We start from the raw sequence: 144,179 nt of genomic DNA, 5'->3' as shown, positions 1-144,179 counted from the left end.
AGTCACCTTCTTGGACCTATCTGAGGATCAGTGTAGGAGAAGGTTGTGCTTCTCCAGGCAGGCTGTTGCAGACCTCTTCAGCCTTCAGCAACAGGACCTGCTGCCTGCTGCACCAGGGGACTATGCTTTGCCAGTGGCTCCTGTCAGTTTGCGACAGGGTACATCAGCCGCGTATCGCAGTCTGAAGTACACAGCTGCATTAAGCTCTGTTCGCCATGGCTGAGCAGTGCATCGCCTTTCCTACTGGCCTCAGCATTCAACAGAAGAGAACTCAGGGATTTGCAGAAGTGGCCATCTTCCCCTGCATGCAGAATGTGAGTGACTGCACACATATTGCTATTAGGGCTCAGGAACATGAGCCAGCAGCATTTCGTCAACAGCAAAGGTTACCGCTCCATCAATGTCCAGCTAATGTTTGATCACAGGAACACCATCATGCAGGTTTGTACAAGTTATCTAGAGAGCTGGCACAGTGCATTTATCCTGAGACTACCATCCCCCTAATATTCAACCCTGTGAGGAACATGGCAGGATGGCTGTTGGAGACAAGGGATATCCTGGCTAATGACACACCTGGCCAATGCCATGTTACCTGAGAAACAGAGATATAATTGATATCAGAGCACAACCAGGTTGATTATTGAACACACCCTAGGGATGCTGAAGCAGTGATTGAGGTGTCTCAAGCAGTCGGCAGGCTCCCTACAATATGCCCCAGGTGGAGTCGCCGACTGATACGCTGACAGAGTGGCCTTCATTTGGAGGAGGCAGAACCGCAGCAGCAGCAGACCTCATAGGAAGGAGAAGAGTAGGGGGAAGGAAAGGAAGCAGAAGGAAGGCCACATCAACGCCTTGCAGCAGGAGATGAGGGATCAGCTCGTTGCTCAGCGATTCTGCTGAGCTTCTCACACCACTGCCCTGAGAACTTAGAGCCTCATATGATTACTTTCCATGAATGTAATATGATAAATTATATTTTTATAAATGTATGCAGGATTAAAAAATGTTAGATCACATTTATTGTATTTAATGTCACAGTCCAAAAAATGGGTTTTAAAGAGACGCACAACAAATGGAAGCGAGAAGCTAGTAATACCAACAGCCAGAGATAATATTAAACTAGTAATTTAGTATTTTTCTGTTAAATATCTATTTTACTGCTAATTCATGACATCAGATGTAACTCACTGTATAAAATATTCTGCTGCTTTGATATCCTCCCTTCCAAAGTACAAATCAAACTGCATTATATTGAAGGTGTTTTGAAGTTCTCTCTCCAGTACTGTTTTAGCTTCTCATATTCTGAGTACATCATTATTTGGACGATGACAGATAGCAGATCCTTGAAAATGTGCAATTATACAGGTTTGATGATTACACATGCTTGTGGAATTGAAACTGAATCCTCACAAAACTTTTGAGATCCATGACCTCACTGCTGTTTTAATACTTGTAACTTTAATGAGATCTGTGCATTGCACAGACACAACCTCAAAATTATTTTGATTTATATATAGAGAAAAAAAAAGTTATTTCTCATTTACATCAGACCTTTGTTCCATATAAATAGTTACACAGGGTACATTGCTTTGTGGAATGATTTCCATAGGAACAACGTGATTGGAAATTGCATTTTCACTTTAACAGTTTTCAATTGCCTTTCCAGCATTTTGTGTTTTTGTTTTGGGTTGATTCATTGTTTGCTTTTTCCTTTTTCTCTCCCTCAGGGGAAGCACCTCTACTTGGCACAGCTCCTTGATGATCTGAGTAAACCTAGTAACTCAGCATGTGGAAAGCCACAGGGTAAACCCACATTCTATTACTTTGTGATAAAGCAGATTAATACTGAAATGGGCTGTGTACTTGGTCAGAAAATTAGCCAGAGGAATCCCTGTTGCTCAGGATGTTTTCAGAATGGTGCAGTATGGAGTATTCATTGCATCAATAATTTTAACTTGGAGGAAGCAGCTTGATCCTCCATTAGTCCTTAAATAATTCAATTTTCCACCACATTTTATATATTTTTTTCATCTGCAGAGCAAACATCAGTTGACTCATCTTCCATTTTTTTCCTTCCTTCTTTAGGAAGAATCTGCCATTCTCTTCATCTGATCTTATTTTAGGTATGTGAAAAACTGTTCTTGAGAAATCATGGAAATAAACCAGCATCCTACAGTGTGGCACCAGCGGGCTGTTAAGAACATAAGAAATAGGAGCAGGAGTAGGCCATACGGCCCCTCGAGCCTGCTCCGCCATTCAATAAGATCATGGCTGATCTCCTACCTCAACTCCACTTTCCCACCCTATCCCTTGATTCCCTTAATGTCCAAAAATCTATCAATCTCAGCCTCGAATATACTCAACGACTGAGCAGCCTAGGCCCCTTGGGGTAGAGAATTACAAAGATTCCAATCCTGAGTGAAGAAATTTTTCCTCTTCAGTCCTTAATGGCCAACCCCTTAACTTGAGACTAAGACCCCTAGTTCTAGACACTCCAGCCAGGGGAATCAGCCTCTCAGCATCTACCCAGTCAAGCCCCCTCTGAATTTTATATGTTTCAATGAGATCACCTCTCATTCTTCTAAACTCCAGAGAGTATAGGCCCATTCTACTCAATCTCTCCTCATAAGACAACCCTCTCATCCCAGGAATTAACCTTTGTTGCACCCCTCAAAGGCAAGTATATCCTTCCTTAGGTAAGGAGACCAAAACTGTACACCATGCTCCAGGTGTGGTCTCACCAGAGCCCTACATAATTGCAGCAAGACCTCCTTACTCTTATACTCCAACCTCCTTGCAATAAAGGCTAACATACCATTTGCTTCTTAGTTGCTTGCTATACCTGCATGTTAACTTTGTGATTTGTGTACAAGGACACCCAAATCCCTCTGACTACCAACATTTCTTAGTCTCTCACCTTTTAAAAAATACTCTGCTTTTCTATTCTTCCTACCAAAGTAGATAATTTCACATTTCCCCACATTATAATCCATTTACCACCTTCTCGCTCACTCACAACAGTCTCTTTGCATCCTCCTCAGAGCTTACTTTCCCACCTAGCTTTGTATCGTTAGCAAACTTGGATACATTACACTCGGTCCCCTCATCTAAGTCATTGATATTGATTGTAAACAGCTGAGGCCCAAGCTCTGATCCTTGCGGTACCCCACTAGTTACAACCTGCCAATCTGAAAATGACCCGTTTATTCCTACTCTGTTTTCTGTCCATTAATCAATCCTCTATCCATGCAAATATATTGCCCCCAATCCCGTGAGCGCTAACCTTGTGTAACACCTTATCAAATGCCTTTTGAAAATCCAAATATATTACATCTACTGGTTCCTCCTTATCTACCTTGCTAGTTACACCCTCAAAATATTCAAATAGATTTGTCAAACACGATTTCCCTTTAATAAAACAGTGTTGACTCTGCCTAATCATATTATGATTTTCTAAGTGCCTTGTTACAATATTCTTAATAATAGATTCTAGCATTTTCCCTACTACTGATATCAGGCTAACTGGCCTATAGTTCCGTGTTTTCTCTCTACCTCCTTCCGCAGTGTTGCTATATTGTCTTATGCCTTGTTGATGTGTATAACTATGAAGAAACAAATCTGCATCTCCTGGGAAATATCTTACTGGAATATTCTCAAATGTGATTCAAATTGAAATGTGATTCTCTGAAACTAATCAGTTTGCATTTTCGCAAGAACGCTGAAATCGAATATCTGGATAAAATATTGGATACTCCCTCTGTATGCTTGCCTTATTGCAATGCACCTCTGTTCATTTTCATGAGCTCTGCATCACAAATCTCATTCCAACTAAGCTGCTTTCATTACTTAACTATTTTCATGTTGCCTTTACAGTCAATGCTTTGTTACTTGTTAACTCTCACTGCATCTTCCAAAATCTTAGTCTATCTCCATGTTAAATTAATTCTTGGTGTAAGACATTCTGGTGTAATATTTACTTCTTTCTATCTCTTCCATATGACAAAACTTTGAACTTAGCAGTAGAACTGGCAAAAACCACTCCAGGATAGTTTAGCAGCTTTTACAATGGTATCCAGCTCTCAGAATAGTCTAGCATTAAAAACCTTCCAAGACTTCCTCTGTAAGCTACAATTTCTTGTTCCTTCATTCCAATATCCAATTGCAATGCACATTGCTTGTCCACAAAACACCCACATTAAAATTAGTCCTGACAGAAAATTGGAGCACAAGGCACCAGCTCCAGGTGGGGTGCACTTCCAGTAACAGTCCCATGTTTACCACTCACCTGCATGGTCCTTGGGAAATTGGCCTTTATGACTCTATTGGAGACTATTCAGCTCTTTGATTCTGCATTTTCTGTAGTTGGTAGTCACACGCTACCCTGACCTGGGCATATATTGCCATCCCTTAATCATCGTTGGGTCAGTATCCTAGAATTCCCTAACTAACACCATTACCACAAGAACTTAAGCAGTTCAAGGAGAAACTAGGGATGGACAATAAATGCAGCCTTGCCAGCATTGACCATATCCGGAAAACAAATCTATGTTGTCATTTTGTTTAGGAGGTAAGCTTGTTTGTCATTGCCTTCGTCTTCTAGATTCTTTAATTCCTATTTTTACTTCTCAATAAAAGCCATGCTGGATATTTCTCATTCACTGTTTGTGTTAATATACCATTCTGTATTCATACTCAGGTTTGTATTAGATGTTACACTTATTACTGCCTATTCCTATAAATGGTAGCTCTTGTTTCCATTTAAGAAAATATCAACAGTACTAGACAAAGTCAACATGGATTTATGAAAGGGAAATCATGTTTGACAAACCTACTGGAGTTTTTTGAGGATGTAACTGGTAGAATAGATAAGGGAGAACCAGTGGGTGTGGTTTATTTGGATTTTCAGAAGGCCTTTGATAAAGTCCCACATATGAGGTTATTGTGCAAAACTAAAGCACATGGGATTGGTGGTAATATACTGGCATGGATTGAAAATTGGTTAACAGACAGGAAACAGAGAGTAGGAATAAATGGGTCTTTTTCGGAGTGGCAGCCAGTGACTAGTGGGGTATTGCAGGGATCAGTTCTTGGGCCCCAGCTATTCACAATATATATCTATGATTTGGATGAGGGAACCAAATGTAATATTTCCAAGTTTGCTGACGACACAAAACTAGGTGGGATCATGAGTTGTGAAGAGGATGCAAAGAGGCTTCAAGGCGATTTAGATAAGTTGAGTGAGTGGGCAAATACATGGCAGATGCAGTACAATGTGGATAAATATGAAGTTATCCACTTCGGAAGGAAAAACAGAAAGGCAGAGCATTATTTAAATGGTGATAGATTGGGAAATGTTGATGTACAAAAGGACCTGGATGTCCTTGTACACCAGTCACTGAAAGCAAACATGCAGGTGCAGCAAGCAGTTAGGAAGGCAAATGGTGTGTTGGCCTTCATTGCAAAAGGATTTGAATATAGGAGCAAGGATGTCTTACTGCAGTTATACAGGGCCTTGGTGAGACCATACCTGGAGTATTGTGTGCAGTTTTGGTCTCCTTACCTAAGAAAGGATATACTTGCCATAGAGGCAGTGCAGCGAAGGTTCACCAGACTGATCCCTGGGATGGCAGGACTGTCATATGAGGAGAGATGGGGTCGACTTGGCCTGTATTCACTCGAGTTTGGAAGAATAAGAGGGGATCTCATTGAAACATATAAAATTCTGACAAGGCTAGACAGTCTGGATGCAGGGAGGATGTTTCCCCTGGCTGGGGTGTCCAAAACGAGGGGTCATAGTCTCAGGATACGGGATAGGATATTTAGGACTGAGATGAGAAGAGATTTCTTCACTCAGAGGGTGGTGAACCTGTGGAATTCTCTACCACAGAAGGCTGTGGAGGCCAAGTCACTGAATATATTTAAGAAGGAGCTGGATAGATTTCTAGACACAAAAGGCATCAAGGGGGGTATGGGGAGAGAGCGGGAATATGGTATTGAAATAGAGGATCAGCCATGATCGTATTGAATGGCGGAGCAGGCTTGAAGGGCCAAATGGCCTACTCCTGCTCCTATTTTCTATGTTTCTATGTTTAAGAGCTCCAATGAGAAAGGGCAATTATGTATGTTAGCAGTGCAAGCCAATGAGTGCTCTCTCACATCTGAGTTATTCAACTTAATTTGAGTCATTTCTCTCGAGTTTCTATTACCCATTTAGCATGTGAAATAAAGATACTTGTAAGCATGAATATGCGATCTGAATTCTTGCACAGCCCAGCTATTTGCTTTAGAATTACTGGCTTCTGGCTTGAGTTAACTTGTGGGAGGTGAAGAACTCCTCAGACAGTTCTGTTTAGCTTTAGCGCTTGCAGTGAAATAAACTCCAATTGCAGCACAGGTGTGGAATAAGTGCTATGGTGTGTCTCTGGGGTTGTTTCAGGCCATCAGCTGGTTATCTCTCTCTTGTTGTCTACTTAAGTATTTCATTTTGCTAACTGCAAGGCTTACTTTTCTAATTTGTTCCCCTTCTTTCCTTGAAGCCAGTGACTCAGTCTAGAGTGTTGTGTCACGGGCACTCCCAAGTGACTGCTTTTCATGAGTCTAGATTAGTCAGCAGGTTAATTGACCCTGGGGTTGAATCACAACTGAGTTTCTTAATGTCCTCATCCAACATCCACACTTGTGCACTTTCAAGCAGGGATCACTGAATAGCAATCAGGAGTAAGAACTCTGGACAGTCATAGGAACAGGAATAGGCCATTCAACCCCTCGAGCCATTCAATTTACCTGCCTTTGTTCCAGATCCCTTGACATCCTTACCGAACAAAAAAAAATCTATAAATCTTAACCTTGAAAATTTCAATTGACCCAGCATCCACAGCCTTTTGAGGGAGTGAGTTCCAGTCCTTCTCCCCCTCTTGATCCCAGAGCATTGATTGTAATAGTCCACTGTCACTCCAGAGTAGCTAACTCAAAACTGACCAGGAATTGACCGTTCTCTCTTCTTGGTTTATAAAGCTCTATAGCACACAACATAGCATAGTTACCCATTAAGCAATCAGTGGAGTACTCCTTTTGATGTTTAAACATTCAAGTTTCACCAGAAATCCACCAAAAATATTTAAATAAACTTACCGCAGGAAACTTGCGATTAACTCCCTCTGTTGGCAAACGACGTAACTGACAGAAGATTCAGGACCATTGTATCAAAAAATTCCAGTTAAGTAACCTATCTTAGTTGCTGTGTATTGGACAAATCGTTACATACGAAAACTGATTGAAGTGCAACTTAACTTTCAATTACCAGAGATACTAAAGAATGAATTGGATGGAGAGCTGAATTGATAACTATGCCTACTGTAGCTTGATTGCAAGGGTAAATATCACCATTTCCGGAAAGAAAGAAACTGACATTTAGGACATCCGTGGATGGGGGGAGGTTCTGAAGCGGCCCCGACAGCGAAAACCTGGTCTGAAGATTGAAGAGGCCCTAGAAGGTAAGTTTAAATTTTTCCTTTATGGGGCCATGAAGAGCAGGAGTGCTCCTCCGGGTCCCACAAAGGAAACGTAGGCCAGAGACCCCACCTGTCCCAAACTGCTGACTGCCCCAGAATCCTCATTCAGTTTCCACTGGGTCATTTTATAGACAGCAGCCCTCAGGTAGATTCTGGGAGAGGAGGGGATGGGGGCAACCATGGCTGGCAGCAGCTCATGGTAGTGCTGTGGAACCAGGAGGCACATACCTTTTTCTCCTGGCTCCACATTCAGGTAAGAAAAAAATCTTTCTGTTTTGACAAATTTGGCTTTGTGGATCATTTTCAAATGTATCCTTCAAGTAACCAGTCATGTCCTAGAAACTTTAATTGCCAGACTTTAATCATAGGAATTGCTAGACAAAAATAAATCCAAGGTCCATCTAGTTCGCCTGCTACCATCCTAGTAGTCACATGATACAATGATAATGGAGTTGTTGACTAATCATAGCAATCAATCTCTGTCAATTTATCTACAACAGACCCAGAAATGACACAAGCTAAACCCCAGTGGTGAACAGCTTTGGGAATTATAGGTCCAAAGTCACATTTTTGCTTCTAAGCATGCTACATTTACCACATGTCTTTTCTCAAATTACTCATATACTGGATCCCAAAATGATATCAATTTTACAAAAACCATTCTTCTGGGTTACATCTCCGGTAGGTCATCATCCATCATTCCCCTACATTACAAGGACTACACTTCAAATGTACTTGTTCTTCCCAATGATTTAATTTCTCTCTCTTGCCTCCTAGAGTAAATCACTGAGTTGAAGACATCATACTAATAACATTATTCACAACCTCGTTAATGCATCATTTACCTAAGGACCATGACACATGAATATACCTTGTGTTCAGCTCAAGCTGGCGTAAGGATGCTTAATTAGTTGCACCTAGCTGTGCCTGAATGTGTGCATGGCTTACAAGGATTAACCCTTTAAATTGATGATCTTTCATAGCACTACCATTTTCTTTTTGTTAAAGAAATCCTCTTTTGGATTTTCCTTTGCTTTTTGGTGGTTTTGCAATACTAAAAACAGGGAAAGCAAGTCATGTGGTTTGCTGCTGCTATCTAACCCCAAAAGATGGGCACAAAAATTTTGCTCCCAAAAAATAATTAGTTACCATTTGTACGGAGTCCAACCCACTGCATATAAATGGGGGTGGGTAGGTGTGACCAAGCTATTCCCATGATTTTCCCCAATTAATGCCCACACCCAACAATGGGAAACAATGCCACTATATGAGGTGGATACTGCAAAATGAAGGCTATTATTGGAGAACTGCATGTAGCTTTGTGGAACTTTACTGGGATGGTAATGTTTGTTTCCTTGAGATCTGGAGTTTCACTGAAGAGTTCTCCTGCCATTTGAAATGAGTACAGGACAAATTAAAATTTGAGTGGGCAAATGGAATCCTCTGCTTCCATTCTATGAAGAAGAAGAGGATGAGGACATGCAAGAGGCCACACTGAAGGATCTTAAAGTGAAGTATCATAGAATACATTTATTCCCATCATGTAGTTACCCCGAGGTATGAAAGGCGCTATATAAATGCAAGTCTTTCTTCTTTTCCAAGGCCAATGTATCCTGCCTGAGGTGCAGTGTCCAGAACTGATCACACTACTCTAAATGGGGTCTAACCACTGCTTTATATAACTAACAATTTCCACCCCTATGTATTCCAGTCCTCTTGAGATAAAGGCCAATTAGCCTTTTTAATTAATTTTTGTACCTGGCCGGTAGCTTTTAGTGACCCCTAAATTTCTCTGTTCCTCCACAGTTTCTGGCTTCTCACCATTTAGAAAATACTCTGATCTTTCTTTGGTCCAAAGTGGATGACCTTACACTGAACTCCACCTGCCAGAGTTTTGCCCTTTCACTTAATCTATCAATGTTCCTTTGAACTTTCTGCTCCCATCTACACTATTTACTATGCCACCTAACTTAGCATCATTAGCAAACTTCGATATACAGCCCTCTATTCCTTCATCCAAATCATTTATAAATATAATGAAAAGCTGAGGCTCCAGTACAGATCCCTGAGGGACACCACTAGTCACATCCTGCCAATTTGAGTACATACCCAATATTCCTATTCTGTCTCCTATCTCATTTATGTATATGGTAAACAATGGTCCCAGCATGGATCCCTATGGGACACCATTACCCACCTTCAGCCAGTCTGAGAAACTTCCCTTAAGTCCTGCCCTTTTCTATTTTGTAGCTATCTTTCAATCTAACTGCTACCTGACCCCTCACTCCACACCCATTGACCTTTGTCATGAGTCTCTTACATGGCATCTGATCAAAAACCTTTTGAAAGTCCATGTATACCTCATCTATTGCATTGCCCTTGTCTATTCTGTCACTTCTTCTAAAATATTCAATAAGATTAGTCAAACATGACCTTTTTTTGGAAATCCATGCTGACTATTTTTTTAAATTATATTCTCCATCTCCAGATGTTTTGTTATCTCACCTTTTAGCCCAAATTCTCATATCTTTCCTACCATTGATGTTAAGCTAACTTGTCTATAGTTCCCTGGATTAGTTTTATCTCCCTTTTTGAAGATAAGAATTTGCTGTACACAGTCTGCTGTCATTATACCTTTTATCTATTGAATTTTTATATATGGATATTAGTGCCTCTGTTATCTCCTTCGTGGGTTCGTAGAGTATCTGCAGATGCAATCCATATATACCTGGGTTTTTTTCCCCTCATTAAATTTGGCTAGTTTGTCTATTATCTAGTTTCTTTTTATCTTAACTGTAGTAATATCACCCTTGACTTCTTCTACTATTGTTATTTCCTCTTTGTTAGCCTCGTCACAGAAAACAGAGGCAAAGTATCTATCCAGTATCCCTGCCATTCTAGTATCATCACCTGTGATTTTATCTTGCTCGTTCCTTAATGGTCCTATGTTTATCTTAATTCTCCTTTTGGTATTTATGTGCCTATTGAAAACTTTACTAATTATTTTTATATTCTTTGATATTCTCATTTCATATTTCCTCTTTGGCTTCTTAATTGTCTTTTTAAAAAAATCTCTTTCCTAAGCTACTCCCTTTTGTCTTTTCCTTGTATTGTTTGTGGACAGGCAGGAGATGTGACGATAATATGCTCAGTTGCCTTTGTGCCCAGTTCTGCTCTTGACCTATACAATTGCCTAGAAGGTTACAAACTGAAAAGGTTCTTTAACTGTTTGAGCAATCAAATGTTTCTTTGAAGAAACAGCAGCTGAGTCTATGCCCATTTAAAAGCTTTGACATTCCACCTCAAGCTGAAACTAACAATACTCTCCTTTTCCCTGCATTTACCTACCTCCTCTTCATATTTCACCTCCTACTTCGCCATCTCTCACAGCCTCTCCTGTATATCTTCCCACAAGCTGAAATGATTCCTCCTCATGTGTACCCAAACTTCCAAAAGTGTCTCTTCCTCCTTCGGGGACATTTTCATGCTTGTTATGTGCAACCTTCTCCTTTATAAGGAGAGAATACAGTGATGAAGGAACCTGATTTGCAATTGCACTGCTTTTCATTGAAGTGTCTGCATAATCATATGATTATAATACCTTGTAGGTGCAGACTCCCATTAAACACCTCTCCTTTAAGCCTAGCACACCCCCCTTGTGGCAGGCAAAGTGAGTTTACACAATGACAGAGTTAAAATAGTCCAATATTGTCTCCAGAGGTTTCTTGTGAGAAGTCCAGTTTTGCTCTTACCTCGTTAGGAAGAATGAACTTGTGTTTATATAGCGCCTTTCATGACGTCATGATGTTCCAAAGCACTTTACAGCCAATTAAGTACTTTTGAAGTGTAGTCACTGTTGCAATGTAGGGAAATGCGGCAGCCAATTTGCGCACAGCAAGGTCCCACAACCACAATGAGATAATGACCAGATAATCTGTTTTAGTGATGTGAGTGAGGGATAATTATTGGCCAGGACACCGGGAGAACTCCCCTGCTCTTCTTCGAGTAGTGCTATGGGATCTTTTATGTCCACCTGAGAGGGCAGATGGTGCCTTGCTTTAATGTCTCATCTGAAAGACAACACCTCTGACCTGTGCAGCACTCCCTCAGTACTGCACTGATGTTACAACATATATTATCTGCTCAAGTCTATGAAGTGGAACTTGATATCACAACCTTCTGACTCAGAGGCAAGAGTGCTACCCCTGAGCCAAGGCTGACACAAAGCATGATAGGTAAGGAAGAGAACCATGTCGCTATCATTCTTACAAGATCTGCATGGGGAATAGTGTCATTCCTTACCTTGGCTAAACTTATGCCTGAAACATTTGCCTGAGGAAGGAGAAAATCTCCGAAAGCTTGTGAATTTAAAATAAAATTGCTGGACTATAACTTGGTGTTGTAAAATTGTTTACAATTGTCAACCCCAGTCCATCACCGGCATCTCCACATCAAACTTATGAGGTCATTGAACCTTTTCCTGCACTGTGTGGCAACTTGTGAGGTGATGGAGGCACTGACTGTCTCTGCCACTTCCTTCCATAAAGGTCTGTACCACCCTCTTATGTGGTTTCCTGCCTTCAGGCCCCATAAGTTGTTCCCTTCTTGCCCTCAATTCTGCAAGTAATATATCAACAGATGCATCTGAGAGCTTGGGGGCTGTTCCTGAAGCTAATCCTCTCCCATCTGAGGTGACTCACTCTTCCACTCTGATGTAGCTGTCTCCAAAAAAATGTGTGCACTTGCGACCATCAGCATTGGATTATGTAAATCAGTGCTCACTTCCCAGGAAGCTGTCCTGCTGCCTTCATTTAAAGGCAGTTCATCACATCACCAATAATGACCCGTCTCAGGGTGGCTCTTGGGCAATCAAGGCTCTCCTTTGTAGAAATGGTTCATGATAGCTCTGTGATTTCTCGGGTTTCCACGCATTTGCCCAAATAATGATCAATTATTTGGGAAAATGCGAGGAATGATCAACACCAAGAGGAGCAGGAGGAGGCTAAAAGAAGGGGAACACCAAGAGGAGCAGGAGGAGGCTGAAGGAAGGGGAACACCAAGAGGAGCAGGAGGAGGCTGAAGGAAGGGGAACACCAAGAGGAGCAGGAGGAGGCTGAAGGAAGGGGAACACCAAGAGGACCAGGAGGAGGCTGAAGGAAGGGGAACACCAAGAGGAGCAGGAGGAGGCTAAAGGAAGGGGAACACCAAGAGGAGCAGGAGGAGGCTGAAGGAAGGGGAACACCAAGAGGAGCAGGAGGAGGCTGAAGGAAGGGGAACACCAAGAGGAGCAGGAGGAGGCTAAAGGAAGGGGAACACCAAGAGGAGCAGGAGGAGGCTGAAGGAAGGGGAACACCAAGAGGAGCAGGAGGAGGCTGAAGGAAGGGGAACACCAAGAGGAGCAGGAGGAGGCTGAAGGAAGGGGAACACCAAGAGGAGCAGGAGGAGGCTGAAGAGCCTGCAGTACAGAACCCTATACTATCTATTAAAGCCATTCAATAAGTGGGTAGGTAACAAGTAGAAAAGAATTTGATAGTATTTGTAGAGATGTAAACCAATAGATGGTCTGGAAATGACAAAAAACTGTCAATGTTAATAAATGTAAGGTCATGCATGTAAGGATGATAAAGATGTTTAGAACATTAGCAGGGGTGGAAAAGGATTTGGACATGATCATTTTTATGCACTAAAAGAAATCAGCCACTGTGAAACCAATTTGAAACAATTGCCAGTACGTTAAATGACATACTGGGGTACATCTAAAGAGCATTGGATTAGACATAACAACACATTTTAATAAGGTTGTTTAGCTCACTTATAAGATGAATTCTGGAGCTTAGTTTTGGTCACCTTACTCAAAAAGGACATAAATACAATGGAGATAGTTCAGAGAAGATTGACCAGGGCAACTCTGAACCTTATGGGACTAAGTTATAAAGAATGACTAGGCAACTGAACTTATTTTTGCTTCAGAAAAGAAGACTGAAAGGAGAAATAATACAGCTCTTGTGGAATAATGAAAGGTACAGATGAGGCAGAGATAAGCTGGGTATTTAGCTTGGATAATGTGTACTGAACTCAAGGACACAATTACAAAATTCACAAGCCTTGAGCAAGATTAGATATTATTGTTCCCACAGGATAATGAATATTAGAGACAGAGAATTGGGAAAAGTAGGTAATTCTGAGACAGCTGTCATTTTTACAAATATACTGGATGAATACCTTTTGAAAAAAAAGATTCAAGTGTTATTGAGATTGTTAAAGAACATGGGCCCCGATATTTATGGGAAAGCGGGGAGGATGCCGGTGAGGCTGAAAACGGACAAAGAACCCGGCAAGGCCGGGGACGCAAAGGTCCTGCTGATCTTAACGGCAGGACCTCATTAACATTTTGGAACTCTGCATCCCACTGGGTAACCAGCCAAATGGACAGCCTGGCCAACGAGCGGGATAGAACACTAGCCACAGGAGGCCGCAGCCAGGGACCCTTGGGCAATCAGGAGGGGGGGGGGGAGATCGCAATTCGGGGGGAAGTTGGCAATCAGGAGGGGGGTTGTCGGCAATTGGAAGGGGGGCTGCAATCGGGAAGGGTGAGGTCAGCAATCGGGAGTGGGGGAGATCGGCAATCGGGAGTGGGGGAGGTCGGCAATCGGGAGTGGGGGAGGTCGGCAATCGGGAGGGGAGGAAGCCTACAATAGGGAGGGCTGGTGGGGGGGGATGGCTGGAAATCAGGGCTGGGTGGGAGGGGGGGGATCTTTTGTGCACACAGGATGGCTTATGTAATTGCAGTGATGCACCACATTTGACTAGTCAGCTGATGTTGCCTGCTGAGTTGTGCTCTCACATGAGTTCAGTTTGATCTGAGACCATGGGGGTAATTTTAAACCCCCAAGAACGGGTGGGTTGGGGGCGGGTGGGCAGTGAAAATTCTAAGAAATCAGAGTGGGACTGCTTCCTGACTCCAACGCACCAACTTCTGAGTCTGACCCGGACGCGTTTGGATGCGTACACATGACAAGACACCTGGAAGTCCCGCCAGCACTTAAAGCCAGTGGGCCAATATTTAAAGGGCCAATTTAGGCATTTAAACTAGTTAAGGGGAATACCTTTTTGTGTATTGAGTTACACAAATGATTTTAACTTTCCCTGGATGTGTCTCCTGTGGCCTCTGAAATATGCCATGGAAACGGAAGTGAGTTGCAGCCGACCCTCATTTGGACCTTTAAACTAATGATTGACACATGTGAATAGAAGGTGAGTTTTTGCAGCAGGACAATCAGTTCTCGCAGACAAACTTTTGGCTGGGAGTTCTTTGTGTTTAGACTGAGATTTCTTTGGTCACACTGAGAATTCTTGAGTTCAGACAAATTTACTTACACTTCGGATCCCCTCAAACTGACAACATTAGGATGGGGGCGCAATGGATCTATTCCACAGTACATCTGAGGAGGAGGCACATCACCATCCACGGCACGCATGGTTCTGGGAGTTGCAGATGCACAAGACTGAGGTGCGCTACAAGGACTTGCAGAAGAACAGAGAGGGGACCAACAGAGGGGCCGAGTTCACAGGAGGCACTACCCACGTGAGAGGATATACAGGCAGAGGCTGAACTTCCAGGACCTCTCTGAGGAACAGTGCCTACACAGGCTGAGATTGAGTCACTGGGTGGTCGCAGACCTCTGCACACTCCTTTATGCAGAACTGTTCCCGGCTGGGCCTGGTGGCCATGCATTGCCCGTCGCAGTTCAAGTCACCACTGTCCTCAATTTCTTCACCTCCAGATCCTTCCAGGGTGCCACCGGTGACATCTCCAGGGACTCTCAGTCATCTGAACACAAGTGCATACAACAGGTCATGGATGGCTTGTTTGCCAGAGCATCCGACTATGTCAACTTCCCCTGCGATGACATCGCCCAGACTGAGAGGGCAGTGAGTTTCAACTCTCTGGCTGACTTCGTACGGGTACAGGGTGCAATTGATTGCACACACGTAGCAATCCGAGGACCTCCACATGAGCCAGGATTGTTCATCAACTGAAAGGAATATCACTCCATCAATGCGCAGCTGGTTTGTGACCACCAGAGGCGGTTGCTGCAGATGTGTGCCAGATTCCCTGGCAGCTGTCATGCTTCCTTCATTTTATACGAGTCCAACATCCTGGCCCTCTTCCACACACGAGACAGACTTAAGGGCTGGCTCCTTGGAGAAAAGGGATACCCCATGCAGACGTGGCTCATGACACCTGTGAGAAACCCCAACAACGAAGCAGCCACAACGACAGTCACATCACCACTAGGTCTGTCATTGAACAAGCCATAGGAATGCTGAAGATGCGCATCAGGTGCCTGGATCGATCTGGGGAAGCCCTTCAGTACTCACTAGCGAGGGTGTGCAGAATAATAGTTGTGTGTGGCGTCCTGCACAACATCACTCAACAGAGAGGGTTACAGGTGGAGGAGCTCAAATGCGCTCATGCAGCATCCTCATCTGCCGACAACATTGAAGAAGACGATGAGAATGAGGATGAGGAGGAGGAGATCGAAGATGGGGAACCCATCGCCAGAGTAGCAGTGCACATGGCTGCTTGTGATGCAAGGGATTCACTCATATCTAACACATTCTAGTAATGAGATCTGCAAACTGAAGGTAGTGGAACTACTCAGACCGCCTGGGACAACCACCACCACCACCAGCAACCCCCCACCCCCTCCGTTAGCACAAAACAGCCCTTCAACCACGCATACACCCATTGTATACACGCCCAATGGGTGGCATCATGTCTTGGTGTTCATAACAAAGCACATGAAAGGTCGAATTCACAGGAGGGACTGAAAAATGGGCAAGACGTGGCAGTAGTGGTGAGAATTATAATATTTAGTGTGCATTTAACAAAAAACAAATATAAATGAAAAACCTGACATTCCATCAAACACCGTTGTGTATACCCTTGGTGATTACAAAACCTTAGCCTTCCTCTTCCTACCATTTCTTTGTGGTGCATCCCCTGTGCTCCAACAGAGATAGTGACAGGTTGCTCAGATTCATGCCCTTACTGCTTAGCTTTTGGCCTACGACCTCTGGGTTTTGGAGCCAGTAAGGGCCCTGCCAAAGACTGCTCCACCTGCACCTGTGCAGAGGCAGAATCGGACATCGGGAGAGGAGGCAGCATTGCGGGTACTGGTTGGGGTGGGGGGGGGGGGCAACGGGTGAGATGTGAGAGCACTTTGAGTGGAATCTCCACTTCCATGTCCCCTTTCGCCATCATCCCTCTCCCGGGCCGGCACAACATCATTCCCACCACTCTGCTGGACAGCAGGCTGATGAGGAGATGTGATGCTTTATAAGGTCACAGATGAAGTTTCTGTCTGCCTGGACTCATTTGACAGCCATGCTTGAAGCTCAATGGAAGCTGCCACTCTCTCCTTTGAAGATACTCCCGCACTTACCTGCGCCACCAATCCACTAGCGATGGAGTTGGACTCCTCCATCCTCTCTGCTATTGTGGAGAGTGTGTATGACACCTTTTCCATTACCTCGCAAAGGTGGAGCTGTACCTCAAGCATTCTCACTCTCAACGATGTCCCCTGGGGTTCAGCATCTGTGTCCAGCTGAGCAGAGCTTGGAGAGAAGTGCGCCCCGACATGGACTCTCCACGGCTGCCCCTGCCACCAGTATCTGCTTGTGCTCACTTGTGAGTGTTGAATCACCAGGTGACAACCCAACTAACTGTCTAACAGGACCCACCGAAGTGCCAATATCTGCGCTGGTCCATGGATGGATGTGATGTGACGGTACTCCCTCAGAGGAATGGAGCTCCTCTGAGGAATCACCTTCTTCCATGGCACCTGCCTCCTCATCAATCTGTGAAGGCCCTGGAAGAGAACATAAAGCAATATTAAAAAATCATCACAGAAGTTAGTTTCCAACAAGCGTACTGAGGTTTGCAACTGGTCAATCATTGATAACATCAATTCATAATGTGTGTGAAGGATGTTAAATTTCTGTCACCAATCATTTGTGGGTTGCCAATCTCACCATCTCCAATGGCCAGGAATGCAACCATGCGACTGATGTCCAATGCCTCCTCCTCCGCATCTGTCAGGGGTACTATTTGTGGTGAGTCCCCTCCAGTCCTACTCCTCTCCTGTGCATTTTGTGCTCTCTTTTCCTGCAAAGGGAGAAAGAACAGACATGTGAGTGAGTGAAGTTGATGTGTTCACCCAATGGATGCATTGCTTTGGGTGAGGCTGACAATGAATCAGATGCATCAAAGGGTGACGATCAGACAGCTTCATCACATTGCATCAGAGTTGGGGTGAGTGGGAGTGGTAGGTTCACAAATGGGGAGGTGAGGAAGTGCCTAGAAAGTGAAGGTAAATTGATGATGAGATTTCAGTGGCTATGAGGAGTGAGGTGATGGAGTACGCTTTGCAAGACAGAGTGAGAGGGGAGTAATGTACTCCACAGGATATAGGTGAATCAGTAACTTTACTCACTTTTCCTGACCTGGTTAGGTCATTAAAGCACTTCCTACATTGTACCTTACCACCGTGCTCCTGCTGCTCAGCTCCTCTGCCACCTCCAGCCACGCCTTCTTGGTGGCAGAAGCAGGGCGCTTCCTCCGATCATCCGGATATAGTATTTCCCTCCTGCTCCTAACACCAGCCAATAGCAACTCAAGAGAGAAGCCACTAAAACGGGGTGCCTGCCTTAGACCTGTGGTGCTGCATTTTTCAATTTTCCTCCTTCCTCCTTCAAAAGCCATGGTTGCACTGGTCCTTTAAATACTCCAGTTCCCAGCGTGTCATTTGGGTGTGCAGTACGCCCACTGTGCAGCTTGCGGACGCGAAACCCGGAAATAAAATTAAGGGCCTACAATTTAGTTGCGATCGCTCAAGCTGACCGCAGAAAAGTTTTCCGGGTTTCCAGTGACTACTTACCTACCCGCTGACTTATGCCGCCAGATTAAAATCATGCCCCATGGCTTTAAGTAATCATCCGTAGTGTGGTAATGCTGGTCGCTTCATGGTGCAGGATGGAAATTTGCTGAAACAGCAGCAATTGGTTGGAGCTTGTGTTTTTAATCAGCATGGTGTGACCAAGTCTCTTTTGGCAAGTTTCTAATATGTAGCTCATATCATTCATGAGGATATGAATTTAATTTCTTTGCTTCCCTTGGATATTTCCAATCTCTCCAACAGAAAATAGATTTCAAATAAAAGTCCTCTGTAAGACGAACCTGTGGAAAAATAGAATCCTTAGATACTTTTAAGGGGTGGCAACTCTTTCAAAAACTGAACCTGTCTACTGGGAGGCTTAAATTATTGTGGGAATTCAACAGTTTCATTGCTGTCAGCCTCCTTTTACCACGTTGGAGAATTCTGCGCATCTTTGCTGTTCATTCAGAATTAATCAGGTAATAATGAATGAATAATAAACATGAGTTGTTTAACTTTTTTTTGTAACATGTTATAATTTGAATACTCTGGAACAGTTCCTACAGATTGGAGGGTGGCAAATGTAACCCCACTATTTAAAAAAGGAGGGAGAGAAAAAACAGGTAATTACAGACCAGTTAGCCTAACATCAATAGTGGGGAAAATGCTAGAGTCTGTTATAAAGGATATGATAACAGAACACTTGGGGGGGGATTAACGGGATTGGACAAAGTCAGCATGGGTTTATGAAAGGGAAATCATGCTTAACAAATCTACTGGAGTTTTTTGAGGATGTAACTAGTAGAATAGATAGGAGAGAACCAGTGGATGAGGTGTATTTGGATTTGCAGAAGGCTTTTGATAAGGTCCCACACAAAATTAAAGCACATGGGATTGGGGGGAATATATTGGCATGGATTGAGAATTGGTTGACAGACAGGAAACAGAGAGTAGGAATAAATGGATCTTTTTCCGGGTGGCAGGCAGTGACTAGTGGGGTACCGCAGGGATCAGTGCTTGGGCCCCAGCTATTCACAATATATTATCCACTTTGGTTGTAAAAACAGAAAGGCAGATTATTATCTGAATGGTGATAGATTGGGAAAAGGGGAGGTGTAACAAGACCTGGGTGTCCTTGTACACCAGTCGCTGAAAGCGAGCATTCAGGTGCAGCAAGCAGTTAGGAAGGCGAATGGTATGTTGGCGTTCATTGCAAGAGGATTTGAGTACAGGAGCAGGGATGTCTTACTGCAGTTATACAGGGCCTCGGTGAGACCACATCTGGAGTATTGTGTGCAGTTTTGGTCCCGTTATCTGAGGAAGGATGTCCTTGCCATCGAGGGAGTGCAACGAAGGTTTACCAGACTGATTCCTGGGATGGCAGGACTGACATATGAGGAGAGATTGGGTCGACTAGGCCTATGTTCACTAGTGTAAGGAATCTTACAACACCAGGTTATAGTCCAACAGTTTTATTTGAAAATCACAAGCTTTCGGAGGCTTTTTCCTTCGTCAGGTGAGTGTCGAGATTCATTGAAAATTACCGCATATATAGTCACAGAACAATGCCTGGTGATTACAGACAATCTTTCCAACTGCCCGTTATCAAGGCCATAAATTAATTGAATAGTGTTCATCTCCACATCATATGTTCACTAGAGTTTAGAAGAATGAGAGGTGATCTCATCGAAACATAGAAAATTCTAACAGGACCAGCAGACTAGATGCAGGGAGGATGTTCCCGATGGCTGGGGAGTCCAGAACCAGGGGTCACAGTCTCAGAATACGGGGTATGCCATTTAGAATCGAGATGAGGAGAAATTTCTTCACTCAGAGGGTGGTGAAGCTGTGGAATTGTCTACCACAGAAGGCAGTGGAGGCCAAGTCATTCGATGTATTCAAGAATGAGATAGATATATTTCTTAATGCTAAAGGGATCAAGGGATATGGGACAAAGCGGGAACAGGGTACTGAGTTAGACGATCAGCCATGATCATTTTGAATGGCGGAGCAGGCCCGTAGGGCCTACTCTTGCTCTGATTTTCTATGTTTCTATGAAACAGGACATGGAATTCTCATTATTATTGATGATGTTAGCACCTATAAGCTCTGAATTGATGATCGCTTATTGACCAAATGCTCGTACATGCTAACTGTCAGTGTTTCAAGCTGACAGTCAGCATTTTCCCTGCCCTGTCAACATTTGCGGATGGAAATCAGCACTTTTTACAACCCCATTTAAGTGCCTGTGGTAACCATTTAACTTTTCTACTGTGTTCTGCATCGTCTAGCAACATTGGATACCTGTTGTATACAGGAGTTCCAAACGGCCAGTGATTATGGCAGAAAATGCAATGATGTCACTCTATTATTACTTCATCATTTGAATACACCCATCCGGTATTTGGACGACCACTTCTGGCTTCCAATGGCAGTGATGCCGGAAAATACATCAGGCGATAAAATGGTAAGGAACCTGGCAGTGTGGGTCCTTTCCTTATTTTCCAGCTTCATCCTTCCGCCTGAAAATGAAAACCCTGCTCTAAATAGATAGGTAGGTCCCACAATGGGGTAGATTACACGTGGTTCATGGGTGGAGGAGATTTGATGGGAGAATAGATATTTTGTATTCCTTTTTGATTTCTAAAGATCTGAATATTACCTCATAAAATCAGGACTTAGAATCTAATTGGAAGCTGGTAACATTTCTGTCAACAATTTTGATTCAATAGAAGGTTTCTACTCAAGACAACCTCATCAATATCAAGGAACAACTGAATGTAACTGGGGTCCAGTATTGAAATTTTTAGCACCAGTGCAGCTAGACAAAAGGCAAAATTGTCTTTCAGACTGCTTGGCTTCAATGAGATTTGAGGTACCGTACTGTTCGAGTAGTATTTACAGTATTGAAATCTGCTTTGCATTTTCATTGCAACAAAATCTTTACATTCTATTTTAGATCTTGTCTTATGTAATGAGACAGGGTTAATAGCAATCTCATAGTAAGGGATCCTCTGGGCAAGAGAGATCATAATATGATTGAATTTCACATTGAGTTTGAAAGTGACGTACTTAAGTCCGAAACTAGAGTCTTAAACTTAAATGAAGCCAATTACATAGGTATGAGGGGCGAGTTGGCTAAGGTAGATTGGGAAATTAGATTAAAAGATATGATAGTAGATAAGCAATAGCAAACATTTAAATAAATATTTTGTAATTTTCAACGAATATACATTTCATTGAGAAATAAAAACTCCACCGGAAAATTGATCCATCCGTGGCTAACTAAAGAAGTTAAGGATAGTATTAGATTAAAAGAAGGGGCTTATAATGTTGCCAAAAAGTGTAGCAAGCCTGAGGATTGGGAGAATTTTAGAAACCAGCAAAGGATGACCAAAAAATTGATAAAGAGGGAGAAAATGGAATGAGAGAAAACTAGCAAGAAATATAAAAACAGATTGTAAGAGCTTCTACCATTGTGCAAAAAGGAAGAGAGTAGCAAAAGTAAACGTGGGTCTCTTAGAGGCTGAGACAGGAGGAATTATAATATGGAATAAGGAAATGGCAGAGATGTTGAACAAACATTTTGTATCTGTCTTCACAGTAGAAGACACAAAAAACATATCAGAAATAATGCGGAATCAAGGGTCTAATGTGAGTGAAGAACTTAAAGTAATTAATATTAGTGAAGAAAAAGTACTGGAAAAATTAATGGGACTAAAAGCCGACAAATCCCCTGGACCTGATGGCCTACTTCCTAGGGTTCTAAAAGAGGTGGCTGTAGAGATAGCGGATGCATTGATTGTGATCTTCCAAAATTCCCTAGATTCTAGAACAGTCCCAATGGATTGGAAGGTAGCAAATGTAACACTGCTATTCAAGGAAGGAGAGAGATAGAAAATAGGGAACTACAGGCCAGTTAGCCTAACATCAGTCATTGGAAAAATGCTGGAATCCATTATTAAGGAAGTGGTAACAGGGCACTTAGAAAATCATAATATGATGAGGCAGAGTCAACATGGTTTTATGAAAGGGAAATCATGTTTGACAAATCTATTAGTGCTTTGAGGATGTAACCAGCAGGATAGATAGAGGAAAACCAGTGGATGTAGTATATTTGGGTTTTCAAAAGGCATTCGATAAGGTACCACACAAAAGGCTGTTACACAAGATAAGGGCTCATGGGGTTGCGGGTAATATATTACCATAGATAGAGAATTGGTTAACTGACAGAAAACAGAGAATAGGAATAAACGGGTCATTTTCAGGTTGGCAGGCTGTAACTAGTAGGGTGCCGCAAGGATCAGTGCTTAGGCCTCAGCTATTTACAATTTATATTAATGACTTAGATGAAGGGACCGAGTGTAATGTATCCAAGTTTGGTGATGATACAAAGCTAGGTGGGAAAGTAAGCTGTGAGGAGGACAAAGCATCTGAAAAAGAGATAGAGACAGGTTAAGTGAGTGGGCAAGAAGGTGGTAGATGTTAATTGTATGATTTATATCAATGAGTGTTAATTGTATTCAGGTGATGGGTTTCAACTGGGGACTCTCGTATCCTTTTTATAGGAGAGCTGAGCTTGGGTGTGGGGTGTGTGTAAGGGGAATTTCTATGACTAAAGGCATAGAAACAGCTAGGATCAGGCTCTAGTAGGCTATCCTTCACTACATGGCTGTCCAATTTTAACAGCAGATGGAGTATAATGTGGGGAAATGTGAGGTGATTTACTTTGGTAGGAAGAATAGAAAAACAGAATATTTTTTAAATGGTGAGAAACTATCAAATGTTGGTGTGCAGAGAGATTTGGGTGTCTTTGTACATGAAACACAAAGTTAACATGCAGGTACAGCAAGCAATTAGGAAGGCAAATAGTATGTTGGCCTTTGTTTTAAGTAGGTTGGAGTACAAGAGCAAGGAAGTCTTGCTACAGTTGTACAGAGCTTTGGTGAGACCACACCTGGAGTACTGTGTATAGGAAGCAGATACTCTGAAAGGCTTTTAGTTTGTGATTTAGAATTTAATTTGTAGTACAATATTCTACAAATAGTCTCCTGAACTAAGGAAGGATATACTGGCCTTAGAGGTGATGCAACAAAGGTTCACTAGATTGATTCCTGGGATGAGAGGGTTGTCTTATAAGGAGGGATTGAGTAAAATGGGCCTATAGTTTCTGGTGTTTTGAAGAATGAGGTGATTTAATTGAAATGTATAAAATTCTTAGAGGGCTTGGCAGGGTAGATGATAGGCTGTTTGCCCTGGCTGGAGAGCCTAGAACTAGGGGGCATAGTCTCAGGATAAAGGGTTGACCATTTTGAACTGAAATGAGGAGGAATTTCTTCACTCTGTTGTGAATATGTGGATGCTCAGTTGTTGTGTATATGCAAGGCTAAGATTGATAAATTTTTGGGCACTAAGGGAATCAAGGGATATGGGGATCAGGTGGGTAAGTGGAGTTGAGGCTGAAGATCAGCCATGAACTTATTGAATGGTGGAGTGGGCTTGAGGGGCCGCATGGCCTACTCCTGCTCCTATTTCTTATGGCTGGTGCAGGGTCTACCAGGAAGTAGACATACTATCAGAAATGGGGCCTGTCCAGGATGTTGCCTGCACTGCTGAAAAGACTATTTTATAGGTACATTTTGGACCCCTTTGTAAAGGGGTATCATAGGGAAAGTGGGCTCCTGAGGTGGGTGCCTGCCCACTTTATTTAAACTAAGTGATCTACTACCCTTTACCTTTTTGTGAGGTTAATGCTTGAGGTTATGGGTACATGTATCCCAGCACTTATACCAGGGATGTTAGTCCCTTAGGTTTTTGGGCCTTATTTTTGCTCCCAGTACTGGTAAAAGATGTAGTTTAAATGCAAAGCTAGATATTATGAACCAGAATTGCCACAGTAAGCTTTAGGCTGATTGAAGTCTGCTGTCTGTTGTGACTGCAACCCAATTTCTTTGAATCTTTGTGCTTTCAGCAACCACTATTGCCAATCTTGAGATATCTGTCCTTGTTACTATTGGAGGCAGCTGTAACCAGTTATTATGCTGTCTATTACAAAAAACTCAAGTTACAGCATCCTGCTGTGCCATTATTAGCTCATTAACTGTTGAAGTAATTTTTAAATAGGATCATCACAGGGTGCTTGAATCAGAGCAAGCATGAAAAGTGCATCCTTCATGGGTATATAACCAGGCATCAACAAATTAGTAATTTTAAATAGGCATGACTCATTGCATTAGCAACACTTGTGGCTGAATAAGGTATGCCAATCACAACCAGCTGTAACCAATAGTTTTTACTATTTAGTTTCACTGTTTTGATAATTTTCTCAGTGGCTGTTTGCTCTTGTGGGTAGCTAAGAAAAACATCAATGATACAAGGAAAAGGTCATCCAGAGGGGACATCTAGCAATAACCTGCAAACACTAAGATGAGATGGTGACAGGTGTTATACACCCTCCCCATTGACTCCCTGTCGCAGTGTGACAGGGGCTGCAGAAGAATTCTGGGTAGGGACAGCACCTACTTTTGCTCATTGGAAACTAATTTCAGAGGGTCCTTTAAACAGCTGTTAAGCCCCTAATTAACATATCCAAGGGGCCTAACGCCTGTCTTAGGCAGCCACCCAGAACACCTGCAAGTCGCTTACACCAATATGGCGGAGCTCGTAACGCAGGCACTGATTGGGTGTGGGGCATTGCGCCTTGAAATTGATCTCTTTTGCCCCATTTTGGAAAATGGGAACAACGATGACCACTGGAGTCTTAGAGGCCTGCGGTGACTCTCTCCTCAGGGAAGCGGCTGCCCAGAGGGTTCAACTTCCAGCAGCCTCTCTTGCAGTGGCAAGGTGTGCCGGTCCTGTGACTGAAGCCTCACATATGAAGGCATTTGATTGGGTCTTAAGCCAGAAGGCTCACTGCCACTCTACGGAGAGACAGTGACATCTGCGGCCATTCCTTGCAGCCTACTGATGTTGGACACAGGCTTACAGCAGCTACTAGTCAGTGTTAGTACAGACCAAATAGTCCAACCAGGTCTTGGCAGCCCTGTGAAAGCATCTAGTGCAGCATTGTTAGCTGCTACTCCAGAAGCCAATAATGTTCTTAGAAGCACTGCCTGGTGTCTGGATGCTGCAGTAATCGCCCACACTGTCATCATGTCTAGGGTTTCTCTGCAGGTTGCGGGGAAACTTCACACAATGTGTTGCTGATGCGTGTAGTGGACCCCTTCAATTCGTCCATCATCTCAACAGTATACGTGAATCCATCTCCACTGCTTCTACATCAGATCGATTCTCCCTATTCATAGCTCTTTTGATGACAATGTCCCTGAAATCTGGACTCTGAGGCTGCTCTGCCAAAGGTGGTCATTTCTCCACTCTCCATGGATGAATAGCATTCTCCCAGGTCCTCATTTTCACGAGTGCATAGTATTTTACCCAGTGACAGCCCTTCTTATTCACTAGCTATTCACCCTGGGTGGATGTGTCTGTAGTGGTATTTGCACAAATAAGATGCCAAGATAAAGTTAATGAGAAAGTGACACCAGTTGAGGCTGAGATTCTGACAGCTAATTTCCCATTGGAAGTGCCTTTGTGGTCAGTGTCATGGCTGGCCTCTTTCTGCAAGGCTTCCCTTTTGATGTGAAATATACAACAGCTTGTTTAGCTGTGCACACAGTGACATTCCCCCTCTAAGAAATAGCTGCTAGGTATACGGTCACTGCAATACTTTAAGAAAGCGTATAAAGCTGACACTACCTATGATGTGCATTTCCTTGCTCTTTCCAACCTTCTGTTACCAAGTCAGCTCCACCATTACACTCTCCCACACAGGTCCTCCTGCCTGCCTGCCCATTGCTTGCAGTGCCTGGTCTTCATGCGCTTAGGGTTTTTAGCGCTGCTGCTCCTCCCCGGTATTACTGCTCCAAACCTACCCTGCATAGCAAATAAGGGCCCCAGGAGGAAATTACAGTGGGTTAGCGGCAGGTTCACATTGGTGGGCGGTATTCCCACTCTAATGCTACCCTGCCAACAGGAGGAAATTTTAGCCTAGGGACACTTTTTTTGCTTTAAATGTGCTAAAATAAATTTGCAGATAAAACACCATAACAGGACCAAAAATGCTGAGTGGATGATCCTACTTAGCAACCTCCCGAAGTCTTTACCGTCATAGGTACCAGTACTCAGCCAAATCAGTTCACTTCATATGACATTGGGAAGCGATTGAATAGACTGGACACAGCAAAGGTTATGGGCCATGACAACATCCCGGCTGTAGTGCTGAAGACCTGTGTACCAGAGCTAGTCACTCCCCTAGCCAGGTTATTCCAGTACAGCTACAACACTAGCATCTACTCAACAATGTAGAAGATTGCATCAGTAAGCAGTCTTTTGGTGAGTAGGTGTGGCTTGATGACACTTTGATGATTCCTTCCATCACTTTACTGATGATTGGAAGGAGGCTGATAGGTGGCAATTGGCTGGGTTAGATTTGTCCTGCTTTTTGCGGTTAGGACATAGCCCTAGCAAAACTAAAGTCAATGGGGTCAAAGGGCAATCCCTCCAATGGACAGAGTTATACTTGACACAAGGGAAGATTGTTGTGGTTGTTGGAGGCCAAGCACCACAGCCCCAAGACATGAACTGCAGGAGTTCCTTGGCGAAGTGTTGTTGAAGTAAATCTTCAGCTGTTTTATCAATGACCTTTCCTCTATCATAAGATCAGGAGTGACTGAGTTCACTGATGATTCCACAGTGTTCAGCCCCATTCACAGCCACCCTGATAATGAAGCAGCATATGCCAATCTACAACAGGATCTAGATAACATTCAGGCTTGGGCTGACAAGCAGCAGGTAAAATTCATGCTATACAAGTACCAGGCAATGATCATCTCGAACAAGAGAAAGCCCAGCCATCTTCCATTGATCTCCAATGGCATCGCCATTGCTGAATCCCCGCACATCAACGTTCTGCGAGTAATCATTGATTAGAAACTGAATTACACCAGCCATATTAAAACCATAGCTCCAAGAGCAGGGCCAAGGCTGTGTACTTTGCAATAAGTGGCTCAGCTACTGGCTCCTCAAAGCCTCTATAAGCCTCAAGTCAGGAATGTGATGGCATGTTCACCACTCACTTGTTACAACTAAACACATACAACACCCAAGAAGCTCTTCACCATCCAGGACAGAGCAGCTCACTCGATTGGTGCCCCTGCCACTGGACTCAAAATCCATCCCCTCTATGACCTCTACCACCAAGAAGGACAAGAGCAATAATGTTGTGGGAACACCATCACCTTCAGGTTCCCCTCCAAGTCACACACCACCCTGACTTGGACATATGCCACCACTCTTTCATCGTCACTGGGCCAGTTTCCTGGAATTCTCTTCTTGCCTCCAGTATGGGAGCACCATCACAAGGACTGCAGCAGTTCATGGAAAAGGGCCACCACCTTCTCAAGAACAACTAAGGATCTGCAATAAATGCCGGCCTTGTCAACAACACTCATATCCCAAGAAAAAATATAAAGAAAGCACCATAGTGGTGATATTAAGTACTCTGAAGTGTAGTCTGGATGAAACCCTTGTGGCCACGCTTAATAAAATAAAAAACGCTTTAGTGTCATATGCAGCACAGAATCATTGAAGACTGAACGATTCTGCTCCCTCCAAAGTAATTGAACATAAAACCCATTTCATTCAGCAATTTGTTTTTAACAAATATTTGTTGTTGTGAAGCTGTTAAAATGTCTTTCAGTCAGATTCTTGAAGCAAAATTGTTGTTCTATGTGAAGGGTGTATAATTCTTACTAATAAATAAAACCAAAAGAAGTTTAAAGCTTGAATTTTGTGTCTGAGCTCTAAAATGTTTCTTGGATCTGGCCTTGTATTTATTTTCAGATTCTCCTTCACCATAATGAATTACATTCAGTGTTGTAGCAATGATTATACCATCATTCCCAACAGATTGTTGGTCAGTCTCTGAAGTGTGATAGTGCTCTGGTACTGAAAATATAAAAATACTGTACTACATGTTTAATAGCAAAGCATCATTAGAGATAAATGGATTTTAGGTTGTAATTGAGCTGCTTGAGCAGATTATAGTTTCCCTGAGAGTGCTAAAATTGAAACCAGAGAAAGAGAATTAAGATTCTTACCTCCCTCAGTCTTCCATTCCTCCTGAAATCTTCAGGTTTTTAAAACCCAAGCTTGACACCACCTGATCGGTCATGGCTTCCTAGTTTACCCCGTCTCTTTTCCTCTTTTAAACTTAGGTGATGTCCTATTCTGTGGCCCTTGGCACTTGCTCGAATGCACACTGCCATTAAATAAATTTAAAATTCTATATGCTTTCACTTAGTAGACTCCATATTAGAAAAGCAACACATTTCTATTTTACTGTTAATTTACAGCCAATTTTTGATAAAATTGCTAATGGCTCAGAATTGGTGGTTGTAGGGGGCAGATCTACTAGGTTGATTAAAATTCCTGGCCTTTTCTTTCTCACTTAAAAACCTCAGCACGAGCGCTGGAGAGACAATTTGATACTTCCCTGAGGTATACTTGGGGCTAAAAAAGGCGTAATGGTGTATGACAACATTCAGACTGGATCAATTTAATCTGAGCTGAAGTCTGAATATGATCTGATGTAAAGGATTATTTTTATTAACCCTTTTCTCCTGAATACATTGACTCGCTTACTGTTCCACAAGCAGCATTCATCTTCTAATTCCTTTCACACGACCCTTGAAAACTGTGGCGAACATCACAGTTCTGTTCTCACCTGCCATCCATACAGACACACTCTCGGTAGCAGTTGCTCTAAAGTGATCTGGAGCAGAAACCGTGGTCAGATTTCCCTGCCTAGCTGAGATAATTCAGCACACCCCAGACATTGAACCTTCAACCTTCTTAGCCTGCATAGCTCAAGGATGGAGTGTTTACTGTTGAACCCTTGGAGGAGCATATATAAATGATTTATTTTATCCTCCATCACATGATTCTAAACAAAATGAAGGTTGAGCACTTGCTACTCTTTGCACCATAAATTACAAGCGGGTACATGAACTTCCTGTATAGTTTCTATACTGCTGTTGTAATGATATTGGTTATTGTTAGAGTTCATAAGGACACAATAGTTATTAAGCTTCGGTAATGACCAGTTCCAATCATTTGCTTATTCGATAAACAGAGCTACTGGTAGTCTTGTTTTGTTCACAGAGTGGCATTGGGCACCCAATGTCATAAGGACAATTACAATCAGTTCCAGAAGAAAAACCAAATGGCCTACTCAAATTTTAAAAATTGTGTGTCAGTAAAGTTAAATGGTAATTTGGAAATGTACATTATGAAGTAATCAGTACCCTACAATGGCCACTCATCGTAGAAAGCTTCAAGCACTAAGTGGACATAGCCTGATTGTACTCTATGGCTATCCGGGCACGTACTAAAGATTGGGTGCTACTGGCAGTAAAGGATACAGGTATTGAGATGGTGCTATTTGGTGACGATTCTAACAAAGGTGTCTCGAGCTCTGTGATGTTTTTAATCCATTGTGACCAACAAAATGTTATTTGTGGAAAGCAACCAACCAGGGTTGAATTGTGGAGACGTGAACAATATATCGATGTTACGGTGTTTTGCTTGATTACCTTTGTTAGAAATATTGCAGAATTTCTCCTCAGGAGATTAAATGGGTGCATTTCCATCTTAGAGTAGATTGCACATGATCTGTAGAAGTAGCAGGCTTCACAGGGAAAATGACTTTTTTTTCCACTCCAATATAAAAATAGAAAGCACTGGAAACAAACAGCAGGTCTGTGCCTATCTGAAAAGAGAAAAGATAGGTTAACATTTTGAGTGTAACCTTTCATCAAAACCGTCATCGTCATGGTTGAATTATTGTGGAATAGTTGTCATGTTCCATAATTACTGCCATTTACTCTAATATTTTGCAACTGGAAAAACTTCCAGTCTTTTTTCTTATCTAGTTTTTCCTCTGGAGTTTAGTCCCATTGCTGTATAGGGATAAATGGTTTGAACTAAATAAATTTCTGAACAGAGTTATCTGAATTTTGGTTAATTTATTCCAAGCCCAATAATAACTGTAATTGAGGTAAATTGTGTAATTCAGGTTTTGTCACAGGTGAAGGTGTAATGATGGCTCTGGTTGATGGGAATATATATTTAATTAAAGACATTGTCTAAGCTATTTATAGTTTCTTAAATTCTTGGAGATTCCTGGCAGTTTGCATTCTATTCTCAGTGTTGTTACGGTGGATTTGTGACTGATTCCCTGGCAGTCTTGTAGTCGATTTATATCATTCCCTGGTAGTATAGTGATATTAAAAAAGCAGAGCAATCACACCTCAGAGCCTTAAATGGGCACACAGGTGTACTTTAGTTACCCACAACTCTTTAGCAGCAGAATATTATATTGAGCATTACATGGTACGATGTTTCTGTCCTGAAAACAGCGGGATCACATTAAGAAATACACAAGTATGTAATAAATTGCCTAAAGGTTAAATATCCAACCTTGTGAAGGGCTACATAGACTTCTACAAGTTCTTAAAACATTACTTCCTGCCCTGCTGTGAGGCACCGACAGCATCTTCTACTCTTCCCACTCTGCTCACAGGCTTCTTCAACTACATGTGGCCTGCAGGGTGCAGGCATGACAATAGTCAAGAAACTAAACCACCCCGTAGCCATCAAATTGCAGTCACTGCCTATCACGGGTTTCAATTAACGCAATCGGCAGGTAGTTTATGGTAAATATGGAGCCCTTGGCAGGGGCTCCTAATAGCACCCTGTGTAGGCACCCCACCCGGGGGTGCAGAGGAAAATTGAGTGCTGCTGCAGCAGCTGAAAGGGTCAAGGCAGCCATTTTGTATTTCTAACGATCTGATTTACTGCAATGTTTGAGGTTGCTGGTTTTTAAGGGCGCTGAGGCCACCAATTTAATGACTGTACAGTTGAGGTGTTGCTCTTTGCAATACAACAAAGGAGGACCCAGATTCTGGCCCCAAGGGAAGGAGACCCATTAATGGTCTGATCCATGGCCATGGAAGAAGGTGGTCTTGGCAATGAATGCCAGATCCAGCAAGACCCCACATAGTTACTCAGCACTGGAAGAAGTTCACTGACTTTTCCAGGGCAACCAAGGTAACAGGAAGCAGTCATACCTTGTAACAGTGCACTGCAATAAGCGTGTTTCCCAACTGCAGCCCTCACTATGCCAAACACCTCTAGCAACTTACCACCTACATTCCAGAGATACCACAATACCTTTTATATCCTTTCTTTGTCCTGAAAGTGTTCCTATTCTCAAAGCTGAACATTGAGGGAAGCAGTGAAGACCCATTAAGGAGTACCTTCTGAAATCTGGATTGCTTTCCATACGATGGTATGCATCATGCCTTCACACTTTGTACTTTCTTTTTAAAGAGGAAATGGCTTGCAACCAAAGAGAAGGAAGTGCTACCCCAAGGCTTCAGCTGCAAATCATCAGCCAGTTACCTCAGATCCTCCTGCCACTGTAGGAGAAGTATGAGGCTAGAATTGAATGGGCACACAAGAGTAGACATCAAAGGGAGGCACGATGGTCTTAAACAACAAAAAGGTTGTCAGATTGATTTTTAGTAAGATTTTTTTGCCACTGATGGCATAGGTGGGATAATGATCCAGGGCAAAGTGGGGAAATGAGTACAAAAAGGAGGTTTTTTTTATTATTCATTCTCGGGTTGTGGGCATCGTTGGTAAGGCTGGCATTTATTGCCCATCCCCAGTTGTGCTGGATACAACTGAATGGCTTACTAGGTCTCTTCAGAGGGCGGTTAAGAGTTAACCACATTGATGTGGATTGGAGTCACATGTAGGCCAGACCGGATAAGGACGGCAGGTTTCCTTCCGTAAAGGACATTAGTGAACCAGTTGGGTTTTTACAACAATCAACAGCTTCATGGTCACTTTTACTGATACCAGTATAGTAGAATGATCTCCAAATGGGAGCCTTGGTAGTTGCAAAGGAGAGCTATGTGACATCAGGTGACTGAATTAAGTTTATTGCCAAAGGGGGACCATGACAGCAGGACTTATTTAGCAGTGGGCTTGGATGTTCTTATCAATGAGCTGTGTATGGAGCTGACTGACAGCTGGGCAACTCAGTTATTGTTTTATGAAAGAACTGCAGTCTTTTGAGGCATTAGTGAGGAGTCCATAGTCTGACTTGGATCTGTAAACGGTGAGGCATGTGTACCAGTACCTAAGGGCCATAGGTTTCCTATGGTTCTTGTTCAACCTGGTATTTCTGAGGTGGCACTCCTAAACCTGCTCTTCTTTCCCCTCAAAGCAGAGGAGCAGGGAAGGGTTAAGGGAGATCCTATTAGTGCCCAAGGCCTATTCTGCAAGGTTAAACTTAAAAAAAAAACTTTTAAAATACTTCATAAATTTATAAATATACTTTTAAAATGCTTAAATATAGTTTTAAAACACTTTCTTAAAAAGAAAGACTGACCACATTTAAAAAAATACTTTTAAATAATTAAATAAACTTGAATTACACTGTAAGAAAAAGTTTCCTTCTGATTGCTCCAGGTCCCTTGTGACCTTTAAGTATGGAGCGCCTCTAACCCACAACAAGCAAGCCCACTGTCTCTGAGAGAAATAGGTCTCTGCAGTAAACCTCACCCACCCATTGTTATTTGCACACGATGGGAGAAGGAGGTCCATCCCAGTAGACGGCAGAGGAAAATTGACAAGTTTGTTTTGGGATGGGAATTCAGTGAAAGGCCTCCCTGCCCCATCTTCCTTGATTCTTTGCCCTGAGGTTGTCAATCTGAAGAAAACTCCCTCTTTGCATTTCATCATCAACTTAAACAAATGATTTTAGGCCCCAGAACTCACTAGTAAGACCACATTTAGAATATTAAGTGTGATTTAGTGTACTTTACTGATTGTTAGATTGAAAAAGATTCGGAGAGGAATGACAAGGAAGATACAGAATTCAAAACTTTAAAAAGTGAGCCACGGAACTGAAATTGTTTTCCTTGTAGAAGAAGGGAGAGGTGTGACTCACAGCTTTAAAACACTGAGTGACATATAGGAAGTGAATCATTCACTTAAATCATAGTTATATCCTCAAGTTCTATAATCATCAGTGTAAAAAAGATTAATTGTTTAATTTTTATTTCCACTCAAAGCACCCATATAAACTGGGCATTCTATTTGTCAGCTCTGTGCTTCAAATGCTCGTAGTTTAAAGACAGAGGCATCAACTTCAACAGAAGATTAGGAATCAATTTTTGGCTACAGAGGTGAGAAATTTTTTAGAGGTTGTCATTACAATAGCGCTGCCCTGTGGACAAGAGCTGCTTAGAAGAGAAGGGGAGTTTTGTATTCATATCAATCCCCTTAGAACAATGAGTGCCCCATTTGGAATCCCTTTATACATGTGATCCTTGGAGCAAGAGGAGGAGGAGGAAGAAAAAGTATGTTTGGATGGTAGGGAAATGAGGCATCACTATGAGGATGGCATCTAGCCGCTGAAACACTGTCACCCGAGCATATCGGCCCATAGGAATTACCTGGAACTCACAGAGCAGCAGTGCCATTGAACCATAGGATTATAGAATCTTACAGCACAGAAGGATCTCATTCGGCCAATTGTGCCCATGCCGGCTCTTTGAAAGAGCTCTTTCCCAATAGCCTTGCAAATTTTTCCTTTTCAAGTATTTATCTAATTCCCTTTTGAAAGTTACTGTTGAATCTGCTTCCACCACCCTTTCAGGCAGTACTTTCCAAATCATAACAACTTGTTGCTTAAAAAAATTCTCCTCATCTCCCCTCTGATCTTTTTGCCAATTATCTTAAATCTGTGTCCTTTGGTTACTGACCCAACTGCCAGTGAAAACAGTTTCTCCTTATTTACTTTATCAAAATCCCTCATAATTTTGAACACCTCTACTAAATCTCCCCTTAACTTCCTCTGTTCTAATGAGAACAATCCCAGGTTCTCCGTTCTCTCTGTGTAACTTAAGTCCCTCGTCCCTGGTACCATTCTGGTGAATCTCCTCTGCACCCCTTCCTATGGCCTTGACGTTCTTCCTAAAATGTGGTGCCGAGAATTGGACACAATGGGGGTAATTTTAACCCCAAAGAACAGGTAAGTTGGGAGCGGGTGGTTAATAAAAATAGTTGATTTTTGGACCGGTACTGCATCCCGGCTCTACATGCCCTCATTGGGTTTAACCCAGGCGTGTTAGGATGCGCACACACAACAGAAACTCTGAAGTCCCGTCCCCGCTTAAAGCCGACGGGCCAATATTTAAAGGGGTAATGTACCTCACTGCGTTAGTTAAGGCACTTAATTTTTTGTGTATTACAAATGTAAAACAAATTTAACCTTACCTGTTCGGGTTTCCCATCGCTTCTGATTCACATCAGGTGAAAGCAGGTGGGAAGGGCCGGATCCATGAGGTGAGCGCTTTTATTGCACTGCTTGTGGGCCCAACAAGCTCACCTGGCGCGATCAGACCCCCACGATCGGCTGCTGCCCCCCCGATGGTGGACACCCCCTCAATGGTGGAGCTGTGGAGCTCCCACCCACCCCCCGCCAAAGGAGGAACTCCCCCCACCCCTTGACGGTGAAGCACTCCTGATGGTGGAGCTCCACCAACCCCCCCCCCCACTATGTTCGACCCCCCCCATGACCGAGATTCCTCCATAGCTCTGACTCCTCCTGACCTCCGATCTTCTGGGGACCTGATCACCTCCAGCCTGCGATGTCCTCCATGGCCCATGATATCTCCCTCCCTCCTCTCCATTTCCTGCCTGACAGCTAGCCAATCAGGATGGCTGCTGGGCGTGAAACCCGGAAGTAAAATTTATTGCCCTCATTTAGGTCGTGATTGGTTGTAAAATCATGCCCAATTTTCCAGCAGAGACCTAACTATTGATTAATAAAAGTTTATGCCTCTATTTATAAAGCTAAGGATCCTAAATGATTTTTAACAGCTTTATCAGTTTGTCCTGCCACCTTCAACGATTTGTGTATGTGCACTCCCAGGTCTCTCTGTTCCTGCACACCCTTTAAAATTGTACCATTTAGTTTATATTGCCTCTCCTCATTTTTCCTCCCAATATACATCACTTCACACTTCTCTGCATTAAATTTCATCTGCCATGTGTCTGCCCATTTCACCAGTCTGTCTGTGTCCTCCTGAAAGCTTTGATTCATCAGGGATGTAGTGACAGAGCTGTGTAACATGCTGGAGGAGGACCGGCAGCCATACTTCACGGCAGGCATGGGGCTGCCAGTGGCAATCAAGGTGACAACCACCTTGAATGAAAGGTGTCGTTGGTGTTCACACCTTTGATTGGTGTGATGGTGTCCCAGCCTAATATAAGATATGCGATTTGAGAACCTCTCATTCACTACTCACCTGAAGAAGGAGATAATCTCCGAAAGATTGTGATTTTAAAATAAAATTGTTGGACTATAACCTGGTGTTGTAAGATTCCTTACATTTGTCCACCCCAGTCAATCACTGGCACCTCCACATCATTTCTTGATATATATTAATGATTTGGACTTGGGTGTACAGGGCACAATTTCAAAATTTGCAGATGACACAATATTTGGAAGTGTAGTGAACAATGAGGAGGATAGTGATAGACTTCAAGAGGATATGGACAGGCTGGTGGAATGGGTGGACACGTGGCAGATGAAATTTAACGCAGAAAAGTGTGATGATATATTTTGGTAGGAAGAACGAGGAGAGGCAATATAAACTAAAGGACACAATTCTAAAAGGGGTGCAGGAACAGAGACACCTGGGGGTATTTGTGCACAAATCATTGAAGGTAGCAGGGCAGGTTGAGAAAGCTGTTAAAAAAGCATACGAGATCCTGCGCTTTATAAATAGAGGCATAGAGTACAAAAGCAAGGAAGCCATGATGAACCTTTATAAAACACTGGTTCGGCCACGGCTGGAGTATTGTGTCCAGTTCTGGGCACCGGACTTTAGGAAGGATGTGAAGGCCTTAGACAGGGTGCAGAAGAGATTTACTAGAATGGTTCCAAGGATGAGGGACTTCAGTTATGTGGAGAGCTTGGAGAAGCTGGGGTTGTTCTCCTTGGAACAGAGAAGGATGAGAGGATATTTGATAGAGGTATTCAAAATCATGAAAGGTCTAAACAGAGTAGATAGAGAGAAACTGTTCCCATTGGCAGAAGGGTCAAGAACCAGAGGACATAGATTTAAGGTGATTGGCAAAAGAACCAAAGGTGACATGAGAAAAAACTTTTGTACACAGCGAGTGGTTAGGATCTGGAATGCACTGCCAGGATGGGTGGTGGAGGCAGATTCAATCGTGACCTTCAAAAGGGAACTGGATAGGTACTTGAAGGGAAAAAATTTGCTGGGGCTAGCTGGATTGCTATTGCAGAGGGCTGGCACGGACTCGACAGGCCGAATGGCCTCCTGCCGTGCTGTAACCATTCTATGATTCTATGGAGAAAAAGTAAAGAAATGCATGGGTAGGAAAAGATGGTTCAAGTGGTTGATACAGTGCATAAATATGAGTTTATGTTGCAGTCTTCGACTTTGCCTCCACTGGTGAGGTCATTGAATTTCATGTGACACAGCAGCCATGTAGTCTGAACAGTGCTGCTGGCTTTTATGCAGCTCTGTGCTCCACTATCTTGCTGACCAAACACTTATCTGGTGGAAAGAGGCAGTCCCTCCTGAGCTGCATTTGCTGCTGCAAGATTTCTAGTAGCTCCTCAGTAAAGCAGGAGGTCCTGCTTCTCCGCAGTTTGTTACCAGCCTTTTTAATCAGCTGAAATGTGCAGCCAAAGTCTCAATAAGCACTAAGCATACCTGGCACACACCCACAACATTCAAATCATTCAAAATTGGACATATGAGTGGATTCAGCTGGGTTCCACTCGGACGCATTTCAGAAACATTCTGCCCAACGCATCAGAGTGGGGGGAAAATGTAGGGGGTGGTGGTGTGTGTCAGCTTCACCTTTGACTTCTGAGCAATTCGAATTGCTCCCATTCCCTGGGTTCTAGACCTTGGACTTATTTGGGGGTTGTGACAAAGTGCAGCAGACAACTGGTTTTGGTACAAGAAACTTTGACCTTTATTCAAGAGAGAAAATACAACACAACAATCTTAACACTCTAATAAAATGGGGAACACTTTGGTACACACGAGGGAAATTACAGGAGAAAGATACCTCACCCCTCCCAATCCCACTGTACTAGCTAAGTTGGACTCTAAAGGACCAGAGATAATGCTCACCAAACGAATCCTTGACAGTAATTCACCCAGAGGTAAGTCAGAAATAGATTGTAGAGTAGAAACTTTGCGGATCTTCGGTTTTCTCCCGAGCTGGTTTTCTTTGGTCGCGGTGGCCCAACATTACCCGGTTGGTTGGTGGCAATATTCGGTTGGTTGTTTCGTAAGGCCGTTGTTGCCGCGAGGTGTCTGATGGTCACTGGGGCTGTTGCTCTGGTTTCTTCTTGTATGTCGGCCTGCTTCTAGAGCTGCTGACCTTCCCTGTCGAACTGCTTTCCTGTTGCCCCCTCGCCCTGTTGTTCGCTGGAAGCTGCTCTTCCTTCCAGAGACAGGCAGAACAAGACAAGCAGAACACCAGTGCGAGCAAGAGAGAGAGCCAGAGAGTTTTCGAGTTTCCATTTCTATATCCCTCTCTTACAATGGTCTTCGTCACTTTAAAAAAACACTTCATGTCTGTTTAAACAGTTCTTACAAAGTCCTTAAGAATCTTTGATGGCTTTTTGATGGTCCCTCATCATGTTGCAATTGCTTCTCCCGATGGGTCATTATTAATTCCAAATTTTAGAGATTGTCACACAAGGCTTCCTTTTGTATCCAACGTCCTAGGTGTTGATCGGTTTTGCTTTAAAACAAAGACACAGCCCCACCACTTCTGGAGCAGTTGCCTCTTTCAATGGCAGTGAGTGTTGACCACCTGCTGTAGGTTTTGCATTAAAACAGAGACATGTCTGAAGCAGTAATTCTCCCACATTCCACTGTGTGTGTTGTTGAATTTATCTGGTGACCTCTCACCTATCCTTCCATCTTAGGATTTTGGTCAATGGCCAAAGCTTTCCATACTCAGGGAAAAGGTGAATTTCTTTAGGGTTTTTCTCCGAGTTTTGGGGGATCTGTGAATTTTGAGAATCTTACAAAAATAATCTTTATAACTTCATCTTTGTCTGATTTAGACACTTAAGCTAGAATTATATAGAATTATATAGAATTACATAGAATGTATGGCACAGAACAGGCTATTGGCCCAACAGGTCCATGCCGGTGTTTATGCTCCACACGAGCCTCCTCCTTCCCTAATTCATCCAACCCTATCAGCTACTTGCTTCGTTTAAATTAACATCTGGGGAAAATAGCACAAAACTATGCAACTGCTCAGTCTGGCAGATCTTCAAGATTCCTGAAAAAAAACAATGTATCAGTCATTGCCAAAAAAACATTTTGAATGATATACAACTGGAATCAGTTTTCAAAATGAAAATTTTAAGGCAGAATCAATGATTGAGAGAGCAAATCCCTCTCCTGAGGTTTTAACTTTTAAGTGAAGCAATTCAGGTATGGATATTTTCCCCAACAAATGGACAATGCGGGTTCATGTAGCTGCAGGCAATTTTAATGAAATGTTAGGGAGCCACAAAAGCCTTTTCTATTTTACTGGGGATGGTATAAAAAATAACAGCAATGATTATACTCTGATTGGAAGTAGGCTCGGAGATATGGAAGCTCAGAGGGATCTGAGGGTACAGGTTTACAGCACATTAAAGGCAGCACCTCAGGTTGACCAGGCTGTTAAAAAAGCTAACGGATCACAAGAAGTATATAAAAGCCAAGAGGTAATGATGAATGTATGTAAAACCTTAATTAAAGCTCAGTTAGAGTGTAGTGTGCAATTGTCACTCCCCATGATAGGAAGGATATTGACGCTTCAAATTCACCAGGGTGCTGCCTGGTATGAGGAAATACAAATATGAAGAAACATACAAACACATGGGCCTCGATTTTAGAATGAAGTAGCGGGGGCGGGGGGAGCTCTGAAAATCGGGGAAATCACGAACGGGTTTGGAACCCAGCTCCAACCCGCAGACTTCCGGGTTCCCCACTGACGTGTCTGGGTGCGCGCGCACCTCATGAATGTGCAAGTCCCACTGGCAATTAAAGCCGGCGGGATGATACTTAAGAGAGTTATTTAGAGAGTTGAAGTACTTGAAGTACTTAATTTTGTGGACATTGAGGCAGAGGTCTGACTGTCAAACATCCTCAGCATGTTTCCCATTCTGTGGGAAACACTCCATGTTGCAAGAGATGTGTTTCAGCCGGCAGCCAGTTGGACATTCAAATGCTTGTTTGACAGATGGGGATAAAAGGTGAGTTATTGCAGCAGGGAACTCTGACCTTTCAGACAAACTTTTGGCTGGGAGATCTTTGTGTTTAGACTGAAAATTCTTAGTTTCCACTCAGAATTCTTCTGTTGACACATATTTACCAACTTTTCAGACCTCCTCAAACTGACACCATCAGGATGGGGGGGCGCCATGGCTGCATTCACCAGTACATCCGAGGACAAGCAACATCACCAGCCTCACCAGGCATGGCGTGCACTTCCGCCACTTGCAGCTCCACAACCCAGTGCTGCACCACAGGCACCTGCACAAGAGCACAGAGGGGAACAACAGAGAGAGCAATATCGCAGGAGGCACTACCCTCATTGGAGGGTCTACAGACCGAGGCTCAGCTTCCTGGACCTCTCTGAGGAGTAGTGCATACAGAGGCTCAGAGTGAGTCGCCAGGTGGTCGCAGACATCTGCAGCCTCCTTCATGCCGAGCTGCTCCCGGCAGGGCCGAGCGGCATCTCATGACCCGTTGCAGTGAAAGTCACCACTGCCCTCAACTTCTTCGCGTCCAGATCATTCCAGGTTGCCACCGGGCAGACGAGGAATCACCCTCTGCCATCACTGCAGTCGTTGAAGGGCCTGTAAGAGAACAGAAGGCAATGTTAAGCATCATCACAGATGTGTCATGTTGCGATGAGCATACTGAGGTGTTCAACATGGCAAGCATTGTTAACATCAATTCATATTGTATGTGATGAATGTTAAAGTTGTGTCACCATACGTTTGTGGGGTGCCAGTCTCGCTATCCCCGGCGGACAGGCACTCGAGGGTGCGGTTGATCTCCAGCACCTCCTGCTCCACCTCTGTGAGGACCACTATTTGTTGTGGCCCCCCTCCAGTCCTCACCCTCTCGCGTGCATTTTGCACTCTCTTCTCCTAGAAGGGGAGAAAGTACAGACATGTGAGTGAGTGAGGGTGAAGTGGTCAGCCGATGCTTTGGGTGAGGCTGACTGTGAAAGAGGTGTATCAGAGGGTGAATATAAGACAGAGACATCACATTGGATGAGGATTGGGGTGAGTGGTAGTGGTTGGGTGATTAATGGGGAGGTGAGGAAGTGCTGAGGAAGTGAAGGTAAGTTGAGGATGAGCCTTAAGTGAGTGTGAGGAGTGATGTGATGGAGCAGTCTTGTCAGTGCAGAATGAGTTGGGGGGTGGTACGGTGATGTAGAACATGGAATGTAGGAGAATCAATAAGTGTACTCACTTTTGCTGACCTAGTTAGGTCATTGAAACGCTTCCTGCACTGGACCCAGGTGCGGGAGATGCTGCTGCTGCTGGTGACCTCATCTGCCGCCTCGAGCCAGGCCTTCTTGGTGGCAGAAGCAGGGCACTTCCACCCATCCGCGGGGTAAAAGAGTTCCCTCCTCCTCCTCACCCCGTCCAGTTGCTGCTGCAGTGAGGCAGCGCTGAATCTCGGAACAGCCTTGCCCCTGTGCTGGTCCATATTGTGTGTTTTCTGGTCTTTCCTGCAGCAAAAGCTTTTGGAGCAATGGCCCTTTAAATAGAGCCGCTCCAGCTGACAGCCTGTCATGCGGGTGTGCAGTCTGCCCACTGCGCAGCTTTCAGATGGCAAACCTGGAAGCCACGTTAAGTGGCGCCGATTCACTTGCGATCGCGTGTGAAACAGGTATATTTTATTAGTCAGATTACCCACGCGCCCATTCACCCCCTCTGCTGCCATCCCGCCTCCATTCTAAAATCGGGGCCATGGAAATGTTGAACAAGAAAAGACTAATTGGTACATTGAGCCCCACACAATCATGATGCCTTAAGCATCATGATTCACAACATCCCCCACCCACCAGCAGCCAGGTCATCTTGAAAAGTCGGGTCTTTATTCATTAGAACAAGCCAGAATTTTGAGTGATATGATAGAAATGTTTAAAGTTATGGATTAATGAGACAGGGTAGATAGAAGCAGACTGTTTCCAATAGTTGAAGGGTCTGGATTAAGGGGCCAAAGATACAAGAGATTTAGAACAGAGGGCAGGAGAAACGTCTTCACACTGAGAGTTGCGAAGTTGTGGAATTCACTTCCAGAGTTAATGGTGAGGCAGAAGCTATGATAATATTCAAGATTAGATTGGAAAGGTGAATGAAGAAAAAGGCGATGAAAGGATACGGGAACAGGTAGGTCAATATGATTTGGATCATTTGCTTGTGTGGAGGGTAAACACCAACATGGGCTGGTTGGGCCGAATGGCCTGTTTCTGTGTTGCAACTTCTCTTTATTTCTGTATGTACTTCCATAGAGCAGAGGGAGGTAAATCCTGTTATTTTCAGATGTAATGCAACCTCATTCCACATTGCAATGTCCCAATACATCATACTGGCTTTGTTACAATGTTAACAGCTTTAAAAAGCTTAAAATTTCTTGGCATGATCATGGACCTCTGCTTATGGACAGCTGAAGTGCCTCTGGCAATACAGAACTGTTTAATGTCATCTATGTGCATTCAACTGTGTAAACAACAGCCCTGATTTTAACCCTCCAAGCCTGACGAGAGCGAGTGTGTTGGGAGTTAAAATAGAGGCAGAGTTTAATGATTTCCCTGTGGGCCAGGAGCAGGAGGAGGGCTCTTTGGGGCCTCACATTATAACCTTGGGGCTCCTCTGCCCCAGGCTTCCCCCTTCCCCCACTGTGATCACCTTCTGACACCCCACCCTCGACAACTTAATGCCAGACACTCCCATGGGTCCCGAGCGGCGACCTCCTGCCGCCTGAAATTCCACTCCCGCCCGTCGGCCTCCTTGTCATTCCCATTGGGTTCGGGTGGGAGACCCCATCTTAGATTATGGTGATGAGGCTGGGGCCTTTCACCGGCGCGGCCGTGTGCGCCCGCCTTCCCCCACCCCTCCCCACGCCCCACTCGCACCCCAAGTTCAATTTTGGGGCTATCTCAACTCAAAAGATAATTGTATAAGTCGGCAAACAGGATAGCCCCAAAATTGTGAGGCTACCCTAATAGCACGGACTGTCACTGGAGGAAGGCGTAGGTCAGGAAATCGAGCCTGCAGGTCCATGCACGCATCTTGCAGCTTAGAAAATGTCCAGCTTTCAGGAGACTGCGCTGCTAATCAGTGTAAGCCACATTACAGCCTTAAAAATTAGGTTAGTTGGCCTTGTCAAATCTTACATTCTTTTCTCAAGCCCCACCAATGGGATGAGAATAGGACTGGTTCTACAACAGGTGGGGCATTTGCTCCATCAGATCACCACCCAGGTGGTGAAGGTGAAAAATACCCCCCATATTCCTTAGTATGAAAATCCGTCCAATCTGTTTTTCTTTCGGATTGATTGATTATAGTTGAACATTCCACATGTTCTGCTCATTCCAAGTTGAAAACACTGAGAAATTTTCTCTTGTTTCATTCACCACACTATTCAAACTTGGACACCAAATTGCACCAAACAATTTTTTTATTATTGTTATTTGTTCTCAGGATGTGAGCAATGCCGGCAAGGCTACATTTATTGCCCATCCCCAGTTTCCCTGTAAAGGCGGTGATGGGCTTTCTCCTTGAACTGCTGCAATCCTTGGGCATAATTTTAACATGGCGGCAGGAACTCAGCGGGTGGATGAGGAGTTGCATGGGAAACACAGAAATATTTTCTGAGCATCGGATCGAGCGATCCCTACTAAATTGAACTTTCGGGTTTCACGTCTCCAATCTGCGCAGTGGGCAGACTGCACACTCAAATGACGTTCTGGGAACTGGAGTATTTAAAGGCCCATTACAGCCATGGGTTTTGAGGGAGAAAGAAGGAATGTGCAGAGATGCAGCATCAAAGGAGTAAGGCAGCACCCCGCTTTAACAACTCTTCTCTTGTGTTGCTACTGGCTGGTGTGAGAAGCAGGAGGGAGATACTGTGCCCAGCTGATCGGTGGAGGCGCCCTGCTTCTGCCACCAAGAAGGCCGAGCTGGAGGTGTCTGAGGAGCTGAGCAGCAGGAGCACGGTGGCAAGGTTGTGGGTATAGTGCAGGAAGCGCTTTAATAACCTAACCAGGTCAGGAAAAGTGAGTACAGTTACTGATTCACCTACATCCTGTGGTATACATTACCTCCCTCTCATTCTGTCTTGCCAAGCCTACTCCATCACATCATTCCTCACACCCACTTATTATCAATTTACCTTCACTTTCTGAGCACTCCCTCACCTCCCCATTTGTGAACCCACCACTGCTACTCACCCCAATCCTGGTGCAATGTGATGAGTCTGTCTGATAGTCACCCTCTGCTGCATCTGTTTCGTTGTCAGCCTCACCCAAAGCCATGTATCCATTGGGTGAACACGCCACCTTCAGTCACTCACACGTTTGTTCGTTTTCTCCTTGTAGGAGAAGCGAGTGCAAAATGCCAAACTAGAAGGGGCCACCACAAATAGTACCCTTGACAGATGGGGAGGAGGAGGCGTTGGACATCAGCTGCACGATTGCATGCCTGGCCGTCAGAGATGGAGAGACTGGCAACTCGCAAGCGGCTGGTGATAGAACTTTAACATCCTTCACACACATCATGAATTGATTTTATCAATGATTGACCTGTTCCACACCTCAGTACGCTTGTTGGAAAGATTGTAACTTCTCTGATGATTTTTTAGTATTGCTTTATGTTCTCTTCCAGGGCCTTCATGGATTGATGAGGTGGCCGGTGCCATGGAAGAAGGTGATTCCTCAGAGGACCTCCATTCCGTTGAGGAGGCACCATCACATCACATCCATCCATGCATCAGTGCTGATACTGGCACCTTGGTGGGTCCTGTTAGGCAGTTAGTTGGGTTGTCACCTGGTGATTCAACACTCACAAGTGAGCATGAGCAGACACTGGTGGCAGGAGCAGCTGTGGAGAGTCCGCATCAGGGCGCACTCCTCTCCAAGCTCTGATCAGCTGGACACAGATGCTGAACCCCTCGGGACATCATTGAGAAGGTGAATATCGAGGTACAGCTCCACCTTTGTGAGTTAATGGAAAAGGTGTCATTCACATTCTCCACAATAGCAGAGAGGATGGAGGAGTCCAACTCCATCACTAGTGGATTAGTGACGCAGGTAAGTGCGGGAATGTCTTCAATGGGAAGAGTGGCAGTCTCCACTGAGCTTCAAACACGACTCTCAAATAAGTCCATGCAGGCCATGATAACGGCCATGCAGACCATGGATGATAACATGTCTGCCAGGCAGACAGAAACCACATACGTGGCCTTAGATCGCGACACATCTCCTCACTGACCTGCTGGCCAGCAGAGTGGTGGGAGTGATGTTGCACTGGCCCGGGAGAGCAATGATGACGAAAGCAGACATGGGAGTGGGGATTCCTCTTAAAGCGCCCACACCTTTCACCTGTTGCCCCCCCTCAGCCAATGCTGCCTCCTTTCCCGATGGCAGAGTCTGGCCCTGCACGGGCACAGGTGGAGCAGTCTTTTGAGGGGCCCTCACAGTCTCCAAAACCCAGAGGTCATAGGCCGAGAGCATCTCCGCAATCAGGGCATGAATCTGAACAACCTACCACTACCTCTGCCATAGCCACAGGGAATGCAACACGTAGAAGAGCTCGGAAGAGGAAGGCTAAGGTTTTGTAATCAACAAGGGATGCACAACGGTGTCTGATGGAATGTCAGGTTTTTCATTTATGTGTTTTTTGGTAAATGCACATTAAATGTTATAATTCTCACCACCACTGCCACATCTTGCCCATTCTTGAGTCCCTTTTGTGAAAACGCCCTTTCATGTCCTTCATCATGAACAGCGAGACTTGATGCCACCCATTGGGTGTGTGTACAATGGGTGTATGCGTGGTTGAAGGACTGTTTTGTGTTAACGGAGTGGGTGGGGGGTTGCTGGTGGTGGTGGTGGCTGTCCCAGGCGGTCTGAGTAGTTCACTATCTTCAGTTTGCAGATCTCATTATGAGAACCTGTTAGATATGAGTGAATCCCTGGCATCACGAGCAGCATGTGCACTGATGCTCTGGCGATGGGTTCCCCATCTTCGTCCTCCTCCTCCTCAACCTCCTCTCCCTCCTCCTCATCGTCTTCTTCAATGTTGCCGGCAGATGAGGATGCTTCATGAGCGCATTTGAGCTCCTCCACCTGTAACCCTCTCTGCTGAGTGATGTTGTACAGGACGCAACACATGACTATTATTCTACACACCCTCACTGGTGAGTACTGAAGGGCTTCCCCAGATAGATCCAGGCACCTGATGCTCATCTTCAGCATTCCTAAGGCTTGTTCAGTGACAGACCTGGTGGTGATGTGACTGTCGTTGTACTACTCCTGAGTCTCGTTGGTGGGGTCTGTCACAGGTGTCATGCGCCACTTTTGCAGGGGGTATTTCTTGTCTCCAAGGAGCCAGCCCTTAAGCCTGTCTTGTGCGTGGAAGAGGGCTGGGATGTTGGACTCACGCAAAATGACGGAGTCATGGCAGCTGCCAGGGAATCTGGCACACACTTGCAGAAACTTCCTCCGGTGGTCACAAATTGGCTGTGCATTGATGGAGTGATATCCCTTTCAGTTCATGAACAGTTGTGGCTCATGTGCAGGTTCTCGGATTACTACGTGTGTGCAATCAATTGCATCCTGCACCCGTGGAAAACTGGCCAGAGAGTTGAAACCCACTTCCCTCTCAGTCTGGCGGATGTCGTCGATGGGGAGGTTGACGTAGTTGGATGTCCCGGTAAACAACTACACTAATGTGCAAACGACGGAATGATCCTGGTGATATCACCGATGGCATGCTGGAAGGATCTGGAGGGGAAGAAATTGAGGGCAGTGGTGACTTTAACAGCGACGGGCAATGCGTGGTCACCAGGCCCAACCGGAAGTAGCTCTGCATGAAGGAGCGTGTGTTTTTTATTCGTTCATGGGATGTGGGCGTCGCTGTCAAGGCCGGCATTTATTGCCCATCCATAATTGCCCTTGAGAAGGTGGTGGTGAGCCCCCTTCGTGAACTGCTGCAATCCGTGTGGTGAAGGCTCTCCCACAGTGCTGTTAGGAAGGGAGTTCCAGGATTTTGACCCAGCGACAATGAAGGAACGGCGATATATTTCCAAGTCAGGATAGTGTGTGACTTGAAGGAGAACGTAGAGGTGGTGTTGTTCCCATGTGTCTGCTGCCCTTGTCCTTCTAGGTGGTAGAGGTCGTGGGCTTGGAAGGTGCTGTCGAAGAAGCCTTTCCGAGTTGCTGCAGTGCATCTTGTGGATGGTACACACTGCAGCCACAGTGCGGTGGTGAAGGGAGTGAATGTTTAGGGTGGTGGATGGGGTGTCAATCAAGCAGACTGCTTTGTTCTGGATGGTGTCGAGCTTCTTGAGTGTTGTTGGAGCTGCACTCATTCAGACAAGTGGAGAGTATTCCATCACACTCTTGACTTGTGCCGTGTAGATGGTGGAAAGGCTTTGGGGAGTCAGGAGGTGAGTCACTCGCCACAGAATACCCAGCCTCTGACCTGCTCTTGTAGCCACAGTAATTATGTGGCTGGTCCAGTTAAGTTTCTGGTTAATAGTGACCCCCAGGATGTTGATGGTGGGGGATTCAGTGATGGTAATGCTGTTGAATGTCAAGGGGAGGTGGTTAGACTCTCTCTTGTTGGAGATGGTCAATGCCTGGCACTTGCCTGGCGCGAATGTTACTTGCGATGTCTGTGACCACCTGGCGACTCAATCTCAGCCTGATTAGGCACTGCTCCTCAGAGGTCAGCCTCTGCCTGTACACCCTCTCACGTGAGTAGTGCCTCCTGCGACCGTGGCCCCTCCATTCAATAACCTGCTCTTCTGCACTTCTGTCTTGTGGAGCTGCAACTCCCATAACTGCATGACGTGCCTGCCACAGATGGTGATGTGCCTCCTCCTCAGATGTAGTGCCGAATAAACATAGAAACATAGAAAATAGAAGCAGGAGTAGGCCATTTGGCCCTTCGAGCCTGCTCGCTATTCAATATGATTATGGCTGATTCTCTACCTCAATAACATATTCCCACTCTCTCCCCATACCCCTTGATGCCTTTTGTGTCCAGAAATCTATCTAGCTCCTTCTTAAGTATATTCAGTGACTTGGCCTCCACAGCCTTCTGTGGTAGAGAATTCCACAGGTTCACCACCCTCTGAGTGAAGAAATTTCTCCTCATCTCAGTCCTAAATGTCCTATCCCATATCCTGAGACTGTGACCCCTCGTTCGGACCCCCCAGCCAGGGGAAACATCCTCCCTGCATCCAGTTTGTCTAGCCCTGTCAGAATTTTATATGTTTCAATGAGATCCCCTCTCATTCTTGTAAACTCGAGTGAATACTGGCCGAGTCGACCCAATCTCTCCTCAAATGGCAGTCCTGCCATCCCAGGAATCAGCCTGGTGAACCTTCGTTGCACTCCCTCTATGACAAGTTTATCCTTTCTTAGGTAAGGAGACCAAAACTGCACACAATACTCCAGGCGTGGTCTCACCAAGGCCCTGCATAACTGCAGTAAGACATCCTTGCTCCTGTACTCAAATTCTCTTGCAATGAAGGCCAACATACCATTTGCCTTCCTAACTGCTTGCTGCACCTGCATGTTTGCTTGCAGTGACTGGTGTACAAGGACACCCAGGTCCCTTTGTACATCAACATTTCCCAATCTATCACCATTTAAGTAATACTCTGCCTTTCTGTTTTTCCTTCCGTAGTGGATAACTTCACATTTATCCACATTATACTGCATCTGCCATGTATTTGCCCACTTACTCAACTTGTCTAAATCAATAGGTCCATTGCACCCCCCCCCCATCCAGATGTTGTCAGTTTGAGGGGATCCAAAATGTAGGTAATTATTTCTGAACACAAGAATTCTCAGTGTGAACAAAGAAATCTCAGTGTAAACACGAAGAACTCCCAGCCAAAGATTTGTTTGAGAGAACTGATTGCCCTTCTGCAAAATCTCACCTTCTATTCACATGTGTCAATCACTGGTTTAAAGGTCCAAATGAGGGTTGGCTGCAACTCGCCTCCATTTCCATGGTGTGTTTCAGAGGCCACAGGAGACTCGTTCAGGAGAAGTTAAAATGGTTTATGTATGTCTATGTTAACAGCATTAAGCACTTTAAATACCTTAACTGGCCCTTTAAATATCCGCCCGCTGGCTTTAAGTGTCGACGGAACTTCCGGGTATCAGTAGCACCCGCGAATCCAAACGCGTCTGGTTCAAACCAGGAAGTAGGTGTGTTGGAGCCGGGATGCGATCCCATTCTGAAAATGGAGAATATATACTACCCTCCTGCCCCCAACCCAACCATTCCTGGAGGTTAAAATTTACCCCCTTGTGTTGATAGAATTTCCATGACGATGTTGGGCAAGAAACTCATGGATTTTGATCCAGCGACGGTGAGGGAGCAGCAGTATATGCCCAAGCCAACTTGGAGGTGACAGCGTCCCAATGATCTTGCTGCTCTTGCCCTTCTTGGTGGTAGAGGTTACGGATCTGAAAGGTCCTGTTGAGTAAGCTTGGTGAGGTGCTGGAAGTTTAAAATGACCCACTTTAAGTCTTGCTATCCTTTACTCCTTCCAGATTAATTTAAACTCACGTTCCCACACCATTATACTTACCTGAACTGGGAGAGGAGGTTTTAGGCATCTTTAAATTGGAAGAGACAAATGCTGGAAATGATACTCTACATCCACCTTGTGATGTTACTTCAGTGTTGGCTGGAAATCTGACTTATCAGTGTTTTGGGATAATTGATGAACTCCCCATCAAAAGTTACAGACCAAACCGTGGCTTGTTTTGTAAAGGAAAATAAAACGGATAAACTTCCTGCTCAGGCTCTGGTATGCATATCAATGGATATAAAGTGGAATTTGTAGACTTAAAATTACAAGATCATCCAACTACAAGGTTTCAATGGACTCGGACTCAGCTTAGGGGAAACAGGACTTATTTATATAAATATATTTTGTTTTTTGAAGGAATGAGTTGCCACAGAGTAATATTTTAAAATGTCATCTAGCTCATCTTTCAATTTATCTCTGTTAGACATGGTACATGGAGAGCTAAAATGACAGGTATATATTAACATCTCTATGAATCAATATTTGCAGATCAATTTGTCTGGTTCCTATTATCATAGAATCATAGAATCATAGAAAGGTCCATCGAGTCCGTGCCGGCTCTATGCAAGAGCAATCCAGCCAGTCTCATTCCCACGCCCTATCTTGTAGCCCTGCAATTTTTTTCCTTTCAAGTACTTATCCTATGCCCTTTTGAAAGCTATGATTGAATCTGCCTCCACCACCCCCTCAGGCAGTGCATTCCAGATCCTAACCACATGCTGTGTGAAAAAGTTTTTCCTCATGTTACCTTTGGTTTTTTTGCCGATCACCATAAATCTATGTCCAGTTGTTCTTGACCCTTCTGCCAATGGGATCAGTTTCTCTCTATCTACTCTGTCTAGACACTTCATGATTTTGAATACCTCTATCAAATCTCCTCTCAAACTTCTCTGTTCCAAGGAGAACAACCCCAGCTTCTCCAGTCTATCCACTTAACTAAAGTCCATTATCCCTGGAATCATTCTAGTAAATATCTTCTGCACCCTCTCTAAGGTATTCACATCTTTCCTAAAGTGCGGTGCCCAGAACTGGACACAATACTCCAGTTGTGGTCGAACTAATGTAATATAAAGGTTCAACATGACTTCCTTACTTTTGTACTCTATGCCTCTATTTATAAAGCCCAGGGTCCCATATGCTTTCTAACCGCTTTCTCAACCTGCCCTGCTACCTTCAATGATTTGTGTAGATATACCCCGAGATCTCTCTGTTCCTGTACCCCTTTTAGAATTGTACCCTTTAGTTTATATTGCCTCTCCTTATTCTTCCTACTGAAATGTATCATTTCACATTTTTCTGTGTTGAATTTCATTTGCCACATGTCCACCCATGCCACCAGCCTGTCTATATCCTCTTGAAGCCTATCTCCATCCTCCTCACTGTTCACTACACTTCCAAGTTTGTGTCATCTGCAAATTTCAAAATTTTGCCCCGTACACCGAAGTCCAAGTCATTAATATATATCAAGAAAAGCAGTGGACCTAGTACTGACCCCTGGGGAGCACCACTGCACACCTCCCTCCAGTCCGAAAAACAATCGTTCACCACTACTCTGTTTCCTGTTACTTAGCCAATTCTGTATCCATGCTGCTACTGCCCCTTTTATTCCATGGGCTTCAATCTTGATGACAAGCCTATTATGCGGCACTTATCACTCGCCTTTTGAAAGTCCACATGCACCACATCAACTACATTGCCCTCATCTACCCTCTCTGTTACCTCATCAAAAAACTCAATCAAGTTAGTTAAACACGATTTGCCTTTAACAAATCCAAGCTGGCTTTCCCTTATTAATCCACACTTGTCCAAGTGACTGCTAATTCTGTCCCGGATTATCGTTTCTAAAAGTTTCCCCACCATCGAAGGTAAACTGACTGGCCTGTAGTTGCTGCGTTTAACCTTACACCCATTTTTGTTCGATGTTTGTTAGCTGCTTGATTTTGTTCAGTTTCTTAGTTTGTGCTTATTGGTGAACCTTTCCATGTCTTAAATCTAGAGAAGATTGAATTTAAGAGAAAATTAGATGTTTTCGGATTAGATAAAATCCACAGGTATGTGGGCTGCAATATGACTTTATACATAGGAGTTGTCCTTTAAGTTAGCAATTTGAAAAAAGTTGATAGTGGAGCCAATGTTCCATGGGACACGATGCCAGTGGTTATGCTGTGATTGTGTCTACCAGTCTCCTCCAAAGCTGACCTCGCCGGAGTTTATATGTCAGTGGGAGGGCATCCTATTTGCATGGGGCGGGTGAGCATAAGTACCACCACGGGCACCCGCCTGCTGCATGTAGCCAGAGGCTTTGGCGTCTGCCCTCCATGGGTTGCCTAGGCCGCTGATTTTGGGCGGGATAGCAGAGGTGAATCCCAGTCCATGGGGTAGAATTTCCACAAGGGTTCTCCTCATCTTTCACTGTAACTCCAGGGAAATTGCAGGCGGATATGTTTTGTGGCGCAGTTCTTCATAGCAATTGTTTGGTGCAGTTTCAATTAGATGTATAACATACCAACTAATTGCACCAGCTCCTATTGATCGGAACAATACTCGATGTTGCTGGTATTGTTAGGAAGAGATGCTTTTGTATGTTGTGATGGTGACAATAAAGTTTTTTTCACTTTGAAAAGGAAGGGTGTGTGTTTACTCTAACTGTAGAACTAAGATGAAGAAATGATAGCTAACTGGGTTCATCTTTTCCTGTATTCATCCTATGCACTTCTTTAGATGTGCTATTTATCCTCTAGTACCCACAGCATGCTATCAAAGCTCAATCGTGCTGGAAATATATTTCAAATAAATAGACATCTATTTCCCTGAGGAAAATATTCCTATAACAGAGAGGCCTTTAGGTTAAGTCAGGGTGGATCTTGACTTCCTTTTTGTTACCAGGTTTGCTGGACACTGCTGGACAAAGCCAAAGCAATTTATTTAAATGCATTTAAAAGTAACTTATCACACAGGCACATATGGAACTTATGCCACACTTTTCAATTTTGCTGCCTGGGCATTACCTGGTGGCCAATCACCCGCCCATTTCATTCCATTGAAATCAGCCAGAACAATGTGACAGTATTGATATAAGGAGACCAGGAGCACTCACTTAATCTTGGCTAATGACAAAAGTCAGAAACAGGTTCAGTGAGGCCTTTGGATCATAATGGAACAAACAATGGGAATTCTCAAGTCCTATTTCTGGTGCCTGGACTGGTTGGTGGAGCGCTGCAGGATAGTCCAACAAGGTTTTCCAGGCTTGCTGAATCCTCTATAATTTGGCCATTACAAAGGGATTGGGCTTTCCAAGCAGAGACAACGAAGATGCCCAAGAGAGAGAGCCTGGTGGCCACAGATACCCTGCTGCCAGCAGCATGTGCCATCACCAACTCTTCTAATAACACCCTTCATGATCTCTTGCCTTGCTCTCAGACAACTATTAAACTAATATTAAGAGAGAGGACAGTTACAAGTATTAATCACCATTAAGAGGATAACAAGAAGCCTGCCTGGAAAAAATACACAAAAAAATGCACATGCTTACTGCCATCTTGCTCTTTCACCATGCTGTACTACTGGTGCTACTTCTTATCACCATGACTACCCTTTGTGCCTAAAACTCTTCTTACTCATTACTCTAATATCATAGTCCCTTGTATTGCTACCTCCGTGTCAGGGGGTTGTGAGCTTTGTGGCTGGGACTGTACCTATGGAGAATTGAGATGGTATTTGTCTCAGTAAAGCTGATGTCCTTGAAGGACCTGCATCCAGTGCCGTGTCATTTGCATATCCAATGCCTCCCAGACGCAGACTGCATGTATGTAAAAAAAAATCAAACATACTGGAGTGATTTGAAGGCTGAAATTTAATCTCAGGGATTAGATGAGGATATGAGCTACTCAAGGTTGGTTCTAGCAGGTAATGAAATCATACAAAACCCTCTTTGGACCCCTCTACTCCCTCTGATTTGTCAGACTGCTTGTTCAACATCCAGCACTGGTTTTCCCCAGTTAACATTGGGAAAACCAAAGCCATTGTCTTTGGCTCCCATAACAAACACTGTACCCTCGGCAACAATTCCTTACTCCTCCCTGGCCACTGTCTCAGGTTCAACCAGACTGTTCTTAATCCTGGTGTCCAACTAACCCCAAGCTGTGCTTCCAAACCCATATCCTCAGCATCACAAAGACCTCCTACATCCACCTTCATAACTTCGCCCATCTCTGCCTCTGCCTCAGCCCATTTCCTGCTAATATCCTCATCCATGCCTTGTCACCTCCAGATTTGACTATTCCAAAGTCTCTATAAACTTGAACACATCCAAAATTCTGTTGCTTGTATCCTATGCTGCATTAAATCCTGCTCACCCATCACCCCTGATTTTCACTGATCTACCTTGGCTCCCAGTCCCCCAATGGGCTATTTTGCTGCTCAGAAGATAGCGTACCACCTGGTATGTATCTGAGCCATACTGAAGAAGGTCTTTGGTTATGGTCTTGGTCTGTGCTGAGTTTAACTAATATCAGATGGGCTAAGTAGAGTTGATGCTACAATTGGCCTCGGTGATCCTCGGATAGGGAGTTGAAAAGTCAGATAGGATTCTGCCTTTTGACTAATCCATAAGCCTTGATGAAAAATGTGCATGTGTGAATGTCAAGTGAGGACAGGATTTTCCTTGGCTTTGATGCCTAACAACAATTAAACCTAGAAATAATTGCAATAATAGAAGTCTTTGTTAAAATAGCAGACAATGAATGTATTAAACCTAATATCACAAACAGCCAGTTGTAGACTTTACTGGCTAGACTCACACATGAAAAATGGACGTGGCCAAGATATTGCTTGGCTGCCATCAGGCATGGAGCCACACCATAGAAACACCCACCATCCTCAGGAGATAAGGGAGTAAATTGGCAAAAAAATGAGGAAAGTACAACCACTTAAAGACATTTAGGATAAAATAATTAAATAAAGATTAATGAGTGGATTGAAGTAATAACAATAAAAGTAATCTCACGGGTTTCGGAGCTTGAGCAACAGCTGGCGTCACTGCAGTGCATCCATGAGGTTGAGAGCTACATGGATAGCATTTTTCAGGAGGTAGTCATCCTGCAGCTTAAGAGAGTGCCAGGCAGAGAGGGACTGGGGACCGCCAGACAGACAAGGAGGAGTAGGCAGGTAGTGCAGGAGTCCCCTGAGGGCATCTCACTCTCCAACTAATATTCAGTTCTGAATACTAGTGAGGGAGAGGGTTCCTCTGCGGAGTGCAGCCAGAGCCAAGACCATAACACCATGGGAGACCCAGCTGTACGGGGTGGGGGGGGGAGAAAGGTCAGGAGAGCAATAGTGATAGGGGATTCCATAGTTAGGGCAGCAGACAGGCGTTTCTGCGGCCGCAGTCGTGATTCCAGGATGGTATGTTGCCTTCCTGGTGCCAGAGTCAAGGATGTCACTGAGCGGCTGCAGAACATTCTGTGGGGGAGATGGCGAACAGCCAGAGGTCATGGTCCATATCAGTACCAACGGCTTAGGTAAAAAAAGGGATGAGGTCCTACAGGCAGAGTTTAAGGAGTTAGGAAAGAGATTAACAAGCAGGACCTCAAGGGTAGTAATCCCCAGTGCCATGCACTAGTGAGTATAGAAATAGGAGGACAGAGCAGATGAATACGTGGCGAGAGAGATGGTGCAGGAGGGAGGGCTTTAGATTCCTGGGGCATTGGGACCGGTTCTGGGGAAGGTGGGACCTATACAAGCCGGATGGGTTGCATCTCAACAGGGCCGGGACCAATATCCTTGCTGGAGGTTTGCTAGTGCTGTTGGGGAGGGTTTAAATTAACTTGGCAGGGGGAGGGGAACCTGAGAGGAGATTAAGAAGGGAGAGTAACAAAGCTGGAAGGGGAAGGCAGAAAAGTAGTAAGTGAAATTGGAAAGCAGCGGTAACAAAGGCCAGCAATAGCAAATAAGGTCAAAATTGGAAAAATTATTAAAAGGCAAAATTAAAGGCACATTATCTGAATGCACACAACATTTGCAACAAGGTAGATGAATTGACGGCACAAATAGAATTAAAAGGGTACATTACGGAGATGTGGCTGCAGGGTGACCAAGGCTGGGAACTGAATATTCAAGGATATTTGACATTTAGGAAGGACAGGCAAAAAGGGAAAGGAGGTGGAGTAGCACTGTTAATAAAGGATGAGATCAGTACAATAGTGAGAAAGGATCTTGGCTCAGAAGATCAAGGTGTAGAATCAGTTAGGGTGGAGCTAAAAAACAGCAAGGGCAGAAATCATTGGTGGGAGTTGTTTATAGGCCACCAAACAGTAGTGGTAATGTAGGGCACAGTATAAAGCAGGAAATTAGAAGTGCATGTAACAAGGATAATACAGTAATCATTGGACTTTAATCTATATATAGATTGGGCAAACCAAATTAGTACTAATACTGTGGAGGACGAATTCCTGGAATGTATACGAGATGGTTTTCTAGATCAGTACGTTGAGGAACCAATTAGGGAACAGGCTATTTTAGATCTTGTGTTGTGCAATGAGAAAGGGTTAATTAATAATCTTGTTGTAAAGGAGCCCTTAGGGAAGAGTGACCATAATATGATAGAATTCTTCATTAAGTTTGAAAGTGATGTAGTTCAATCTGAAACTAGGGTCTTAAATCTAAACAAAGGAAACTACAAAGATATGAGGCACAAGTTGGCTGGAGCTGATTGGGGAACTACATTAAAGGGCATGACAGTACACAGGCAATGGCTAGCATTTAAAGAATTAATACATAATTTGCAACAAATATATATTCATTTGAGGCAGAAAAATCCAACAGAAAAAGTGGTCCGACCGTGGCTAACAGGAGAAATTAAAGATAGTGTTAAATCAAAGGAAGAGGCATATAAAGTTGTCAAAAAAGCAGTAAGTCTGAGGATTGGAAGCATTTTAGAATTCAGCAAAGGAAGACCAAGAAATTGATAAAGAAAGGGAAAATAGAATATGAGAGTAAACTATCAAGAAACATAAAAACGGATTGTAAAAGCCTCTATAGGTATGTAAAAAGGAAAAGACTGGCAAAGGCAAATATCGGCCCCTTACAGACAGAAACGGGAGAATTTATAATGGGGAATAAGGAAATGGCAAAGAAATTAAACAAATACTTTGTGTCTGTCTTCATGGAAGAAGCCACAAAAAACCTTCCAGAAATACCAGAGAACCAAGGGTCTGGCGAGAATGAGGAACTGAAAGAAATTGGTGTTAGGAAATAAAATAGTACTAGAGAAATGAATGGGACTGAAAGTCAATAAATCCCAGAGACCTGATGAACTACATCCCAGGGTTTTGAAAGAGGTGGCTTTAGAGATAGATGGTGCATTGGTTGTCATCTTCCAAAATTCTATAGATTCTGGAATGTTTCCTGCAGATTGGAGGGTAGCAAAAGTAACCCCACTATTTAAGAAAGGAGGGAGAAAGAAAACAGGGAGCTACAGATCAGTTAGCCTGACATCAGTAGTAGGGAAAATGCTAGAATCTATTATAAAGGATGTGATAACAAGACACTTAGAAAATAATAATAGGATTTGGCAGAGTCAACATGGATTTATGAAAGGGAAATCATTATTTGACAAACCTATTGGAGTTCTTTGAGGATGTAACTAGTAGAATAGATAAGGGGGAACCAGTGGATGTGATGTATTTGGATTTTCAGAAGGCTTTTGATAAGGTCCCACCCAGGAGGTTGGTGAACAAAGTCAGAGCACATGGAATTGGGGGTAATATACTGGCATGGATTGAGAATTGGTTAATAGACAGAAAACAGAGAGTAGGAATGAACGGGGCTTTTTCAGATTGGCAGACAGTGACTAGTGGGGTACCGCAGGGATCGGTGCTTGGGCCCCAGCTATTCACAATCTATATCAATGATTTGGATGAGGGGACCAAATGTAATATTTCCAAGTTTGCTTAAGACAAAAACTAGGTGGGAATGTGAGTTGTGAGGAGGATGCAAAGAGGCTTCAAGGGGATATAGACAAGTTAAGTGAGTGGGCAAGAACATGGCAGATGGAATATAATGTGGAAAAATGTGAAGTTATCCACTTTGGTAGGAAAATCAGAAATGCAGAGTATTTTTTAAATGGTGAGAGATTGGGAAATGTTGATGTTCAAAGGGACCTGGGTGTCCTTGTACATGAGCCACTGAAAGCTAACATGCAGGTGCAGCAAACAATTCGGAAGGCAAATGGTATATTGGCCTTTATTACAAGAGGATTTGAGTACATGAGTAAAGATATCTTACTGCAATTATATAAGGCCTTGGTGAGACCGTACCGGGAGTATTGTGTACAATTTTGGACTCCTTACCTAATAAAGGATATACTTGCCATAGAGGGAGTGCAACAAAGGTTCACCAGACTGATTCTTGGGATGGCGGGATTGTTGTATGAGAAGAGATTGAGTAGACTAGACCCGTATTCTCTAGCGTTTAGAAGAATGAGGGGTGATCTCATTGCAACATACAAAATTCTTACAGGGCACGACAGGGTAAATGCAGGGAGGATGTTTCCCTGGCTGGGGAGTCTAGAACCAAGGGTCACAGTCTCAGAATAAGGGGTAGGCCATTTAGGACTGAGATGAGGAGAAATTTCTTCACTCAGAGGGTGGTGAATCTTTGGAATTCTCTACCCCAGAGGGCTGTGGAGGCTCAGTCATTGAGTACATTCAAAACAGAGATCGACAGATTTCTAGATATTAAAGGCATCAAGGGATATGGGGACAGTACAGGAAAATAGCATCGAGGTAGAAGATCAGCCATAATCTTGTTGAATGGCAGAGCAGGCTCGAGGGGCCGGATGGCCTCCTCCTGCTCCTATTTCTTATGTTCTTCTGTGTCCTGAAAGACAGCACCATCATTCATGTCCATTCCAGATATGCCCTCACTACTGGATGCTGGCACACCATGGCCATTGATTGGCATATCAGCAGACTTAATGGCACCAATGAGATCAGCAAAGCCCTGCTTTATGGTTCTCTCTAATCGATTCCCAGGCCTGTTGAAACTGGAGGAGATAAGCCATTCCACTCTAGCCTCTATGACAGCAGTCTGAGCATCTGTAGGAGAACCTCTGACTGCCCTTAGACCTTCACTGGCATGGGGGACATACTCCATGGTGGACTGCAGTGTTACGAAACCACCTAGCATGGTACTGCATATGTGGATAGTGGGCTCTGCTCTCAAGCTACCATCTGCAGTATATTGTTTGGCATGGGCCCCAGTTCCCACACTAAAGCTTGAGGGTCAGAAAGCTTTTAAAAGCAAGACTTGTGAGAACCAGATCTCGATGTTCATCAGTCAAGGCATGATGCAAGCTGATCCTCTGGACAGCATGTTCCTCCTCCTCCTGTCTCCTGTGCCATCACCAGCTGGCCCTGTTAACCTGTGCTGTGAGTCTCACCCAGTGCAGTCTCCTCTAGCTCATTCTTTAAATCCACCTGGATCGATATCTTTGAGCTGGTGTTGTGAGGGACTGAATGAGTGAGGGCACGTGATGTGAAGTTCTGGCATGGCTGGATGCATTGGGGCCTGACAGTTCTTCCTCAAGCAAATCTAAAGAGGAAGGCAGGTTACAATGGTGTCCAGCGTACAGTCAAAGGAGTTACATGATCCAGAGCTTCATGATATGCTTTGCAGACACTTTTTAAAAATTTTTTTTATTCGTTCACGGGATGTGGGCGTCGCTGGCAAGGCCGGCATTTATTGCCCATCCCTAATTGCCCTCGAGAAGGTGGTGGTGAGCCGCCTTCTTGAACCGCTGCAGTCCGTGTGGTGACGGTTCTCCCACAGTGCTGTTAGGAAGGGAGTTCCAGGATTTTGACCCAGCGACAATGAAGGAACGGCGATATATTTCCAAGTCGGGATGGTGTGTGACTTGGAGGGGAACGTGCAGGTGGTGTTGTTCCCATGCGCCTGCTGCCCTTGTCCTTCTAGGTGGTAGAGGTCGCGGGTTTGGGAGGTGCTGTCGAAGAAGCCTTGGCGAGTTGCTGCAGTGCATCCTGTGGATGGTGCACACTGCAGCCACAGTGCGCCGGTGGTGAAGGGAGTGAATGTTTAGGGTGGTGGATGGGGTGCCAATCAAGCGGGCTGCTTTATCTTGGATGGTGTTGAGCTTCTTGAGTGTTGTTGGAGCTGCACTCATCCAGGCAAGTGGAGAGTATTCCATCACACTCCTGACTTGTGCCTTGTAGATGGTGGAAAGGCTTTGGGGAGTCAGGAGGTGAGTCACTTGCCGCAGAATACCCAGCCTCTGACCTGCTCTTGTAGCCACAGTATTTATGTGGCTGGTCCAGTTAAGTTTCTGGTCAATGGTGACCCCCAGGATGTTGATGGTGGGGGATTCGGTGATGGTAATGCCGTTGAATGTCAAGGGGAGGTGGTTAGACTCTCTCTTGTTGGAGATGGTCATTGCCTGGCACTTATCTGGCGCGAATGTTACTTGCCACTTATGAGCCCAAGCCTGGATGTTGTCCAGGTCTTGCTGCATGCAGGCTCGGACTGCTTCATTATCTGAGGGGTTGCGAATGGAACTGAACACTGTGCAGTCATCAGCGAACATCCCCATTTCTGACCTTATGATGGAGGGAAGGTCATTGATGAAGGTCATTGATGAAGCAGCTTAAGATGGTTGGGCCTAGGACACTGCCCTGAGGAACTCCTGCAGCAATGCCCTGGGGCTGAGATGATTGGCCTCCAACAACCACTACCATCTTCCTTTGAGGTTGTACAGTAGGATGAAAAGGAAGAAAAGCAGAGTTCCTCATGAACCGGAAGATGGCTCCTGCCCTCTTACTTCTCAACTCTGGCACCTATGGTGGACTTCATCTTCGGATTTCCAGAGTTTCTTCCTCATACATAGTAAGAGGTCACAGGTTTGTGGGACCATGTCTGTTGCTGCTTTCTCTCTCTCTCTCGCTCTCTCTCGTTATGAGGCGTTTTATCTTTCAAAAAAGAGTACAACAAGTGAGAGGTAGCTTTTGATACCCTGACATGTAGGAATGTGCAAGTGTCAACATGAACCCCATAATGGGTCTGATGAGAGGCGAATGCAGTGATCACCTATATTACACGGGAAGCTTCTTGAGCACTGAAGGAATAGCTCCAGATGAAGGCTGAGGGTGCAAAGAGTGCTCCATGGCCTCCCAGGTGTTCATGCTAAGCATTTGAAATACTTTGAGAGTGTGGCAGGGAGGTAATTATTAAATGACAGGTATTTGTAGTATGGTTCATTAATGAAGGATCTGGGTGGGTTATCTTGTTTTGGCTGACATGGCAGCTCATTAAACATCTTCCTGTACTATTTTATGGGGTGGTGGATTTGATAATGACTGTGATAATCTCCTTCTGGGCAGCTGTCTTTCATGACCTGTGTCTGCCCAATCCAAAGATGGACCCATTTTCTGCCATACTTCTTCTACAAGACTGCTACAATCCCATCAAAAACCTGGCCATTGTTTGGCTTCCTGTGCTGTTTCCTGACCTGTCGTGCTCCCCAAAATGTTGCACTGTCAATTGGAAGTAATATGATGCTCCTTTAAGCTGCTGCAGGACTTTAAATCTCAAGGTAACCTGAGAGGAAATTCAGCCCCAAGGTGCCCAAAACTTTACATAATGGGGGAAGATTTTCTCTGTGCATTAAATGCAATTTAATGAATGAGTTTACAATGTCCGTATAAATAGTGCAGAGTGGAAATTTACCCCAATATTTCAAATATAGCCTCACCAGTGAACGACATAAAGTTAAAATAACTTGTTTTCATTATGAGGCCGATTCCACTTTCTTGCTCTCATAGTAAGTGAATTGTAGCAAATCATGAGCATACAGCCCATTATTTTCCATCTATTAAATTTAATGGACAATAAATTAAGAGCTGTGTGCCTGCAATTTTCTGCAATGCACTTCCTGTGAGTATGAAAGTGCAGAATCAGCCCTACAGTTCAATGCCTTTGAGATGCTGCTAGTATTTCATTCACATGGATTGAAAAGTTTCAATGAATGATTAATAATCACACCTTTTCCACCTTTGCTAATAGATTTGCACAATAAGACCACTTCAATATGCATACATGTTTCCTATTACAATATGCATTGAGTTACACTTATCTACATTAAAAGCCATCTGCCATTTGTTAGCATTCTGCTTAATTGGCCCAGCATTTTTTGAATGCAATTTATATCCTTTATGCATGTCACCTAACCACATAACTTTGTATAATCAGCTAATTTTATAATATTAGAAGAAGCAACCTCCTCAAATAATTTCTGAACAAAGGATCTCGAAGCGACTCCTTTCAATTCCACTAGTCATTGTCCACAAAATTATCACCATTTTTTATTTCCTGTTGCTAAGCCACTTTTCTTTAATTCTATGTGCCTTAACCTTCTTTAAAAAGCACACAATGAAACTTTATCAAATGTCTTCTGACAATGTCTTTCCAGTAAATTATATCCACAAGTAGCCCTCATCAACCAGTTAAGTTACTTCCTCAAAGAATTCCAGATGAGTGAAACATAACCTATTTCTTCTCACTCCATGCTGACCAACCCTTATGATCTCTGAGCATTGATAGCATCCTGTATAATTCTCTGAAGCAACTTTTCACTACAGATGCCAGGATACAAAATTGGATTGACGACAGAAGACAGAGGGTGGTTGTAGAGGGTTGTTTTTCAAACTGGAGGCCTGCGTCCAGCGGTGTGCCTCAGGGATCGGTGCTGGGTCCGCTGTTATTTGTTATTTATATTAATGATTTGGATGAGAATTTAGGAGGCATGGTTAGTAAGTTTGCAGATGACACCAAGATTGGTGGCATTGTGGACAGTGAAGAAGGTTATCTAGGATTGCAACGGGATCTTGATAAATTGGGCCAGTGGGCCGATGAATGGCAGATGGAGTTTAATTTAGATAAATGTGAGGTGATGCATTTTGGTAGATCGAATTGGGCCAGGACCTACTCCGTTAATGGTAGGGCGCTGGGGAGAGTTATAGAACAAAGAGATCTAGGAGTACAGGTTTATAGCTCCTTGAAAGTGGAGTCACAGGTGGATAGGGTGGTGAAGAAGGCATTCAGCATGCTTGGTTTCATTGGTCAGGACATTGAATACAGGAGTTGGGATGTCTTATTGAAGTTGTACAAGACATTAGTAAGGCCACATTTGGAATACTGTGTACAGGTCTGGTTACCCTATTATAGAAAGGATATTATTAAACTAGAAAGAGTGCAGAAAAGATTTACTAGGATGCTACCAGGACTTGATGGTTTGACTTATAGGGAGAGGTTGGATAGACTGAGACTTTTTTCCCTGGAGAGTAGGAGGTTTCGGGGTGATCTTATAGAAGTCTATAAAATAATGAGGGGCATAGATAAGGTAGATAGTCAAAATCTTTTCCCAAAGGTAGAGGAGTCTATAACGAGGGGGCATAGATTTAAGGTGAGAGGGGAGAGATACAAAAGGGTCCAGAGGGGCAATTTTTTCACTCAAAGGGTGGTGAGTGTCTGGAACGAGCTGCCAGAGGCAGTAGTAGAGGCGGGTACAATTTTGTCTTTTAAAAAGCATTTGGACAGTTACATGGGTAAGATGGGTATAGAGGGATATGGGCCAAGTGCAGGCAATTGGGACTAGCTTAGTGGTATAAACTGGACGACATGGACATGTTGGGCCGAAGGGCCTGTTTCCATGTTGTAAACTTCTATGATTCTATAATTGGTTTATAATCTCCAGGTTCATTGCTTGCTCCTTCCTGAATATCAGGATTACACTGGGTTAACATTTGTTATTCCCCAGGACTCAGGTACAGCTCCAAGGGTTAAAAGTCCTCGGCCACAATGGCACTCCTGTGGTGAAAGTGGGATCGCAGAAGGCCTGGCTGAGGCAAAATTTCTGGTGGCACCTGGGGACGCTGGATCTCTGCTCAGAACCGTGTGACATCCCAGTTCATGCAGGGGCTTGGGGCTGGAGAAATCTCCATCTACTCAAAATATGGGGGGTGAATTTACTAAGATGTTCTCACAACCAGCCACCGTAACTTCGGTGGAAGATCGACACGTTTACACACGTAAATGGGGTTTCCGCCGATCTTCTTCCAAAGTTACGGTGGCCAACCAAAAGAACCTATGAGAAAATTCCCAGCAGTGGTGTTTGATGTCAGAGGGGACAAGGTCAAACGGAGGGAATTTCCATAGAAAGAAATTCCTCAGCCCCAGCCTCCCTATTCCCAAATGACCTCGAAGCTGGGATGAACCTGGTGTACAGGTTTAGAATTAGGGTTAACCCTAACCCTAATGCAGGTTTAATCACCGCAACAAGTGGTGTTTACCTCGGCTTCAGGCCTGGGTGGTGGCGAGGACCTACTTTAAAATTTCCACTCATGATTCAATTTTGGCACTCATACAAAGGAGGTAGATTGGGCTGAAGTTTGTTGGCCCGTGGTACTAACTACCAAACATGTGGCCTGCCAGCGCTGCTTTTCCTGTCCCTCTCCACTGCCCAACATGACCCCATAGTGGCACAGACACCCGTCGCTGGATTTAAATGATGTTATCCCACTCTGACCCTAGATACTCCGGTGCGGTCAGGAGCCAAGTCACCAGCACCTGCTCTGCCGCACTTCCAAAGGCAGAGTGGGACAGAGGACTTTCAGCCCCACAGTGTTATGAAGTTCTGAAAATATTAACCAGAGCCTTATCTATTTCCTTTCTCATTTCCTTGGGGATTCATTGATGTATTCCATCTGGCTCGGTACTTATAAGCATTTAGTTATATTTATCAGGTATATCTAGATTGAGAAAGATTTAGCTTTTAATTTCTGTAATGAATTTAATGATGCTTATACTTTCATTATTATTTTGATTGTTATTTCCGTTCTGTGATGTAGACACCATTTAAAAGTTATATTCATTCTTTTTCTTTTCAATAATAGAATTTGGCCTAAGTTTGAATCAGAGACAAGATTAAGGCAGAATATCCTACATCCATTTTTTCTTTCTTTTTTGTATTGAAACTTTACCACTGTCCTTGAGAAATAACTACTACATTAAATTAAAGAGTTGGCGGATTTTTCAGCTGACTACTAATCCATCTTTATCTAAACTAATAGTCAGCTGGCAAATGCCACAAGTATTTGCTAAGTTTTTCCAAAGAGATTGAAAAAAATATCCAGCCAATGTGTCTTGGCGTTTTCAACAGTCCTGAAATTTATTTTCAATGAATGTAAAATTACCTGTCTTAATGAAAATACATCCCTCAAAATAAATATAAAAGATCACTGTTCCTGGCATTGTTTAATATCTAAATCAATTTATCATCAAACCACATGATGGATTGCAATTAAATTTTTAGTAATTTTGTGAACTAATAAAAAATTAAAATGTTTGGTAACAGATGAGCATTTCTCTTTTTGGCATGTCATTGCTAGCCAAGGCCTAGAGGTTATGAAGAATATTACACCCTGCTTCTGTTCTTATTCTAACTGAATACATATTAAGAAATCAATATCAGTATTTTTAGATTCCTGTGGAAAAGCAAAAATGAGAGGATAAAAGGACAGTTCTGACAAATGTGAAATGAATTCAATGATACTAATTTTGAAACTCGAAGATTATTTCTAAATGTATTGGATCCACAAATATTTACTATGCCCACAAATGATTTGGCTTACTGCATTCCTGAATATGTTGGCTTTGGTGGGTGATCTGAGACTTTTACATGAGGAGTGCTGTATTAATGCAGGTTATTTTCAGCCAAAGTCTTTTATAATTAAACTTTAAATTTGGTGTCGAATCTTTACCAATTCATTAATCCCAGTTTCCGCCCAATACCATCTTGACTTAGCCTGCCTAAGCACAGTGCAAATAAGAAACCAAAAATGAAGCTGCTTCTATATCTCAGTGAAGGATCTGTGTGCCAGCTGGAAGTATGTGATTGTCCAGTTTCTCCCTTGGCAATTAATAAGAATGCGTGGATTCAATGGGGGGAAATTTAACCCCCAAGAATGGGTGGGTAACGAAAAAACATTTATTTTTGTAGCGCGACCACAACCTGGCTCCAACGCGTTCACTTCCGGGTTTAATGTGGGCACGTTTGGATGCGTGCGCGCAGCTGAATCACATAAGTTGCGTCCCCAATTACTGCAGGTGGGTGGGTTGTTAGCGGGGCAATTAAAATCGTTGAGGTAGTGAAGTAGGTTTCTTTAATTGATTCTGAAACATAAACAAATTTAACGTCTCCTACACGGGTTTCCCGTAGCTTCTGAATCTCGCCACTGAAAAGGAAGGGAGTTTCAGCCAAAGTTAATTTGGGCTTTTAAACCTATGCTTGACCCAGCTCAATAAAAGCTCAGTTATTGCAGCTAGTCTCTCAGTTCTCTCAGGCAAACATTTGGCTGAGAATTCTTGTGTTGAGACTGAGAATTCTTGTGTTGAGACTGAGAGTTCTTGTGTTGAGACTGAGAGTTCTTGTGTTGAGACTGAGAGTTCTTGTGTTGAGACTGAGAGTTCTTGTGTTGAGACTGAGGGTTCTTGTGTTGAGACTGAGTGTTCTTGTGTTGAGACTGAGAGTTCTTGTTTGGAGACTGAGAGTTCTTGTGTTGAGACTGAGGGTTCTTGTGTTGAGACTGAGAGTTCTTGTGTTGAGACTGAGAGTTCTTGTTTGGAGACTGAGAATTCTTGTGTTGAAACTGAGAGTTCTTGTGTTGAGACTGAGAGTTCTTGTGTTGAGACTGAGAGTTCTTGTGTTGAGACTGAATGTTCTTGTGTTGAGACTGAGAATTCTTGTGTTGAGACTGAGAATTCTTGTGTTGAGACTGAGAGTTCTTGTGTTGAGACTGAGAATTCTTGTGTTGAGACTGAGAGTTCTTGTGTTGAGACTGAGAGTTCTTGTGTTGAGACTGAGAATTCTTGTGTTGAGACTGAGAATTCTTGTGTTGAGACTGAGAGTTCTTGTGTTGAGACTGAGGGTTCTTGTGTTGAGACTGAGGGTTCTTGTGTTGAGACTGAGAGTTCTTGTGTTGAGACTGAGAGTTCTTGTGTTGAGACTGAGAGTTCTTGTTTGGAGACTGAGAATTCTTGTGTTGAGACTGAGAGTTCTTGTGTTGAGACTGAGAGTTCTTGTGTTGAGACTGAGGGTTCTTGTGTTGAGACTGAGTGTTCTTGTGTTGAGACTGAGAGTTCTTGTGTTGAGACTGAGAGTTCTTGTGTTGAGACTGAGTGTTCTTGTGTTGAGACTGAGTGTTCTTGTGTTGAGACTGAGTGTTCTTGTGTTGAGATTGAGAGTTCTTGTGTTGAGATTGAGAATTCTTGTGTTGAGACTGAGAGTTCTTGTGTTGAGACTGAGAGTTCTTGTGTTGAGACTGAGGGTTCTTGTGTTGAGACTGAGTGTTCTTGAGTTTAGACTGAGTGTTCTTGTGTTGAGACTGAGTGTTCTTGTGTTGAGACTGAGTGTTCTTGTGTTGAGACTGAGTGTTCTTGTGTTGAGACTGAGAGTTCTTGAGTTTAGACTGAGAGTTCTTGTGTTGAGACTGAGTGTTCTTGTGTTGAGACTGAGTGTTCTTGTGTTGAGACTGAGTGTTCTTGTGTTGAGACTGAGTGTTCTTGTGTTGAGACTGAGTGTTCTTGTGTTGAGATTGAGAGTTCTTGTGTTGAGACTGAGAGTTCTTGTGTTGAGACTGAGTGTTCTTGTGTTGAGACTGAGAGTTCTTGTGTTGAGATTGAGAGTTCTTGTGTTGAGACTGAGAGTTCCTGTGTTGAGACTGAGAGTTCTTGTGTTGAGACTGAGTGTTCTTGTGTTGAGACTGAGAGTTCCTGTGTTGAGACTGAGAGTTCCTGTGTTGAGACTGAGAGTTCTTGTTTGGAGACTGAGTGTTCTTGTGTTGAGACTGAGTGTTCTTGTGTTGAGACTGAGTGTTCTTGTGTTGAGACTGAGTGTTCTTGTGTTGAGACTGAGTGTTCTTGTGTTGAGACTGAGAGTTCTTGTGTTGAGATTGAGAGTTCTTGTGTTGAGACTGAGAGTTCTTGTGTTGAGACTGAGTGTTCTTGTGTTGAGACTGAGAATTCTTGTGTTGAGACTGAGAGTTCTTGTGTTGAGATTGAGAGTTCTTGTGTTGAGACTGAGAATTCTTGTGTTGAGACTGAGAGTTCTTGTTTGGAGACTGAGTGTTCTTGTGTTGAGACATCTTTAGCAAAACTTTGGAGCCTCTCAAACTGACAGGATGGGGGGCACATTGGATGTGTTCCAGAAGACATCTGAGGAGGAGGAAAATGACCATCCATGGCAGTCACGTCATGCAGGGATGCCCTCATCTCTCACAGGTTCTCTTAATAACAGTGGCAAAAGATGGACATTGAAATACTCAGACCACCTGGCATAAACTCCACCAACCCTCCTGCCCCCCCCCACCCCCACCTTTGCACAAAACAGTCCTTCAACCACGCATACATCCATTGCACATTCAGCCAATGGGTACCGTTATGTATTGGCATTCATCATGAAGCAAATGAAAGGGTCACTTAACACTTGGGATGCAATAATGTCCAAGACGTGGAAGTGGTGCTAATCAATACATTTAAATGTGCCAGTATAAAAAAAGGAAACTTAACAACATAACATTTCTTCAAACACCCTTGTGCATATCCTTGGTAAAATACAATTGCTTGAACTTACACTTCTTACCGCTTCTCCATGGTGCATCCTCTGTGGCTTCAGCAGAGGTAGTGGCAGGCTGGTCAGATCCATGCCCTGACTGCAGAGATGCTTTGGGCCTAAGGCCTCTAGGCTTTGGAGCCTGTGAGGGCCCCATCAAAGAATGCTCCACCTGCACCTATGCAGGGGCAGTCTCAGCCATCGAGAGAGGGCCATCATCCCTCTCCTGAACCAGCACCACATCACTCCCACCACTCTGCTGAACAGCAGCTTGGTAAACATCTGTGACGTGTTGTAAGGTCATGGATAAGATGTCTGTTATCCTGTTGATGACAGCAGACATCTCCTGCACGGCCGTTGTCATGGCCTACATAGACTCATTTGCTAGCCGTGCTTGAAGCTCCATGGAGACGGCCACTCTCTCAATTACAGACATTCTCGCAATTACCTGCGACATCAATCCACTAGTGTTGGAGTTGGACTCCTCCATCCTCTCCGCTAGTGTGGAGAGTGTGTGTGGCACATTTTCCAGTGCCTCGCAAAGGTACAGCTGTAATTCAATCATTCTTATTTTCAATTATAGCCCCTGGGGTTCAGTATCTGTGTCCAGCTGAGCAGTGCCCTCCGACGCGGACTCTCCACAGCTGCTCCTGCCACCAGTGTCTGCTCGTGTTGATTTGTGAGTTGTGAATCACCAAGTGACAGCCCAACCAATTGGCTAACATGACCCACTGAAGTGCCAGTATCTGTGCCGGTGCAAGGCCTGTGATGTCCTATGATGGTGCACCCTCAGAAGGAATGAAGTCCTCTGAGGAATCAATGTCATCCATCTCCGCACATTTTTCATCTACACATAAAGGCCCTGGAAGACAAGAGAAAGCGATATGAATTAATCAGGGCAAAGTCACAATCTTGCTAATCACCATACTCAGGTTTCTCATAGTTCAGTCATTGATGAAATAAAGTTATCATGTGTGTGAAAGATATTTAAGTTCTGGTACCAGGCATCTGCAGGTTCCAAGTCTCTCCATCTCTGATGGATAGGGATGTAGATATGCCAGTTATCTCCATAGCCTCCTCCTCCGCATCTGTAAGCTGGACTATTTGTGGAGGGCCACCTTCACTCCTCACCTCTCCCTTGCCTTTTGTGCTCTCTTCTCCAACAAGGGGTGAAAGAATAGACCTGTGAGTGACAGAAGGTCATGTATTCAACCAGTGGATGCAGTGCATTGGGTTAGGGTGTCTATCAGACAAATGCATCACATTGCATAAGGATTGTGGTGAGTGGCAGTGGTGGGTGCATAAATGGGGAGGTGAAGAAGTGCATAGAAAGTGAAGGGTGGTTGCTGCTGAAACTTAAGTGGGTGTGAGGAGTGATGTGATGGAATAGGCTTGCCAAGACAGAGCGAGAGGGGCTGTTGTACATCATAGGATGTGGGTGAATCAGCAACTCTACTCACTTTTTGTGACCTGGTTAGGTCATTAAACTGCTTCCCATGCTGCAGCCAAGACCTGGGCACTGTGCTCCTGCTGCTCACCTCCTCAGCCACCTCCAGCCACACATTCTCGGTGGCAGAACCAGGTTTCTTCATCCCATTGCTTGGGTAAATTATCTCCCTCCTGGTTCACATTGCACCCAGCAGAAGCATCCGTGAACCTGGGTGCTGCCTTTGCTCTCTGTGAATCCATACCTTCACTTCCTCCTTTCCCCTCCAAAATCCATTTTGCATTGTCCCTTTAAATAGTGGACTTCAGATGCGGGCACGCATTACGCCCGCTGCGCAGCTTGGAGATGCAAAACCCAGAAGCAAAAACAATTGCCTTCAATTGAGTTGTGATCGCAGATTCCGACACACTCACTTCACTTTCGGGTTTCCCATGTGAAAATTTACCCCCCACCCCACACCATTTCCTGGTCCCAGGTAAAAATCATGCCCAACATCTCTGGTTAGCAGTTGGGATATAAACATTCTATTCCATAGTGGTCTGTGAACTATGCATCTGATCTCCATGGTGATCAAAGAATCTCTCCATCTGACATATGTGGTCGTTTAAATCTTTGATTTCCATTGTGCCAAAGCCCACTCTCTAAAGGATCCTTGATTGTGAATATTAATCAAGCTTGAAATTTGAACTTGCATTTCCTAATTGCGAGTTCAGTGCTCGAGAAGTGAGACTATTCATCTATGCTCAGAATAACAGCTTCTTATTGCAATTAAATGGAACCAGAGAAATCGTAGAATTTTATTAGCTCACTAAACTAGCAGCAGGAGCCGCAGACAAACCTCATTATTAGGAACACTTGGAAATTGGGAAAGAGAAGTTCTGCATGTTAGACGTTCATTTTATCAAGATTCTTCTTTCTCTACTGACCATAAAAAAAGACTTAAATTTATATAGTGCCTTTCACATCCTCAGGATGTCCCAAAGTGTTTCACAGCTTTTATTTTATTCGTTCATGGAATGTGGGCGTCGCTGGCGAGTCCGGCATTTATTGCCCATCCCTAATTGCCCTTGAGAAGGTGGTGGTGAGCCGCCTTCTTGAACCGCTGCAGTCCATGTGGTGAAGGTTCTCCCACAGTGCTTTTAGATAGGGAGTTCCAGGATTTTGACCCAGCGACAATGAAGGAACGGCGATATATTTCCAAGTCGGGATGGTGTGTGACTTGGAGGGGAACGTGCAGGTGGTGTTGTTCCCATGTACCTGCTGCTCTTGTCCTTCTAGGTGGTAGAGGTCGTGGGCTTGAAAGATGCTGTCAAAGAAGCCTTTCCGAGTTGCTGCAGTGCATCCTGTGGATGGTACACACTGGAGCCACAGTGCGCCGGTGGTGAAGGGAGTGAATGTTTAGGGTGGTGGATGGGGTGCCAATCAAACGGGTTGCTTTGTCCTGGATGGTGTCGAGCTTCTTGAGTGTTGTTGGAGCTGCACTCATCCAAGCAAGTGGAGAGTATTCCATCACACTCCTGACTTGTGCCTTGTAGATGGTGGAAAGCCTTTGGGGAGTCAAGAGGTGAGTCACTCGCTGCAGAATACCCAGCCTCTGACCTGCTCTTGTAGCCACAGTATTTATATGGCTGGTCCAGTTAATTTTCTGGTCAATGGTAACCCCCAGGATGTTGATGGTGGGGGATTCAGTGATGGTAATGCCATTGAATGTCAAGGGGAGGTAGTTAGACTGTCTCTTGTTGGAGATGGTCATTGCCTGGCGTGAATGTTACTTGCCTCTTATGAGCCCAAGCCTGGATGTTGTCCAGGTCTTGCTGCATGCGGGCTCAGACTGCTTCATTATCTGAGGGGTTGCGAATGGAACTGAACACTGTGCAATCATCAGCGAACATCCCCATTTCTGAAGTTATGATGGAGGGAAGGTCATTGATGAAGCAGCTGAAGATGGTTGGGCCAAGGACACTGCCCTGAGGAACTCCTGCAGCAATGCCCTGGGGCTGAGATGATTGGCCTCCAACAACCACTACCATCTTCCTTTGTGCTAGGTATGACTTCAGCCACTGGAGAGTTTTCCCCCTGATTCCCATTGACTTCAATTTTACTAGGGCTCCTTGGTGCCACACTCGGTCAAATGCTGCCTTGATGTCAAGGGCAGTCACTCTCACCTCACCTCTGGAATTCAGCTCTTTTGTCCATGTTTGGACCAAGGCTGTAATGAGGTCTGGAGCTGAGTGGTCCTGGCGGAACCCAAACTGAGCATCGGTGAGCAGGTTATTGGTGAGTAAGTGCCGCTTGATAGCACTGTCGATGACACCTTCCATCACTTTGCTGATGATTGAGAGTAGACTGATGGGGCGGTAATTGGCCGGATTGGATTTGTCCTGCTTTTTGTGGACAGGACATACCTGGGCAATTTTCCACATTGCTGTTGAAATAAATGCATGAAGGATTGATTGATGGAAAAATATTGGCCAAGACACCCAAGAATTTGCTGCTCTTCTTTGAAAGTGCCATGAGACAGGGCCTCGGTTTAACATAGTACCTCCCACAATGCAGCACTCTATACTACATCGATGTGTCAGCCTAGATTATGTGCTTAAATGCTAGAAGCAGGCTTGAATCTACAACTTTCTGACACAGAGGCAGGCGTGTACCTCTGAACCAAGTTGACACTAGTCGACACTATAATGAAACTTCTACCAGGACAGAGAAACTCTATTGTGAAAAAGGCTTACTATTGACAGAATTTACAATAAAATGGTTCCACTGCTATTGTCCAAAAGTGGCCAAAGAGGAGCATCTGGATTTATGGATGAGTTCTATAATGGGTGGGCGATACTGCCACATTACAGTCCAAGTAGACAAGCTGAAAATGACCCCCACTGATACAAAGTAAATAAATAAAATAATAAAAAGAATCATGCACGTCTCACTAGCTACATACATCAAACATGGAGATGAACAACTCTTTGAAGTGGTTCCCACATTATAGCATTCTGCATCTGTGGGTGATGAAATTGAACCCCATTGAGCCCATTTGTCAGGTGCAAACGGGGGCAAAAGCCACCAATTTTGCTCGAACTTTGCTGGAATTACATCCAACACCATGTTGGTTGGGATGATATTGAGGCGTCCCTGGGGACCACCTAAAACAGGCGTTAGGCCCCTTGCATTTGCATATGGTTTTTTGACCCCTTTCCCAAATTCAGCAGAACTTTCTGGTTTTCTGTGACCTAATCCATGGTCCTTAAAGGGACTATTCTAACTTTCTGAATTACAAAATCCACATTTTATATATAAAACATTACGTAATCCAAATGTATAGTTTCTTTCAAAGAAAATAACTCACAATTTTCAGCACAAAGGTTTGAGGTTCCAATAATAATATTTTGCCCCTTTTTATATTGGCTAAAATAGCATTTTTCATTTTTTCTGGTAGTACATAAATGTAAATAATGATTAAAATCATAAAGTAATCTATTAGATATTTAAGGCCAGTGTTTAATTTGTGGAACAGTCTGGTCACAGGCCAAGTTGGTGCTGCAATACAAATAGGGGATTATTATGAAATACATAATTATTATTATTCACATGGGCAAATTTCTTACTTGTAAGTGAAAAAAAAATAACATTTATTAAATTTTTAATAAAACATTTAGATTAATACTTCCAATAAAAATCATATCCTAATTCTGTAATTAGGTATAATTTTAAATCCCTGGATAAATATTACTTCCAAAAATCAAGCAACACTGTTAGACCTTTTAGAACTTTGAATTTGGTAACAGAGAAATATCAGTGAGTTCAGAATTTCCATTTAAAACAAAAAAGGATGGAATCGAATGACGAAGGGGACATTCACACTATAAGTTTAACCTTATTTCAAAGTGGTATAATCACTGCACTGACACTAAAGCTCTGGGGGTGAATTTCCACAGGGACTCTCCCATTAGTCTGCCATAGCTTTGGCAGAAGAGCTGTGGAAATCCTTGAAAAATGGTGCGAACCCTCTCAAAAATTCACCTCATTCGAGTGTAAATTGGGTATTAAGGCTCAAACTGACTTGGAGACAGAGAGAAGTGAGGCTCCCTCCTCCAGGGAGTATCATTATGCTGCATTCCAATGACAGGTCAGGCCACTACTCTGGATTCGAGTTACATTTACACTAGCTGAAGCTTTGGTACAGTGAAATGCTTTGCATTGATGCTACAGCTATACTGTAAATGCACCCTAAGTGTCACCTTTTCATGAAGTCATGACTCATTCTGTGCACTACATTGGATCAATCTGATAATGTTCTTTATTTTCTGGTGCAACTCTTACTTTACATGTTAAATTAGGTACTACAGAAGAAGCTGTAGAATGAGAAGTATAAATATTGGACACTGAAACATCTTCAACTTTGAAAATATTTTAAAATATTTTACCAAACTCTGAAGTAATGCTACAAAGCTTTTTATAATTTTTCATCTATATAGACAAAATGATGATCTGATTCATGGATTAATAAATAACTGAGCTGGGGAGAATGGCTTCATGGATTAGAACACTGATGTTTGAACATTGAATGCAGGCTGGGAAGATGAGCTCTTTCCTCTCTGCCTCTTATAGCTGTATGAGATTAAATTAGTTTGAGAGTCTTAATCCACTTTGTAGTACGTATTCATCCCACCACAGAAGTGATTGTAACTCAGCACGAATTGGTATTACACTGATATTTTTTCAGATAGTGCACCACAACTACTGGTGCAGGAATTGCAAAATTCAAAGTGATGCAGACAAAGTGATATTCTGATTTTGGGGATTAAAACTGATTTTTTTGGAGCTGAGTAAAGGGGGCATGTATCTAACCTGATCTTGCAGTGGATAATACTGCTACTAGGTGCAAAATCCATTGCATTCTTCAGCATTAAACATCCCTCATCTTGATTAGCAAAAAAATTAAACACGCACATTCCCAAATTACTAATTTATCTAAGAATTGGCTGTTAGCCAGTGCAATACCTTACTGAAATTCGAGAAAATTATTAAAGTCTTGTTATAGAACAATAGGCCACTAGACAAATGAATGCTGTCACCAAGTAGATATTTTCAAAGATAAAAGTCTGTCCAATATAAAGCACCAGTAGAACACAGAAGATTACAGGAACTAAGAATCCTAATACTAATGATAACATCATCTGCTTAGCCGTGAAGACCTCATTATCATCCTTTATCACTTCAATTGGGTCAGCAATACATACCTCAGGGCCAATAATTACCATAATACATTCCAGAATGCTGATGCTGTGATTATCATGTTAGAGATAATTAGAGAAATATTAGGAATTACAAAACAATTCCTCTATGTCTTTCTTTAGTCCTGCAAAGCACCAGAGTTAAAGTTGTGAGCCATGCATTGCGTTATCATTGTTTCTGATTGCACCCAGTTGTTATGTCACCTCATAAAAAAGGCAAAAATAGCAAGTAAGCATAAATTGAAAATCACAAATTGTTATCATTATACATGATGTGGAGATGCCGGTGATGGACTGGGGTGGACAAATGTAAGGAATCTTACAACACCAGGTTATAGTCCAACAAATTTATTTTAAAATCACAAGCTTTCGGAGATTATCCCCTTCGTCAGGTGAATGAGTGAAAGGTTCTCAAATCGCATATCTTATATTAGGCTGGGACACCATCACACCAATCAAAAGGTGTCGTTGGTGTTCAGACAGATTAGCCACGGAGAACAGTACGTCCCAGTACACTGAATATACATTGTGTCAAATTACACAGAGAGAAAGAGACCCAAATGGCAGTGAGAGAGAGAGAGAATATTAAAAACAGATAACTTTTTTTTCCCCTTGCTGGTGGGGTTACGTGTAGCGTGACATGAACCCAAGATCCCAGTTGAGGCCGTCCTCATGGGTGCGGAACTTGGCTATCAATTTCTGCTCGACGATTTTGCGTTGTCGTGTGTCTCGAAGGCCGCCTTGGAGAACGTTTACCTGAAGATCGGTGGCTGCATGTCCTTGACTGCTGAAGTGTTCCCTGACTGGGAGGAAACCCTCCTGTCTGGCGATTGTTGCGCGGTGTCCGTTCATCCGTTGTCGCAGTGTCTGCATGGTCTCGCCAATGTACCATGCTCCAGGGCATCCTTTCCTGCAACGTATGAGGTAGACAACGTTGGCCGAGTCACAGGAGTATGAACCATGTACATGGTGGGTGGTGTCCTCTCGTGTGATGGATGTATCCGTGCCGATGATCTGGCATGTCTTGCAGAGGTTGCTGTGGCAGGGTTGTGTGGTGTCGTGGATGCTGTTCTCCTGAAAGCTGGGTAATTTGCTGCAAACGATGGTCTGTTTGAGGTTGGGTGGCTGTTTGAAGGCGAGTAGTGGAGGTGTGGGGATGGCCATAACGAGGTGTTCGTCGTCATCAATGACATGTTGAAGGCTGCAGAGAACATGGCGTAGTTTCTCCGCTCCGGGGAAGTACTGGACGACGAAGGGTACTCTGTTGGTTGCGTCCCGTGTTTGTCTTCTGAGGAGGTCTATGCGATTCTTCGCTGTGGCCCGTCGGAACTGTCGATCGACAAGTCGAGCTTCATATCCCGTTCTTACGAGGGCGTCTTTCAGCGTCTGTAGGTGTCCATCGCGTTCCTCCTCGTCTGAGCAGATCCTGTGTATTCGTAGGGCCTGTCCATAGGGGATGGCCTCTTTGACGTGGTTGGGGTGGAAGCTGGAAAATTGGAGCATCGTGAGGTTGTCCGTGGGCTTGCGGTAGAGTGAGGTGCTGAGGTGCCCGTCTTTGATGGAGATTTGTGTGTCCAAGAAAGAAACCGATTCTGAGGAGTAGTCCATGGTGAGTTTGATGGTGGGATGGAACTTGTTGATGTTATTGTGTAGTCTCTTCAGTGATTCTTCGCCGTGGGTCCATAGGAAGAAAATGTTGTCGATGTATCTGGTGTATAGCATTGGTTGGAGGTCCTGTGCAGTGAAGAAGTCGTGCTCGAACTTGTGCATGAAAATGTTGGCGTATTGGGGTGCGAATTTGGTCTCCATGACTGTTCCGTGTGTTTGGGTAAAGAACTGGTTATCGAAGGTGAAGACATTGTGATCCAGGATGAAGCGGATGAGTTGTAGGATGGCGTCTGGAGATTGGCTGTTGTTGGTGTTGAGTATTGATGCTGTTGCAGCGATGCCGTCATCGTGGGGGATACTGGCGTAGAGTGCCGAGACGTCCATCGTGGTGAGAAGTGTTCCTGGTTCAACTGGTCCGTGGGTGCTGAGTTTTTGTAGGAAACCTGTAGTGTCGCGACAGAAGCTGGGGGTTCCCTGTACGATGGGTTTCAGGATGCCCTCGACGTATCCAGAGAGGTTCTCACACAGGGTTCCGTTGCCTGATACGATAGGACGTCCGGGTGTGTTGGCTTTGTGTATCTTTGGGAGGCAGTAGAAGTCTCCCACGCGGGGAGTACATGGGATGAGAGCACGTAGGATGCTTTGAAGGTCTGGATCGAAGGTCTCGATCAGTTTGCTGAGCTGGTGGGTGTGTTCTTTGGTTGGATCTGCGGGTAACTGTCTGTAGTGTTCCTGGTTGTCCAGTTGTCAGTGTGCTGCTTTGCAATAGTCCGTTCTGTTCTGTATGACTATGGCTCCTCCTTTGTCCGCTGGTTTGATGACGATGTTGCGGTTGGTCTTGAGAGTGTTGATGGCGTTGCGTTGTGCTCGGGTGACATTCTGGACTGTCTTCTGAGTGCGGCTGATGAATCTGGCATTGACGCATCTCCTGACAGTTTGAGCATACATGTCAAGCTTAGGGCATCGACCCTCCGGAGGAGTCCAGTTTGACTCTTTCTTCTTCGGTTGCTGTACCGCGGATCCCTCTGTCTGCTGTTCCGGATCGTTGATTGTCTCATTGGGTTCGCTGCTGAAATCTTGGGATTTGTGGAAGAATTCCCGGAGTCTCATTCTCCTGATGAATTCCTCTGTGTCCGCCGCGAGACCGATGGGGTCCATTTTGGTGGTGGGGCAGAAATTGAGCCCTCAGCTGAGAACTTCGATTTCGTCTGGTTGAAGGGTGTGATCGGACAAATTGACGATAGACTTCCCTGTGGTTGTAACTGTGGTACCGGGGGAGGCTTGGTTGATGCTGGTGGTGATGCCGAGTTTCTCAAGCTTCCTGCTCTTGGTTTTCATGTCGGCAGTGTAGTTCCGTTGCCTCGTCTGTTTGGCGGTGTCTCGTAGCTGGTCTGCTGTGTCCTAAGTACAGGTTGAGAGTATGGACTCTATCTTGGTTTCGAGGTTGCGGCGTCTGCTGTAGAGTTGGTGTACGAGATGGTTGCGGAGTGTGCGAGAGGTACGACGGCAGAGTCTCTCAGCGTAATCTGAGTTGTATGTCGACTTGAGTGGGTTCGTGATCTGTAGTCCTTTCGGGATCTTGTCTGCTTTCTTGCAGCTTTGTAAAAACTTGATGTCTGTGTCGATATGCGCGATCTTCGTGGAGATCCTTTCCACTGTGAGCCGGCAGTTTGTGGTGTCGACAGTAGCCATGATGTGGAGATGCCGGTGATGGACTGGGGTGGACAAATGTAAGGAATCTTACAACACCAGGTTATAGTCCAACAAATTTATTTTAAAATCACAAGCTTTTGGAGATTATCTCATTCACCTGACGAAGGGGATAATCTCCGAAAGCTTGTGATTTTAAAATAAATTTGTTGGACTATAACCTGGTGTTGTAAGGTTCCTTACATTTATCATTATACACTCATCAGATTCATTGGTGATGTTAACTAAACTGAATGATGAACTACACATTTACTTGAATATGCCCAGTGCAGGACAATTTGCCTCACACTGACACTTAGACCTTTTAGGACTTGTCCCATTAAAAACAATGGTGGTGGATAAATGCATTACGTTGTGTGGCACTAACCATAAAGACCAGGATGTTTGCAGGTCTGATCCCTGTTCTGAGTTGAAATAACCAATCTCAATTGGATCAATGGTGAAGATGCCATAAAGAGGTATATGAAACCTGTAAAAATCATTGGCTGCACTGCAGTTAGAATATTGGGGTTGAATTTATTTAGTCATTCCGGTGGACTTCTGCCATAAGAGCCTGGCGGAATGTCTTGGCAATAGATTGGGACCTGGATATATTGGGAGTGAATTTCGTCTGCCGACTGCCCCAGCTAATACTGAAAATTGGGGCCTGTTGGTAGATCACATTTTTTAAAATTCTCCTGCTCGTTGGCCACTCAAGGCCCACCTGACTTGAATTTTTAAGTGGGCCTCAGAATGGGCAGCTAGTGCTCATGCCCAAAACAGGAGCAAGACTTATTTCAATATTTAAGTTAGGTCCTACGCCAGTTTTAGGATACCAATGCCATTTTCATGCATCAATGGCCGGGGCATGCACCGTGCATGCTCCAGCCAGTGATACTCAACACTAAGCTGCCTAACCAGCAGTCCTTAAGGAGACTGCTGGTGTCGTCTCCTGAAACAGGTACGTACAATTTTTAAAAAAGATTTTGTGGGGTCAGGAGGAGTATGTATATGTCAGTTGGGTTATTCACCAAACAAGAATTGATTGCATGAAGATACACTGCTCAGAAGTTTAATTTACATATTGTTTTATTGTTAAAACTTCTCATTAAATAATCATCATCTGGACTAAAACAAAGAAGATGCCTAAAATATGGAGCTCTTCAACCCAAGTGGTACTTTTTATCATTTCACCAAAACCAAATTGTAATTTTAAACAATGATAGGAACATAGGAACAGGAGTAGGCCATTCAGCCCCTCGTGCCTGCTCCGCCATTTGATAAGATCATGGCTGATCTGTGATCTAACTCCACATACCCGCCTTTGACCCATATCTGTTAATACCTTTGGTTGCCAAAAAGCTATCTATCTCAGATTTAAATTTAGCAATTGAGCTAGTATCAATTGCCGATGTGCGTGACTATATTTAACAATACGTGAATGGTCCACAGACAATTCCACTTGTTCAAATTGATAACCTGCTATTTGTACTCAGACAAACCTATAATAAACACACAAAGCTTATCTTGGCCTTGTGAGGTAACTGGAAAACTAATCAGGATAACCACAGTTCTGGCGGCTAATAACTTGATTGCGACTTTTCAAAGCAAATCACCATGAGCATTTTCTGTTTTCTGTTGGCAGTGCTGAATTTGGGTCACCTTAATTACCTTGGGGAATGGTCTTAACAGAGAAAAAATAACAGACAGGCATCTTTTTCCAATCCACGTAAAACTGTCTGTCTGGGGAAGAAGTCTGTGCCATTCTAGGTCTGAAGCATCTGTTCTGGACCAAGAGTATGCACCTGAAGAGGCAGTCATTGCCCTCAGGGAAGCAATAAGCATTGGCCAAGCAAGACCTGGACCATCTGCCAAGGGAAGCAATCAGTATTATCTAAGGGCAATAATTTCTGTTTACATCTCAATTATTTTCTTGTTATATTGGTGACTGAATATTTCCCAACTGCTCTGGGGGAAGTCAGTTAATCTCTGTAGAAGAAAGAAAGAACTTGCACATCCTCAGACATCCCAAATTGCTTCCCAGCCAGTAATCTGCTTTTGAAGTGTAGTTACTGTTGTTATTTAGACAAATATGGCTGTCAATTTATGCACAGCATGGTCCCACAATATCAATGAGATAAATAACCAGTTAAACTGTTTTGATGGTGTTGATTGAGGGATAAATGTTAACCAGGGCACTGAGGAACTCTACTACTACTCTTCAAAATAGTGTCATGAAATCTTTAATGTTTCATTGAACAGGCAGATGGGGCCTTAGTTTAAGTGTCAGACTTAGTTCAGTGATAGCACTCTTGCTGTAGGTCAGAAGGTCATGAGTTCAAGCCCCATTCCAGAGACTTGAGCACACAATCTAGGCTGATACTGAGTAATACAGTATTGCGGGAATGCTGCACTATCGGCGGTGCTGCCTTTCGGATGAGAGGATAAACCAAGGTCCCTTTTGCCCTTTCAGGTGGATATAAAAGATCCCTTGGCACAATTTGAAGAAGAGCAGGGAAGTTCTCCCACTGTCCTGGTCAACATTTATCCCTCAACTAACATCACCAAAACAAATTATCTGGTCATTTATTTAATTTCTTTTCATGGGACTTTGCTGTGCGCAAATTGGCTGCCGACTTTGCCTACATTATAACAGTAATTACACTTCAAAAGTACTTCAGTGGCTATGAATTGCTTTGGGGCATCCTGAGGTTGTGAAAGACACTATGTAATGCAAGTTCTTTCTTTCCTTATATCTGTCTCATTTGAAAGGCAATACAAGACTGTAGTAACGTGTCAGCCTAGATTATGTGCTGAAGGCATGCAGAGGTGCTCGAACCCACATCTTTCTGATTTAGAGGGAACTGTTCTACAACTGAGCTAAGCTAATACTTCAAAAAAAACATTGTTCATGGAACTCTTCCAAATGAAGCTTTTACAAAGAACTGCAACCTGGCTTTATTTCTGGGTTTAACGTCGGTGCGTAAAAGTACAAGCTTCCCACTGGGAATGCAAAGTCCGAAAATTTTGCGGTTGCGATCCAAAAGAACAATTATTTTCAACTCCCACCCAACCCCCCCGTTCTTGGGGTTTAAAATCACCCCCTCTGTATAGGCTTAAAGTGGGAAGGGAGCACCAATGGGCCCCAGGCTTAGCCTTGAAGGCAACAGCAGGAGTCTGACAAAGCGAGACAACGAGGTCCCTATACAAGGTGGGGAAATTAATTTAAAAATTAGATTTATTCAATCATTTATTCATTTGTAAATTATAATGAAATGCAGGCATTAATGAGTAAATGCACCAATCCCATGCTCTGAGTGAGGTGTCATGCTCAGAAGGAATGTTGATTCAGAGGAATTATACTTCCAAACATCTTCAGCTGCTTGCTATTCCCTCTCCCTGTTGGAACATGGTTGGCCTCTGCCCACAATGTTGCACAGCAACTTGGCTGAAGGCAACAGCTTGGCATAGTGGATATTCTAATCTGTATCCCCTACTCCCAGAAATACTAGTTCCATTTTGACATACTTTATTTTTTTCAGCATAATATTTTTCTGCCATGATGTTCTACGTTATCCCTGCTGAAAACAATGAGATTGAGAAAGATAATAGACAGGGAGTTAACCTGTTAGTTTCATGAGGAGAATACCTGTGGATGTGTTATATGAAACAAGTAGCTATTTAATCAAGATGACCGGAAGGACAGTTTCACTGCATTATGTTATGCTATGCTTCTTTTTATTGTCTTTTATTGGACGACAGTTTGACCTTTGCTTCGGGAGGTCTAGTGGATACTTTTTTTGCCAATTAGATACATTAGACTTGCTGCTACTGATCAAGTGAGCAGCTTGAAAACTGAAATGAAATTTTTAAGCATCAATAATGCTTCCAAGAAATTTCTGAGAATATAATTACTCCTGGATAGACACAGGCTGCAGCTAGTGTGTACATTATCATTGATAAGGAATGATTGCATAATAAGGATTTATTTGTCATGAAACTTTTCAAATTTGTGAACTACAAGATGTGCATAATGCTTAATGAGGATTAATAAAGTTAGAGTTTACTGAGATTGAAATCCAGGAGATGCAGATAATAGCAATCATGGTGTCCAACTCTGTTTAAGGTTAGCTTGTTTCTTATCTTTTGTTTGTTTATTGAAAATCTCTATAGCTATAAATTACACATTTTTGTGATAATGAAGGGTTAACTAAATTTTGCTTATGTCTTTTCTGTGTAATGCTGCACACTCCTGAATATGTAGTTTTGCTATATTTGCTTCTTGCGAGATTACCTGCAGTCTAAAAAGAGAGTTGGTAAAGCAATATCTGCAATAATTCTGCCCAGCACCTGTTTATAGTACTAAGCAGCCACTTAGGCTTTGAAATAACACATGTGAGCAGAATATAGCTGTTTAGTGAGCAATTTGGGGCAGCAGTAGACCACAGGAGGAACTAAACATGCAAAGACTTATGTATGGAAAGATCCAATTCTGAAGCATATAGATAGGGTACTATGCTAAACTACTGAAAACCAGCGTGCACAGCAAGAATTCAGAGGCTGGTTTAGACAGTCATTGCTAGCAACAAGTGATGCAAGTTCACTTTAAACATTCAATATTTCACACCGACCCTGATTTTCAGTGAATTATATACTTTCAATGTGTGAGTACTGCTCTTCTTACAGGATAGCTTTCAACCTCTGTGAATGTTTGTGCACTGGCACTGGATCCAAGGATACAGGCGCTTGCTCACTCCAAGGAGTTTACCATGGGAATCATTGTCAGGAAAAGTATAGAGAGTGGGGTCAGTAAAGCTGGAGGATGTCCCAGAGCTCATGGCTTGTACCACAATGTTCAAGTCATGCAATGTTGCCCTACTGAGTAACAGTCACATAGACACAGCAATATCACAGAGGAAAATGTATAATGATACTGCTGCTGTAATCTGTTTAACTGAGCCAACATTCTGACAGCTCCTTAATAAATGACTACATAGAAGCTCTAAGTCCAATTTAGCAGGTAACAACAACAAAGCTTGCATTTATATAGTGCCTTTAATATAGTAAGATGTCCCAAGGGACTTGATATCAAGTCAAAGAAGGAGGCATTAGGACAGATGATCAAAAGCTTGGTCAAAGAGGTAGGCAGGTAAATGTGCAAAGTGGGAAATGCTTTAGGCATTAATGAGCTGCAAATTAATAAGAATTAGATGATTGCTCTGAACTGGCACTATTCTGATTCACAATACCAGGTACTTTTTTACCAGACATTGGTTACCGACTACTTCACACTTAGCTGTCACTGAATACCTAGCTCCCTCACTTGGCGAGATGAAAAGTTAGGTGGAACAGCTGAGTATTAAGTGACATCTAATACAGTTGACAGTAAACAGTTAAGCAGCACATTATACTCAGAGGCTAATCGCTGCTTTCAAAAACCCACTGTACATTTTTCTAAACAAAAGACACCACTGATTTATAAAATATTTTATTATATTCAAACTACAATTTCCTGAAACTTATGCAGGATCTAGTCTGCAGTCCAATGCTGAAGAATGCAGTTGCGGTTGCCACAGAAATTTGCCTTGGGGTGTTTTAAGGGTTTATAGCTATATTCTTAAAGGGGAAAGAAACCTGAGGAGAAATATGTTCTTCGAAGTGCTTCTCCATCGCCCATGTAAAAATGCTTATGCGTACAATTTCAATCAGGGTTCTCCTGATCTTCCACCATAAAACTTTGCCAAATCCCTCACCATCAACATCCTTGGGGTCACCATTGACCAGAAACTAAACTGGACCAGCCACATAAATACTGTGGCTATAAGAGCAGGACAGAGGCTGGGTATTCTACAACGAGTGACTCATCTCTTGACAATGGTTGGAAGGGTTCAGATTGACCTTAAAGTTGGTGCACAGTTGCGCTCCCATTACAGTGAATAGGAACATAGGAACAGCCCCTTAAGCCTGTTCCACCATTCAATTAGATCATGGCTCACCTGGGACACAAGCAGCCCCCCCACCCTCAGTAACTGCACCTGGTCTGTATAGCAGGGATGAAGCAGAAAATGTTGGGTCTCTGTTGAGATAAGAAATAAAAGATTTTGTTTACCAATTAAAAGGAATATTTTTTATAAATACTAGTCAATCTCCACAGCTTTACATATGTGAGGTCAAGACCAAGTATAGTCTTCAGGTGAAATGGGACTACAGGACCAGGGATGAATGGACTAGGGTAGGCAGATGTAATTCAGTCCCCATTTTAAAGTTTTACATTCTATCTTTATTTGTGTTTGATTTTATATGATAATTTATAGTTGAGCAACAAAACTTATGACAACTTGGAAAGCTGAGAAGTAGAGTTGGTTGGAGCCTAGCAGTATCTTTGCAGTACAGACTGAGAAGCTGGGATATTGCAGCACGACCACTGGTGGGAGGATTTAAGTACAATGTGATAAGTTTACATAGGCAGTCTCCATTATAAACGTGGACATAGGGATTTATGATGTGAAAAGTTGACATCAGGTAGTAAGCTTTGTAGGTTGTTAGTGTATTATAGATATATACATTTATAAAGGCATCAGGAGGGCACTTTGAACAAGAAGTATTCTTCTTGGACCTTTATTTTATTTCAGTTTAGATCAAACTATTTTTATTTATGTTTTACTGTAGTGGAACTATAGTAACTTTCTTCTTGTAGGGACAGAAAGAACATCCATTCATACAGTACCTTTCACAACCTCAGGACATTGCAAAATGTTTCACAGCCAATTAAGTACTTTTGAACTGTAGGGGTCAATTTTCGGATGGCTGAGCGGGTGGGTTCGTGGCGAAGGGGCTGCTAAAATTGTGGATTCCCAGGGCAGGTCCAGAGCCTGGCTCCAACCTGCCCACTTCCAGGTTCCCCAATGACGTGCTTAGATGCGCGTTCAGCCCCGCATGCGGGACTCCCACCGGCAATTAAAGCCAGCGGGATCCCACTTAAAGCAATTAATTACATAGTTCAGGTCGTTTGCAGATCTGATTGGGAGGATATTTTAGGAGGGGTGGGATTTTCATCTCAACAGAGTGTGTTTCCCGTGCTGGGGAAACACTCCCAGTTGAAACAGATGTGTTGCAGCCACCAGCTAGTGGGAGCTGCAAAGATCCATTTGACAGGTTGGGGGGGAAACCCTCACTCATTGCAGGAGGCCACTCTGTCACTTTGGACAAAGTTTGGCCTCCACCACCCTCCTCCTAACACTAAAATTCACCAACTTGGAACCTCAACTCTTCCAGATGGGGGCCGCCATAGCTGCAGTCATGACCTCATCAGAGGACGAACAGCATCACCAGCCTCGCCGGCCACGTCATCCACCTCAGACACATGGAGCTCCTCAACACAGTGCTGTGACACATCCACCTGCACAGCAGGAGGGAGGGCAACCGCAGAGAGAGATGTGTCGCAGAATGCACTACCCTCGCCACAGGGTCTACAGACCGAGGCTCAGCTTCCTGGACCTCTCTGAGGAGCAGTGCACACAGAGGCTCAGAGTCACTCGACATGTAATCGTGGACATCTGCAGCCTTCTTGATGCCGAGCTGCTCCCGGCTGGCCCGAGCACCATCATCTTACCTGTCGCTGTCAAAGTCACCACTGCCCTCAACTTCTTCTCCTCCGGATCCTTTCAAGGTGCCACCGGGGACATAGCCGACGTCTCTCAGTCGTCTGCACAAAAGAGCCCTGTAAATACACCTACATCCACTCTGCAGTGACCCAATGGGTGGCATCAGGTGTGGGTCTTCATGGTGATCCTCATGAAAGGGAATTATTGCACAAACCAGACAAGATTTGCAAAGACGTGGCAGTAGTGGTGATAACAAAATTTAATGTGGTTGGCAAAACAAACAAAACTAAATCAAAAACATGACGTTTCATCATATACCCTTGTGCATCCCCTTTGTGCTCACAAAACCTTCGCCTTGCGTTTCCAGGAACCCCTACGTGCTGCTACCCCTGTGGCTTCAGCAGAGGTAGTGGCAGGTTGCTCTTGTCCATGCCCTGACCGATGAGATGCTTTGCGCGGACGCCCTCTGGGTTTCGGTGCCTGTGAGGACCCCTCCAAAGACTGCTCCACCTGCACCCGTGCAGGGGCAGACTCGGCCACCTGGAGAGGAGGCAGCAATGCGGGTACTGGTTGAGAGGGGGCAATGGGTGAGACGTGGGAACGCCTTGAGTGGCGTCCCCACTTCCATGTCCCCTTTCGCCATCATCCCACTCCTGGGCCAGGCCCACATCACTCCTTCCACCCTGCTGGACGACAGTTTGGAGGGCTTGTGTGAAGCCTTGGAAGGCCATTTGTAATGTATCTGTCAACCTGTTTAAGGCGGTAGAATGTTGCTCACCCTGAAATCGAACGGCTGTTGTCAGGGCCTGAATGGACTCATTGTTGAGCCGTGCTCGAAGCTCGATGGAGGCTAGCCTTTCCTCCATCGCAGACATTCCTGCACCTACCCGCGACACTATCTCAGAGATGCCTTCAAGTCCCTGTGACAGTATTCCACTTATGCAGGAGTTGGACTCCTCCACCCTCTGTGCGATTGTGGAGAGTGCGCGTGGCAACTGTTCCAGTACCTCGACAATGTGCTGCTGGCCCTCGGTGACTCTTCTTTTCATGGCTGGCCCCCAGGGTTCAGCATCTGGGCCCAGCTGAGCAGAGCCTGGAGAAGAGTGCTCCCACCGACGCGGACTCTCTACGGCTGCCCCTGCCACCAGGGTCTGCTCGTGCTCACATGTGCGTGGTGACTCATCATGTGCAACCCCAACTAAGTGAGGATGGGGACCCACCGAGGTGTTTATATCTGCGCTGGTGGATGATTGGCTCAGATGTGACGATGTCCTCTCAGAGGCCGGCAGGTCCTCTGAGGAATCGCCCTCCGCAGTCACGGCGATCACAGATGGCCCTGCAAGAGAACAGAAAGCTATATTAAGCATGTGGACAGATGTTGAGGTGCTGCAGATGCCAAGTGATGTTAAGATCATTCGCTATCATGAGTGCTAAGTATTAAATTTCTGTCACCAGCCGCTTGTGTGCTCCCAGTTTTGGCGTCTGCCACGGACAGGCACACCAGCGTGCGGCTTATTTCTAGTGCCTGCTGTTCTGCGTCTGTTAGGACCACCTGGTGTGGCGGGCCCCCTCCGGTCCTTGCCCTCTCCCAGGCATTCTGGCATCTCTTCTCCTATCAAGTCAAAACACAGAGAGGCGTGATTGAGTGATGGTTGCATAGTGACCCGCTGCATGCGTTGGTGTGGGTGGGGGTGACCGTGAAAGAGGTGCATGGGAGGGTGCATGTGAGACATAGTTATGAGATTGTATGAGGATTGGGTTGCGTGGTAGTGTTCGAATGGGAACTGGGGCGGTGAGTACGTGCAGACAAGGTGAGGATGATAGTTGAGTGGATGTGAGGAGTGATGCAAGAGCGTTGTGGTGGCAGTGCAGAAGGAGTTGTGTGGTGGTGGAGGTGATGTCGAAGATAGAGTGTGGAAGAATGCGTAAGTATACTTACTTTGGCTAACCTGGTTAGGTCATTAAAGCACTTCCTGCACTGGACCCAGGTTCGGGCAACATTGCTGCTGCTGACCTCCTCCGCCACCTTGAGCCAGGCCTTCTTGATGGCAGAGGCAGGCCACTTCCTCCCGTCTGATGGGAAAAATGTTTCCCTCCTCCTCCTGACCCCATCGAGCAGCACCTAGAGTGAGGAGTCAGAGAACCTTGGAGCAGCCTTGCCTCTGGCCTGCTCCATGCCGACAATATGGTTCTTTGCTGCAGGAGGAGCAGTGGAGGACTGCCCCTTTAAATAGGGCTCCTCCTGCTGACAGCCTGTGATGCGGGTGCGCAGTGCGCCCGCTGCGCAGGTCTGCAACAGGAAACCCGAAAGCACGCGTAAGTACCTTCAATTAGGCTGTGATCACGTGCGGAGCACCCCGATTTCACTGGGCGCGTTACCCACGCACCCAGTCAACCCCCTGCTGGCAACCCTCCTCCCTCCTAATATCGGGCCCATAGTCTCTGTTGCAATTTAGGAAATGCAGCTGCCAATTTGCACACATCAAGGTCCCACTAACAGCTGCATATAGTAACATCACTATTCCTGGCCAGAATGGATGATTGGGTAATTCCCTCATCAATCACACCTGGAGACCACACTGCTGTAAGTGACTGGGATTGATTCTACGCACATAATTTGTATTATATAACTATCCTCCACTCACTGCATTTTGCTGAAGAAATAACCCTGTTTTTACCGTGAGACCTTGCTGTAGTTCATAGAGGCTCTTTTTAAACAGATTCTGTTTTAGATTCTGTTTGCTGTAGTGTGCTGTTTCAATAGACTCTGTTTGCTGAGTAAAAACAGTCTGTTTGCTGTGAGTCCTGCCGTAAGTCCTGCCCTGCCTCCAACTCATTGGCTGACACAGTGGTGTCAATAGACATTCTGGTCATTTATCTCATTGCTATTAGAGAGCAGATAATGGGTTGGATTTTCCTGTTCGTTAGACTTGCCCATAGACTTTACATGGGCTTTTGCATGGCACGATCCTCCCATGGGGCACTCAATCCAATGCGGCGCCCTCTACAGGGCATCTGGGACCTGTGTGAACAGGGCAAGCAACTGGGTATCTCCTTAATCAATCAGACTGAAGCATCATTAATGAGTAGCTCAGAGACTGAACCAGGAAGTGTAAGTTAGAATAATGAATTCAATGTCAAATCAAGTACAGAAAGAGAAATAAAGAGAAGGTAAAAAATATTGAATTAAGAGACAGAGATAAAAGAGACAGAAAGAAAAAATAAAACAATAGAAAAAATCATTTTTTAAAAATGTCCAACAACAATTAAAATCTGACGGAATGAGACTCCACACTGTAAAAGTTAATTTTCAGTGCCAGAGAGGTTGTTTGGAAGTCATTAAGACTTACCACACCGTTAAAAGGATGCTTAGACTTGAAATGACTTGACATACCTTTTTTTGGCGAGATTACTTTGTATCCATCAGGTCAGTGCACGAATTTCACACCATTCCATTCATTTGAATGGGGAGCTAGCCGGCGTGATGCAGTTTTCACAGAGCTTAGGGATGAGGCTTTGGTATTTCCGTGTTTAACTGTGCATGTACAGTTGTTGGAAGTTGCTCTACCATTTGCACACAAATAACGGTGAGCACTTTTAGCCTCATTGTTAGTTTCACACGAAAATCCAGCCCATTCTGTTTTAGTGGTGTTGGTTGAGAGATAAATGTTAACTCGGACACCAGAACTCTCCTGCTCTTCTTCGAATGGTGCCATCTGAGAGAGTAGATGGGGCCTCGGTTTAACGTCTCATCCGACAGATGAGAAAATGAATAGTGCTGTTACCTACCAACTTGAATAAACAGTAGGTTTGTGAAAACCTATTTATCTAAATGGATGGTTTGGACATGCATAAATCTCAATCCAGGAGTCTGTTATGGTCTTTGATTTAAATGGGACATTACCTGCTGTCAGGTCAAGTGTGGTCTAAATCTCTCAGAGTTGTTCATAATGGCAGTCTGCTCAGCTCCACTGTAATCATGTCAAACTGTTTGAGGACGCAATCCTGACACAAGTGAATAATTCTTGCGGATGCTGGTAATTTCAGAACTTCTTTCAATTACATTTAATTTTCATGTGTTGCAGATTATAATTTCAGTCTCAGCAGAGTTTTGCACCACTGCAAGTTACTATCCTGCTTTCTTTCACCTATTATTTCACTGTAGTCCTTTAATGTTGGAGTATCAGGCACACTGTTGTCTTTTCAATGTCACACTCCTGACTAAACTCAACACTTGTCACTTCAGTAGAATTTCAGATCTGCAAAACAGTGTGCCCCTTCCTTCTATTGTCCTGGTCTTGATTGACAGGTCTGGCTCTAGCTCGTCTATTGGAAGGCTTCTTCTATTCTTGTGCACTTTCAGAATTAAAGTTGTTTCTTTTGCTCCTGGTGCCAATTCATAACATTTGCTTCTGGTTGTCATATCTCCCCCTGATGAATATTCAGGCCAGCAACGGGAAAACTGCAGCACTGACCTGCAGAGGCCAGATGAGCACTAAGCCAGGTCAGGGCCAAATAAGTGATGGCTGGCAGCAGGGAAAACCACCTCTTCAGGTGGTTCTTGACACTACTACCTTACAGTGCCATCACCAAAGGCACACGCTGTCTCTGGTGACAGTCCAGGAAGGTAAATGCAATGTTAGTTGTGGTCTGCAGTTATCCTTCTGCACCTTATGGTTTTCTTTCCCTGTTCAAACCAATGATTATCCGTAACAATAACAGAATCATATGGGCTGATATAGTCATGGTATCACTGTACTGTCCAGTCCTCTGCTGGAATGAGCTGACTTTACAAAAAATAATATTGCAAAGTCAGTTCAGTTAAATATTTCAGTCGTGCTTCTGGCACATGGACCATGAAAGGAAGGGTGTGCCACAGGTGGCGGGCTGGAACCTGTCACCAGCAGCCAGAACATTCTGACATTTTTTGTTAACTTTTTCAATGCTATGTCCTTCTGAATACTTATCTCCTGTAATGGCTCTTCTACGTCTTCGTCAAGTATTCCTACAATCATACTTTCACCTTCCGCTGTAAAAACTGATGATCTTAAGCACCACTGCCATTCCCTCACTCTCAAATATAAGCATATTTAAAGATTTGTAGTTATTCCAATGTTACTGAAACCTCTTAAAGGTATAGACACAAAAACACTAGAGGGTCAATCATAAAAGTTTTTTTGTACTCTTCTATCTCGTGCAGCCTTCTTACTATTTCAATCATAATTTAGAATAAGATTTCCTATTTTCAAGCTTTTCTCTTTGCTTCCTTTTTCTTGGGATGCCATGTGGCACCCACCCATCAACAGGGCAGGTGGGTGACTTGCTACCAGGCCTCTGCCAAACCCATTCTGAAAATGATTACTAAAAGCCTCCAAGATGACTGTACCTGTGAGTTTTTCTTTCTGCCCGTACGAAAGCGCCCATTCTCCGTAGGGTGGGTGTCGTGTTAACTTTTGGCGATGGTGTAAAACGAGTGATATCGGATTGGCCAGCCGCCCACTGAAGTCACTAGAAATATCAGAAAAAATGTTCATGAACACATTTATGAAGTCACTACACACAAGGGTAAATTCTTCAATCTATCACTCCCAATGAGGAGCCACACTTAAAGGGGGCGTGGATCAGACAATCAGCGCTACAATGATGGAACCCTATCTCCGACTTTTCAAGCTCACTTCCCCACTCGAAACATGGGATTGCTAAATTTACTCTATAGTGGCCATGGTAATTATTTATCTTGTATTGGAATTGCAGGTTTCAACGCATGATCTATGATTCATGGCACAGTATGTTAGTGACTGTAGGACTGCTACCTATTCCAGGCTTTCTAAATAAAACTTTTTCCAGATAGAACACATTTTATTATATTGGTGCTTACATTACATCTCAATAGTGTCTCATGTGCCATGTTAAATTTTTTAATAGATAATTAAAAATAATTCAACAGCCTGTTATTACCCTTTCCCACCCAAAGTGTCCAAAATTACAGTCAATTCTTATTAAAAAATAAGGTGAATTGCTAAAACAAATTCTTGGTGGGCAAGAATCAAAACAGTTTACGTCCAGTTACTGCTATGTGTCCAGAAGCTACAGATCAAGTACTAATGACATGAGTCCTTAGTCATTAATTCTTTCCATGCACAATATCAGCTAAGTGTTAAACATAAAATAGGTGATATAAAGTGACAATTGAAACAGGGTCATATCTATGGATTTACATGATCATAAAATAAATTGCAGCAGTTAATTCCCTTTGGTGGAAATGTTTCTGCTGCACTGGACAAATGTCTTAATAGAACAGTAAAATCATAGTTGCTGTAAAATCTATTGTAATAAACACCTGTACCAATTTTATTATGATTGTTACTTGATTCTCATTTACTTTATTTACTTAATCTACACAGGACCTGAAATTCCTGGGTTTGGGGAGGGCAGAAAATAAGATTTATGCCAGGGGAGGGGAGGGGGGTGGGCAGCAGTTTGGGGGAGGGGCAGGAATTTGGAGCAGTCCCTGATTCCTCTGGATTCTGCTCTGACCGAAGTGCCCTTTCAAATATAATTGGGCAAGGAAACAGATCTTCCACCCATCCCTCCATGTCAAGAGGGCATGTATGGGGGGAGGTCCCAGGCTATCTCGGGAAATTCCACCCATTATATGCTATAAGGCCTCGGGAACTGAGAACTGAGAACTGACATGAGTTCCCTCTGAGCACCTTATGAAGGTCCCAAACCTTTAGTAGGGAAATATAATCGATCCCAAAAGTGTTGCATCAACCCACCAATTGTCTGCTCCATAATTGATCATGTGCTGCCAAGGCTCACGTTATATCAATGTTCAGCCGGGGAGTGAGGGTTACGCAGAGGTGTCATCAGCCATGTGTAGAGAGGATATCCCTTGTCCCCCTGCAGCTAGCCTTGGTCATCGTGGGCAAACAGTAGGGAGATGGTCGAAAGGCACAGTATATAGGCATCATGGCAGCTGTCAGGGAACCAGACAAGCACCTGCATTGTTGTCTGCTGGTGATCACACACCAGCTGTACATTAAGGGAGTGGTTTCTGTTAAGGAATGGAAATAACTCATGTGTAGGTGCCATGATGGTGACCTGTATAGTCAATTTCTGCCTGTAATTATAACTATAACTCTACAGCTTTTTTCTGTTAGAGGCATTGGTATAATCATTTGCCTTGGCAAAAGGGATGTCCATGATCTATTTAACACAGCCATGGACTGCAGATATACTGATGTGAGATGTGTCCCTGGTTGCAGCCTGAAATGAACCAGAGGCATAAAAATTAAGGGCCACAGTTACTTTCACAGCCATAGGTAAAGAATGGCCAACTATAAGAGTTGGTTGCAAGTCTTCCTGCAGGGGGCTGCACAAGTCCATGACCGCTTGTCTGGAGAACTGTAGCCCCCTGAGGCACTGCTATTCTGAGAGCTGCAGGTAAGTAACTCAGGGTTTATCTACCCGATGTGCAAGGTAGGAATGCCTGTGAGTAGTGCCCTTCCTCAGTGGTGTTCTCACTGAGTTCCCTTGCTGCTGCTGCTGTTGCTCTTCTTGCTCCTCTTCCTCTTCATCCTCTGCCCGCTGGTGAGTGGCCAAGATGACTCCCATGGTCCCTCCCTGATGTTACTGAAGGAAGTCTGGATGAATGTTACTTTGCCTCAGTATTTACCAGGGAGACTAACATGGTGGGCATGACATTAGAAGAAGAGATCAAAAAAGACATTTAAGATAGAAAGGGGGGAGATAATTGATAAACTGATCAAACTTAGAGAGGATAAAACCCCTGGTCTGGATGGATTGCATCCGGGTATATTAAAAGAAGTTAGGGATGAAATACCAGAGGCACTATTACATATATAAATTCAGTAGAAAAGGGAGCTAGAACAAGTCTAGGGAACTATAGACCAATTAACTTAATATCGATGGTAGGAAAGATAATGGAATCTTTACTCAAAGATGCAATAGAAAAACATCCAGAAAATGAAAATATAATAAAGAGCACAGATTTTAGAAGGGAAAGGTCATGCTTGACCAACCTTATTGAATTCTTTGAAGAATTAACAGAAAGAGTAGACAAGGGTAATGTAGTGGATGTAATATATTTAGATTTTCAAAAGGCCTGCGATAAGATACCGCATTATAGACTCATGACTAAGGTCAGAGCATGTGGAGGCAGAATGGATAGTAAACTGGCTACAAAATAGAAAACAGAGAGCAGGGGTTAAGGGCAGCTACTCAGACTGGCAAAAGGTGTTCCACAGGGATTGGTGTTGGGACCACCATTGTTCAAAATTTACATCGATGATCGGAAGTACAATTTCAAAATTTGCAGACGACATGAATTTGGGGGTGTAGTTAATACAAAGGAAGAATGTGTCAAAATGCAAGAGGACATGAATAAACTTGCAGAATGGGCATGTAATTGGCAAATGAATTTCAATATAGATAAGTGTGAGGTGGTGCATTTTGGTAGGAAGAATAAGGAGGCCACATACTGCTTGAATAATAAGAGTCCAAATGGGGTAGAGGAGCAAAGGGATCTCGGGGTACAAATACACAAATCACTAAAACTAGAGATGCAGGTTAATAATGCATTAAAAAAGCAAACAAAGCACTGGGGTTCATTTCTAGAAGGATAGAATTGAAAAGCAAGGAAGTTATATTAAACTTGTGTAGAACCTGGGTTTGACTACACTTGGAGTACTGTGAACAGTTCTGGTGTCCATATTATAGAAAGGATATAGAGGCACTGGAGAGGGTGCAAAAAAGATTCATAAGCACGATACCAGAACTGAGAGGATATACTTATCAGGAAAGGCTGAACAGGCTGGGGTTCTTTTCAATCTTTCTTACCCGCTCCTTATTTCACTTTCTGTACCTGATTTGACATTGAATTCACTATTTTAACTTGCACTTCCTGGTTCAGTCTCTGCATGGCTTATTAATATGCTTCAATCTGATTGGTTAAGGGGATAGACAGTTGCTTGCCCTGTTCACACAGGTCCCAGATGCCCTGTAGAAGGCACCATGCTTTTTGACTCTCTAATTTAAAGGAACTTGCCATGCAAAGGCTCATAGAAAGTCCATGGGCAAGTGCAAGTCTAACAAACGTTTGCCACTCTCAGCACAATCCAGCCCTTTATCTTTTGCAATGGTTGGGGGAGTGCTGCAATACTAAAGGTCCCACTGTTTGGATGAGATGTTAAACTAAGGCCCCATCTGCCTGTTCCAGTGTTTCAGACATTAAAGATCTCAGGGTCAATTTGACTCCTGCCAGCCCTTCACAAGTCAGGTGGATGGCAGTTAAAAACAAGCAGATTACTTACCCGCTCGACATGTGACCTGGCATTTCCCATTTTAACCTGCAGACTTCTGCATGCGGTTGAGGTACCCACCAAAAGCAGGGCCTTAAGACTTTATACAAATCGGGGTCCTATTATATGAAATAAGACTCAATTGCATTTTAACCGGGGCCTGAGTGGGGAAGCTGCAGTGGTTTTCCTGCTAGGCCGAAGCAGGACTGCAGACAGGAGAAGACCTCCTGGGGTAAATGTAAAACTATCCTTTGTGGGGCCAGGATAAGCAGGCGAGGGCCCCACAAGAAAAGTCGTGGCCTGCCCTTCCCCGGATTTTCCCCGCTACCCTCCCACATGATCCTCCTGAAACCCTTTGTTCGCGACTTACCTGCTTATTGTTGAGCCTTTCCTTGAAGGCCGCCCGAACCTCCTGCCAACTGCTGTTTTCTGCCCATTTTGGGCAGGCAGCTGACTAGTGGCATGCAAATGAGGCCCAGGAGTTAAAGTACCCGGGCATCAAACTTAGGCCAGCGAGGGCACTTCACACTCGTTCTTCCCCCTCCATCCGCCTGAAACCTGCTCAGGGTTAAAATCAACCTCATTGCAGTATTTGAAGAACAGCAGACTGTTCTCTTCATGTTCTGGCTAACGCACTTCTCTCAACCAATACCACTAAAAATAGATCAGCTGGTCATTCATCATATTGCTGTTTGTGGGAACTTGCAAAGTGCAAAGTGGCTGCTGCGTTTGTCTACATAGGTCATTTCAAAAGTAATTCATTGTATATGAAATGCTTTGCAATGTTTCTGAGAAGCATGATAAGATGATATATAAATACAAGCTTGTCTTTCTTTTCTCTCTCACTACACTATATATATATACATATTTTATATATATATATATAAATATGAATTGATTGTCTCTTTTAAATCCCTTACGGTTCCGGATTTAATGAAGCAACCCATACATCTTTTTACGAAATCTAGTCAAAAGTATCTCTTGGCATCAATATTGAGACTCCAAATAAGTACCATGGTGTAGTGCTAAGCATGCTAGTGCACAGCATTGAAACACTTTCTTTTTGCAAGGCTGAAAAAGGAAAGCTTCAGGCTTTTCATCATTGTTCTGCAAGGAAAATTTGAAATATTTTAAGTGTGAGGTGGTACATTTTAATATAGATAAACGTGAGGTGGTACATTTTAGTAGAAAGAATAAGGAGGCCACTTACTGCTTGGATAATGAAAGTCTAAATGGGGTAGAGGAGCAGAGGGATCTCGGGGTACATATACACAAATCAATAAAAGTAGCGACGCAGGTTAATAAGGCCATAAAAAAAGCAAACAAAGTGCTGGGGTTCATTTCTAGAGGGATAGAATTGAAAAGCAGGGAAGCTATGTTAACTTATATAGAACCTCATTAGACCACACTTGGAGTACTGTGAACAATTCTGGTCTCCATATTATAAAAAGATACAGAGGCATTGGAGAAGGTGCAAAAAAGATTTACAAGGATGATACCAGAACTGAGAGGTTATGCCTATCAGGAAAGATTGAACATGCTGGGGCTCTTTTCTCTAGAAAAGAGAAGTCTAAGGAGTGACCTGATAGAGGTCTTTAAGATTATGAAAGGGTTTGATAAGGTAGTCGTAGAGAAGATGTTTCCACTTGTGGGGGAGACTAGAACTTAGGGCCACAAATATAAGATAGTCATTCAGAAATCCAATAGGGAATTCAGGAGAAACCTCTTTACCAGAGAGTGGTTAGAATGTGGAACGCGCTCCCACAAGGAGTAGTTGAGGTAACTAGCATAGATGCATTTAAGGGGAAACTAGATAAACACATGAGGGAGAAAGGTATAGAAGGATATGTTGATGGGGTTAGATGAAGAAAGGTGGGAGGAGGCTCGTGTGGAGCATAAACCTGAACCTGTTGGGCCAAATGGCCTGTTTCTGTGCTGTACATTCTATGTAATTCTATGTAATTCTATGTAATGTTGAAGTGACTTTCGTCTACAGTCAAGAAGTGCACACAAGGGCAATGTCGATGTTGATGACAGAATGTATCCAGAAACAAAAACAGTTTAAGTGCAAGAACAGGATGAGCTGACAAGTAAATTGGATATCACAAGGAGGTAGAAGGAAGTGAGGCAATAGATGCAAAGCAGATGTAATTGTATGATTAAGTGAGACTTACAGGAAAATAAGGGATAACATCATTAACTTTGTTAAGTACTGACAGGATCAGGCAGGCAAGAAAATACTGTTTACTCAATATGCTTACATCAACACAATTACAACAACAGGTTCAGGTTGTTTTATAAATTTATATTTATAATGTTTAGCAGGTTTCATAATTTTGATGATTTTAGATTCCCTGTGCCATCAATAATTAAATTCTGCAATAAAAAATATGTTGAAACTTTTCAGTGTTTATTATGGAATCATTATGGACTAACATTGTCTGTTAGCTTTAATTACCAAAAGAATACTCTAAAAGTAACTAAAGCCAAATTTTTGTCAAAAAAAACAAAATACTTGGAAGCAAAAAATCTTCATGTAACTTAGTTAAGCTGAGGTGAGAGTTATTAGCATTTAGAATTGCATCAGAAATGATCTGTAATCTGGTAGTGGGTGGATATTTAGGTCCAAACCTTCAGGGTCCCTGTTCCATCAAGGGAAGTGAGGCAGAGTGAGACTCACAGCCACCAACTGCTAAAGATGTTGGCCCTTTCCCAAATCCCCAGGCAGAAGGCCCATGCCTGCAGATGCACAATAGAGTCACCTGCCTGGAAGTACTGCAGGAAAATTGAAGCAACACCCTGCCACTCCAATGGGGGGAGCCAGAGGCCCTTGAAGGGCCAAAGATTTCAATTCTCAAAAATTTATTTTCCCCTTAGGGAAACAGGCACCTCCATTCAGAAGGTAATTCATCCCCTCTCAAATCAATGACCTTTCTATCTTTAATTATATTAGGCCTTGAGAAGGCCCAGTACAAAGCCTAGGCCTGCAATTAGCAGATGTGGCTTCTGCAGGGCCTAAGGAGGGCAAAATGGGCAGGATTTTCAGGGTAGCCTGGGAACACCTCCCAACAAACCTCTAAAATCTCTGGTAGACATAAGGGAAGTGGACAAAAGACTCGCTTGCTGATCAGGATTTTCAAACTGATTATTAATGGAACAGAAACCCAGTGGATTCAGTTTCCATCCCAAATTCCTGCCCCAGTTTCACCCACTCCCAACTGAGGAATTTTGGCCCCTTAGATTCTAGTAATCAATGAATAATTAGATTTTATATTGCAGTGAAGGAAAAATTCAAAAGTAACAATATAGATGTACATAAATTCAGAAGAGTAAACTTTGAAGCTGAGAGAATTTTAGAAAGAATTGATTGGAAAGCAGAAGTGCAAAGGAATATTCCTATGAATAAGAAACAAACATCGCGATATAAAAATGGCATTGGCTGAATAATGGAGATAAAATAAATGGATAGCAATTGGATTTTATCGTGGAACAAGGAACATGTATTGTATACATACAATGAAAGGGCATCCATTCAGAACAAGATAGATGAATTAGTGGCACAAATAGAGATAAATGGGTTTGATCTAATAACCATCACGGAGATGTGGTTGCAAGATGACCAAGATTGGGAACTAAATATTCCAGGATACTTGATGATTTGGAAAGACAGGCATAATGGAAAAGGAGGGGGGGGAGACCTGATAATAAAGGATGACATCAGGACAGTGGTGAGAAAGGGTCTTGGCTCGGAAGATCAGAAAGTAGAATCAGTATGGGTGGAGATAAGAAATAACAAAGGACAGAAAACACTGGTGGGAGTAGTTTATAGGCCCCTTAACTGTGGCTATAGCATTGGACAGAGTATTAATCAAGAAATAATAGGAGTTTGTAACTAAGGTAGTGCAATAATCGTGGGGGCTTTGATCTTCATATAGACTGGACAAATCAAATAGGCAAAGGCAGTCTGGAGGACGAGTTCATGGAATGAAATCGAAACAATTTCCGAGAACAAAATGCAGTGAAACCAACTAGGGAGCAGGCTATTTTAGATCTTTTATTGTGTAATGAGACAGGGTTAATTAGTTATCTCATAGTAAAGGCTCCTCTGGGGAAGAGTGATCGTAATATGATAGAATTTCACATTGAGTTTGAGAGTGACAAATTTAAGTCAGAAACTAGAGTCAAACTTAAATAAAGCCAATTACATAGGTATGAGGAGCGAGTTGGCTAAGTTAGATGGGAAATTACATTAAAAGTTATGACGGTAGATAAGCAGACGGCAGACATTTAAAGAAATATTTCAGAATTCTCAATGAATATACATTCCATTGAGAAATAAAAACTCCATGGGAAAAGCGATCCATCTGTAGCTAACTAAAGAAGTTAAGGATAGTATTAGATTAAAAGAAGAGGCTTATAATCTTGCGAAGAATAATAGTAAGCCTGAGGATTGGGAGAGTTTTAGAAAACAGCAAAGGATGACCAAAAAGTTGATAAAAAGGGAGAAAAGGGAATATAAGAGTAACAAATCTATTATGTGGTACTTTATCAAATGCCTTTTGAAATTCCCCCATTAGAGACTAAGAGAAGACTTGGTAAAGGTCTTTAAAATTATGAAGGGGTTTGATAGATTGGATGTGGAGAAACTGTATCCACTTGTGGGTGAGTCCTGAACAAGGGAACATAAATATAATATAACCACTAACAGATCAAATAAAAAAAATTAGAAGGAATTTCTTTACACAGAGAGTGTTGAGAATGTTTCTCTCACTGCCACATGGAGTAATTGAAGCAGATAGCTTGTTGCATTTAAGGGGAGGCTTATTGCATACATGAGGACGAAAGGAATAAAGAGATATGGGGACAGGATGGGAAGAGGAATTTAGAGTGGGCGGAGACTCGTGTGGAGAATAAACACCGGAATAGACTAGTTGGACAGAATTGCTGTAGATTCTATTTAACAACGTTTGACACTGTATAACTAAATGTGAGTCCATATTCAGAACACTGACCTAGAAATTTGTTTGTGTCGTTATCGGGTACTAACCGAGCAGCAGCAATGACTGCTGCACCTAAACTGATGGGCAAGAGGACCATGAATATATTTGTCCTCTTGTGTGATTAGAAGGCGATGGGCATACTGCAGGCAGTAGCAATTCACCAGTTGTGGATAGAAGCAAAATTGGCGGGTTGGGACACCGGCCGATGGTGGTGGTGGGGGGCGAGGAAATCGGGAGGGGGAGATGGTGGCTGGCAAAGGCCCACAGTTTTAATGTGGAGCCGGGAGGAGCGCTAAAGACATTCTTTAAATTTATGTGGTGTGTGGTATTAGTCAATAAAATGAATATATGCCGAATTCATTGGGAGGTGCATTACTACAGGCATCACAACTTCAAATTCTGGAAACCTCTCTGCTGATGCCTGGCATTTCACTGCACACCAAGTGATCTCAAGCACACTCACTATGAAAACAGGAGAATACTTGACAGCAGAGTATAGGAAAAAAATCCACCTAATCCAATATGCTTTAATATTTTTCTGTATGCTTCTTGAGTGATGCTGCTAATTCATCACCAGTTATAGACATGTAACTACCAATATTTCACCCTAGAGTTTTAGGTCAATGTTCTTAATATAACTCAAAATACACTCTCCAATCACAGCTCAAGTTTGGACGGATAAAATCCAGAATTGTATTGCTATGTATTTTCCTACAGTTCACGTGTCACAGTATGTGACTTCCTCATTATGCTTTACTGAGCATCCTAGTGATAATACTGCATTCTATGGCTTTTTGGGAAGTTTATACTACTGATGTCTTGTTAAACAACCTTTTTTCTCCAAAAGAGCTAATGTATTCTTTGTTAGAGGTGGTCTTGTAATTTTGTAAAAGATACTGCTGTGCACTATTCTCATGTTTCTGACAGATTCAATGATATAAAAGCTTTTTGTTGGATTCTAAATAAGGAGAAAATGAGAAAGTGTTTTGGGGGGTGAAACAGGTATAGAAACATGTGGATGCTCAAGTTTGAACTTTCGGGTTTTGGGTTTCGCAAGGAACATCCAGATCACAGTGACAGAGCAATACCACATGCTGCAGACTGATTGTAAACCATTTCCTAGAATGTGACGGCATCATCAGTAGCTGTGCAGCCTGGGAGTGCCCCCAGATGTGCCTCCAAACTCGCTGCCAAATGGAAGGAGCTTGTGTGGAAAACACACCCACCCCAGATTCTAGTCTCCCATGAGTGATACGCCCGCCTTGCTCCTTCGGGTCAAGGAACTCTGTCTGTTGTTTTTCGTTCCTTAGCCAAGAGGTGCAGAGGGCACATGCAATGCCCCTGCTGGAAGTGATTTTCAAATATACTCAATGCCTACATCTGTGCATTGCTTCAAGGACACAGCAGCTGTGGGATTTCATTATCTGAAGCAGATAAGAAGTTTAGTAGAAACAACGACAGCTAATACATGGAAAGGCTTTAAAAAAATTGTTTAGACTTTAACTTGGCTGACTACATAGAAAATCAATTACCTGGTCCCAAGATTCTATTTAAAATCCTTTTGATTAATTAGACAGTATCCACATGAAGGATCTGTCCCTCAGGTCCATTTAAAGAACCAAATTAATTCTTAGAATCTCTCAGCTACTATTCTTGTTTTAACCTGTTTAATACAAACAAAAACATATTTGGCTCAACTGCAAACAGTGCACTTCATTTCATAGGAAACATTTCCATACTTTATACAACAGAAATATATTCCCATAGATAAGTAACCTTTCCCATTTAACAAGGCCCTATCCCTTACATAAACATATTTCTTGTTACATAACTATGATTTACTAAAAACAAGACCAGGTGTTGTGGTTTTATGGTGCAATCAGAAAAATTAATCAGCTTCCTAACACTGCCATGTTCCGCAACTCCTCAAGGCTATTATGCTGGCGACATCATCTTCACTGTTGAAACAAATGTATTTAAAGATAAACAAATGGACAGCAAAAATTGGTGTCAAAGGTAAATGTCAAAGGATCTAAATTCTTTGTAATTGTTTATTTTTCCCTCACTTATCTCCCCTCCCCCACAGATGGCATTGACTCTCTTGCTGGGGTACAGTTTTACGGGTATTAGTTGCTCTCCAGTATTACACCTAAGTGGCCATTTTACATGTAAATTTGGGTAGTGAGTACTAGCAAGCTATCTGACATTGGAGGACATCATAGCCAAGCCCAATACTGTCCTCACTCAATGTTCGCACTTCCACCAAGGGTTACTGGATGGTGATCAGGAGCAAGTCCCCGGTTAATAATTTCTTCTTAAATGAGGGATGCTGCTGCCAGTTGCTGTATCCTATCACATCGCTTTAGAAAGGATGTCAAGAAATAGAGAGGGTTGAAAAGAGATTCACAAAGATGATACTGGGGATGAGAAGCTTTGTTTATGAGGAGAGTCTAGAGAAACTGGAGCTCTTTCCATTAGAACAGAGAAGGTTAAGAGAAGATCTGATAGATATGTTGAAAATTATGAAGGGTTTGATAACGTAATTAGGGGACAACTATTTCTACTGGTTGGTGAGTTGGTAACTAGAGGGCATAAATTTAAGATTATCACCAAAAGGACGAAGGAAGAGCTTATGGAATTTTTTTTACACAGAGGATCATTAGGACATGATGCGTGCTATCAGAAACAATGACGGAAGCAGAATCCACAATAGCTTCGAAAAGGGCAATCAATAAATATTTCAAAAAGAAAATTGAAAAGGATACTGGTCAATCTTCTGTGGTGTTGCACACAATAAGTCAGAAAGTATGATCTTCTCTTACCTGTCTCTGATGTCTTCGTGTTGCTATTTCTCTCTATCTCTCCTCATCTGCTTCTATCTCTCCCATTCTCTTCTCTTCTCTCTCCCTGACTCTTCTTTTTGTTTCTCTCTGTCATCTTCTGTTTCTCTCTCTATCTGCTTTATTAAAATCTTTCCATTCAGATCGTAGTGGTATAATAGGAAAAGGAGCTACCATCAGCTGCAGAATGCAGTGGGGATTACGGGGAAAATGTGGCCCTTGGTGGCTCCCTTTGCTTCCCCTCCCCCAAACACATGCTACCCCCATCCCCTCACTCCCATCGAATCCCCTATGCTGCCTCCTACTACCCATTCATTTCTATCACTACCCCTCCTTTCCTCCTTTGAACTAATTGCTCAAGCTGTATATTCTCTCCTCTCCCTTGTTCCACTGTCACTCACCTCACCGTTAACCCTCCATCCACTGTATAGCACTCCCTCACGCTCTCCCCAAGGGTTGGTGGCAAGCAGCCAGAGAGAGGCCCCCTCACCCTCAGCCTGTTTCGCACTTCCCCTTCTCTCTTCTACCATCCCTTTATATCTGTTTTCCTCAAACAACTACAAGAGGCCAGTAGAGTGTGGAGTTCAGCCTCAATGGGAGTGATTGGGACATAAGAACTGAAAATTTTCATTTAATTATTCTACAGCATTTTGAGTTTATATGCTGAAAATGCATGGAAATTCTAAGTAATTGTTACAGTTCAGGCTTTTCCCCAACATTTTTATCTGGTATTGACAAAGAAAACAAAAACAGTTTCTATAAACAGATCACAGCCCCAAATTCCCCTCAGCCACAAAGAGTGTGGATCCTTGGATGGCTGGTTTTTTGCATGTCCATTATGGTGAACATAAGAAAAAGGAGCAGGAGTAGGCCATCCGGCACCTTGAGCCTGCTCTGCCATTCAACAGGATCATGGCTGATCTTCTACCTCAACATCATTTTCCTGCACTATCCCCATATCCCTTGATGCCTTTAATATGTAGAAACCTGTCGATGTCTGTTTTGAATGTACTCAATGACTGAGCCTCCACAGCCCTCTGGGGTAGAGAATTCCAAAGATTCACCACCCTCTGAGTGAAGAAATTTCTCCTCATCTCAGTCCTAAATGGCCTACCCTTTATTCTGAGACTGTGACCCCTGGTTCTAGATTCCCCAGTCGGGGAAACATCTTCCTTGCATTACCCTGTGGAGCTCTTTAAGAATTTTGTATGTTTCAATGAGATCACCCCTCATTCTTCTAAGCTCTAGTGAATACAGGCCTAGCCTACTCAATCTCTCCTCATACGACAATCCTGCCTCCCAGGAATCAGTCTGGTAAACCTTTGTTGCACTCCCTCTATGGCAAGTATATCCTTTCTTAGGTAAGGAGACCAAAATTGTGCACGGTGTTTCAGGTGCGGCCTCACCAAGGCCTTATATAACTGCAGTAAGATATCTTTACTCATGTATTCAAATCCTCTTGTAATAAAGGCCAACATACCATTTGCCTTCCTAATTGCTTGCTGCACCTGCATGTTAGCTTTCAGTGACTCATGTACAAGGACACCCAGGTCCCTTTGAACATCAACATTTTCCAATCTCTCACCATTTAAAAAATACTCTGCATTTCTGATTTTCCTACCAAAGTGGATAACTTCACATTTTTCCACATTATATTCCATCTGCCATATTCTTGCCCACTCGCTCAGTCTGTCTATATCCCCTTGAAGCCTCTTTGCATCCTCCTCACAACTCACATTCCCACCTAGTTTTGTGTCATCAGCAAACTTGGAAATATTACATTTGGTCCCCTCATCCAAATCATTGATATAGATTGTGAATAGCTGGGGCCCAAGCACCGATCCCTGCAGTACCCCATAGTCACAGTCTGCCAACCTGAAAAAGACCCGTTTATTCCTACTCTCTGTTTTCTGCCTGTTAACCAATTCTCAATCCATGCCAGTATATTACCCTCAATTCCATGTGCTCTAACTTTGTTCACCAAGCTCCTGTGTGGGACCTTATTGAAAGCCTTCTGAAAATCCAAATACATCACATCCACTGGTTCCCCCTTATCTATTCTACTAGTTACATCCTCATAGAACTCCAATAGGTTTGTCAAACATGATTTCCCTTTCATAAATCCATTCTGACTCTGCCAAATCCTATTATTATTTTCTAAGTGCCCTGTTATCACATCCTTTATAATAGATTCTAGCAATTTCCCTACTACTGATGTCAGGCTGATAGTCTGTAGTTCCCTGTTTTCTCTCTCCCTTCAATCTATAGGAACCATTCCAGAATCTATAGACTTTTGGAAGATGACAACCAATGCATCCTTTATCTCTATAGCCACCTCTTTCAAAACCATGGGATGTAGATCATCAGCTCCTTGGGATTTATTGACTTTCAGTCCCATTCATTTCTCTAAAACTATTTTTTTTCCGAATACTAATTTCTTTCAGGTCCTCATTCTCTCCAGACCCTTGGTTCTCTAATATTTCTGGGAGGTTTTTTGTGTCTTCTTCCATGAAGACAGGCACAAAGTATTTGTTTTTTGTCCTGTTATGTTCTGTTGGGGCAGTTGCATATTTCAGATGGGTTCCTGCACAATTTATGGTGCAATGAGGGCAAGCATCTCAGGTAGGGATGAGGGAATTTGTTGCAATACCTTCGCACAGCATAAATCGTCCTCGTGGTCTCGGGAGAAGAAGGTAAAAAAATAAGTATACCATTTTTAAAATGGGCTGGTTCCTGTACTGTAATTGATTACTATGTGATCAATAGCTTTTCGGAAACCAGCATTTTAAAGTTTAAATGTCCCTTTGACACCCTTAGCAACACTAGGGCTGCACAGATGTTCCTTGTATCCAGCATTGTTAGGGTGCAAATGATGGTAAACACATCTTTTGGTGTATTTCCCTCATATGCATGATATCATAATACATCCATCTATTTGTATTATCCACCAAACCCCAAATGCACTGCAGATTCTAACAAGCAAACACTCAGCCCCACTCATCTAGATTGTAGAATTTTTATACAGATTTAGAAGTGGAAATTTGGGGCCGAGATCTCCTGTGACCCATTGCTAAATCGAAGTAGGGACAAGTCTCAAAGTAAAATAGGTTTGCCTGGTCAAGATCATGGCAAGGATGGTGATGTTCCTCGTCCTTGGATGTAGTGGTGAATGCAGCCATCGTGCCCCCCCCATCCTGATTGGGTCAGTTTGAGGGGGTCCGAAATGTTGGTAAATATAATAGAATATAAAATAGAATAATTCTGAGAGGAAACCAAGAATTTTCAGTGTAAACACAAAGATCACCCAGCCAAAAGTTTGCCTGAAAGACCAGAGTGTCCTGCTGCAATAACTCACCTTTTATCTTCATCTGTCAAACATGGATTTAAATGTCCAAATGGCTGCCGGCTGAAACACGACTACTTTCTTAGAAGGGTCCCATGGGTCCAAAAATGAGTTCTGAGTCATAGATGTAAACCAGTTGAAACAAAATCGACGTGAGATAATTGTGCTCCATGGTAATATAGCTGGTAGGCCAGCAATGAACCTCATGGGCATGATTTTAAAAGAAATCTGCAGGTGCGTTGGGGGCAGGGTGGGGGGGGGGAACAAAGAAAATTGGTTTTTTTTGGAGCGGGCAGGAAGCACGGCTCCAACCCGCCGAAGAACGTGCACGACCCAGAGTCATCTGGGTTTGTGCGCTGTTCCCGAACCTGGAAATCCCGCCGGCAATTAAAGCTGGTGTGATGATATTTATAACACTAAATCAAGTACTTATAGTACTTGAAATGTCCATAAATCCAATTAACAATGAAGGCATTTAACGCTGCCTCAACGTGTTTCCCATGGTGTGTGAAACATGGCATGGGAAAGTAGTCATGTTTCAGCCGGCAGCCATTTGGACATTTAAATCCATGTTTGACAGATGAAGATAAAAGGTGAGTTATTGCAGCAGGACACTCTGGTCTTTCAGACAAACTTTTGGCTGGGAGATCTTTGAGTTTAGACTGAAAATTCTTGGTTTCCACTCAGAATTATTCTATTTTATATTCTATTATATTTACCAACTTTTTGGACCCCCTCAAACTGACACCATCAGGGTGGGAGGCACGATGGCTGCATTCACCACTACATCTGAGGACGAGGAACATCACCATCCTTGGCAGGCACGGCGTGCACTTCCACCACTTGTAGTTCCACAACGCAGTGCTGCACCACAGGCACCTGCACAAGAGCACAGAGGGGAACAATAGAGGGACTGATGTCGCAGGAGGTACTACCCTCGTGACAGGGTCAGCAGACCAAGGCTTAGCTTTCTGGACCTCTCTGAGGAGCAGCGTATATGGAGGCTGAGAGTGAGTTGCCAGGTGGTCGCAGACATCTGCAGCCTCCTTCATGCCGAGTTGCTCCCGGCTGGGCCTGGCAACATCTCATTACCCGTCGCTGTTAAAGTGACCACTGTCCTCAACTTCTTCGCCTCCGGATCATTCCAGGCTGCCACCAGTGACATTGCCAGGATCTCTCAGTTGTCTCCCCACAAATGCATAAGGCAGGACACCAACAGTTTGTTTCGCAGGGCCTCGCAATACGTCAATTTCCCCATGGAGGACCGCAGCCGGACGGAGAGGGCAGTGGGATTCCACTCTGTATTTGGCTTCCCATGTGTACGGGGTGCAATCAATTGCACACATATAGCAATTCGAGCACCTCCACACAAGCCAGGACTGTTCATCAACAGAAAGGGTTATCACTCCATCAACGCTCAGCTCGTCTGTGACCACTGCAAAAGATTTCTTCACATGTGTGCGAGATTCTCTGGCAGCTGCCATGATTCGTTCATTCTGAGGGAATCCAACATCCTGGGCCTCTTCCACGCACCAAACACCCTTAAGGGCTGGCTCCTCGGATACAAGGGATATCCCCAGCACACGTGGCTGACGACACCTCTGAGGAACCCCATCAGCAAGCAACAGCATCATAATTGAACATGCGATAGGATTGCTAAAGATGCGATTTCGGTGCCTCGATCGTTCTGTGGGAGCGCTTCAATATGCACTAGCAAGAGTGGGTCACATTATAGTAGTGTGTTGTGTCCTGCACAGCATGGCGTAACGGAGAGAGGTGCCGGTTGATGAGGCCTCATGCCCTCATTCAGCATCCACATCTTCAATGAACTTGAGGAGGAGCAGCAGCAGCAGGAGGAGGAGGAGGACGACGAACCCATGGGCAGAGCAGCAGCTCACCTGGCTGCTCGTGAGGCCAGGGCGTCGTTCATATATGAACGGTTCTCGTAAAATCAGAAAGTAAGAATAGTTCAGCCCTCACACCACCTGGAAAGAGCAGCACAAACACCAGCACCTCCATCCCCTGCACAAAACAGTCCTGCAACTACACATACACCCACTGTAAAGTCACTCACTGGGTGGCATCAAGTGTCGCCGTTCATGATGAAGCACATGAAAGGGCCCTATCACAAAAGTCAGTCGAGAATGGGCAAGACATGGCAGTAGTGGTGAGAATGATAACATTTAATGTGAATTTAACAAAAAACAATGAGAAATGAAAAACATGACAGTCTGTCAGTCGCCCTTGTGCATACCCCTCGTGATCACAAATCCTTAGCCTTCCTCTTCCAACCACTTCTACTTGGTGCATCCCCTGTGGCTGCAGCAGAGGCAGTGTCAGGTTGCTCATGTTCATGGCCAGATTGCTTAGATGCTTTCGGCCTATCCCTCTGGGTTTTGGAGCCCGTTAAGACCCCTCCAAAGTCTGCTCCACCTGCATCTGTGCAGGGGCAGACTCGGTCACCTGGAGAGGAAGCAGCATTGCAGGTACTGGTTGGGAGGAGGGCAATGGGTGGGACGTGGGAACGCTTTGAGTGGCGTCACCATTTCTATGTCCCCATTCGCTATCATCCCTCTCTGGACCAGGCCCAAATCACTCCTACCACCCTGCTGGAGAACAGTTTGGAGGACATGTATGGTTCCTTGGAAGTCCAGTTGTAAAGTTTCTGTCTGCCTGTTTAAGGCGGCAGAATGTTGTTCACTGTGAGTCTGAATGGCCGTTGTCAGGGTCTAACTGGATTCTTTTGTGAGCTGTGCTTTTTTAAAATTCGTTCATGGGATGTGGGTGTCGCTAGCAAGGCCAGCATTTATTGCTCATCCCTAATTGCCCTTGAGAAGGTGGTGGTGAGCCGCCTCCTTGAACCGCTGCAGTCTGTGTGGTGAAGGTTCTCCCACAGTGCTGTTAGGTAGGGAGTTCCAGGATTTTGACCCAGCGATGATTCTTGAAGCTCAATGGAGGCTAGCCTTCTCTCCATCGTAGACATTCCCGTAGTTACCTGCGACACTATCTCAGACATTTCCGCAGTTACTTGCGACACTATCTCAAACAGTTGCTCCCTCCCTGTGACAGTATCTCAGACATTCCCTCACGTACCTGTGCCACCATTCCACTAATGCAGGATTTGGACTCCTCCATCCTCTGTGCTATTGTGGAGAGTGCGTGGCACCTGTTCCAGTACCTCGCAAATGTGCTGCTGGTCCTCGATCATTCTCCTTTTAAAGGATGGCACCCAGGGTTCAGTATCTTTGTCCAGCTGAGCAGAACCTGGAGAGGAGTGCGCCCACCAACGGGGACTCTCCACAGCTGCCCCTGCCACCAGTGCCTGCTCATGCTCACTTGTGTGTGGTGACTCATCAGGTGCCAACCCAACTAACTGACTACTAGGACCCACTGAGGTGTGAGTATCTGCGCTGGTGGATGGCTCGCTATGATGTGACGGCGCGCCCTCAGAGGCCGGGAGCTCCTCTGAGGAATCACCCTCTGCCATCACTGCGGTCGTTGAAGGGCCTATAAGAGAACAGAAGGCAATATTAAGCATCATCACAGATATGTTATGTTGCGATGAGCATACTGACGTGTTCAACATGCCAATCATTGTTAACATCAATTCATGTTGTGTGTGATGAATGTTAAAGTTGTGTCACCAGACGTTTGTGGGGTGCCAGTCTTGGCTTCCCCAACAGACTGGCACTTGAGGGTGCGGCTGATCTCCAGGGCCTCCTCCTCCACCTCTGTGAGGACCACTATTTGTTGTGGTCCCCCTCCAGTCCTCACCCTCTCACGTGCATCTTGCACTCTCTTCTCCTAGAAGGGGAGAAAGTACAGATGTGTGAGTGAGTGAGGGTGAAGTGGTCAGCTGATGAATGCATTGCTTTGGGTGAGGCTGACTGTGAAAGAGGTGCATCAGAGGGTGAGTATGAGACAGAGCCATCACATTGGATGAGAATTGGGGTGAGTGGTAGTGGTGGGGTGACAAATGGGGAGGTGAGGAAGTGCTCAGGAAGTGCAGGCAAGTTGAGGATGAGCCTTAAGTGGGTGTGAGGAATGATGTGATAGGGTAGTCTTGTCAGTGCAGAATGAGTTGGGTGGGGGTGATGTGCAACATGGAATGCAGGAGAATCAGTAAGTGTACTCACTTTTTCTGACCTAGTTAGGTCATTGAAACGCTTCCTGCACTGGACCCAAGTGCGGGATATATTGCTCCTGCTCGTAACAACCTCTACCACCTCAAGCCAGGCCTTCTTGGTGGCAGAGGCAGAGCGCTTCCTCCTGTCGGCCGGGTAAAATAGTTCCCTCCTCCTCCTCACCCCAGCCAGCAGCACCTCAAGTGAGGCATCGTTAAATCTTGGAGCAGCCTTGCCCCTGTGCTTCTCCATTGTGTCTTCTTGCTCTTTGCTCCAGCAAAATCCATTGGAACAATGGCCCTTTAAATCCAGACGCTGCAGCTGACAGCCTGTAATGCAGGTACGCAGACCGCCCGCTGCGCAGCTTTCAGACGGCAAACCTGGAAACAAGATTAATGGCCACCAATTAAGTTGCGATCGTGTGGGGAGCGGTAAGTTTTTATTATTCACGCGCCCATTGACCCCCCGCCCCCCGCTGCCATCCCGCCACCTTATTAAAATTGTGCCCCCTGTTTCTGGATAAACTAGCAGAGTGGATAGCACATGAAGAAATGTGTAACAGATTCTGAATAGATGGCTAGAAGGTATTATATAGATAGTAATAAGTTCTGTATGGAAATAGATATAAGGCGGATTTCCTCTGTGCACTAGAAAAATCATGAACAAGCTCTCTATAAACTGGCTTGCAATTTTTTGCAACGCACAGTGTACAGAGGAAATCTTTCTCCAGAGTTTCTTTTGTACCACTCAAACACGTTAATAATTCGAATGAAAAAGTAATTATTCCCATATTGCATTTGACATTTCTCAGTTTGTATTTAGGTGTCTTTATAATGAAAGGAATCACTTCAACTCCTGAGTTGAGGGATAAATTCTCTGGGTGTTAAATAGGAAGGTAGGAGTTTAATTGTTACATCAAAGGAAGTGAAAAATCTTATTCACAGAATGGAACAAAAGCATGTGGTTGACTGGTACTCACGGTTCCCAATTGTTGCCATTAACACCTAATTATCTGGCAGTGTTGCCAAGGTCAATACACTGAAAACATGAGTTTTTCTGGAAAAAAATAATGCTATTGATTATCTGAGTATCTGAGGAGAATGGGCCTATACTCCCTGGAGTTTAGAAGAATGAGAGGTGATCTCATTGAAACCTTTAAGATTCTGAGGGGGTCTTACAGGGTAGATGTTGAGAGGTTGTTTTCCCTGGCTGGAGAGTCTAGAACTAGAGGGCATAGTCTCAGGATAAGGGGTTGGCCATTTAGGACAGAGACAAGGAGGTAATTCTTCACTCAGAGAGTTGTGAATCTTTGGAATTTTCTACCCCAGAGGGCTGTTAATGTTAATCATTGAGTGTATTCAAGACTGAGATCGATAGATTTTTGGACTCTAGGGGAATCAATGGATATGGGGATCGGGCGGGAAAGTGAAGTTGAGGTCGAAGATCAGCCATGATCTTATTGAATGGCAGAGCAGGCTCGAGGGGCCGTATGGCCTACTCCTGTTCCTGTTCCTATTTCTTATATTCTTATGTTCTTATACCCTCTTAACTGAATAGAACTACTATGAAACACGCACACTCTTCCAAAAAACAATGTTAATGTAAGTAGGTGCGACTTGACTGGTCTGTGTCTGTTTCTACAACTGAACATGACCACAGGAAATTTTTGTAATATCTTAAATAATAATCTCTTTTTATAGCACTTCTGAAATCACTAATCATACAATGGTGCTTATTAACTATGGAAGAAGTAAAGTACTGTAGTTCAAGGAATGGTCTGGAGAAGATTTGCAAAAATCATATTTGCGAGTCTTATTCTAGTAACTGAAGGTCTAAGTTAAACCTTTACTGAAATAAGTGCTTTTAACTATATATTTTATTGCATCAAAGGCTGTCCTGGGTACTAGAATTAACTTGACCACTATAGTCTTCCATTTATAGTCTGTACAGATGACATGAGCATACAGAATGCTGATTCCCCATTTCCTTAGACTTCAGTGGTGGACTGGACAGTCCATTTACACTTATCATCTCCAACACTTTTCATTAAGATATCTCACTTTCCATAGTCTGCTATTAAAGTTTCTGAGTTTTTAACATCATCTCCTTTCTCTCGATTCCCTAGCCCTGCAATATGGTAGCTGTACTTTTCTATACTCTATCCTTGCAGTAGTTTACAGGCCAAAACAAATAGAATCATCGAATTTTATAACGCAGAAAGAGGCCATTATGCCCATCACGCCTGTAAATGTTTCCAAAGGTCTAGATATTTAGTCCCATTCCTCTGCCATTTACCAATACTATTTCTTTTCCAAATGTTTATCCACTTCTCTTTTAAAAGCTATTATTGCTTTTGCTTCAACCATTGATTCTGATAGGATATTCCATGTCCTCACAATATCTGCATATATTAAAAAGTATATTCATAAGCTTTTCCTCCATTCTTCTGGTGAAATTTATGCCCTCTAATTATTGACTCTGACTAGTGGAAATTGCTTATCCCATTTGCCTTATCAAAACCCTTCATAATTTTGAACACCTTTATCTGATCCCTAATGAAAACAGCCTATTTTTTTAGGGATATTGAAACTACAATAGAAAAATACTGAAAGTACTAAATCAAGAAAACCTGTCATAGGTCAATTACCCTTTGTAAGAATAACTTCTGATTGAGTTCTCAGCCCTGATATTGCTCTCCATAGAATCTGGTGAATGCTCAATTCCCATGCACTATGGAGGAGAAAAGGAGGCAGAGACCCATTATGGCAAGATTTCCAGGGCTTCCCCTGAGGGAGACGGGACTGTCTGTGCTTGCAATAGACACAGGTAAAGTGTTTTCGGGAAATGAGGTGGACGTGGGCATTCCCAATCCTCCCACCTCACTTTCTTCTTCCAACTGAAGGGCATTCATTTTCACAGACGCCTAAGGAAGTTGGCAATGGACCTTGCACCTTGGGCCCTCTAAGATCAGAAGGTTTGAGGACACCAACCAACAAGGACAGGGAGGCCAGAAAGTTAAGTGCTACTTCCTTCCCTATGATGTTCGAGCCTGGCGGCCTTCCGACTGCTGTTCTCCAACAGCAGCTGATGGCCAGTCCCATAGTTGCAGGCCTCTCAGGATTTGCCCACTGTCAGGACCTTGGGACTGTGCAGGGGGTGGGACCGGGTCATGCTAATGGTCCAGTTCAAATTTTTAATGCTGATGCCTGCCCAGCCCTCGGGCTGGGGGTGGGAGTAAAGGAAGAATATTGGGACCCGTCAGTCTGTCTCAATTTTATGAATGAATCTGTTTCTCTATACATAGAAAATTCAGTCTGTTTTCATTCCCTGCTGCTTGAATCTTTGTTTAGCCTTTCTTCAGTCCCTTAGCTGATTTTAAGGGGATGAGAATGGAACTAAGGAAAATAAACTGGAAACATTTACTGACAAATATCGAAATAGAACAGCAGTGGGAAACATTTAAAACGGTGATCAATAGAGTCCAGAAGAAATATATCCCACTAAAAAGCAAAAACAAACTAGCCAGTAATGGCACACCACAGATGAAAACAGAAATAAGGACAAAATTGAAACTAAAGAAAAAGGCAGACACTAAATACACTAAATAGACAACAAAGGATAGGATGACAAAAGGGAATATGAAAAGGTTAGGAAAGAAGCCAAAAAAACTAGCAGGAAGGCAAAGAGAAGCTACAAAATTAAATTATCAAGGAATATAAAAAGAAATAGTAAAGTATTCCACAGACACACAAATAACAAAAGAAAAATCAGAATAAGGATAGGGCCACCAAGGGATACACAAGATAAACTCACAGATAATGATAGCAAAATGGCAAAAGTATTAAATAATTACTTTGCCTCCGTATTTATCAGGGAGACTAACATGTTGGGCATGACATTAGAAGAAGAGATCAAAAAAGATATAAAGGCATTTAAGATTGAAAAGGGGGAGATAATTGATAAACTAATCGGGCGCTAAATTTGGCCGTGTAGCGCCCGTTGTTTCGGCGTTACACGGCCTCTCCGACATCCATGATGGCGTCTTGGATGCGCACGCATGTTTCCTGCGTGACATGCGCCAGACACCATCTTAGTATAGGAGTTAGCACATGCGCAAATACCGGATGCTGGAAGCATGTAACGTAGGGAGAAAATGCGTGCAATCAGTGTGCAACGTTGATTTAAAGTGATACACACTGTTTTCGACCTTAACGCTCAACTCAAGACACAATCTTATCCACGGCCATCTAAACATTTCTTACAGTGCCTGAAGGACCCCCCCACCAGCGCTATTTAAAGGGGCCATGCAGGTGTTGCAGGTTAGTTGCTGGATTATTGCTTCTGGCTGCTGGAGGAGTAGGAAGTGTTTTTTGAAGCTCACTATTCTTATTGAGAGTTCCTACACTACTTTTGAGAGTGCTTTGGCAGGTACTGCCTTACGGGTCGGAAAGTTACAACCCTGGTGGAACAGCATTCCTGCCAATCATGGGCGGTCTGCTAGGGCTCCCACTAGGCATTGAGCATGACTGGGATCATGCAGAGAGGCCACGCAGAGCAGGTCAAGCTGTGAGGAGACGGAGGACGAGGAGGCGCAGGGCACTGAGCTGGAGGCCTTACCCAATGAGGGCCTTCTGGGATCAATTCTCTTACCTCAACATGATCGAGGAGGATTGCATCTGACGCCTGAGGTTCATCAAGGAAGCCGTCACCAAGATCTGTCAACTGGTGCGGCAACAACTGCAACCTCAGAGCAGGGCAAGGACAACATTGCCTGTGGCTGTGAAGGTCACTGTGGTGCTGACTCAGGATCATTCCAGGCCTCTGCTGGTGACATGTGCAACATCTCACAGTATGCAGTGCACTGCTGCATAAGGGAGGTCACAGATGCACTGTACCAGATGAGGAACAGGTTCATCACCTTCCCTGTCAACAGACACAATCAGAACGAGCGAGCACAGGGGGTTTGCCCGCATTGCTGGCTTCCCCATGGTGCAGGGTGCCATTGACTGCACACAAATTGCCCTGCGTGCCCCACATATCAACTCGGCCGTCTTCATCAACCAAAAGGGCTTCCACTCCCTCAACGTGCAGCTGGTGTGTGACCACATGCATTGCATCATGTAGGTCGATGCCTACTACCCTGGGAGTAGTCACGACGCCTTCGTCATGCGGCAGTCCAATGTGCCAGCTATCTTTCACCCGACTCGGCAAGTCAAATGCTGGCTACTGGGCGACAAGGATTATCCCCTCACGTCGTGGATCATGACATTGGTCAGGAACTCACACACACGTTCACAGCAGGCCCATAATGAGAGCCATGCTGCCACACGCAACATCGTGGAGCAAACCATCGGCCTCCTCAAACAACGCTTCCACTGCCTGGACCAGTCTGGAGGAGCCCTGCAGTACTCCCCTGAGCGGGTGGGCAGATTGGTGGTGGTCTGCAGCATTCTGCATAACCTCTCCATCATGAGGGACCAGCCTTTGCCACCAATGATTGCAGAAGACCCTGAGCCAGAGGTGGAGGAGGAGGAGGCTGAGGAGGAAGAGGCGGAGGAGCAGGAGGAGGAAGAGGCTGAGGAGGAGGAGGAGGGGGTGGAGTCGGAAGAGGAAGTGGAGGAAGACGCAAGGATGCAGCAGAAACCACACACCTAGTCTGCAAGGGCTCTGCGTGCTCACCTGATCCATGCCCGCTGTCAATAATGTGAACGACAGCCCCCAACTCACCAACACCCCACCTGTCCGCTCCCACAAAACAATCAAATCGCCCTCCATCTGATTACACATTGGTGTCCCTCTTAGCTCATTGCATAAATAAAAACCACTACCAAATGCAAAATCAAATTCTCATTTATGGATAAATAAATGAAATTATGCAAACATAACAGAACTATTCACCCTTGTGCATTCCCTTAGTGCCTGTTGTTCATGTGCCTTTACCTATCCTATTGCTCCTATGAGGTGCTTCCCCAATGGCTGGAGCATGGGTGGTGGAAGGCCGCTGGCCTTCAATGGATGAACGTGCAGATGGCCTTGGAGGACGACCTCAAACAGCTCTGGGCCTGGAGGGCCCGGCTTCAGACTGCACCATCTCAGCATGGGCTGCAGCAGTCTGGCCTGGCTGGCCGAGAGGCAAAAACAGGGGCACTGGCGCAGTGGCAGGGGTGGGAGCAGGAATTTTGTCATCCTGAGAGAGGACAGCAGGTCCGACTGCCATGGCAGGCTCTGCCATTCTCCTGGAGCGGCGCCTCAGCAATCATAGGAACAGAGAAACAGGAGTAGGCCATTCAGCCCCTCGTGCCTGCTCCGCCATTTGATAAGATCATGGCTGATCTGTGATCTAGCTCCATATACCTGCCTTTGGCCCATATCCCTTAATACCTTTGGTTGCCAAAAAGCTATCTGTCTCAGATTTAAATTTAGCAATTGAGCTAGTATCAATTGCCGTTTGTGAAAGAGAGTTCCAAACTTCTACCACCCTTTGTGTGTAGAAATGTTTTCTAATCTCGCTCCTGAAAGGTCTGGCTCTAATTTTTAGACTGTGCCCCCAACTCCTAAAATCCCCAACCAGCGGAAATAGTTTCTCTCTATCCACCCTATCTGTTCCCCTTAATATCTTATAAACTTCGATCAGATCACCCCTTAACCTTTGAAACTCTAGAGAATACAACCACAATTTGTGTAATCTCTCCTCGTAACTTAACCTTTGAAGTCCGGGTATCATTCTAGTAAACCTACGCTGCACTCCCTCCAAGGCCAATATGTCCTTCCGAAGGTGCGGTGCCCAGAACTGCTCACAGTACTCCAGGTGCGGTCTAACCAGGGTTTTGTATAGCTGCAGCATAACTTCTGCCCCCTTGTACTCTAGTCCTCGAGATATAAAAGCTAACATTCCATTAGCCTTCTTGATTATTTTCTGCACCTGTTCATGACACTTCAATGATCTATGTACCTGAAACCCTAAATCCCTTTGGACATCCACTGTTTTTAACTTTTTACCATTTAGAAAGTACCCCGTTCTATCCTTTTTTGATCCAAAGTGGATGACCTCACATTTGTCTACATTGAATTCCATTTGCCACAGTTTTGCCCATTCACCTAATCTATCAATATCGCTTTGTAATTTTATGTTTTCATCTACACTGCTTACAATGCCACCAATCTTTATGTCATCGGCAAACTTAGATATGAGACTTTCTATGCCTTCATCTAAGTCGTTAATAAATATTGTGAATAATTGAGGCCCCAAGACAGATCCCTGCAGGACTCCACTAGTTACATCCTGCCAATGTGAGTACCTTCCCATTATCCCGACTCTCTGTCGCCTTTCGCTCAGCCAACTTCCTAACCAAGTCCATACTTTTCCCTCGATTCCATGGGCTTCTATCTTAGCTAACAGTCTCTTATGTGGGACCTTATCAAATGCCTTCTGGAAGTCCATATAAATAACATCCATTGACATTCCCCTGTCCACTACTTTAGTCACCTCTTCAAAAAATTCAATCAGGTTTGTCAGGCATGACCTACCTTTTTACAAATCCATGCTGGCTCTCTCTGATTAACTGAAAATTCTCGAGGTGCTCAGTCACCCTATCCTTAATTATAGACTCCAGCATTTTCCCCACAGCAGATGTTAGGCTAACTGGTCTATAATTCCCTGGTTTCCCTCTCTCTCCTTTCTTAAAAAGCAGAGTGACATGTGCAATTTTCCAGTAGAGTCATAGAGTCATAGAGTCATACAGCACGGATAGAGGCCCTTCGGCCCATCGTGTCCGCGCCGGCCATCAGCCCTGTCTATTCTAATCCCATATTCCAGCATTTGGTCCGTAGCCTTGTATGCTATGGCATTTCAAGTGCTCATCCAAATGCTTCTTGAATGTTGTGAGGGTTCCTGCCTCCACAACCCTTTCAGGCAGTGAGTTCCAGACTCCAACCACCCTCTGGGTGAAAAAGTTCTTTCTCAAATCCCCTCTAAACCTCCCGCCTTTTACCTTGAATCTATGTCCCCTTGTTATAGAACCCTTAACGAAGGGAAAAAGCTCCTTAGTATCCATCCTATCTGTGCCCCTCATAATTTTGTACACCTCAATCATGACCCCCTCAGCCTCCTCTGCTCCAAGGAAAACAAACCCAATCTTCACAGTCTCTCTTCATAGCTGAAGCGCTCCAGCCCTGGTAACATCCTGGTGAATCTCCTCTGCACCCTCTCCAAAGCGATCACATCCTTCCTGTAGTGTGGCGACCAGAACAGTACTCCAGCTGTGGCCTAACCAGTGTTTTATACAGCTCCATCATAACCTCCTTGCTCTTATATTCTATGCCTCGGCTAATAAAGGCAAGTATCCCATATGCCTTCTTTACCACCTTATCTACCTGTTCCGCCGCCTTCAGGGATCTGTGAACTTGCACACCAAGATCCCTCTGACCCTCTGTCTTGCCTAGGGTCCTCCCATTCATTGTGTATTCCCTTGCCTTGTTAGTCCCTCCAAAGTGCATCACCTCGCACTTTTCCGGGTTAAATTCCATCTGCCACTGTTCCGCCCATCTGACCAACCCATCTATATCGTCCTGCAAACTGAGGCTATCCTCCTCGCTATTTACCACCCTACCAATTTTTGTATCATCAGCGAACTTACTGATCATACCTTTTACATTCATATCCAAGTCATTAATGTAGACCACAAACAGCAAGGGACCCAGCACCGATCCCTGTGGTACCCCACTGGCCACAGGCTTCCAGTCACAAAAACAACCTTCGACCATCACCCTCTGCCTTCTGCCACTAAGCCAGTTTTGTATCCAAAGTGCCAAGGCACCCTGGATTCCATGGGCTCGTACCTTCTTGACCAGTCTCCTGTGCGGGACTTTATCGAAGGCCTTACTGAAATCCATGTATACCACATCCACTGCGTTACCCTCATCCACACGCCTAGTCACCCCCTCAAAAAATTCAATCAAATTAGTCAGACATGATCTTCCCTTGACAAAGCCATGTTGACTATCCCTGATTAATCCTTGCTTCTCCAAGTGGAGACTAATTTTGTCCTTCAGAATTTTTTCCAATAGTTTTCCTACCACTGATGTTAGGCTCACTGGCCTGTAGTTCCCCGGTTTTTCCCTACTCCCCTTCTTGAATAATGGTATTACATTAGCGGTTCTCCAGTCCTCTGGCACATCCCCTGTGGCCAGAGAGGTTCCGAATATATGTGTTAGAGCCCCCGCAATCTCCTCCTTTGCCTCACATAGTAGCCTGGGATACATTTCGTCCGGGCCTGGGGATTTATCCATTTTAAGGCCTGCTAAAACCGCCAATACCAATCTAGAGGGACAGTTCCTGAATCTAGAGAACTTTGAAAGATTATAGTTAGGGCATCTGCAATGTGCTCACCTACTTCCTTTAAAACCCTGGGATGGAAACCATCTGGTCCTGGGGATTTGTCACTCTTTAGTGCTATTATTTTCTTCATTGCTGTTGCTTTACCTATGTTAATTTTATCGAGTCCCTGTCCCCGATTCAATGTAAGGTTTCTTGGGATTTCCGGCATGCTATCCTCTTTTTCGACTGTAAATACTGACGCAAAGTAATTGTGCAACATGTCCACCATTTCCCCATTGTCAATGACAATATCCCCACTTTCAGTATTTAAGGGGCCAACACTGCTCCTGACCACCCTCTTTTTCCTAATATAACTATAAAACTTCTTTGTATTGGTTTTGATATCCCTTGCGAGTTTCTTTTCATACTCTCTTTTTGTAGCCCTTACTATCTGTTTTGTGACCCTTTGTTGATCTTTATATCTTTCTCATTCGCCGGGATCTGTGCCATTTTTTGCCTTTTTATATGCCCTTTCCTTATGTTTTATACTGTCCCTTACCTCTTTAGTTGTCCATGGCTGTTTTTTTTGGCAAGTAGAGTTCTTGCCCCTCAGGGGTATAAACCGATTCTGTATCACGTTAAATGTTTCTTTAAACATTTCCCACTGATCATCAGTCGTTTTACCCATTAACAGATTTGCCCAGTTTACTGTGGACAGTCTCTGTCTCATCCCATTGAAGTCGGCCTTGCCCAAGTCTAGAATCTTAGCAGCTGATTCACTTTTTTCCTTTTCAAACACTACATTGAACTCGATCATGTTATGATCACTATTGGATAGATGTTCACGCACAGTTAAGCCGTTAACTAAATCTGGTTCATTACTCATTACTAAATCTAGTATGGCTTACCCCCTTGTTGCCTCTAAGACATACTGCTGTAGAAAACTATCCCGGACACACTCAAGAAATTCACTACCTTTCTGACAGTTGCTAGTCTGCTTTTCCCAATCTATGTGAAGGTTAAAGTCCCCCATTAAGACCACTGTGCCTTTGTTACACGCTTGTCTAATCCCTGCATTTATACAATCTAGCATTTCAGAGCTGCTGCCAGGGCTCCTATACACAACTCCCACTATAATCTTCGATCCTTTCCTATTTCTCAATTCAACCCATAAGGTCTCTGTTGGCTGCTTACCTCTCGTTATATCCCCCTTTATCATTGAAGTGATTTCATCTCTAATCATTAAGGCTACTCCTCCCCCTCTTCCATTTTCCCTGTCTCTCCTGTAGACCTGATAACCTGGTATAATTAGTTCCCAATCCTGACCATCCTGCAGCCAAGTCTCAGTAATAGCTATCATTTCATACCCTCCAATTTGAATTTGAACCTGTAGTTCATTTAATTTATTCCTTATACTCCGTGCATTTGTATATAGAACTCTTAGTTGGGCCACACACCCTAGCCTGACCTTCAGCTTTGAAGCTGGGTTAATCGACTTACGCCTTCTAGTTTTTATTGTATCTGTAGTGCCTAAAGTACACTTTCTTGCCGCTGCTCTACGCTTTTCCCTTTCACTTGTTCTTGAATAACTGTTTGTACTATTTGTATTGTAGATTTCCCCTGGGTCTTCCCCTCTCTTGCTGCTCTCAACTTTATTCCCTTCTGACTCCCCGCTCAGGTTCCCATCCCCCTGCCATTCTAGTTTAAACCTTCCCCAACAGCACTAGCAAACACCCCCACGAGGACATTAGTCCCGGTCCTGCTCGGGTATAACCCGTCCCGCTTGTACAGGTCCCACCTTCCCCAGAACCGGTCCCAATGTCCCAGGAATCTAAATCCCTCCCTCCTACACCATCCCTGCAGCCACACATTTATCCTGTCTATTCTCCTGTTCCTATACTCACTAGCATGTGGCACCGGTAGTAATCCTGAGATCACTACCTTTGAAGTCCTGCTTTTTAATTTATCTCCTAACTCCTTAAATTCATCTTGCAGGACCTCATCCATTTTTTTACCTATGTCGTTGGTACCAATATGGACCACGACTACTGGCTGTTCACCCTCCCCCTCCAGAATGCCCTGCAGCCGCTCCGTGACATCCTTGACCCTAGCACCAGGTAGGCAACATACCATCCTGGAGTCACATTTGCGGCCGCAGAAACGCCTATCTGTTCCCCTTACAATTGAATCCCCTATCACTATAGCCCTGCCACTCTTCTTCCTCCCCTCCTGTGCAGCAGAGCCACCTGTGGTGCCATGAACTTTGCTCTTGCTGCTTTCCCCTGATAAGCCATCTCCCCCAACAGTATCCAAAGCAGAATATCTGTTTGAGAGGGAGATGGCACCAGGGGACTCCTGCTCTACCTGCCTAATCCTTTTACTCTGCCTGGCGGTCACCCATTTCCTTTCTGCCTGCGTAATCTTTACCTGCGGTGTGACCACCTCACTGAACGTGCTATCCACGGTAGTCTCAGCATCACGGATGCTCCACAGTGAATCCACCCGCAGCTCCAGCTCCAAAATACGGTTAGCCAGTAGCTGCAGCTGGACACACTTCCTGCACACATGGTCGCCAGGGACACTGGTAGTGTCCATGACTTCCCACATAGTGCAGGAGGAACATATCACGGGTGCGAGCTGTGCTGCCATGACTTGCCTTAGACTCTCAGACTCTCCTCCCGCTCTAGGTCTCTCCTTTTATACTGTGATCACCTCTCGGACTCTCCTGCCTCACCTGTGACGTCGCAGAGCAGTTTTTTCATGTTGCAGGTCTGCAGCTGCTTTTATTCCCCAATCTCAGTCTTCTACGCTCAGGTCCACTGCCGCTCTGGGGAGAAAGTTAGGAAAAGCAAGGCAAAGCAGCACCTCCTTCCCCCACTTCACCGAACTCCCACACTTACCAAACTCTCAGCAGTTCACTGTGTTGTCCGCACACCGTGCTGTTGCACTGACAGGCCCCTGTATTTCTACAGTTTGTGACTTAGATGAGTCAGGCCTGCCCCACCTTCAGGTACCAGTTTAATCTAGCTAACCAATTAACTTACTACAGCAGCTCTCTCTTCTGAAGCCTGACAGAAACTAAAAATTTAAACTTTAAAATTGAACTTAAACAGTTGAAAGCAATATACACTAGATTTTAAAGAGATTAACCCTTAAACTCCCACACTCTCAGCAGTTCATTGTGTTGTCCGCACACCGTGGTGATCAGCTGGAGAACGGATTGCTGGAGTTCAGTGATGCCCTGGAAGTCCCGTTCCACAGTGTTCCCCTGAGCCATAATAGCAGCAGTCTGAGCTTCAAATGCAGCAGTCAGACCTTGGATGGCAGATGTTTGTGCTGTAATGGAAGCTGTGACATCAGTCATCAGACGCTGCATCATGGTAGGTTCCACAGGTGCGCTGATGGAGGTGACCACCCATTCCATGTTAGGAAGGATGGGCTCCAAGCTCTGCACAAAGCCCAGTGCCAAGTTGGAGCTGGACTCCGCCATGCCCCTTCTCATTGTGCGCAGACTTTCTGGCAGGCTTTCCAGTGCCCCAAGCATTTGTTGGTGTACGCCCATCAGCCGTCTTCTATAGCCTGGCCCATCGAAGTCCTCATTTGACTCCTCTGCAGCAGAACTAGTGAGCGACCTCGTCCTCTCGCGAGCTGGCACCTGTGGTATCCGTCCCCGCTCCTGCTCACTTGTGCCCGGTGTCTCACCACGTGCCGATCCCTCCTCTAAACTAGCCTCTAAACGACGCGCAGTGTCAGTCTCTGAGCTGGTGGAAGCAAGTCTCAGATCGAGTGACAGTGTGGTTTCAGTGTCCCCCTCCTCCTTCTTGGAGGGTGCCATCACGTATTCTTGGGTATCTGCAATGACAAAGGGAAACAGGTTGAGTTGTGGAGTGGGGAGAGGAGCAAGTAAGAGGTGCATACTGACAGCATGTGCAGCACGTGAGTCAGAAAAGATTATGGGAAGAGGGAGATGTGGCAAAGGAGAAGGAGCATTAGATATGCAGAGACCCCCTTTCATTGGGACCTCCAGCTTGGCACATTGTGATGGCTGCAGCGATGGCCTGCCCAATGATCCGGAGCACCGTCTCTTCTGGGGGGTGAGGACGTGTAGACATGCCCGTCCAGCCTCAGGTCCCTCCTGCTGCCGGGTGTTATAGGCCACCTTCTCCTGCAAGACGGAGGACAGTATGTCAGTGAGTGTCCTGCAAGGTGTGTGCCTGTCATGGTCGAATAGCTGCCAATTTGTGTGACTTGTGAGTGGTGGTTGTGTGGCCTGCAAGTGTGGTACTATGTGCGGGTGAGATGCAGCATTGCATATGGATGGGCAGTGTTTGTTGGTGGGTGGGTGGGTGACAGGAGGTGTTGTGCGAGGAGCAGTGGTGCAGTTTGTCGGATGTGCCACTTGACACTTATATTCACTCACCTTGACCACTCATGTCAAAACATTAAACTTCTTCCGGCACTGCACCCACATGCGTGGTACAACGCTCCTAGCGTTCACTTCCTGCGCCACCGCCTGCCAATGCCTGCGCAGCTGTAGAGTGGAGGGTCTCCAGCCACCCTACGGGTACATTCTGGCCCTCTTTTGTTCCACACCTTCCACCGGAGCCTCAAGAGCATCATCATAGAAGCGTGGAGCCTTCTCTCTTGCCTGTGCAGCTGCTCTCATGGCCATTTTCCCACATCCTACTTGGATGTGCACCTGCCATTTGAAATGTGCCTGTGCCTTTAAGTAACGCAGGCTGCTAATGACGTGCGCTGTGCACACCCCATTTCCAACTTCCTCATTCTCTGTGCAGCCTCTCAGCAGCGAGGGCTGCGCTTGCTGCATGGAGATTTCATGGTAAGTAGCAGGCAGCACAAAGTTCACGTACTGCCTGCGTAGGGTCCGTCGGGCGCGGGATGGTCCATCGCCCAGAACGGACCCTTATCCAATTTTTCCCCCATCGAACTTAGAAAGGATAAAACCCTTGGATTGCATCCGCACATATTAAAAGAAGTTAGGGAAAAGATAGCAGGAGCACTATTACATATATATAAAAATTAATTAGAAAAGGGAATAACACCAGAGGACCGGCGGACAGCTAATGTGATTCCTATATTTAAAAAGTTAGATGGAACAAGTCTAGGGAGCAGTAGAACATCCCAAGGCACTTCACAGGAGCATTATCAGACAAAATGTGATATCGAGCCACTTCAAGCTCTGCATCGGTCCTTGGGAAAAGTGCCTAACGATTAGGAATTGGAACAATTGGGAATAATTGAAAAGAGACAGCTATTTTACATAGCAAGGAAATTCAGGGATAGAAGTTGTTAATGGGAGAAATTTACATTTATAAATAGCCGAGTTTAAAAGGGATAATGGGGAAAGGGTGAAGGAGGAATTCAATAACTAATATCCCAAGCATATTGTACCTTAATTTGGGGTCCTATTATTCATAAAAACTGATTATCCAAATTGACACTACAGTGAAATAGAAGTGCTGAAAACAGAAACTAATGCATTGGTTGTAGAGCTCTTGCCAATACAGTTGAATTACTTTGCTATATTTGTTTGTGAAAGTAAGTTGATTGCATCAGAAACATTTTTGTGGGAGTGTATCAGGACATTCTCCCATTTCTATTAGATTACAATGAAAGTAATGGAGACAAGAATCCATAGTTCATAGAATCATACAGCATAGGTGGAGGCTATTCGACCCATTGTGCCTGTGCCGGCTCTTCGAAAGAGCTACCCAACTAGCCTCACTCCCCTGCTCTTTCCCCAGAGCCCTGCAAATTTTTCCGCTTCAAGTATTTATCCAATTCCCTTTTGAATGTTATTATTGAATCTGCTTCCACCACCCTTTCATGATGTGGAGATGCCGGTGATGGACTGGGGTTGACAATTGTAAACAATTTTACAACACCAAGTTATAGTCCAGCAATTTTATTTTAAATTCACAAGCTTTCGGAGACTTCCTCCTTCCTCAGAAGGAGGAAGTCTCCGAAAGCTTGTGAATTTAAAATAAAATTGCTGAACTATAACTTGGTGTTGTAAAATTGTTTACAATTGACCACCCTTTCAGGCAGTGCATTGCAGATCATAAGAACTCACTGTGTAAAAATCTTTTTGATCATGTTGCCTCTGGTACTTTTGCCGATCACCTTATACCTTTGTCCTCTGGTTACCGACCCTTCTGCCACTGGAAACAGTTTCTCCTTATTTACTCTATCAAAACCCTTCATGATTTTGAACACCTCTATAAAATCACCCCTTAACCTTCTCTGCTCTAAGGAGAACAACCCCAGCTTCTCCAGTCTCTCCACATAACTGAAGTTTTTCATCCCTGGTAGCATTCTAGTAAATCTCCTTTGCACCCTGTCTAAGGCCTTGACATCCTTCCTAAAGTATGGTGCCCAGAATTAGACACAATACTCCGGCTGGGGCCTAACCAGAGTTTTATATACATTTAGAAAGACTTTATTGCTTTTGTACTCTATGCCTTTATTTATTAAGCCCAGGATTCCATATGCCTTTTTAACAGCCTTCTTGACTTGTCCTGCCACCTTCAAAGACGTACGTATACCCCTAGGTCTCTCTGTTCCTGCACTCTCTTTAAAATTGTACAATTTAGTTTATATTGGCTCTCCTCATTCTTCCTGCCAAAATGAATCACTTAACACTTCTCTGCATTAAATTTCATCTGCCATGTTTCTGCCCATTTCACCAGCCTGTCTATGTCCTCCTGAAGTTTGTTACTATCTTCCTCACTGTTTACTGCATTTCTGAGTTTCGTGTCATCTGCAAACTTTGAAATTATGCCCCGTATACCCAAGTCCAGGTCATTAATATGCATAGATGAGTATAGTGATCATTTTTCAGTTCATAAATTACAATAGTTGAGAGTGATCCATTAATTAATTAAAATTATATAATCTCCACAATATATTTATTGCCCAGCTGAGATCAATGTGCTACATATTGACTTCTAACTGAATTCTTCAGGAATATAATTAATAGCTCATGTTCTTTTTTGACATACTGCTATTGATTAAGTGCAGGCAGTAATATTTATTTTAAAATATGGATCTAAACAGCCACAAGCTACTTTTACTATGTGCTGGACATCAAAGTTACCTAATCCATTTCTCTGAGGGGCCAGGAAAGTTAAAGCTATTCAGACCTGAGGCAGTGCTTCAAAGCAATTAGCATTTGATTCATACTGGCCATTTTCCACCACAGTATTGTAAAGAGCTTCTGTATGACTGCGACTGCTACTTGAAGCTGCATCTGCTTTACCTTGTTAGAATGTTTTTATGTCATTTTCAATTTTTACTAGCCTGCTACGAACAATATATTTCCAACTCCGGGAGAATTAATTAATGTGAAAGTCATACCGTGTGCAGTTATTTTTAATTCAATTGGCTCTTGAGTGCACAGTGAAAATTAAACTTCTTTTCTCACAGGCTTCCTTTTACCTGAAGGCTACTCTGACTATTTCTGTTTCACATGAACCCAGGAAATCATCTATGTCACTAATTGCTGATGCCAATAGCACAATGATCCAATCCCTGGCATTATACTCCCAATAAATGTAATTACTTTAGTGCTGATACCTTCAGAGTTCAAATCCATCAATGGGCAATTTTTTGCCTAGGTATTTGAATCATTAGTCGTGGAATGATTTTATTTCTTCCCAAACATGATTTAAAGATAAGAATAATTTTGGGCCATTTGTGAACATTTGTCGCTTAAACAAAATGACTGTCCACCGTCGCCTGTTTCTCACTGATTTGGCAGTAAAACTCTTTAAACATGTTTTTTTCAGCAGAGAACAGGGTGGCCATTTACATAAAGAGAAATTCCTTCTATTTATCAAATAGCAAAAAGTTTACATTCTCTGAAATTTCATACACATTTCTCTGAACTTATTTGTTGTTGACATAAGAGAAATAGAAGGGCCCTGAATTTTTATACCACTGTTTTCAGCATTCTGGGGCGTAAAATTGAGGTAACTCACTTCGCTGGCCAGAACATCGGGGCGGAAGCCACTTACACTGGTTTTCCACCCCAAAAGCAAAGCGCCTGAATTACCAATTGTGATTTATCCCTTCCTGTGATCCACTCGCCAAGTGGCCATGCACCTAATTACCATGTATTACATATATACCAACCTCCTGTTGCAATGATAGATACTCAGGAACAGTTATCAAATTCCCTATGTGCATAGCTTTGTATGCCATTATCATGGAGAAGGAAGAGAAGAAGGAGGAGGTGCAGGAGAGGATGGAGGAAAGGAGACTGCTGCAGCATTTAATGAAGATGCACCTCATTAGTTATTAAGTCCCCCCTCCCCCAAAGGAACATACAGGCAACACGGGTCCTATAAGAACCTTAGTGAGGAGATGTATATAAGCAGAGTGTACTTCACCAAAGAGGTAATGGGGAGCTGTGCCAGCTTATGCATGAGGACCTGCAGCCATGGTTATCTGCTCATATTGCTTTCCTTGTCGTTAGGATGGTGATGACAATGCTCAATGTTTGTGGCACAGGCTTTAGGTGCCCAAGGGAAATCTCTGTAACACCAGCCAGGGTGCATTTTGAGCTTGTACTCCTCAAGTTACTGATTCACTTTTCAAGGGAGATGGGGAATTCTTGAATTTGGCAACAGAGCAAGGCAGCAGCGAGATAGGGTCATCCAGTTGTATGGAGATGTTGGCTTTCCCAAGGTCCAGGGTGAAATTGATGGCACCCATGTTCCTTTGTGAGCTCCTACAGTCAACCACCTCAACACAGAGTTTCCATTTTCTGAATGTACAGATTGTGTGAGAACATGCAAAGGATCCTGCATATCAACTTGAAATTTGCTGGAGGTTGTCGAGATACATTTATCCTTCGAAATTTTGCCCTCCCTGAGTTCTTCAAGGAAGAAAATCATGTCAACAGATGGCATGTGGTTGACAAAGCTTATCCCCAGCTCTCAAGGATAATGACCCCACTAAGAGTTGCATGAACAGTATCAGAGGAGTGCTACAACAAGCCACATGTCTTTACTAAAGTGGCCATTGAGGGTCAGGGTCATAAAGGGGTGCTTTTGCTTCCTTGACAGGTTGTGACCCTCCTCTCAATGTAAATGATGCAGGGGCTTTTCCCCGGGCAGCCTGGTGTTGCATCCTATGTGCCACTGGCTTGGTGTTCTGAGGGGGAAGGCTGCAGGTCTGACATGTGTTGCACTCCTGGGAACTGGCAGCCTCGTGCACATTGCCTCCAGCCATCACCATTCCACTGGTCCCTGGATATGTGTCCCCACTGATCAGCAGGATGGCTGCTCTAATAGCAACTATCAGATCCTGAAAGCCCTAAGAAACAACAGCTTAAATTCCGGTCACCAGATTACGGAGGCCAATATGAAGGGTACTGTCTATTCTTTCTCCTACTGACAGCAGAGCTGTAGTCTTTCCTCTGTAGATGGGGAGGAACTGACTGGTCTCTGGCCACTTCTTAGGTCAAGGTCTACTGCAGATTCCAGTGAGGTTGCCACACAATTCATTGATGCAGGGGGTGAAATTGAGAGGCTTGTGGCAGATGAATACAGGACAGGATGTTAGTTCAGGGAGTCATGGGTGGACTTGGCCGTTGCATTTTCACCCGCCTCAGCTTTATTGTCCTCATAGTCCACCAGGAGTCAGTTCCATCTTCCTCCTCCTTTATAACCTCCTCTTCATCACCATCTCCCTCCTCCTCCTCAACTTCTGCACTCTGTTGCTGTGGTAGATTGGCAGGACAAGAGGGCATAAGCAAGGAACGCATGAGGATGAACTCCCTTGGGATTAAGGAGACAGAGAAGAGTATGGAAGTTTGCGGTTGTGTGCTGCTTCACAGGGATCCATCGGTCATTGTATAGGTGCACAGTGACTAATCTAGTGCTGGCAATGTGCCGCCTCTCTTGCCATCACCCATGGCCAAAGTAGAGTGCCTCACTAGAAGCTCCACGGTCTTCTTCTGATCACCCACCTTTAGCGCACATTGTGTGTAAGTTTCTCCTGCAATAAGATTGAATGACTTAGGTAAAGGCAGTCTCCCAGGTGACATCGGCGAGGTGGTGTAAGAGATTTGATGGTATCACCCTGTTAAAATGGAGGAAAGGTGTTTAAGATTTTGCAATTATGCATGTTAGGGGAAATGGCTACGCACACTGTAAGGTCCCTAGTTAATTCTCCCTATAACAAGAGGTTTAATTGTACAGCTCTTAATTTTAGAGGGTGAAGAATGTGCTTTTGTCCAGGTTGCCCAAAGAAGAAAAGGGAGAGTGTCCAGTGTTTTATCTAACTTACCCTGGTCAGGTCATAAATTCCTTATGGCACTGTTCTACAGATCTGAGGATGAAAAAGCTGGCACTCATCGTAGGCGGACAATTTCGCAGCTTCCTCCCATGGAGACCCGACAGTCTCTCTTGCTCTCTCTTCAGCTCAATTTCCTCGATAAGGGTTTGCAGGTTGCTCTCATTGAAACTGTGAGCTCCTCTTTTGTTCCTTTTCCAAAGTACTTGTGTCTCTTTCAGATGTCTATACCAAATCCTCCAGTGGAACAAAATCAGCCATCCAGTGCAGCTACCTGACAGTGAACTCCGTGCTCCAAACACCTTTCTACTTACTTACTGCCTTCAATCTTCATCCAAACTTGGCATTTTTAAAGGCTGTACCCTAGTTTCCAAGCACCTCCAGGACAGTACACCCCTTTTATATGAGATTTGCTCTGGATGTTGAAATGAGCAGACCCAGCAAATTCTGATGGATTTAGGTTTGCAGAGCATCGGCAGCACAACTCCAGATACAAATCTGCCACAAATCATAACAAGGAATCTTGGGACCAAAATGTATTTCTCACGTTTTAAGATAGAATCATAGAATCATAGAAGTTTACAACATGGAAACAGGCCCTTCGGCCCAACGTGTCCATATCGCCCAGTTTATACCACTAAGCTAGTCCCAATTTCCTGCACTTGGCCCATATCCCTCTATACCCATCTTACCCATGTAACTGTCCAAATGCTTTTTAAAAGACAAAATTGTACCCGCCTCTACTACTGCCTCTGGCAGCTCGTTCCAGACACTCACCACCCTTTGAGTGAAAAAATTGCCTCTCTGGACCCTTTTGTATCTCTCCCCTCTCACCTTAAATCTATGCCCCCTCATTATAGACTCCCCTACCTTTGGGAAAAGATTTTGACTATCTACCTTATCTATGCCCCTCATTATTTTATAGACTTCTATAAGATCACCCCTAAACCTCCTACTCTCCAGGGAAAAAAATCTCAGTCTATCCAACCTCTCCCTATAAGTCAAACCATCAAGTCCCGGTAGCATCCTAGTAAATCTTTTCTGCACTCTTTCTAGTTTAATAATATCCTTTCTATAATAGGGTGACCAGAACTGTACACAGTATTCCAAGTGTGGCCTTACTAATGTCTTGTACAACTTCAACAAGACATCCCAACTCCTGTATTCAATTTTCTGACCAATGAAAGCAAGCATGCTGAATGCCTTCTTCACCACCCTATCCACCTGTGACTCCACTTTCAAGGAGCTATGAACCTGTACTTCTAGATCTCTTTGTTCTATAACTCTCCCCAACGCCCTACCATTAACGGAGTAGGTCCTGGCCCGATTCAATCTACCAAAATGCATCACCTCACATTTATCTAAATTAAACTCCATCTGCCATTCATCGGCCCACTGACCCAATTTATCAAGATCCCGTTGCAATCCTAGATAACCTTCTTCACTGTCCACAATGCCACCAATCTTGGTGTCATCTGCAAACTTACTAACCATGCCTCTTAAATTCTCATCCAAATCATTAATATAAATAACAAACAACAGCGGACCCAGCACCGATCCCTGAGGCACACCGCTGGTCACAGGCCTCCAGTTTGAAAAACAACCCTCTATAACCACCTCTGTCTTCTGTCGTCAATCCAATTTTGTATCCAATTGGCTACCTCACCTTGGATCCCGTGAGATTTAACCTTATGTAACAACCTACCATGCGGTACCTTGTCAAAGGCTTTGCTAAAGTCCATGTAGACCACGTCTACTGCACAGCCCTCATCTATCTTCTTGGTTACCCCTTCAAAAAACTCAATCAAATTCGTGAGACATGATTTTCCACTCACAAAACCATGCTGACTGTTCCTAATCAGTCCCTGCCTCTCCAAATGCCTGTAGATCCTGTCTCTCAGAATACCCTCTAACAACTTACCCACTACAGATGTCAGGCTCACCGGTCTGTAGTTCCCAGGCTTTTCCCTGCTGCCCTTCTTAAACAAAGGCACAACATTTGCTACCCTCCAATCTTCAGGCACCTCACCTGTAGCTGTCGATGATTCAAACATCTCTGCGAGGGGACCCTCAATTTCCTCCCTAACCTCCCATAACGTCCTGGGATACATTTCATCCGGTCCCAGAGATTTATCTACCTTGATGCGCGTTAAGACTTCCAGCACCTCCCTCTCTGTAATATGTACACTCCTCAAGACATCACTATTTATTTCCCCAAGTTCCCTAACATCCATGCCTTTCTCAACCGTAAATACTGATGTGAAATATTCATTTAGGATCTCACCCATCTCTAGTGGTTCCGCACATAGATGACCTTGTTGATCCTTAAGAGACCCTACTCTCTCCCTAGATACTCTTTTGTCCTTTATGTATTTGTAGAAGCTCTTTGGATTCTCCTTTGCCCTATCTGCCAAAGCAATCTCATGTCCCCTTTTTGCCCTCCTGATTTCTCTCTTAACTCTACTCCGGCAATCTCTATACTCTTCAAGGGATCCACTTGATCCCAGCTGTCTATGCATGTCATATGCCTCCTTCTTCTTTCTGACAAGGGCCTCAATCTCCCGAGTCATCCAAGGTTCCCTACTTCTACCAGCCTTGCCCTTCACTTTATAAGGAATGTGCTTACCCTGAACCCTGGTTAACACACTTTTGAAAGCCTCCCACTTACCAGACGTCCCTTTGCCTGCCAACAGACTCTCCCAATCAACTTCTGAAAGTTCCTGTCTAATACCATCAAAATTGGCCTTTCGCCAATTTAGAATTTTAACTTTTGGGCCAGACCTGTCATTCTCCATAGCTATCTTAAAACTAATGGAATTATGATCACTGGTCCCAAAGTGATCCCTCACTAACACTTCTGTCACCTGCCCTTCCTTATTTCCCAAGAGGAGGTCAAGTTTTGCCCCCTCTCTAGTCGGGCCATCCACATACTGAATGAGAAATTCCTCCTGAATACACTCAACAAATTTCTCTCCATCCAAGCCCCTAATGCTATGGCTGTCCCAGTCAATGTTGGGAAAGTTAAAGTCCCCTACTATTACCACCCTATTTTTCTTGCAGCTGTCTGTAATCTCCTTACATATTTGCTCCTCAATTTCCCGTTGACTATTTGGGGGTCTGTAGTACAATCCTATCAAAGTGATCTCTTCCTTCTTATTTTTCAGTTCTACCCATATAGACTCAGTGGGCGAACCCTCGGATATATCCCCTCTCACTACTGCCGTGATGTTCTCCCTAATCAAGAATTCAACTCCCCATCCTCTCTTACCTCCTGCTCTATCTTTCCTATAGCATCTGTACCCTGGAACATTGAACTGCCAGTCCTGCCCCTCCCTTAGCCATGTTTCAGTAATAGCTATAACATCCCAGTCCCGTGTACCCATCCATGCCCTGAGTTCATCTGCCTTGCCCATCAGACTTCTTGCATTGAAATAAATGCAGTTTAATCTAGACTTCCCTTGGCCTTTGCCCTGCTTTCTCAGACCATCTGTCCGGTCATGTTTTGTACACTCTCCCTTACTGCCTTTTGTTTCTGTCACCACTTTACTTCCCACTGACTTCCTGCATCGTTTCCCATCCCCCTGCCACATTAGTTTAAACCCTCCCCAACAGCACTAGCAAACACTCCCCCTAGGACAAGCCCCAAAACATCTTTGTAATCATTATCTGGTGACATTGCAAATCCATCTGTTTGGTGTCCACTGTGATAGACAGAGAAATATCCAATTTGTAAGTTGTTTTTTTACTGTCTAAACCAAACAACCAGGAAAAATTACAGACTGAAGTTTGATTTTCTCTTTTGCGCAGATTATGAATTGCTATGTAAAGTATTGTTCTAGTTCTGGAGACCAGAGGTCAGTCTTGCTACTTCTCTACTCTTCCTGGTAAATAATATGCATTTTTTTCCCAATCCTGGATAAAATTTTGTAAACTATAAATCTTTGAATAAGTGGCTGATTGATGATGGGTAGGATGAGTATAGCGCTGTGAACAATTTACAGTCAGATTTGATTCCCTGTTGATGCTGTGAGTATCCACAGAAAATCCATTTCAAATTACCGGAGCACTCTGTTGTGGAAGGTGTGAGTTCTGTGGCCAGCAGTTGAACTCTGTTACATAACAGTATTTGATAGGGAATAAATCCAATCTTATTTTATAAATGGATTAGTTGGGGTACAAACCATAGGCGTGCACTGAATACAAACAAACTGGTAAGCAGCGTAAGCCTCATTTCAGTTCTCACATTATGTAAAACCCATCCCACTGTTGGAAGTGCCGCCTTTCAGATGAGACATTAAACCAAGGCCCCGTCCGCCCTCTCAGGTGGACGTGAAAGATCCCATGGCAGTATTTCAAAGAAGAACAGGAGAGTTCTCCCTGTTATCCTGGCCAATATTTATCCCTCAACCAACGTCACCAGAACAGATTATCTGGTCATTATCTCATTGCTGTTTGTGGGACCTTGCTGTGTGCAAATTGGCTGACGTGTTTCTTAAATTAGATCAGTGATTACACTTCAAAAGTACTTCATCGGCTGTAAAGCGCTATGGGATGCCCTGAGGTCATGAAAGATGCTATTTAGAGGAAATTTCTTCCTTTCTTTACTGGCCAATGCTGCTAGCAGGCCAGGAGAACTTTGCACTTTAAAGTTCCCGCTGCAGCTGCGGCACCCTCCCATGCACTGTGACATCACCGGCTGCCTCCCCACAGAAGCCTCCGGCTCAATGACATCACCCCTCCACAAAATATTGCCCCTTCAGAGAACCAGCCTCAGATTAGTGTTGACTGGAAATGGGAGCGGCTGGTTGTCGGGAGTCTGTGGGAGAGAGAGGCGGATTGAGGAGAGGTGTGATGCTAGGGTGAAAAGGGACTAGCGGACAGGGGATTGGGGCTTGAGGTGGGCGGAAAGAGGAAGACTGGGGAATGGGGTGGGTGTTGGGCCCAGCATTTCCTCCAGAGCCAGGAGCAGCAGCAGCAGCAGCAATGCGATGAGTGGGAGCTGCCAGTAAAGGGATGAGAGAGACCTGGGGACTTTACTGTGGGTGAATAGTGAAAGATTGTTTCCACTGATTGGCGAATGGGGAACAAGAGGCAGGAGACCAAGGATTCTAACTGGAAAAACCAGGGGAGCAGGAAGGTTTTTGAACACTGGCTATAAGAACATGGGATGCTTCACCACAAGTAGCAGATACTAGAACGTCATTTAAAAGGGAAGGAGATAAATATTTGAAAAGGATGAATATAAAAGAATCTGGAGGAAATGGGGTTACAGGAGAGAACGCCTCCTGATTCTCAGAATTTCAGAACTTCTCGCACAACAGCTGCTGGTGCAAAACCACAAACAAAGATACTCAGCTACAGGGAACCCAACCTTTATAAGATAAATGCAATAACATACTTCATGTGGACAGGTGTCATGTGATCAAACCTCCAGGAATACCTCCAACCAGAGTTGGCAATCCGAATTAAAATGAAACTCTCACTTGGTCTTATCTTAAGGCCCAGCTGGGAGATTGTGCTGGCAGAACAGGACAAAATCCAGTTAGATGGACCCTCACCCAAATTACTGACCCCACCATGCACCTGTTCTGCTCCAGCACCACCTGTGATGCTGAACAGAAAATTTACTCAATTAAGTATTTCATTGAGGAGCTCACAGCACAACTGAAAAGTGGTTAGTTTTACTATGCTTCTTATTGTAAGGACTGATGAACCTCTTATTTGCTAAGGTCTACTTTACGCTATCTCACAAAGATGTGATTACAGCCAACTTTTTTTAAAATTCGTTCACGGGATGTGGGCGTCGCTGGCAAGGCCGGCATTTATTGCCCATCCCGAATTGCCCTTGAGAAGGTGGTGGTGAGCCGCCTTCTTGAACCGCTGCAGTCCGTGTGGTGACGGTTCTCCCACAGTGCTGTTGGGAAGGGAGTTCCAGGATTTCGACCCAGCGACGATGAAGGAACAGCGATATATTTTCAAGTCGGGATGGCGTGTGACTTGGAGGGGAACGTGCAGGTGCTGTTGTTCCCATGTGCCTGCTGCTCTTGTCCTTCTAGGTGGTAGAGGTCGCGGGTTTGGGAGGTGCTGTTGAAGAAGCCTTGGCGAGTTGCTGCAGTGCATCCTGTGGATGGTACACACTGCAGCCACAGTGCGCCGGTGGTGAAGGGAATGAATGTTTAGGGTGGTGGATGGGGTGCCAATCAAGCTGGCTGCTTTATCTTGGATGGTGTCGAGCTTCTTGAGTGTTGTTGCAGCTGCACTCACCCAAGCAAGTGGAGAGTATTCCATCACACTCCTGACTTGTGCCTTGTAGATGTTGGAAAGGCTTTGGGGAGTCAGGAGGTGAGTCACTCGCCACAGAATACCCAGCCTCTAACCTGCTCTTGTAGCCACAGTATTTATATGGCTGGTCCAGTTAAGTTTCTGGTCAATGGTGACCCCCAGGATGTTGATGGTGGGGGATTCGGCGATGGTAATGCCGTTGAATGTCAAGGGGAGGTGGTTAGATTCTCTGTTGTAGGAGATGGTCATTGCCTGGCACTTATCTGGCGCAAATGTTACTTGCCACTTATGAGCCCAAGCCTGGATGTTGTCCAGGTCTTGCTGCATGTGGGCTCTGACTGCTTCATTATTTGAGGGGTTGCGAATGGAACTGAACACTGTGCAGTCATCAGCGAACATCCCCATTTCTGACCTTATGATGGAGGGAAGGTCATTGATGAAGCAGCTGAAGATGGTTGGGCCTAGGACACTGCCCTGAGGAACTCCAGCAGCAATGTCCTGGGGCTGAGATGATTGGCCTCCAACAACCACTACCATCTTCCTTTGTGCTAGGTATGACTCCAGCCACTGGAGAGTTTTCCGCCGATTCCCATTGACTTCAATTTTACTAGGGCTCCTTGGTGCCACACTCGGTCAAATGCTGCCTTGATGTCAAGGGCAGTTACTCTCACCTCACCTCTGGAATTCAGCTGTTTTGTCCATGTTTGGACCAAGGCTGTAATGAGGTCTGGAGCCGAGTGGTCCTGGCGGAACCCAAACTGAGCATTGGTGAGCAGGTTATTGGTGAGTAAGTGCCGCTTGATAGCACTGTCGACAACACCTTCCATCACTTTGCTGATGATTGAGAGTAGACTGATGGGGCGGTAATTGGCCGGATTGGATTTGTCCTGCTTTTTGTGAACAGGACATACCTGGGCAATTTTCCACATTGTCGGGTAGATGCCAGTGTTGTAGCTGTACTGGAATAGCTTGGCTAGAGGCGCAGCTAGTTCTGGAGCACAAGTCTTCAGCACTACAGCTGGGATGTTGTCAGGGCCCATAGCCTTTGCTGTATCCAGTGCACTCAGCTGTTTCTTGATATCACGTGGAGTGAATCGAATTGGCTGAAGACTGGCTTCCGTGATGGTGGGGATATCGGGAGGAGGCCGAGATGGATCATCCACTCGACACTTCTGGCTGAAGATGGTTGCAAACGCTTCAGTCTTGTCTTTTGCACTCACGTGCTGGACTCCACCATCATTGAGGATGGGGATGTTTGCAGAGCCTCCTCCTCCCGTTAGTTGTTTAATTGTCCACCACCATTCACGACTGGATGTGGCAGGACTGCAGAGCTTTGATCTGATCCGTTGGTTGTGGAATCGCTTAGCTCTGTCTATAGCATGTTGCTTCCGCTGTTTAGCATGCATGTAGTCCTGAGTTGTAGCTTCATCAGGTTGGCACCTCATTTTTAGGTACGCCTGGTGCTGCTCCTAGCATGCTCTTCTACACTCCTCATTGAACCAGGGTTGATCCCCTGGCTTGTTGGTAATGGTAGAGTGAGGAATATGCCGGGCCATGAGGTTACAGATTGTGCAGGAATACAATTCTGCTGCCGATGGCCCACAGCGCCTCATGGATGCCCAGTTTTGAGCTGCTAGATCTGTTCTGAATCTATCCCATTTAGCACGGTGGTAGTGCCACACAACACGTTGGATGGTGTCCTCAGTGCGAAGACGGGACTTCATCTCCACGAGGACTGTGCGGTGGTCACTCCTACCAATACTGTCATGGACAGATGCATTTGCGACAGGTAGATTGGTGAGGACGAGGTCAAGTAAGTTTTTCCATCGTGTTGGTTCGCTCACCACCTGCCGCAGGCCCAGTCTGGCAGTTATGTCCTTCAGGACGCTGCCAGCTCGGTCAGTAGTGGTGCTACCGAGCCACTCTTGGTGATGGACATTGAAGTCCCCCACCCAGAGTAAATTTTGTGCCCTTGCTACCCTCAGTGCTTCCTCCAAGTGGTGCTCAACATGGAGGAGGACTGATTCATCGGCTGAGGGAGGACGGTAGGTGGTAATCAGCAGGAGGTTTCCTTGCCCATGTTTGACCTGATGCCATGAGATTTCATGGGGTCCAGAGTCAATGTTGAGGACTCCCAGGGCCACTCCCTCCTGACTGTATATCACTGTACCGCCACCTCTGGTGGGTCTGTCCTGCCGGTGGGACAGGACATACCCAGGGATGGTGATGGAAGTGTCTGGGACGTTAGCTGAAAGGTATGATTCTGTGAGTATGGCTATGTCAGGCTGTTGCTTGACTAGTCTGTGGGACAGCTCTCCCAATTTTGGCACAAGTCCCCAGATGTTAGTAAGGAGGACTTTGCAGGGTCGACTGGGCTTGGTTTGCCGTTTCGTGTCCTGTGCCGAGTGGTCCGTCCAGTTTTATTCTTATTATGACTTTTCGTAGCGAGATTTTACAACTGAGTGGCTTGCTTGGCCATTTCAGAGGGCAATTAAGAATCAACCACATTGCTGTGGGTCTGGAGTCACATTTCGGCCAGACCGGGTAAGGATGGCAGGTTTCCTTTCCTAAAGGACATTAGTGAACCAGATGGGTTTTTCCGACAATCCAGTTGTTTCATGGCCATCATTACTGATACTAGTATTTTAATTCCAGATTTTTATTTAATTAATTGAATTTAAATTCGCCAGTTGCCGTGGCGGAATTTGAACTCATGACTCTGGATTTTAGTCCAGGCCTCTGCATTACTCGTCCAGTAACATAACCACTATGCTACCATACCCAACTATGTCACTCATACTTACCTTGTGTTCTGAGCTCCTTGCATTTGGATCTGTCAATTCATTTGCGGTTTCATTGTTGGAATGTTTTGTCGTCATGGTAATAATGGGCTTTTTCAATAATAAAGTGAAAGTCATAATAAGCAGTGGCAATGTCAAGAAGGTGCAAGCAGAAAATGACTTGACAGCACATCAAAGACAAGTTAGCATTATTTTTAATAATAGTGATAACTCGAAATTCTATAACTCTCTAGGTTCAACAATAATGATTAACCAATTCCTTCATTGGTCAATCATTATTATTGACCCTGGAGAGTTATTTTCTGTTATACTTTGAATACTAACCTGGATTTATTTCAGTACAGAAAACCATCAAGACAAATTAATTACTGTGACACTGTTATTCCAGAAAACTATTATTATATTTGGGATGTGTTATTGTGGCTTAGTAAAAGAAAACTTCTCTGAAAAGTGATAATGCAAGTTCTGGCCTCTGTGTAAGTCCTTTTTCAGATTATAGTGTAGTCAATTAAGTGTGAGTACAGTTGAAATACACGGACAGTATACAGTCCCAGTATCTGTAAGATAAGAGCTATTGTCAGTAGTTATGTTTCATAGCTGGGTCCCAAGATGAAAGCAATAACTTTGCCACTAACTTACTTCTTGCATATATTAAGAACTATACAGTATTAGTACCATTACCTCTAGACATCACTGTAAGACTGCCTAAACTGTTCATCGTACACTCTAATTCACATAGTACCATGGTCCTATTTGACCCTGAGTTGAGCTCCTGACCTCATATCCTCTCCATCATCTCCAAGACCAGCTACTTCCACCTCTGTAACATCGCCTGGCTCCGGCCATGACTCAGCTCATCTGCTGCTGAAACCCTCATTCATGCCTTTGTTACATCTAAACTCGACTATTCCCAATGCTCTTATGGCTGGCCTCCCACATTGCACCCTCCATAAACTTCAGCTCATCCAAAACTCTGCTGCCTGTATCCTAACTCACACAAAGTCCCGTTCACGCATCATCCCTGTGCTCACTGACCTACATTGGCTCCCGGTCCAGCAACATCTCGATTTTAAAATTCTCAGCCTTGTTTTCAAATCCCTCCAGGGCCTCACCCCTCCCTATCTCTGTAACCTCCTACAGCCTTACATCCCTCCGAGGTCTCTGCATTCCTCCGATTCTGACCTCTTGCATAGCCCCGATTTTCATTGCTCCACCATTTTTGGCCATGCCTTCAGCTGCCTAGGCCCTAAGTTCTGGAATTCTCTCCCTTAACCTCTCCACCTTTCTACCTCTCTCCTCCTTTAAGACGCTGCTTAAACCTACCTCTTTGACCAAGCTTTTGGTTACCTGTCCTAATATCTCCTTATGTGGCTCGGTGTCAAAATTTGTTTGATAATCGCACCTGCGAAGCGCCTTGGGACATTTTACTATGTTAAAGGCACTATATAAATGCAAGTTGTTGTTGATATTGTATGTACTAATTCTGAACTCTTCCACAAATGACTTAAATTGAATCACATGTTTTGTCCATTCCTGGAGTTGACCAGCCTCATACTGTTGTCCATCAGGACAGCAACACATGCCAGGCCCCTGGCCTTCCCCCTCACAACACCATGCCATTGGCACATAGGAGGGGATCTCAGGCTGCCCAGGCACAACAAGCTCCGGAGATGCAGCCAGCTGTAGCTCTTTCCCAGGAACATGCTGCAGGACAGCAAGGTCACTCAGTGCCTTGAGCATTTTGTAGCACAAGAGCAGCCAACCACTTTTCCTGATACAGGTTGCATCTAGGAGAAGCACTAGAATATGAAAAAGAAAGCCACAATGGAAGGAATTTGCTGAGAGCTGCTCCCTCTCTGCCACCGTAGCTTCTCCAGAAGGGTGGTTTCCGCTGCCCTTCCTGCAAAGTTATGACAGTGGAGGGGGAGCAGCACTGAGGCAACTCACCACCTCGGTGTCAAAAAAGAGTAGGTTGGCTTCTGTTCACGGAATTAGTTGTGTTAAAAGAGAATGTGCACTTATGCTGCACTCTGTTGTTCATGGAGATTGGAATCATACAGGAAAGGATTCACTTATTGAGTGCTGATTTATTCAATCAGTGTAGTGCGGTTTGTATCCCTCGTACTTAAGCATGATGGTGCCAACAGTAAGGGGAGCATAAATTCATGGTAGATGGATGTGTTGACTTCAATGTTAATAAAAATTGGGAGAGATGTAAAATGAGCTGCCCATTCACTATCACCAGTTTTACACAAGCGAACAAAGTTAAAATCTACCCCTTAGAGATTATAGGGGTAATGTTAACCCCCCATGACGGGCGGGGCAGTGGCACATCAAAATTTCACAAATCTGAAACCGACCCGCCTTCAATTGGCCCGCTTCCAGTTTTAACGGAGGCGGGTTTGGGTGTGGCTGAGTAACCAGCTCGCAAGAGGCGTGTCCGTCATTATAATATGTTAATGAGGGTCCTTTCATGAGATTTTGGCAGCGATTTGAAATTAATGCCTCCTGCACGGGTGGGAAACTCAGCAGTAAAATGGAGGCGAGATTGAGTGGCACTTCGTGGGGATGGTTAAATGTCAGGTATCCCAAAGTGAATCAAGGCTCAGTGCTCACAGCTGCTTTCTCAGTTCCCTCTGGGAAATGGTTTGCTGAGAGTTCTTGTTGCGACTGACGTATCGGTAAAGTTTGGTGGTGTTCACACAGAGAACATCAGGATGGGTGGCACCATGGCTGCTTTAGATTGGACTTCGGGCGAGGAAGACAATCACAATCCACAGCATCAAGGTTGTGCTGTGGTGGGAGCTACAGGGCAACAGAGAGGAGAGCAACAGAGGGGTCGAGGTCGCAGGAAGCATTACCCCCCTAACAGGGTCTTCAGACAGAGGCTCAGCTTCCTTGACCTCTCGGAATAGCAGTGCTTCCCGAAGCTCAAATTGTCATGTCAGGTGGTCACAGACATCTGCAGCCTCCCAGAAGAAGAACTGCTCCCTGCTGGACCTGGTGGCCATGCAATACCAGAGGCTGTGAAAGTCACCACTGCCCTCTATTTTTTTGCCTCTGGCTTCTTCCAGGGCACTACCAAAGACATAACGAGGGTCTCGCAGTCGGCTGCACATAAATGCATAAGGCAGCTGACTGATTGTTTGCCAGGGCTGGGAGTTATGTAAGCTTTCCCTGTGATGATAATAGCCAGCATGAGTGGGCACTCAGGTTCCCCTCTCTGACTGGCTTCCTACAGGTGCAGGGTGCCATCGATTGCACACACGTGACAATCCGAGCACCACCAGATCAACCAGGAGCATTCGTCAACCTCAAGGGATTTAATTCCATCAGTGTTCAGCTGGTGTGCAACCACAAGGAAAGTGTAAGGGGTTTTATTACTGTTTCTCGGGCTTATAATAGGTCAGCCAGTTATGTTTTCCTGAGCTGCCCTGCCCGCTGTGCGGTTGCGAATCGCTTACCCCTTCCTGATACTGAGCTGAGGACTTATCGGGCCGTAACAAAGACAGACTAACAGACCAGTGGATTGGTACAAGGAAAACCAATGTTTATTAATAAGGAAAACTAAAACTACAAGGTAAACAGTATTATACAGAAGATAAAAGAAAGAAATCGCTATGGATGTAATACAGTCTTACACTTATCGGGGTGGAAGAAAACGGATACATCGAGGGAAAATTCTAAAATCACAATTTTAGCAATATCCCTTTAACCCCCACCCTTATACCTAGATAGGTTGTCTTGTGGCGGCCAGAAAATTAATGCTCACCGGTGAAACAGATGAAAAGGCCTGGCCCCTGTTCCCTGCTGCTGCCGTCGACATGTGGTTGCGAGGTTTTTTTGGATGGCCTTCCTTCTTGGTTGCTAGCAAGCAGCAGGACCATGGCCACCAGGCGAAGAGAGAAGAGAGAGAGAGATACTGGGAAGCCCAGTTATACCCTCTTGGTAACAGGTTTTTTTCGTACCTCATCAGCTTGCTTCATTGTTTGATTTAAGCACGAAACGTAAGACAAAGGACTCCATCTCTGGCCCATTTACATTAATGTCCGGTTCCTGTATTGCTGAGTTTCATAACTGCTTTAAGACAAAGGACCTCATTTCTGGCCCATTTACATAATGGCCGGTTCCTGTATCGATCTGTTCCATAACTGCTTTACCATTGTTCCGAATGTACCTTGATGGTTCACCTTTTGTCCTGCGATCACTTCCTGCTCGAATTTTGATGTGTAGGCCGGCCATGTTGATGGCTTGCCTCAGGGCTTGAATGCAACTGCATTGTGCAAGGAAACCTGTCTGAGACACGAAGCCTGCCAAGTTGTTAGAGAATGCTGCAGGCTTTTTAGGCCATGAGTCTGACCGCAGCCATTTTGAAAGATCCTGGATTTTTAAAACAGTCACACCAGGGTTTCTTTAATAACTCCAATAAATCTTCGGGGTGGGGGGAACATGTGAAATTTTGCGAATCCCTTCAAAAGGTTCATGCAGGTCTGAGCCAGATTTCCTGCAAGCTGTCTTGATGCTTTCATACTGCAACAGTCCAACATCCCCGACCTGTTCAGACCTGGAATCAGCCTTAAGGGGTGGCTGCTAGGCAACAAATGATACCCACTTCAAATCTGGCTAATGACACCTCTGAAGAACCCCACCAATGATCCCCCAAGAGTGCTACAACTCGAGCCATATGACAACCTGATGTGTCATCGAACAAGCCATCGACATGCTTAAGATGCGCTTCAGGTGCCTGGACAGTTCTGGAGGCGCCCTTCAGTACTGCCCAGTAAGGTCTCTAAGATAATCGTGATGTGCTGCGTTCTGCACAACATAGCGCAGCAGCAAGGACTAGAGCTGGAGGAGGAACAAGCAGCTCAGCACTCTTCATCTGATGATGATTTCAATGAACTGGAAGAGGAGGAGGAAGAGGAGGAAGATAACGATGGGGCACCCTGCACCAGACCAGCCGCATACATTGCTGCTCGGGATGCCAGGGATGCCCTAATAGCTCGAAGATTCAGTTAGTCACCCAGACTGGACCAAAGTAATTATCACATCCCCCAGCCCCTACC

This window comes from Heptranchias perlo, chromosome 4 (genome assembly GCF_035084215.1).
Source record: "Heptranchias perlo isolate sHepPer1 chromosome 4, sHepPer1.hap1, whole genome shotgun sequence".
Lineage (NCBI taxonomy): Eukaryota > Metazoa > Chordata > Chondrichthyes > Hexanchiformes > Hexanchidae > Heptranchias > Heptranchias perlo.
This window is presented reverse-complemented; position numbering follows the sequence as displayed.